Raw genomic sequence first — 144,179 nt, 5'->3', positions numbered from 1 at the left:
TAACTTTAAAGTAGCTGAGCTAAGTCAGTAAGTATTCGTTAAAAGTTGCTGGAATGCATTTTGTGTGATGAGATCCTCAGGGATATTTTGCTCACATGCTTGATTAAGCATTCTAGAAGCTAAACTGGCTTTTGAATGGGTTGAGTTGAAAATCATGAAGTGAGGTTAGAAGAGTATTGGGGCCATATTTTATGCAGTTTATGTAAGTGGCCAGCTAATCTGAGGGAGCAATTAATCAGGTTTTTCCTTTGCCTCTCTCCTATATCCTTATGTGAGGCAAAAAAGCTGATGTGATCCAGATGGATTGAGCATGCAAGTCACATTATCCCCTGGATGCTCTTCATCTGCTCGCACTGTTCAGTCAAAAAATGTCACCTGGCACACCCTATCACAATCAGAAAAGCAGCCAAATATATGTAGGCCAGCTATATTTGAATCTTTTTTCTGAAACAAAAATATGCACAGTACGTGACACCTGTAGGTAAATATAATGCTCAAATATTGGCAGTGATATCTAAAAAAGAAAGGTTTGTGGTTTCCTATTATTACCTGAAATATTAAAAAATGCCCCTTAAAAATTATTTATGAGTAGTTCATTTTTCCTTTTCTCTCTTCATCCCTCCAATCAAAATTGTGCACAAGGCAGCTGCCTAAAGAAATCTTTTTCTGCAGATTTCATATGGCCTCACACCTCAGATTTTATCTTGCTCTGTGTGCTATTTAAGCTGCTTCCTGCAGCTAAATATTTTTTCTTATATCACCTCTAAGAAATGACGATCAATGAGAAAGACATTCCTTTTTTTTTTTCTTAATTATTTATACAGGAAAAAAAAGTATGCTTTTATCTTGGGGGCAAGAAACCAATTTTTGGCTTCTCATACTGAATCCAACCCTATCTTAGCTACTGAACTTCATTGTCAAAAGTCAATAGAATAATGTCATGATCTGTACTGAATGAGCTGTTGTCTCTTTCACAAAGACTGGCTTAGACCATCGGACCCTCAAGTGACATAAAACCAAATACCTCTATAGCTTACAGTGGAGCTATAGCATTTTACCCCAGCAAAGGAGGTAGTGCAGTTTATACCATATAGAAAAAAACCAAGCCAGTTTGTGTTTGTATTTGAACATCTGTCTCACAAGGGATTAAACCTTAAGAACCCGAGGTTCTCCAACATTACCTGAATGGGCACATTTGTCCCCACTGAATGCCAAATTACATTGCTGGGTCTGAGCAGAGAGGTTCCTTTGCTCCTCCAGGAAAGCTGCCTGTCCAGCTCCACTGGGACAAAGACCAGTTTGACACATAAAATCTCCTTTCAGAGAAGAGCACCCTGGAAATGGTGGGGATCGACCTAAGATTGCATATGTCTGTTTTGTCATTTTTTGGCCTGTCATCCATTGAGGATATTATTAACAGCAGTTGCTCCAGACTTGTCAGGATGTTTGTTAGGCATGTTGAATTGCTGCATGTTTCTATGGGCTAGCAGAAGTCTAACCAAAAGCAACAGCAGTGTATTATTGATGTTAATAGCTTTCTCCTGCTGTGTAGCTATGCAAAATGCCTGTCTGTAGGAGAGAATTAAGAGGTTGATTCCTCCTTCAGCACTGCATGATTTAAATACAAAAAGCAGAAGGAGGATTTCTGTTTCAGTGAGCCTGCATGTATTGCATTTCATTAAAACCCAAGAGGATGTGACAGCAGAAGGCTTAGTTTACTCATGGGCACAGTTTTATGATAAGGATTTGTTAGGAGGCTGGGAGAGGGATCACAACAGGCATCAGGAGAGGTTTAGATTGGATGTTAGGAAAAATTTCTTTACTGAAAGAGACGTCAGGCATTGGAACAGGCTGCCCAGAGAGATGGTAGAGTCGCCATCCCTGGAGGTATTTAAAAGACGTGTAGACGTGGCACTTCAGGGCATGGTTTAGAAGACATGGTATTGTTGAGTTGACGGTAGGACTTGATGATCCTAGAGGTCTTTTCCAACCTTAATGATTCTATGATTCTATGAAAATGAATTCATGGAGTGCTCCAGGTTGACCCCTGGAAGGGGTGGGTCACCTGAGCTCTCGTGACCTGAGTGGAACCTCTCTGAGGGTTCTGGAGACATGAGGACACTGAAAAGCAGGAGTTTTTACTCTGGGGAAGTGGCCTGGACAGTACAGCTGAGCACCATCAGTTCACAGAGTGGTGAACTCTTCACATAGGTCAAGAGTTGTGCAGTCCTCAGTAGCATCCAGGGCCTCATATGGGTAAGGAGGGGCTGTCGCGTCTTAAACATGTGCTTAATTTTAAGCATGTGAACAAACCCATTGACTATGTGGTTAGTGTATATAGAGGTGCTAACTACATGGAAACCCACATAGTTGGACTTTCACTCCAGCCCAGCATGCAGTGTGCTGGCTGCTGAGAAAGCAGATAGGAGGGGAACAGTGCATTGCCACCACTGCTATCTGATTACGACTTGGCTGGAATTGATATTGTGCACCAGTTGTGCCTCCCTGTCTGTACACACAGCAGTTTACAGGACTGTTGCTGCAACAACAGACCGACGCAGTGATTTTGTTTAAAGCAAGCCTTCTGGCAAGATGAAGAATTAACCTCCCCTCTCCCTCCCATTTGTCTTTCAGCTGGAGGGAACCATGCCAGTCAGTATGTTGTAGATTATTCAGATCCTGGCAGGAAAATTCAAAATCAAAGGCAAGTGAATGGGACTGGAAAGGAAAACATTTGAATCAAAGATAATCTTTATTCTTTTTATTGGGTGCCAAGAGCTCTCGTGATCTGAATGGAAGCTGTTAGCACTTGAAAACCTCTCCTCCGAGTTCCCCAGACCCCTCTCTACACCTGGGAATAGGACTCATGGAAGTCCTATCACCTCACTAAAGTACCTAAAACTAGTCACGTAAGCCCAGGGCAGTCACCTGGAGTCTTCTGGGGAGAAAAAGCTGCCTTCAAGTGCAATTCTTCTTGCCTTAAGACACCTGGGTACCTATTTCTGTTTACTGGGTATAGAAGGAGGTTTGGGTGCTTAGAGGCTTAGGCATTTAGTGTCTCGGACCGCTGCACTTGTAAGTGCCTGAAGTTAGTAAGAGAATTCCCTTACTAAATTGTGATAGAAAAATATGAGTAGACATGCTGGATCAGACCCAAAGTCCACCTACACAGATAGAGTTATGAGCCAATGTCCAATGCAGGTGTCTGAGAAGGACACAGAATCAGGATGACAGTAGAGAATATTTTATCCCACAGTAATTCCTTGCTTAGGGACTTCATCCCACCAGGATCCTCAATTTAATCTTTTTTTGAGAAGTTAAAAATCAGTAACTGCCAGCCCAAGACAGAAACTGCTTGATCCCAGTTCTGCTTTCAAGTACCTGTATGTAATATTAATTCAGAGGTCTGAGGGTAGCTTTACACATACCTGAATGCAACTTGCTGGAAACACATGGGTTCATGGCTGCCTGAAGACTGTCTAATTTCATGGAAATGCACTGTGCACACAGATTTTCTTGCCTAGGCATAGATATAAGCTAGTCAACAGAGATCTAGGATTGTCTAAACTTGTGTCATTTTATGTGCCCTCATATATCCCTTCTGGCCCCCATGTGCCACTCCAACGAGTTGTGGGTTTCCTGTGGGTTCTGCACCAGATCTATCAGCCCTGCACACATTTCTCACGTGACTTATAGTGTCTCATGTGGCATTAGATGCTTGTACTTTGGCAATCAAAATCTGCTGGTGGTGGCTGGTTAGCTGACGTGCTACCAAGATGCTGCTGACTTATTCAACTCCGTGGGCTATAATGGGACCTTACAAACCCAGTGCACATGGACAGACCTTCACTGAAATGAGATCTTATTTCAGATGCCCACCACTAACTCCTGTTTGTTGAACATGGTGCTCTAATGACACCGTTAAACCACATGTCTCTTCTTGATTCATTTGACTTTTAAGATTAATTATGAAATTAAGGTAAAAGTTGCACAGTTAAAATGAGAACAAACTGAAAAAAATATTTATCAGAAAGGCTCCAACCAGTAATGTTAAATTTACCAGGCTGCTTAAAAAGGTCAGTTCCAGCCATCATGTGCACAGATGCATCCCTACTCAATAACGCTAATATAAAGGAGACTTGAATTTTATCCTGCGTGATCCCTGCCTTTCCTTTACAGTTCAGTAAACAGCTCCATATTCCACTGCTTACATACCATGAACACTTACCACCTGTGCACTGCCTTCCTCGTGATGTGTGACCCCACACTGCCAATTGAACCTTTGCAATTTCTGGTGTAAGGGCATTTTAACTCCTTCATGTAAACTTTGTGTTAACACTTTCAGTGGGTATCAGCAGTATCTCTGCTGTTCTGCTTTGGTCTGTGCAGGTGAGTCCAAGAGCTGGAGGCAGCAGAGAAAGGAGGCGGCCAGCATCTCACTGCCATTTGATTTGACAGGAAGATGGACCCACACACAACATCAGCTCAGCAGCAGCTCAGCAAGGACTGTTTCAACCAATTTGTAAACTTCCACCAAGAACCATGGCCAGGCCCTAACGGGGCAAACAAGAAATTTTGTGTGGGGGTGTAAGCAGGGAGTCTCTGTTATCAGCGGTAATTACAGGCACTTAGAAAGGGGTCCCACCAGGGGTAATTCCCCAGTTAACCCTCACCTCCTGTAACATGCCTTGGATCAGGAAAGGAAGTTCAGGTTTTATTAAAAACTTAGAAACTGCACTCTCATTTCTTATATCTATCTAAAGGGCAACTTAGCTGCAATGTGACCCATCAGCATCCAAAGGGTTCACATATAAGGATGAACGTTTTCTTCTTGTTATCTCCAAGAGTCAACACAGGACAGTTTAAGAGTTTTGCTTGCCAGACCTCCTCAAGTTTCACTACAAATCCACATGTGGCCTTTATTTTTACCTCATTTATCAAATATTCTTGGAGTTTATCTCTTCATCTACAACTTTTTTTTTCTTATCTTTCGTCTCTTTTTCCTCCTCATTAAAATTCTAAGATCTGTTTTCTGTGTTCAAGTCTAGGATCCACATTTCTTGTTGGATGATATTTCTTCAGGCCAAGTGAAGAAATGGTGTTATATTCAAGAGGACCATTTAAAGGTATTTTATTCAGTATAGCAGAGCCTGCCTGCTGATGCAGAAGGTGATGTATCAGGCTTGCACACAGAACTGCTGGAGAAGTGCACACTGACTCTCCATTTATCTGTTATAGGTTTTGTAAAATGAGGTTGTTTATATGCATCACAAATATATGTGCGTTATAAACATTCAGGCATCTGTGGCGAAAAGCACAATTGCATTGAAAATTATCACAATATGTTCAGGATTCCTGGTTTTCATATCATCCAAGAAAACTGGAGTCCTCAAAACAAGGACCTCTGTGCAAAGGTCTTCTCCAGTGTCCAAACTTGAGTGTCTGGAAAACAGGAGTTGGCCCACCATGAACAGATCATTTCAATGTACTACCTCATTAGCCTCTGTTGAAAAAAAAACAACTATCCTTGAGTTTCACACAGGCTTATTCATCTGGAGTTCTTCTCCTCTTCTTGTTTAAGTCTTTTTGCCAAGAGTAAAAAGACAGAAACAGTAACAGAGTCCAAAAAATTTATCCCAAAACAAAAACAATCTTTTCTTTCCCACATTCCATACCCCCCTGAAAATCCAGCTAGTAAACCAACAATGTTTGTAAAATTGTCATTACAAAATTAAATAAACCATCTTATTTCTCTGTTTTTTCTCCTGCACAAGTAGGAAGACCAGGGTGAGGGGTACGGGGAGAGTAGGGCAGGGGTATCTACATGCAAATGGAGGAGTGGGGAAAAAAATTTAGGCCATATGTCTGGAAACACTTTTTCACTCTTCCAGTGAGAGATGTGTCGAAGAGGCCTTTCCAAGACCAAGAGCAGCAGGGTGTTCCCATCTGTGAAGGATCTTCTCCAGTGCAGTGCTAGTGCAGAGCAGGGTTCTCCATGCGTGGGCTGGACTACCTTCCCACACCCCACCTGCCCCACAGGATGTACAACTGGGGCTTCCAGGCTCTCTGATGGGCGAGGGGGTGGCAGCCATAAGGGCAGTGTGGCTTTTAGCATAGGCTCTACAAGCCTGCCTGGATCCTGTGTGCCTTCACGAGGGACCCCCTCAGACTCTGCCCCGCAGCTCATCCACTGCTTTTCAGTTAGCTGGACTAAAGCTAACTATCTAGGAAACGTGTGCACTTTAACGACTGTGTTTCCCAGCTGCATGAGAGCTTCACTTCTGGCACCTACAGGCAACTCTTGGTGTCAGTGGTGAGGCTATCCAAATCGCAAATATGCTTGGAGGGAGCTGCAAACCCCGTGGAGGGCAGCAGCATGCTGGTGTCTTCAGAAAAATACACTGTCACATGAGAAACCTTGGAGCTCCCTCAGATCGGTAGGTATGCAAGATAAATCTGTAACTATATTGTCAACAGAGCCCTGCAGTGCATTTGAACACTAGGGAAAGACCCCATGGGAGTCTGGAGAAGGGAAGGTGAATGCAGTTCCCAGTGACTAAAGTCAATAGTCCCAAGCAAGCACAGAGCTTGGTACTTTTGAGGCTCAGTTCTTCAGTGCATTACAAAGTAAGGGTGGGATCCACCTCATGTAACAGCTGAAGAAGGTAGGTCAGACTGCCTTTAGACAGTGAGAAATGGGCACAATTTAACACCTCCTAAAACAGAGATTATTTGCTCTGTGCAAATGCGCTGTGGACTTTTAAGGATAGGGGAGATGAACCCTCCTCTATGAGTTCTGTTTCCTAAAACTGTAGCTGGAATTTGCACATATCGATCTGTGTTATGCTGGATTCAGTCCATCCATTTTCAACCAGTGACAAAATACCAGTCCAACATACTTTGCTTTTTTTTATTCTCAACCACTTCTGATTTTATATGCTATAATTTAAAAGTCTAAGCATGGAGGAACAGGAAATTGGGTGTCACTTCAAGTACACAAGATCACAAGAGTAACAGCAGAAACCTCTTGAAACCTTACTACTCTCTACAAGTAGATACATGTTTCTCTGAAGTGGTTTGTTTATAAACAAGGCATCTCTGTTTATGTGCGATCTCTAAAAAACCCAGATTATAAAGCCATTTAGCAGAGACTGAATTGACTCTACATAGCTAGGATCTGTCTGCCCTTCTCAGTTAGAAGCATCTGTGAGTTCCTCTCTTTGAGATGCTTACAAATGGATCTCAAAGAATTGAGTCCCCTTCACAGTGCATCTGCCTTTGCTGCATGTGCAGGTACCACATGAACATAAATAGTTAGCTACTGGAGTAATAATGAAATACACTTGGAGATTAATTAGTTTTTTAAAAACAAATATTGTAAAAATAAACAGTAAGTATTTGTAGAAGAAGTTTACATTCTTTATTTTTTTCAAGTGTAAATAAATTGGGTTGAAAGAGACTATTACATTAACAACTGGCAAGCTGCTCACTTAATCCATCATGTTTCCATAACTATGGGGCATGGACGTGGGGCACTGACAGCCTTTCCTCTCTCAGCTGGGATCTCATGGGCAAAACTACACCTGCGGGTATAACCCTTGTGTAAAGAACATTTTATTAACAGCTCTGCCTGGCCCCCTGAGCAAAGCCAAGGTCTGTACTGGGGCATAGCACACATGTTCTGCATCACGTTCTTTTTTCCCATGGACTTGCATGGGATACTTGAGCAAAGGCCAGATCCCACTGAAGTCAGTGAAAAACATTCTACTGACCTCAGCTCGGGTCAGAGCTATACATTCTGCTTGGCCTGGCAGTACGTAACTCGTCTTTTCCCACTCAGTAGACATCCATGCTAACTACAGTGGCCATATCAGCTTTGCAGCCATCTGCTGTCTTCCCAGCATCACTAAATTTGGTGGTTTGACCATTTTAAGATCAGTTTCCAGAACAAGAATGATTTAGATTAACTGCAGCAGGAAAGCCATAGATTTGTATACCTGGCATAGCACGCTGCAACATCATTCACATTCAGCCCCCCACAGGCTGCTGGTAAGGAAATCAATATGCTAGGCTGGTATAGCAAGAGCATAGGTAAATGGTTATGGTACTCATATAGGCTCTGACTGAGGACAAAATCAAGATTTTAGCGTATTTGCATTTACCACAAAAGCAAGGACAGATTCAAAAGGGCTTTAAATCTCAGCATCTCACTCTGTGAGAGGGCAGAGGGCTGAGTCCAATTCCCCAAGTCTAAAGCCACCTTGACGTTCTGGGTCGCAGCTTGGATCCTGCCACCGTGTGACTGCTCAGAGCTGTAAGCCTTCTTACCATCACCTCACTGCTAGGTGGTCCTTACATCTGCCAGAGGAGGTCTCTTTACAGCAGCTGACACCTGGTAATTCCAGTCTTTAATCTTATCTTTGCAGATTAATGGCACATGTAGACCAGAATTTGAAGTATCCAAACCCTTCCCCAAGGCAGGCACCTCCAGGGCCTTGTTTGTTCGCACTGGTTTATTTAGATCTGTTGCTTCTGGAGCAACAGCATGCCTTGTTCTTGCCAGATTCACCTGAGAACACACTGCACACCCACAAAAGCGCGAGGGCATGTAATCAGCCATACAGACACAGACAACAGATGCACCCATCCCACTAGCCTGACCAAAAGCAGAGATTTTTGGCAATTCAGTATAGAAAGCAGCTGGCTGAATCCTTCATTGCAAATCCCCAAACAAATTCCAGCAGTCTGTACAGCAGTAGGCTTAATCTGAGGTGCCTTCCCTAACCTTTTCCTAAGGACCTTCAGTGTCCTTAGGATCTTCTTGTCCATTAAACAAGCCAATTCAGCAACACTCCAAAATTTTGCCCCTCATCACTGATATCTGTTCTTGGTCAGTTCATGTCCCTGGTTACACCTGGAGTTTTTCTGATTGCTATTTTATTGAAATGAAGCCTCAAAGCATGTCTGAAGACTTCTCTCACTTTTCCTTCTTACTGTCTAGTTTAGCAGTAGACAGTGTTACACATTTCAGCCTTGATTAGCCCCTTGTACCTCTGAGAATGCAGATAAACACCCTCCAGCTTGCCTGCATTGATTTGCTTTTACTGTGAAAATAACTCTTTGGAATGTGATTTTCTTTTCTTCCCAGCTTCCTGCCTAGGAAGTTGATTTAAATAAATTTTTCTTGACTTTTTCCTGTCCACGTTTTTATTGTCTCTATAACATCTTACAAAAGCCATGTAGCCAAACATGTTTGTGGCAACACTTTTTAGAGGTGCTGCCCATAACATGTTAACAGCAGATGACCAAACTGGCCTTTAGAGGACTGGTCAAAAACCTCTTTTCCCCATTTTGCCTATGTTATGGCTTCACAGGTCCATTGCAGATCTTAACTCAGGAAGTGTTTGCTCCACTAGTTCTGGTTTGGAAAATCTGGAACAACCATTTCAGCTAGACTTCAACCCAAAAGAGCAGAAATACTGCTCACAGTTTTCATTCTTCAGAGCTTTCATGTTCACACCCAAAGGCTGTTGCAAGACCAGCTGTCTTTGAGGCTGACAACTTTCTTCAACTTTGGTCTTAAAAATTATATCTCATTGCATATTTCAAGTAAGAAGAACCTATTTCAAGGTCAGATCTATGGTGCTGGTGGATTCACATACCACCACTAGTGATTACTTTCTCTGAAAAAGGAAGCAATGCCTAACTTAGGCTCACTTGAAAACTCTGAACAGGCATTTTCATATGCATTGTACATGGTTTTGTTCTCTGTGGAGTTTCCAGCATCCTCAGGCAGTACAAGTACAGCAGTATCCCTGAAAAACCGGCAGGAAGTAAACAACTATTTTACAAAATTAAAAGGGTAATATGTGAGAATTATAACAGAAAAAGTGTTTTGCAGTTTAGTCCCCTCTAAGTCAACACCACACTTTAGCTGTTTTTGCTGATAAGGTGTATATATTTAGACTTTTGTCTTGCTTCACTGAGTATAAGTATCTCATAGATAATACATGGCTATCTTATTTTCTACTGGGATTTACACCATCCCATCAGGGAACAAAAATGACCTCTCTGAAGTGCTGCTCCGTCCTCACATCTATTAGCAAAAGCTTCCTACAGAACTCTTGTTCACATGACATTTGGTTTGGAAGTGCCTGCAGAGAAATACTTGCCCAACAAAGGACTGGGGTTTGCTGCATTTTTATACCTCTGTATTTGCACAAAGGGTTGATACTTGGTGCCCAGAGATTATTTTCTTATCTTTGGGTTTCTCACCAACAACGATAAATACAATGGATTTCCTTAGACTGTGTGTCATTTGTTTTTTACATAATAAAGTAGATACACAACCACGTATGCACTCTGAAATTCCCTACTATTTGGCTTAAAACAGAGCAGTGAGCACTGTGAAGAAGCTCTCAACACATGCTGTGAGATCTGACCCATTGCGCATAGATGACAGGCTGTAAGGCTCCTGTGCTGAAGGGTGTTGTGTGCCTTCCACCTACCATTGTAGTCACAGGGTTAATAACTCCCAGAATGACTCAGAAATATCACAAACCTATACACACCATAAAGGAAGCTTTCCTTCTCACTGAATGAGCACCAGTGGCAGATCTATCCAGAGAGGAGGACTCTGCTCTGAAGGGAGGCACAGGCAGAGCAACTCGCCCAAGGCTGCTTCCTCCGTGATGGATCAGCACCATTCTCCACACCTTCCTGCATGCCCTCCCACCCCCCAGGCCACCTCAGCTCCCTCTTACCCCATGTCAGTGCCAGTCCCACACACCAAGGCCCCTGCTCTCATGGCTCTCTGTCTGCCGCTGTCAGCATGCAGCCATAAGGAGCACCAACTCACGGATGCAGAAGATGAGACGAGGCTCAAGCTCCATGTCTAGTCCTGTGTCTGTGGCCATGATACAACAGAAGCCAGGGAATGCAAACTCAGCCTTGCAGCACCAAGGAGCAGAGGAGACATGCAGGGTGCAATAACCCAGCACCATTTACTCTGTTATCCCCAATACCCTTTTCTCATTTGCCAGCAGATGGCACTCATTATGTTTGACTTGTCCACAACCCAGATGCCCACTTTCCAAAGCACAGTGAATGAAGATGGGACATACTCTGTCCCTGCATGTTTCATGGGCTGTTGCCTTTCACTCATTTATCTCATTATAAGGGTTACCATTTCAGCAGGGTCCATATTCCAAGGGAGACTGAAAAGGTGAAGAGATGATGGGCAGAAATGTCCTTTGGTGGCAGGAGGGGCATTGCGTGGGCTGCAGGGAGGCTGCGACAGCCACCTGTCCATGCATCATGAGCTGCCAGCCATGCCACCCCACCTCCATGCCCTCTTCACCCACCCCACAGCTGAAGTAGTCCTGGGGAAAGGTCCATGGAGTGAGACCTGGCCGGTGTGGCTGGTAGCAGTGAAGGAGGACACCCACTCCCAAGCAGGGACTGTGCAAGCCCGGTAACACTGCTGGCTGCTGGGGTCCCCATGCCCCACATCCTGCTAAATACCACCCCCAGATTTGCTCCTTCTCAGGTCTTGCAAAGGAAGTGGTAGGGTAAAGATTTCCTTCCCAAATGGTCCGGGTGGGATCAGCTGACCTCCCAAAACACGTACCTTAACTCCAATCATCAGCTTAAAAAGGAGCAGAAGAATGTGTTGGCCAGCAAGGTAACAGAGCAATCCTGTAGCCTTCAAGGCCTTGAGGAAGGAGAATGTATAAAATGCCAACGTTAGAAACAGTCATTGCAGCCATCTGGCTTGACCCAGCTGCCCACACAGACAGCAAGAGATTTACCCTGCATCAAAGCATGTCTTTTAGAAAGATATCCAATCTCTCCCTCAGGAGTCCAGGCAGTAATGAATCTGTGCTATAGTTCTCTCCCTGCTTGGAAAAGCAGGGACTTATTTCAATTATGAATTTGTCTGCTTCCAACTTCCAGCCATGGGACCTTGATACGCCACGCGAGAAAGGCTGAATATGCTGATCTCCCACCACAAGGATCACTGCCCAGCCCTCATCTGACTTCTGTGGCTCTCTGCACTATTTCTTCTTCCTTCTCTCACAGATGTTTTGGACACAGGTCTCATGGCAGGAAGCTGCACCTCAAGCTGTGGCACAAGGAAGGGGGAGGGATGCTGTGGGGGCAGCTGTGGCCACATGCAGACCCCAGGGAGTTGCACTGTCCTGGATCACCTGGTGTCCGGCCCCATTTCTGCAATGCCACCATGCAGACATGGCAGTGTGCCCTGGCAGGGGCACCTGGATACCCTTGTCCCAACTGACCCTGCAACATTGTTGTATGGGAGGGGACAGCCCAGCTCACTGTTGGTTGTCTGAGATAGGAAACTTGTCATTCAGTTTTCATGAGAAACATCATAAGTGGTGGATCATTGGTAAGAAAATCTAACACCCATGAAAAGGAAATTTTAAAACACAAACCAAAAGGTTTCCTAAATTCTAAGGGAAATCAGAGAAATTGCACATATATGAATCACTTGTGCTTATTCCTCATTTTATTAACTCCACATAACATGGGTGTCCACAACAACATGCACATGGTGTGGCCCAGCACCCCTTGAATCCCTGCTAGTCTCTCACCTGATTTCACTGATTGTGTCAGCACTGCCCTGGGCTGCTTGGCCAGCAGGCGAGGGAGGGGAGCTTAACCATGCTTATTCTCTCCTATTTGCAGTGATCTGTATCATACAACCATTCCTTACTGCCTTCGCCCCTCAGCCCCTGACTTTTCATTCACGAATTAGCAGTTTCCCTTTGACCTCCCTCAGGAGTTGTGGTGTGCTGCTCTCACAAAACAAAATACCAAAGACCTAAATCACCTCAACGTCTTTCCTACAGCAATTGCTTTACCAGAAGGTACTTTTTGCTATATGCAGCGGTCAGCTGGAGAAGAAGTTGACCATACAGCTACCTGTGACCTCAAGCCCTATATGATGTGTGCTAATCCTTGCCAATGTCTTTAGGAGCTACAGGAACCCTGGCATTTAGAAAGGTACTGATTAATTGTAGCTAAACCTGAAGCATCAGGAAACTTGTGTGTATCCCTATAGTTTAAGCACAGACAGTGGAATGTATAAGGCACTGCTGGTACACTTGATTGGTGTCTTGTGCTAAGTTTATTTTTAAAAGCTCTATAGCTCCTCAGTGCCAGCTCAAATCTCTGTCGGTCCCAGCTGCTGACTTGACTGTGGTGTCACTGACCCCTCATCATGAGAAAAAGCACTCTGTCAACCATGACAGGTTTCTTGAGGGTGAGACAGTGAATGTAATAAGACATTCAAAAGCTAATTGAACAATGTTACACTTGCATATAAGTGCTGTTTTGTTAACTTGCTGGAAACTTTTTTCAAGCTTAATGTTATTAAGATCCTAAGTGACCACATACATCATAGCCTGACAACTAAATATCATTTATCAGTAGACTTTCAAGGGTCTCTGCTATTCCCTGTCTTCCTGACAAATTTCAAAACTATTGCTTGTCTTGCAGATTGATACATATGTTCAAAGTAGACTATTCAACCTGTATAGTAATGAAAATACTCTTTGTCCTCATTCCCTCAATATCCAGAAATGGTCACTGAGAATTTGCTCTTTTCTGAGCTCAGGACTGCAAAGTTTTTTTCCTAGATGATAACTTTAGAAAGTTATAGGCCACCAAAGAATACCTCTCTGGAGTGGAGAAGCTTAGACAACCCAAACCATCAGAGCAAGTGTTAAGAGATATGCCAGCACTGCAAGGAACAGTCATGCCCTGCTCCACGCTGTCTTCTGCAGTCTCAAGCCTCCGCCATCCCACACACCACAGCCGCCTCCCTTCCAGCAGGTCCAGGTTCCTTCCAGATATCTGGGGGCAGTCTGGGCACCAGGGCTGGGGCACCCCCAGACCCTCACAGGGCGCCGAGCTGGGAGGTGGGCAGGATGTGCCCGCTGAGGCAGAGTGGTAGGCTGCACCGCCACCCACAAGCCTTTCAGGCCCACCAGTGCTGCCCGTAGCCCTGCCATCACAGGCTTGTGTGCTCTGTGCCTTCATGCCACTGCTGCTGTCTTCAGTTTCTCGAGTTGCACAATCCTGAGCCTGCAGCTGTCTCACACCATATCTACCGCACTTCAGCTAGGAAAGTTGATTTTGCCACTGTTTTGGGTCATTGTTTTATTGGCCACAGAAGAACATAAAACAATACTGAAAAGGCATTTCCGTAAAACCATGTATCCATCCCCTTTGCTCAGGGCAAGATCAACTCCATCTACTTCTGGCCTCTCATCAGGGTGAAGATTTCACAGCCCTCCTATGGAATGCGTTTCAGTGGCTGCTGGCCTTGCTTTGAGAAAACATTTCCTAATATCTAACTAACCTCAAACCTCTTGTCCTTCAGTTTCATCCAATACCCCCTATCTAACTTAGAGGGAGTACAGAAAAGAGTTAATTATCTTCCTTTATGCAGTTTTACATATCTGAATACTGCTAGAGAATCTCCTTTCAGCCTTCTGGCAAGGCTCCTGCCTTTCTTTCAACCTTGACTAATTTTGCATGCCTTGCAACAATTCTGCCTACACATCCCAGTAAAATATCTGGGTTTTTCTGGAGCAGTCTGACGCTGTTGATTCAGGCAGACTGACATCATGTGTAATTCCCAGGTCGTCTTCTACATGCCTACGATCTTGCCAGCTTATCCGATCTTGGAATGAATGAGACCATTTTTTTTCTATCTAAGCATGGCATTTTATATTTTGCTTCCTGAATTATTCCCCTTTCCATCAGTTCAGACCTGTACTCCAACTTGCCAAGATCATTTTGAACTCTAACTGTGTCTTCCAGCATTTTGGAAACTTGGCAGCAGATTTGAATTTAATAACCATGCACTTTCTTTCATCTTTCCAGTCATTGAGGAAAACAGTGAATACTGCTGTCCCCAGGAGAGGTCTATTCAGTGTCCAACTTCAAATGCAATACTGCACCAGTGACAGCTACTCTTTGTGTATGGCTTTCCAACCATTTTTGCACCCACTTGGTTCCTGTTTCCCAAGCTGTCTTGTAAGGATATCTTGCAAAACACTGGGAGAAAGCCTTATAAAGTCACAATGCTTATTTCGTCTTCAAGACTCTGCCCTTGAAGGGATGAGGAGTGGTTTGAAATGATTTGTCATTGAGATATCTGGATAAATTGCTCTTCATCTCTTTTTCACCTTCCAGGAGCCCAAAAATAAATCGTTTAATGACTTCTATATTTCTCTGGTTAACTAAAATTATGTTGGTTTGTCTGTAATTCCCTGTCTCTCTTACCTCTTCCTCCGAAGGAAGAGTATTGTGTTTGCTCTTCCTCACTCTCCAGAACATCCTCTGTCTCCCTCAGGCTCTGTTAGTTTGGTGTGTCTCTGTCTTGCTTCCTGGGTTGCTCCAGGTTGAGTCTGTGGGCTTGCACATGATATGGCCATTGTCATTGGGTTTTTTCTTCTTGCCATTTGGAAGCCTGTCTATGGGGCTAGGTTTATTTTCTTTCACTCTGGAAACTGGATTCCCACTCTTATATATGATTCTGCTTTAACATACCAAAATATGCATGGAGATGATAGCCAAAGTATAATGATGATTTCTGAGCTCTTGATCCCTCTTTGTTTCTTGCCTTCAGTTTTTTAAAAAAGAAGTGTTTTAGGATATTCTGATATTGCATCTCTGAATTCTGATTCAAGTCACAATACTCCAGTGCTCCTATCTGCTCTTTCAAGGTGTTTCAAGCATTTCTGCAAGCATCAATGCTTCATTCACTTCCCTGCCTCCTCACCCTGTATAGGAGATAGAAAAGTGCTTTCCTTTAATTTTTTTCATGAGGTCCCCCAAAGTAAGTTCAATAGGGAGACCCAAGTCTTGCTTTCAGTGTGTTCATGCTTCAGAATATTTTTATTTGGACAATCAGTTTCCTTGGATGTCTGAGCACCTCATGCTGTCTATTCCCATCTGTTGCTTTGTCTATTAATCACACCCACTTTCTTGCTGGGGGGCTCACCAGGCTAATGCCTACAAGCATGTTCCATATGCTGTGTGCTGGCAGATAGCACAAGTGAATTACCGTCTTGCAACAGCTAAACTGGCTTTTACTGAGAGGAAAAAATTCTGGGGATGCTATGATCAAGCTAGTGCTCTGAGCAAGTACACACAAACTGACTTCCTTGTTTGCCAGTAAACTAATCCCATTTTGTCCCACCCTTGAAGATTTCATGCAAGCTGTTATGTTCAAGAATGGGGGAGTCCAGAAACCCTGGTCTGAGTGCCTTCCAGTCTGGGGTGGCCTCATGTTGCTGTCCCTTGATTTGAACCAGCTCTTCTGGTATTTGATTCCATTTTGCACCATCCATCCCTGGAGGTGGTTGAGAGAGTTTGTGTATAGGAACCCAAGACAGTCCTAATAAATTAAATTATTTGCTGTGGAAATACTTGGTGGCTTCAGAGTTGTACAGATAGCTATGAAGGGAGCCTGTGGGTCTGATGCCTAAATAAATAGCCCTCTCAAATATTTCACTCTCTCAGTTTCTTGGGATGGCTCAGGTTCAGCAGTGAGCAGTTTTATAGCCGCTTCCTAAGGGAGAAGGAAGGGAAAGAGTAATTAAACTATCTCCTTTTGGCAGCACAGCCCCTGCCGCTCAAACTAATGAGGAAGTTTGACGCCAGACGGGAAAGCACACTGGGAGGACAGGGTTTGCAGCACTCCCCTGGCATGCAGTCTGCAGATACCTTCAAGGGTAGGTGTCAGGCTGTACCTGAGCTGAGTTCAGCCCTGCTTCTCCTCTCCTGCTGAGCCCGAGGAGGAAGCAGGTGTTAGGGCTGTGAAGGGAATAGAAGTCTCCAACATACATGCACACACACTTCCAACTGTCTGGGAAAGAGCTCTGTGCAGCTAATGTTTTGGCCTGGGTCTCCAACCTCACAATTATTTTATATCGTTTAGAAGATATCAAGCCTTAGAAATCTGTGTTTCTCTCAGAGAGCCACTGACAAGCTGAGAAATGTTGATCAGGTTTCTAAAAGTTGATGTTTCACTCATGCTCTTCTAGCCCCTGAGAGCCTGATTCCAAATCGGAGGACCCCTGGCCAGTTCTGGGTCACGGCAGTGTTTTAGTGGCTGCACAAATCAGTAGATATGGAGATGTTTGACTGGGACACCAATGGAGCCAAATCCCTGCCTGCATGGACAGCTGCTGGGGCTCTCTAGGGGTGCAGGACATCACCGCTTGGACAGTATTTGGCTGACGGGTGTTTGTGTCCAGACTGTATCGGCCCATGTCTGGGACAGCAACTAACATCCGTCCTGGTAATGCTGACAGCCCTCCCACAGGAATTTCCTCTTGGACTTTCCTTAGTTTACTAGTTCTGCCTGGGAAGCTTTTGTCTTTTGCCTTCATGCAGAAGTGTTCACTGAGCTCAGGATCACTCTTTCCACTAACATAAGTCAACACCGTTTACCAGCAGAGGCTCGGTGTATTGTTTGTTTTTTGTTTGCATTACCAGCCGAGCTAGCACCACTGCAACTCCAGTGAGGGAACTGAGCTGCTTTCTGCGACCCATTCTTCTCCTTTTTCTCCCACTGCTGTGGCTTGTCCCAGCCTACTGTGCAGCCAAGCCCCAATTTAATTTAGGAAATCATGGGATTCAAAACTAATACATGTGGGGGTTTTTTTCTTGCCTCCAGGTTTTTGAGCCTTCAAGTCTGTGTTTTACTAGCCTGCGTTGTTCTGGATCATTTTTTAATCAAGAACAAGGCCAGCATTCCCTCACTGTCATGGAACAGTGTCTTGAAGAAATTACATTGAATACTGCACTAAAGTAGTGACTGCTCTTTCTGCTTCCTCCATTTTCCACTGTGGAGCTGAGCAAAGCGTTTGTGGAAGGTTAGTTACGTTCTTCTAGTCACCTGAGGCCTCTGATATTTGTCATCATTAGCATAGTAGAAAACCTGAATAAAGTTCGCAAAAAGGAAAATCTTTTATTTCAAGGCCTGCACCCAGCAAACCTATGCATCTGGCTTGCCTACTAAAACAAGACAAAGAAATTTCCAGCATTTTAGTAACAAGTTTATCTAAAAAGCACCAACTAGTTTTTACTTTTTGAGACATTAGCTTGTCTGTGACTATTCCAGCACACCCTATCGTTCCAACAGTTTGTGCCGCCTGGTCAACGCCCCTGGTTCCAAAATTACTCTTGTTTTAATCCTCATAGAGTGGGAATACTGGCTTTATTTCTTGGCTCCTGTCACAGGCTCTGTGGTTTTAGAGACATTTGAGTACCAATATTGGTTTTCTCTTTAGCTGTTGATTATTTCCAAAGACTGTATACACAGTTAAATTGCCATTAAATGCAATATTTTTCAAATCTGTCTTGTTCATTACACTGTAAGATACAAGCTGAAACTGTACTCTTTATGAGAAAGCTGTGTGTCTTCTGGTATTGGGTAATGGAGCATGCTGAAGATATTTCCATGTTGCCAAAAACAACAATATAACTAAGAGACAGTGTGTCGCATTTCCCTTACAGACAGATCCAGCTGTTCTCAAATGCCTGGAAAATCACAGGGGTGAGCCGGTACAATAGTTAGTTCATTAACACTACTCATTTGGCTGCCAGAACCAGCCTATATGAACCTTTGGTAGCTCTGTTTTGCAGGCAGAGAACTGAGGAGTGGTGGCCTAAACTGTCTTGAGAGTGCACGCTTTATCTCCCACCCAAACTGGGTTTCTCTTTCATGAAATCAAGGGCAAGGAGGAACAGGCACCCATTCTTTTTGCCCCAGTCTGGCATTTGCCTATGGACAGCCCCACCTGAGCAGTGTTTTTGGACTTTCCTAGTGAAGAACACCTTGTGCTGGGCTGAGATTTTGGATGACCCCTGAGATCAAGGGAGGCACGCAGTGTGCGCTGATGTGATCCTAGGTTCACATCCCTGGGAAAGGACCAGCAGAATTTACATTGCACACTGTTTTCAAGGCATATCCCAGACTGCAATAGCAGTGACTGGTGTTCTCACCTCTAACCTAAATTTGAGGTTTAACCCATACCCCAAATACTTTTTCTTTTTTGGGGAAGACCTTCCAAAGTGCTTCTCGTTTCACAGATTGTGATGAATTTTGGCACCATACATGAACTACAGAGTCCTTCTGCCCTCCTACCCCAAGGCTCTTGTCAGCAATGTTTTTTGGCTTACAGTGGTTTTGCAGCCAGCCAGCATCCTGATGTCTACAGCAGATTATTTCTGCTACATAGGTGCAGTGGGACATGAGGCTTCTCCTTCCCAACACAAAGCAGCAACAGAGACTGGAGAAATGTGCCAGGGAAAGTAGGGTCTCCCTGGCTGGGTGACAGCTGCTGCCAGCAGAGTGAGAGGTGCAGCAGCCAAGGAGCCCCAGCCAGGCTCCTGTTAGAGCAAAGTTTCCATGGAAAGGCGCAAGGTGAGGATGATCCCTCTTAAACTGAATGGCCACTTTGCAAACAGCTGTGAGTTACCATGGCTTGACAGACCTGTGTGACATCATTAACATTATTTGGACATGCTACAATTTTCTGCTCTTACTAGTTTCCTTCTGTCTTAAGTTTTAAGAGAGACTTCATCAAGAAGCTGTCAATCAGCACAGAAGGTCAAGAAAAACAGCATGCTTACCACACCCTTGAGAAAAGATGAAGTCGAATAAACTTGTGCATAGTTACCAAAGCATCAAGAAAAGGGATATGTGTTGGAGATTTCTACAACCCAGATTAGCTAGTTCTTTGATTAGTTTCATTTGGAGTTGGAAAACAATTCAGACTAAACATTTTAATTGATTAATAAAGTCCTTTCATGTCAGAAATTGCTTGTGAACAGACCATGACTTCTCCAGAAATGCTATGAGCTGAATGTTTTCCACAAATAAACATCTGTTTGTGACTGGCTCACAAGCTGTTCACCACAACTATTTGTTCACGTATCTGAGATCCAATATTTGAGCAACATGATTAGTTAGCCAAAGTCACATGGTATTGCATGTCTTTTCAGCCATATCTGAAGGCGTACATGAGCAGCTTGAGCACAATGCTTGCTGAAAAAAATGTATTTACATGATTATTCACCACTGCCTTGCAGCAAATGTTGTCAAAAATAAAAGCTCCCCCCCACAATCAGTGACTTTAATATTTGCAATCATAATAAAATCATAATGGATGTAGGATTGACACAAATTTTTGAAGAATTCTTCACTCAACTTTCAGCCTAATTTGCCATACCTTTAACCTGTGTCCATAAGGAACTGAGGTTTCTGTAACCATAGTGTATAGTTTTGCATATGTGTCCCTAATAACTTCTGAATCTTCTAGCCAGTTTTCATCAGATTTGACAGAGGAGACACACAGATGTTTAAGTTGCTAAGACACCCATGGTTCAGAGAAAGAGATGGCTGTACAGGAGCTGCTGAGCCTATTAGTGCCACTGATGAAGGAAAGATTTCAGCATAGCCTTTCCCTTACAAGAGGGAAACTCCAAGGTTCAGCCCTGGCAATTTAAAGCAAATCAAGTGTCTTGGCACTATTACCCATCAACTCATGAATTATCTTGATTTGTGATACACAAAGTAGGTGGAAACTTGGTAGACTTAATCTAGAAGATGGAAAATTATTCTGTTTCAGATATTTTTGTTCTTTTTTTAGCACACCCCCAGTCTTTAAATAATTTTTTTCTAGCCAATGTCCTTTGTCAACCTTATACGCTCCCTCTCATTTACAGGCTTTCAGCAATGCACCTTGAACAACCTTGTAATAAAAGTGTTTATGAAGAATAGAGACTTGTCTTTCTGGTCCTTTCAAGTGCTACAAGCAGAACTTGAAACAGCAGAGGTATCAGCCTACTGTGGCCTTGCAGTATGGGTGGGACCAGGGTATGTCTCAGAAATTGTGCTGAAGTTTTGGAGTAAAATGTTGAGTGATTATCATCTGTTTGAGGTCTTTTCCATACAGATGTCATCATGTTTTTTCGTGGTAGGAGGAGCAATTCAGCCTCTATTGTCAGCCTAACTAGGCTTGTTTTCAATCATCAAGATTAAAATACATAACTTTATATTCTGAAGGTAAAAAAGTGTATTGTTTTCCCACATGGGAGTACTGAAACTGAATGCTGGAGAAAAGATGAAGGGGTTTCAAAAAACTTTGGATCTGACTCGTCTTGCATTGAGATGCAATGCAATACAGGAAGGAACTCTGTTAGACCCAGTCCAAGTATTTTTTGAAACCTCACCCAGATTTTTATACTGTTACTTTTATCATTCTGGTTTACCTACAAACCTGAAACAACTTTTTGGTAATTACACAAGTCTCAGGACCTCATGACCTATGAAAAAAACTGCTGAACATTCTTTGTTGTTAAATATTGCCTTTAAGGACTTTTTAAGTTTCATGTTGAAATCTACTTTCCCAGATTCCCAGTTTTCTTTAAATATTAACATTCTTTTTATTATTCTTATGGTGACAATAAGGCTTGTATATATTCAGATAGGACTTTTGGGCAGTTTTCTTGAACTTCCCAGAACTACCAGTACCACAGGCTTGGTTTTCTTTGTCCTTGCAAGTCTGTGTTCTAAAAACAAGTGTTTAATTTGGTTTACGAGGACAGAACGGTGCTCATTCTAACCCGTTACAGCTAATAGGACAGTTAATGATATAACAGAAGAACTCAGCCCAGAACCCCCTTATTCTAGTGAACTGTTTCAGGAAGAAGGTTGCTTATACGTTTAAAACGTTGTTACCCAAATTATATACAGGCAGCACCTTCTAGGAATATTTTACTACACCTAAGCAGGAAAATGTATATGCCAATGTTAGCATTTGAGGGAAAAGGTACTGCAATATTTCCAAGGCAATGGTTTTTAAAAAATCTCTGACCTCCAGCTTCTCCATTACTAAGTAATTAGGAGTGACCATTAGTGAAATTACTGTTTGAAACACTAGCAATTTTATTTTGGAAATTCTCCTCATTTCAGCATTCCTCTCAGAAAGACAGTGGGTCAATCGTATTTGCATTGAAGGATGTATAAATCTGCAGGAAATCTTGGAGACCTCTGCAGAGACATGTCTCCAGGAGCTTGACACTTTCTCTGAAGACATCTTTTTCATTTTGGTTTGGTTTTGTCTTTCCTAGGTCCCCTTCCCATTCTCTCCATACCCATGAGGGTAGTTGCCTCTGAGATATTTTGAGAAGTCTGGCTTTCAGTTATTAAAACTTTCTGTTCTTTATCCTCTGAGAGCTTTGCCATGGTGCTGGCAGCCTGAAAGCCAGCCATTTAACTCCACACTGCTGTTCAGGCTCAGCAAACTGCAAGTGGCAGGCAGTATTTTCCGCCTATAAGCCTATGGGATTCCAAACCACTCATGGCAGGGAGCCCACTGAGTTTAAGAAGAGCACAAAAGCAGGGAAATAGTGAGGACCAAGGCAGCTTTTTGTCACACAGCATAAAAAAAGTGTCACAGACTGCTTACATCTTTTGCTGACTTCAGTGGGAGAGCAGGCCCCTCCACTCTGGGGTGTCCCCAAGGGGTCTTGCCAAGGGGCATCCACAAACCTGGTATTTACTGTTTCTGCTCATCTTGGTCTGAGAGAAGGGGACAGGCAGGACCTGGGCAGCAACACATGGTCTCACAGCCCTGTTCAGATGTATTCAGTTGCTCCTGCCCTGCCAGCTCCCCCAGGCACCCCAGTGGGATGGGAAGGGAAAGTCACCTGAAGGACCACCTGCCTGCCTGGGCTGAGCAGGCAGAAGGGAGCAGCCCAGCCCTGCTGCTCCTCACTTTCCTTCTCAGCATGGGGGACCACTTCCTCACAGATCAGGACATACAGCACAATGGCTTCTATCATGAGCCAGGTAAGTATGCTGTACTTGGGTGATTCAGAGCACATGTCACCTATTGCACTGAAAGTTGTGTTACCGAGAGCCGCTGCCCAAACCAGTATCATTCTGGAGAGGAGTCTCTGGTTTGGAAGGACACTTGCAGTAAGCCTGGGATGCCACACGAGAATGTGTTATGATACTTTCTGATCTCTATTTATGTTGTGGCTTTCTGATGAAGTGATGAAACAGTCAGGCTTTGGGATTTATTAATTTTCTGGTGTTGAATACCACCACATGCATCACTCCATCTCCTCCTGCTCTTTTGGCAGGTGTTTCACTAGCATCTGTTGTCTTAGCCCCAGAGGACCCAGACCCCTTCATCAAAAGAGAGCAGCGGGAAGCAGACAGTCATATGCTCTTTAAATGACTCAGCCATCAGCGTGATGTCCATGGCACCATGGCTGTTAACAAAACAACTAATGAGTATTGAAAAGAGAATGAGGGGATAAAAAACCATCAGCACGATCTTGTCAAGAACTGACTGCATCAGACCAATATAGTTTCTTCCCCTGAAGGGATAATTCACCTGGAGAATAATGGGGAAGCAAACAAGATTATCTTGACTTGAGGTTTTTTACACTCTCCACCCTGATTTTCTTTTGTGAAACAGTGAAATAGTCTCTGTGGAACCCCTGTGCACAACCGGTTGAATAACCATGTGCAAAGAGCAGTTGACTGTCATACTGTCCAGCCCAGCAGATATGTCCAGCAAGGAAATCCAAAGATCTGCTCCATAACTTCTACTTACAATTTGGTCCTTGGAATAGAGAGAACTCCTGTAAAATTTATTGGTGTGATAGGTGAGAGCAGGCACTAAGTCTAAAATTATTTTAATAAAACTGAGAGGTTATACCAAAATTGCATTACTGACTCATTTTTATTTTTATTGTGTACAGCTATTTGACCTTTCTCTGTAACATTCCTGTCTTGCTGACTGTTTTCCTCTTTATATCTGTGCCTTTCACTTCTGCCTTGTACGACTCCATTTCTTTTACCAGTTTCTTTATATAGCTTAAAATGGAGGACAAGAAGAAATCCATCTAATTTGCAACAAAGGAGGTTTTGAATCAGTATGAGAGATTGTGACTTCCAGGATGAGAAAATGCTGCCTTCAGTGACGGAGAGGTGGTGGGTTGTTGTCTACTGGAATCTCTAAAAAGCAGATGTGATGAACATCTGTCATGCCTGGGCTCCCAACACTGAACTGGTCCCACTTTCCTAGGGTTAATTTTAAGAGAGCAGCTGTTGATCCCACAGCTGCAGTGAGAACATGTGTCTCTTGAAGACCCAGAGTTGTTGACTATTTTCTAAAACCTACAGCTGGATTTTATTGAAAAGGACAACATTTCACATCTCTCCCTGCTCAGAGGCAAAGAAGTCATGTTGCATCTGCGCTTTGGTCAAAAGGAAAAACTTCTGCTTTCAACTCAAGACTGATTGTATTCACCTAGAAATTCTTCAAAGGTATGTCCTTACATGTATCTTTGCTCTAGGTACTTCTGGTTGCCCTTTCAAGGGCAACGAAGAAAAGCAGATATTTTCACACCCCACTGATCTTCTCACATAGGACAGCTGTAGAACTGGAGCAAAACAGCTCAGCCAGCATTTTCACAGACTGACTAGTCATGCCAAAGCTCCTGCTGGGCTTCTCAGCAGTATAGGGAAATTAAAAGTGGCTGCCCCAAGAAGGAGGGACAGGTCTAGAGCCTAAGGCCTTATTATGCCTATCACAGGAGAGAAAAAGAGAGAGAGAAAGAATGTCAAGTGACAATCCCCACAGCTGTCACCTCCCCATACCACTTGTCCCATCTCTCCAGAGGTGGCAGACCCAGCAGAGAACAAATGCACAGTGGGTCCTTGGCCATTTTGCTATAATCAGGTGTCTGTTGCCCTCCATAACTAGCCCTAGAGCAAGCCCAGAGTGGTACTTGTCCTACTTTGCTGTGTCAGTGAATTAGGAATTATTTCAATTACACTTTGATGAAATCTTCCTGGCACCTTTGCATGAGCAGACCCCAACTGCAGGTTACGGTGTCAAGTGCTGGCTCTCAGGAGAGCCCTGCTGGGACACCCCAGCCCACACCGGCTGTGGGAACTGGGAACTAATTCACAAAAAACAAGTGCTGCAAATAGCATGATTTCCTGCGTGTGATGTGGTGCCTGGCTGAGTAGCTTTCGAATGCTGTATCACACTCTGGAGGAATGGCATTTCTGCATTGGGCTGTCAGCCTGTGCCTCACTGTTAAGGTGAGGTGGCCTCAAATGGGAAATCCTGGGAGCAGCAGATTTTCGGCAACCTGTGTCCTGGGGGGCAGCAAGAGCTCTGCCGTGCAGGAGAGTCACCACGGCTTTAAACTTCCTGTAGAAATGAAGAATTCCTTTGTTTCCTGACATGGGTCCTCGTGCCTGTGATGGCTTTTACAGAAGACAGGAACACAGATCACTGTCATTTTACCACTCTTAATGGCAAACCATTCCCATGCTGCTGGGAGTGGTGGGGTATAAAGTCCCACAGAACCGAGTCATTACAGCAACAAAGATAAGGCTGTGAAGACCATGTTAAAGTATCCAGTTAAGTTTACAGTGCAAGAAAACAGCCTTTAGAAGTATAAATCCCTGTATTCCTACAATTAACAAAAGCTTCATTTATGTCTTGGACTTTTATAGATCTGGCACTCCTTTAGCATTGATCCTTCACTGTTTTTCTACAAGAGCAAAATTCCCAAGAGGCTTTTAAAAATAAGAGCAAACTGACTGAAGGAAATCAGATCAGGCCAATCTCACTTGTTAAAAATAAATTTTCTCTAGAACATGGGAAGTCTCAAATACTCCTATGCAATCCATTTTGGTATCTGAATATGTTTGTTCGTTCATTCAGATCTAAGCTTTTCAATTTAATAGAAGCTTGGCAGCACCCTAAAATGATCTAATTTGATGGCATTTCTTTCCTGGTCTGCGAGCATGAAATTTAAAAAGGCTGGCACCTCCGTGGCTGTGCCTGTGGGTGACTGGACGTCTCAAGGGACTTGTCAGCAGGTGACAAAAAAAATCATCATGTCTGGATGTCAGCTCATCACTGAGGTCAGAGTTATGGAGGACCATTCAGTAGCTGTCACTGGCTGGTAGAGCACCAAAGATGTGGAAGGGATGGTTTGCAGGAGATTGTATGGGATTTGGCCATCTTTAGTTCCCTGTAAACTAAGCTACCATGGGAGATGCTAATTACTGTTTATGCAGCCTTTTGGCAAACTTGGCAGCCCACTCACTCTGAACCAATCCTGCGAGCTGGCAGCCCCTGACAGGCAGGGTAAGGCCAGCCTCAGCTGGTCACAGCACTGCATGTGCCCACTCCCTCTGAGACCACAGTGGTGCCCCTGCTTTTGCCTAGCCAAGAGCCACCAGCAACAGAGACAGAGGTCACTGTGCACGGCTTGTCATCCACTGTGTTAGGTTTTGGAGACCCACAAGCTTGTCTCCCTCAGTGTCTGAGGTTTTTGCAAGCTGAGACCAACAGGGACACTTGGAGGGAAAGCTGTACTCTGCGTGCCCTAGATGGGGGAGAGAATTGCACAGCTTACTCCTGAAACAACTGTCATTAGCCCTTTCCTTTCACTCCATCCTTCGTGTATGGACTGCAGGGTCTTATTGCCAAAAGAAAGGAATTTCTCATATCACTCATATCAAGTCACTTCAGCACATCTTTACACTCCACCCCAGCTGCATGCTTTCCTTCCATTATTCTTCTGGTATCAGCAAATGGAAAGGTTTAGAGATGACTGTGGCTGGACCTGACACACAAGCCAGCTTATTTTAGCGGGCTGCTATAATTCTGTGGTTCAACACTGGCAGCCAGACAGGGAGAAAAAAGTGAGGAGTATTATTTCCAAATGAATTCCCAAGAGTGCATTCAATTAGAGAGGTTGATTTTTGACCTCTTGCCGGCTTCATTAAAGCCCCTATCACTTTTCCAGGAAAAACAATTTTGAAAACAGATGGGAGTAAACGAAAAATTTATGCCTGCAGTGCCACACAGCCCAAAATGAGCAGCCTCGAATGATCTCTGCTGAGTACCAGTGTGCAATTAAAAGGATGCTTATGAAGCCTTCATACTGTGAAGTACAAATACTTTCCTATAACCTACTGGGAACTGTCTCATGAGAGATAAAACATACACTCTATTAACTCAGCTGGTATGGAGTTTTGCATGTAGACTATAAAGTAACTTAGAAAGGGGAGTTTATGGAGGCTGGTATTAGTCAGTATGTGATGATACAAAGCAGGAAAGATATAGGAAAGAATTATTCCTTAGCCACAGCTTTATAAAATACATAGGAAAACTGTGATAAAAAGTAGGAAATAGGTTTGGAAAAGACCCGAAAATTTATTTCAGGGGCTTAAAATCTGGAAAGTGTTGGAAGAGCAGGACAGTTGTCAGACCAGTAGTGCAGGCCGGTACTCAGAAGGCGTGCCATTACTTACAAATATTAAATACTGCTTAACAGGCACATGCGATCCTGTGTTATTTTTTAGCCCATGTGTGGCTCTGCCTAACTCCCTTTTGCATTTAGCCTCGAGGCCCTTCTGATATCCAGAAGAGTTGTTTTCCAGCTCGTAGAATTGGAATGTTTTATTGGAAACACTCTGCATCCCACTTACATGCTGCTGTGTGCTGTGCCTGTTACACACTCATGGCTGAGCAACCTTCTCCTGAGTGTATGTCACGACAACCTGCCATCACTGAAAGTGAGCTGTGGCCCATCTCTACTGCCTCACCTTGAGATGAAGCTAAACTGAGCAGTTTAGACAGGGAATAAATTTAGGTTACGTTCCTTTAACCAATTTTATCTCTATTCCTATCATATGCTCTACTTAACACATTGTTTGTGTAATAAGCTCTGGCAGAAAGTATTAAGGTAATGTGGACCTGCTCCGCCGACAAAACTTTCTTTTAAGCTACTTGAAACGTGAGAGAGTGAAAATGGTCGCAGTCTACTGCATTCCAGGCAACTACAGAAGAGCTTTTGGATGCCAGAGCAGGACCAAAATGTGGTTTTACTCCTTGTGGAAATCAGTGTAATCATACTGGTATGAAACCAGGTGAACACTGTGAAATCAGGTCTCACTGAGCAAGCTCAGAAATAGATCGTTCCTGCGCTAGTACTTGATTGTCCACCTGTCCTTACACAAAATAACTTGACTTTTGGCCATAAAGGAGCATACGTCTCTGTAACAGCTTCACGTACAGAGCGAAGAGTGCACATGTTGAACTGTCTGAAGAACATATGAATTAATTTCCTTGTACCCCGCTGCTTTCTTTATTTCTCCGCAAATGTCCTTTTGGAGTCATTAGTGCCCATATGATGGAATGCTCAGCTAACAATATGACTAAATTGAGCTTCATCTGGAATGAGACTGAAGGTGGTTATTTTATTATGCCAGTCACAGTCTATTTCTGCTGGGTGAGATGCGTTTACCAATTCTTCTGTCATGACGAACATTAGATCATGCAGTCCCATAACTCTTGACATTTTCAGCTGTGTATATTTCTAAATGTCAATTCTAAACATAAATAAATATTTAAGCCTGAGACCATGCTTTCCTATGGAAAAAGACACTTCTTAACTTTTGGATTTTTAAAGATCTTCACTTTATTTGATGTGTGAGCATTTGAAAATCATTCCCTGACCTATGACTTTCTCTGTGTACTTTTACAAATTGTTCTTCAGCAAATTTTAACAGTAACGTTTTTAGGGAGGATAAGGGAATAGGGTTTTGACTTGATCCTAGCACCTTCTTCTGCTGCTTATATGTGGCCAGTCACACTGAATGGACATGTGCTCAACTGTATATAAAACCAGTCATTTCTTCCTGAAGTGGAATGTCAGGGAAGATGGAAGGAGTATTTGAATCTGCTTATGCCAGGCTGACACTTGCAAAAGGAGGCTTCTTAAGCTTATAACAATTTCTTGCTGCTTCTTAATATCACCCAGTAGTCTATCTTTTAAAAGGACACAAACAATAATAACAAACAAGCTTACAGTTGACAACATCAGTGAAATCTGCTCCTCTGGGGGTGCCGCAGGCATGCGCTCCCTTCCCCAGCTCTGCACGTGCTCACTTTCCGCCTCTCTTATCTGGTTGCGTGCTGCTGGCGGGGGGCTGCCCAGGCATGCGGCATGCTTCTGTCAGACCTACACAGCTGGTTTGCAGAAGAAATTAAGAGGGAGTCTGCAAAGGCAGTGAGGTCCTCCCTCTCCGGGGGAAGAGGTACAGCTGTAGGTGCTTTGTGTTGTACCCCGAACTAAATTCCCAAGACCTTCCTCAACAAGCGTGTCTCTGGTCCCATGGGTTTACCCCAAGGAGAAAAATCTGCAGCTAGGTAGAGGAGCCCTAGGAGGCGACCCTTGCAGTCCTCAGTAGGTCCATCTTGAGGCTTGGCAGTTCTCTTCAAAACTTTTTCCAGCACATTTCTCATTAGGCTTTTGTGTGTTAGAAACCATCAGTAGACAAGAAATTTGAAGAGCAGCATTAAAAGATGCACCCAAGGCTTTAGAGGGTACCTGCCAGTATTAAAATTTGCACTAGTAAGTGACTTCCTCTGTCATCCCCATTTCTTTTCAAAGCAATATGTGTTACAGTTTAAGAAGGGCCACCAGCCACCGTAGAGCAAGAAAATGAAGCTGCTTGTCATTAGCTGAAATCAGCAATTGAAACTGGGAGAAGATGGAAGGAGTTTCCAGAAGAAACGTGAATTGCCTCTGGTGATACAAAATCCCCTTCGGCTGCAGGGGGGTTCCTACTGAGGTAGGCAATGTACCCTTGCCCACAGCTAAAGCTAGTTGTGGCGGTGTTCACTTCTGCAGGCTTTAGAAACTCTAGCTCAGTGTCTTCTCTTTGAGGAAAGCATGTGTAGCCAGCAGAGATCCAAAGTTATTTAAAGAAACACTATATAAAGAGGAGGAAAATATTTATTCTGTGCATCGAGCCATTCAGCTGCTTCTGTTTACATTAGCCAAGACTTTGGGGAAATACCTAAAAATGGAGGTTTATAACTGCATTAAGTTCAAAAGTGTATCAGTGAGCAGCATAAAGTTATTAACACTTCATACCAGTTTTTCCCCTTCCTTTGCACGTTTCTTCCACATGATCCAGAAGCTTTGGAACAATCACTATAATTCAGTTTTTCAAAGAGATGACAGGTTACATGGCAGCGATATTATACTTCTCATTAAATCTCTGAAACTGGCACATTGCTTGCTGTTGATTCATTTAGTAACTCTTGCCTTGAACTGAAACAGATGGAATTAGCACAAATATCGTGTTGTTAAGGTCCAGCAGTTGGCGAACAAAGGTGCTCTGTTGCTAGGAGAACAATTTCTAACAGCACATTTTTAAAACAGAAATTAATGTTTTCTCCTTTGCATGTTGTGATCCAGTGTCATGTGTCTCTAGAAATCCACTTCTCCTTAGAGCAAAAAATTCCATTCCTGGAGTACAAACTTTCCTGTCTGGTCAGGAGCTATGAGAATACAGCATACAGGAAAAAATGAGGCTCATCCAGAAACCAGCCATTCTTCAGTGTTAAGAGCTGGATACTGATTGCCTCCACGCTGAAACACCTCTGCAAAAACAAGCGTCCTTTGTTAGTGAGGAATCCAAGCCCTGTGCCTCTGATCCATGGGTGTCTTGCTGGGATAACTATTGGCCCATAATTAAATGTGGCCAGTAAAACGTACTTGTGAGAAGAACTGGAAGAAGTCATATTACTCCACTCTGGGCCATTTGGAAAATGAGCATGAAAAATGCACAGATAAAATCTGATTATGCTCTCCAAAGCTGAGCACGATGAAGCTGCTGACAGGATGTGATGGAGGCAGGAAAGTGCTTGCTACGCACCAGTTATGTTGAGAAAAAATCAGGTTAAGCAGATATACCCATGCATAAGATTTACCTTGGAAACTGGGGATGTGACTCCAATACTGCCACCAAAGGCCCTGTGGTCTTGCAGCACTGAAAGAACGTATGTGAGCGCCACAGCAGGCCACATAAACAACACTGCTTTGTGATAAATGACTGTCACTAGTAGGCAAAACTCATCACTCAAATGCTTTATGAAACAAGCCCTGCTAACAGGTAACAACATATCTGTCAGAAAATTAAAAATAGAAGGAAAGAAAGATCCTCTCCTATAACATCCATGCCATAATGGCCAAGGAGCAGTGCAAGCCTGCAGAGCTGAGGTGTCTGCTGGCCATGGCAGGTGGAGGTGCAGAGCAGCTCGCAGAACTGGGTTTCAGCATCAGCCACAGCTCAGCACGGGAAGCCCCAATGCCTGGCTCACCGGGGCTGGCTTTTCTCCCCTGTACACCTCTGCCCCAGGAGCACATCAGCAGCTGGCAAGTTGAAACCAGAGACAACCTTCTGCTGCCTCTCAAGTACATCCCCCATCTCTGTTTTCTGGGACATTAACAAGGTAGCTGTTCACATGGAGAACTGCAAAAAAAAAACCCCAAAACAAAAACTGCTTGCAGGGGCTGGTGAAATCATGGCCCAGGGGTTTGCTCCAACCCTTCCTGGTAAGGGGCAACTCCAGCCCACAGTGCCACTGCTGTGCATGCAAAGAGCACACTTATGGTTTTAACATGTGGACAGAAGGTTTGCTTTACCTGCTGAAGCAGAACAGGGCAGGTGTGGAAAGGGCTTGTTTCCAGAAGTGTGGTCTGTTCCCTGTCTGTGGGATGGCTGGCAATTCCAAACAGAGGCATCTCTGTTCATGGCCAGGAGTGCCAGGCTGGGGTACCCCATGAGCCTCAGGGGTACCAACAGGACACCCCAGAAACAGCCACACTGTCACTTGCACAAGTTCTGCATGGGACAGCAGCAAAATCCTGGATGCAGCATGCCACCAGACTTGCACATGATGGTGTCCATAAAATGCCTTGCCAAGTGACACAGCTTGTAAGTCCCTTTCCACACCCCATCCTTCTCCCCAACTCCAGGTTTGTCTCCATTCTTTGAAGTTCCAGGGTCTTGAACAGAATTAACTCTGCACCTGGCAGCTCATCTGGTGTCTTTCATCTCAAAGCCCCCACAGATCCTCTTGCTCCGAAAGTGTGGGAGCTGTAATGCAAAGAGCCTGCTGGGGGCTAAGACCCCACAGGGATGTTTCCACACTGTTAAAATACAAAAGGCCCAGAAGAAAAAAGCAAAACTAGGCACTCTACACAAACCTGGCAGAAGTGTTGGAGGTCTCCACAAGCCTGTGGAGAGCAGTAACCTTTCAATGCATTTGCAATCGTTACTGAAGTATTGAAGTGCCTGAGGAAGCCAACCAACAAGGGACCTCAACACTGAGATTGCCAGGGCCTGATTTAACAAAGAAATCTGCAGAATCCCTGAAAATGTCATCATACCTAGCAAAATACAATATTAGTCCCATGGGAAAGGAGCACAAAGAAGCATTTCCCAGACTAAAACAAGCAACAAGACCAGTAGCCCACCAGCACACCATGAAAGCTGCAGGTGTTTGCAGCCTCTGACAGCGGAGCAGATCCCCCTGCCCAGCTCTGCCTACCACCCCATGCCTCAGTGCTGCCCTGGCTGCTTTCCTGATGGCTTTTGATGCAAGGCAGCCACAAACTTGGCACAGACTTACTTTGTTTTACCACCCCAGGGCAGGGTAAAGCACAGTTTGACAGTTGGCCCTGCATGCCAAATTACCTTTTCTGCTCTGATAACCTGCTTCAAACAGAATCAAAACTTGTCTTTCCTGTGAGGAGTTCTCATTTGTCAAATTCATCTCAAGGCAAGAAGAGCCCATGAGAGAATGTGCTCAACATATAAACACATTGATATCAACAGGCAGTCATATATGCCCTGATACTTTGCAGCTTCTTTCTGATGCTGTATCCAAGATGTCACCAGTTTTGTAAAAGAAAGTTGGCTCCATTTTGCTGAGAAATCTTTCTTTGCTGGCATGACATTGCTTCATGTGGCTTCACTGAGCTGAATACATTTTCTGCACATGGAAAGGCTCCTGGGCTTACTTGGGCTGTTGTTTCCTTTACAGCATGAGTCATCTCTGCTGTGGAGCTGTACCCCTGTAATTCAGTCAGATTTAAAAATGAAGGCAATTTGAAAATGTACTCAGACTGACATCTCCCACTTGACTGACCTGGCTCTGCAGTCAGGGCCATTGGCCATGGTACAACCAGCACCCTGCTGCTGCTGCATGTCTAGGCTGGGGCTGTGCTGGGAGGAGAGTGGACCAGGCAGGGAGGGAGGTGGGGTCTGGCACCAGCTGGGAAAGGCAGTAGGGGAAAGCATTATGGGGAGGCAGGGGAAGGGAGAAGCATGTGGACCTCCATGGGATGATGAGGAGGTACCTGGAGGTAGTGAGGAGAGGAGAATTAGAAATAAGTTGTAATTGAGACGCTGTGTGAGAAGAGAGGGTGTCTGAGAAAGGGAGGTCAATTTGGCAGGCAATGTAAAGAACCCTTATTTTTCTACCCATTTGCTGGCTGCTTCTACAGTCCAAAATTAACTACTGTAGTGCAAGACAATTTCAGGCTTCATTAAAACCATGGGAGAATGAGCTGTCAGACTGAAGAGCTGTCAAGCCCTTTCATCTAAGGAAAAGAGTGGGATGCTCAGGCTGGTGCAAGCCACACTGCAGGCAGCTTCAGCAAACAGGCAGGGTTTTTCTCTGATGACAGGCTAGGGATGTGTATTGGAAAGGCAAAACCAGGAGGTTTTGTGCCCAGCATGGTTGGCAGCTCAAGCTTGACAAGCTGCCAGGCTGGCAGGTTTGAGAACATCTGAGTTGGCTGCCCCTGCCTCCTTGAGAGATGGGTCTGACATACTTCCCTAGGGATGCATGGCAAGGTCATGTCAGATAGCCTCCACTTGTATAACTGGTCCTCACCCTAATGGAAACTGTCCTCCAAGTGACTTCCTCCAGTCACACCAGCTGGACAGTGTCACTGGCTGGACAATGCAAGGCAATGACCTTTAGATGCATTTCAGCCTACAAGAATAGCTTTATGTACCTTGGGGTGGGGAGGAAAGACAGGACTGATCACATACACTATGCCACAAATAACTGAGGTGTGAAAATAGATGGCTCAGCACATTGGCACAAACATGCTTTGGTTCAGACAGTCTCACATCAGCCAGAAGTTGGTCCCGTGGTCGGCATCTGCCAGATAAGATGTTCAACAGTGTGTACTCAACACAATATCTCTGACTGCCCAAGGTGTGAAGGTCTCCTTGCAGCCAGACTGCAATTCACCAGTTCCACCTCCTCCTTCTTCCCAGCATTTGGCCTGCATATACTTCCTCTTCTCTGGGACATGGAATGGGATTTGAAGGCTATTTAATGCTTAAAAAATCTGTGCAGCCGTGTTCTACTTAACAGAGAAGTTTTACATGGAAAATGTGTTGCTTTTTCCATAATGTTAACTTCTCACAGCTCTGCCTGCCAGTTGTAGCTCCTTGCTTTCAAGCTACTGATGAGTCTCAGCATCTGTTCTTCTGGGCATCCAGGCCATTTTCAAACTCTTTAAAAGCAAAAGCCATGAAATGCTCTTTTTGTAAAATGACTGGATGTCTTCCAGGGTTGGAGTCAATTAGCAAATCAGGCCCTCAATGCACTACTAACGTGATGTTGCAAGAAGAGTAGGTTGAGGGCTTGTACATTTCACTGTAAGGCTACCACAGCCTTCTCCTATGCTAACCTGAGCAGCTGAGTTCCCCCAGGGTCCTGGAAGGGAGTGGAGAAGTCAATCTTTCTAGTAAATGGCAAGTTGGAAAAATAGTTTGGAATCCTGCTGACAGCCTAGCTGCTCGTCAAACCTGCCTTAGAACAAAGTCTCCTGACGTGGAAAACAAATCAAATTTTAACAAGGCAAAACTGCAGGCAAAATCTTTGAATAAAACCCTGATGGCATTTTCCAGCTAGTAACGCTAGAACCTTACATTTTATGCCCGGGAAAAAAAGTATTCAACAGCTGTCTGGGAACTAAGCCAAAGTTTTGTGACAAAGATTGTAACTCCTTCGCTATCCAGCCAAGTTTTGCCTGTGGAGCTTTTCAATGGTATTGCTTTCAGTCTTTAGTGACTTTCACACAGGAAAGAGCACACCTTATCCATTGCTGTTAATATCCAGGTAGGCAGGAAAGCCCACAATGTGAGACTATCTGTTGCTAAGCTTCTCTGAATAAAGGCTCGGCGTTTCTTCTAGGCCACAGTGTTGAAGGATTTCCCCAAGCAGTGTGCAGAGCTGTGCACTTTCATTGCTGCTGAGCTGTTGCAGGGCATGCCATTTTTTCATACTAATGGCAAGTCTGGGAAAGGCACAATATGATGCCTAAATGTGACTGCGAAGCAGCTTTCAGTGACTGCAAAGCAGTTTTCATTTCGTCGTTTGCTGTGGCAGTGTTGCCTGTTCATCCTGGGCCACAGTCACTTCAGGGAAACAAGGACCTGGAAACTAGCATGTTGGGAATGGAGACATAACCCTAAGGTTTACCAGGGTCCCCTTCCTATCCCTGTGCGGATCCCACTTGAGAAAGCCAGGGGAGGAGAGATGGCGGAGCAAATCCTGTCTGTGTAACCACCTTCTTGTCACCACTGGCACAGCAGTAGTGTGCATATGGCATAAACCAGTCAAGCCCTTCCTCAATGAAGTGAATGTGCATCAAAATGGGAAGTGAATAGGAATGAATCAAAGCACTTCTCAGTGTATCTATCCCTTGGCCTGGATACAAGTACATTAATCAAGCTCTTTTCTGTTCTTTTTTTCCCTTTTCATCAAGTTAGTCTTCCACAGACATTTTGTCTTTCTCCATTTTTCCCTTTTTAATCACACTAGTGACAACAGCACTAAGATAGATGTGTTTACAGACTAGAACTGGGCTGGTATCTTAAATTCCTCTCTGCTGCAGACAATTGCATGACTTCACCCACTGGCCACACAGCAGAAGGCTGAGGGGCTGCCAGCCAGCGACGTCAGGCAGCGTGCAGGCAGCGGCAGCTCCTGCTTCACTTCTGGCACCCAGAGACCTTGAATGCAAGGGACACAGATGTGGAATGCCTCTGGCAAGAAAAAAACCATGGGGAGAAGGCTGGGGACAGGCTGTGAATGTGCATTTCTCCACCCCCCAGTTCATCCAGCCGGGGAACACTGGGCAGGTTCGGGTGCACGTGGCAAATTTGCACCATACCTGGGTAGCCACAGCCTGGCACGCATACGCGCACATAGCGTGTATCATACCCTGCCCCAGGGCACTTTAATGTGGAGTAAAGTCTTGCTCCTCATCCCTGCAGGACAGCTCTGCTAACTATTTCTGACCTCTGAAGTGAAGAAAGGGAAACAAGCCCCCTTCTGCACAGATCGATGTGGCAGGCAGCTCGGTGACCATCGGTAACACGGATTTGTTTCCTCTAGGTTTCAAGCTTGGAGATGGCAGAAGGGCAACTCCAGTTGTTTCACAGACCGTTTCCTTGCAACTCTTGACCAAGGGGAAATGCCCATCTCTATTTTAACATCATAAATTCTCTGCAGTTGCATGGCCTGAGGACACTGATGGTACTTTTGTTCTTACCTTTTGCTTTCCTGAGGCACATGATCTTTTTTTTTTGGCTTCTGGTTTCACCTGCTGAAGGCCTTGTGTTTGCTGTAAGGTGTTGGGCAGTATGCTGTGGCTGCTGGCATGTGGCACGTGAGGTCTGCCAGCCCTCCCAGCACAAGCATCTCAGCCCTGGTTACCAGCTGGCCCAGAGGACAAGATCCAGCAGCCCAGGTGGTCTTTTCCTGACCCTGTGGTGCCTCGTTGTCCGAACTAACAGCAGATGTGGGTTTTGCTGATTCAGAGTGCCCCAGAGATTTAGCAAGGCAAATCAAGTTGACTATTGCCATCCCAGTCTGGGAAAAAGACGACAATTTTATAAAGGGTATTGTTTTTTCTCCCACAGCTTTCTTTAGAGATGTCCTCTAAAGCAATTTCACATTTCAAGCAGTTGAGGAACACCCAAATTTAATCTTTTTGTTTTCAATCTCTTCTGCCCCCCTGGGGGAATATGATGAAGGTTGATTTGCATTGAGCCAAACTCAGACAGCTAAGGCAGGGATTTTTGCTGCCTCCAGTAGACTGATCTCCCCTTTTGCTCTTCTACCTATATCTAAGAAAATCTGCTAATGAGAGATGATCTTGAGGCAATTTTTTGCTTGGCTTTTCCTTGTGGTCATTCATAGCCATGCTATACGTGTAGACTGGTAGTGTATTTCACCTCCTTCATTTAGTGTGAATTGCCACCTCAGGAGCATGCCACTGGTAGCTGGTCCCCTCACATACCTGACTTTCTGAATCTCTGCCTCTTCCTGCAGCAGAGTTGTGACTCTTGTAGTGCCCTTTGCTTGGACAGTGCTAGGCCAAATGTACATTTTAATGGATATTACACAGATGCAGAAGATAAACAATATTAAATTGTCAAATGGGCCACTGTGTGCTCTTTCCAGTACTAGATCTAATGCTGAATGTGGTGTTTGAAAATACAAAACAACCACAGAGAACAAAAACCAAAGGCTCCCTGCAGATGTATGCTAAGAAAAAGGTGAAATCTAAGATGCAGCTTTGCACATCCCGTTCTCTCAACTTGTTACAAGCTTTTAAATAATAAGAGTAACACCTGTGGTTTCACCTGATAAACTTCAGTTTGTCCTAGAGATTTAAAGTGGTCACAGACTGCTTTGTAGAGGGACAGAACAGAACGCAAATTAGGTACTATGGAAGAGATCTTTTTTCTACTCTGTTGTTTCTCTACAGAAAAGCCATTGCAAACAGGGAATGAAGAAAAACTGAAACTTTGCACAAATAGGTGAAGAAACAAATCCAAGGGAAACAGGTGCCTGGAGTCAAAGAGCCTTTCGCAGGGCTGCATGGCTTTTCATAGGTTTTCCACCCACAAGAGCAGCTAAAACTGTTTACAAGCCATTTCGGTATTAGGGAGCACAAGGTCTCATGCAGAAGAGGTCAGATCCCAGCATGAAAATCCTTGATAGCACATTGTGATCAAAGCGAGTATCTATATAAAAATGTGCGTAATTCCAAATTTTTCTACATCAACAAATTATAGGAACCCTGCTGATAGTCTTTCCTGTGCCCCTGTAACGAGCTGTAATTTATAATTTGAAAGAGCTTTGTCATTTCCAACCCCGTCTCCTCCCAGTTTTCTTTTCATAACCAAAGCATAAAGTGAGAAATATTTAAATCTGGGAAAGCTGAGTTTCTTTTATTTTGTGTACTTAACTTTCTCATCTTTCCTTTAGACACCCCAATCATAACTGCTTTGCAAATAGAGCTTCTTGTGTCATTAAAACAAGTGGGACCCATAACTTAGTGAACTAAATGATGCTGTTTCTGATGTGAATACCACAAAAAATGAAAGGTGATGACAATTATTCAAAAGTGCTTAAGTAAGTGACTTAGTGACATCAGCTTCACAGTAAAATGCTTTAAGTCACTGCTGACAAATGTTTCCCATGGCAGAAAATCTTTTTGATGGGTACGACCATGGTGTAAGTTTGAGTGAGACCTTTCCTTGCTCTGCATTTAGAAGTAAAGGACAGATGCAAGTAGACAAACCCAGAAGCTTGTGCCTAATATTCTAGAAGTGGCTGCTTGATTTGTCCAAGGCTTCGAGTACTAACCAGGTTAAAAAGATGTTAAGCCACAGATGTTTAGAGAAAAGAACCAAAACCTTGCAGTCTGCTCCATAGGCCTGATCTGCACACTAAGGTGCTCCGTTTAGAATAAGTGGGACCAAGACTAGTTCCCAGCTGAGTCTTTAACATTGATTTAAACCTGGCTTGTGTCAGTTTGAGTCCAGTAAAATTCCTGGCAGCTGTGTAAGAAAATATCCATGGAAAACACTGGATGGATTTAACTAAACTTGACTAAATTCATTGGCCTGTCCTACAACAGGTTTTTTTGCAGTCAATTGACAGTTCTTCGAATCAGACATCTATAGAGTATGGACATGGACTTAGTGAGAAGGCACTGTATGTCATCAGAGATGAAGATTCACCAAATATTAGCAAAACCCCAGCTTGTCATTATTGTCCTATTTTCTGTATTACTTCCTTGGCACCATCATGCACTTTACAGTTATGTCAGGACTCTGCTTTGACATCATGTGAGCCTTCAGGAAGATCCAGCCTGGCCAATGAAAGGCCCTTAAATAATACAGCACTTTGAAGGGGAAATGAACAGTTCAGGGTAGTAGAGTTTAGTGCGGGTGAGCCAGTCAGGAAAGCAGTCCTAGCAGTAAGGAACTTGTCTGCTGTGTCTTTACATCCTGTAATTACAACACTTCCCGGGAACTGCAGACTTCAATGTAAGGTCCCCAGGGGCCTTTGCATGGAAAGACTGACGTCCGCATACTGGCCTCTGCTTTAGGGGAAAAGGCTGATGGGTCTGAAGAGGAGTATGTTTGCCCCACAGCCTACAGGGAAGCAGGAGACATCTCAGCTAGCTTCACCTCAGCTGAGCCGGGCATCTGCAAAGCTGTTGATGGGGAACTTTGTGCCAAAATGTCTGTACTATTTGTGGTACTCAGGTCACCTCATTCAAGGCAAGCGTATGTATCTCTCTGCCATGCTGCAGTTGGTGTAGATGTTCCCCTGGAAATCTAATTTCCTGACTTAGGAGAACAAAAATGGAAGCCAGACTCAAACTTTTTTGAGATTTACTCCCTCACTATATTTACTTCTTCATTAGCTTTGCAAAACTCAGGTGACATTTCAATTACAACCCACCATTCTCCCTAAGGAAAAGAAACCAAATGAGAACCTTAAACTATCCTTTGAAATTTCTGTCCCGTTCAAGGGTTTGGCAGGGCTAGGTCTTGCTTGTGAAATGTAACAGTTTTGCAGTGGGGGAATAGCTCCCTCATTGCTACCTTATTCTCTAGGACTTGGGAAGGTTTAAAAAGATCAGGAAAGTCCAATCAATATCAAGATTTTTTTGTTATTTTTCCAGCGTTAATTTCCTGTTCTCCTTTCATGTGAAAAGCTACCTGGACAAAGCACAGTGCATAATTGGCCTGGTGTGCCTTTCCAAATTATTGTAAAATATAATCAGACCAGAAGCTATTAAGGGAGCATTAATACCCAAGCAGAAAGTAAGGTTTACCATGGAGACCATCCAATAGAAATTTCCTTTCTCTCACCACAATTTTATGTGGGATTAAAATCATATTCATCAGCACTTTTGTAAATGTTTTTCACTGATATTTTCTCTTACTATTTTAAACAGCTTGATTGATTACCAAGCACAATAAGTTCCCCATAACTCCATCTGTATTATAAGAAGGAAGGTGTTTTACAAAGGTTTAGACATTTCTGTTTGCCACAGCCATCTGTTCTACATAACCTTCCCAACTTTTGGAGCCACAGTTGTTCTTTTTCTTCTTCCCTGGCTGGCCGCCTGGTCATAACTGAGGTTTCTTTGCTCATTGCCCCATTGGTGTATGTGAGGACTAATGCTGCTTGTACAGATTTGTGAAAAATCAAGGTTTGGAAGGCAATGAAAGGAGAGTAAGGCTCTGTCTAAGACTGCAGTACAGTTTGTGCCCAGCGCAGCCCTCCTGCACCAGGCAGTTGACACAGAAGGAAGGTTCCCTGCCTGGTTCATCCTGGGCAGTGCTATTCTCTGCAGACCATCCCTTCAGCATGGGCAGTAGCACATTTCTCACAGTGAACAAGAATGCCAGAGCTGATCCTGTAATGGGTGCAAAGCTTAACACATATCTGCTTTGTGAGGTCTGGAGCACAGTTGCTAACTTTGAATCCTGACTGACAATTGCATGCTATAAAATGGAGTGAACAGCAAATACATCCCCACTGTGTAACACTGGCCCTCTTGCCCCTCGACTTTGGCTCTCACCCACCCGCCCAGCGCCCCTGAGCTTTCCTGGGCATTTGCACTTGCACCCTAGTCTCTAACACCCCGTGCAGGGTCTAGCCAGTCCAGCCTGCCAGTTTTTTACACCGTTTCCCAAATCCACACAAGGCTGGTCACCACAGAGCTGCTTCATACTTGACAGCAAAGAAGACAACCCTTAGATAAAGGGTTTTACCTTATCTAAATCACACTAAGCTCAGCATGCTCTGCCTTCTCCCAGGTAAAAAGTGATGTCAAAGGGTCAATGATACTATTGGGGTCCAGGATTTCTTTCACTGACTCTGATCCTTTATTGCAAGGATAACTCCCATAAGAGCAACATAGCTTTAAGGAAATATTGTGTGAGGACAGATGGTGGCATTGAGGCATCAAGGTAGTCTTGATTGTCCTCTGGAGTCTCTGCCAAGACAATCCTGTCTTATTTCTGGGTCAGATGCCCGAAGTTGGATGGTATGAACACCCTCAACCTCTCCCTTGCCCAAGAAGCCCTGGGTTCCCCTCCTGCAATATTCTTGTGTAATTCCTCTGCCAGGTGCTTTTGGCTGAAGCTGAGGCCTGGCTCAAATCTGTCTTTAAATTAAGCTATGACTTTAAGTCCTGACCCAGTATTCATGTCCTCACTATATACAATCCCAGTGCGCTCTTTCTAGGCATTAAGTTCCCATAAGATTTAAATCCTGGCATGAAAGGACTTTGCATTATGGAAAAGAGAGCATGGACTGACCTAGTAAAATGAAACACCAGTCTTAAGAAATAACAGCTTAAGCAACCTTCCAGAGTAACTCTGAGAGCTTATTCTCTGTATACTGGACTGAATGTGCTGAAATCCACATCAGTTGTCACCAAACCACCTCCTACTGCCACATCCACTGCAATTCCTGTTCCTAGTTTTGTGCCAACAGGTAACACAGTTGCTGTATTGTCTGTCCCAGACCTTGGGAAACACTTGCTCGTCCTTGAGGTTTGGATAAAATAGCAAGTAGAAGAAAATACAATGGTAACTGGGATGTGACCACCAAATCCATGAGTGGTTTATTGTTTTCTGGTGTTATATATACAGATATGACCTCAAGCTGCAATGGGAAAATGCTCAGGGATGTTACAAGAGCTGTCCAAAAGCAGTGAAGGTTGTCATGATTAGGTGTGGTCAGAAACAGCCCAAAACTGAGCAGAACCCCTCTGTATTAACTATAATAACCTCCTCAAGGAGAAGTGGATTTGGCTTTCATTTTTTAGCTGCTTCTGGAGGTACTTTTCCCCTTTGTGGCCTCACAGCCCTCTGTTACTTTGGTCAGTTTTCCAAACATTTCTCATATGAAAATAAGATGTATTTTTGATCTATAAGTATGAAACTTGAGAGGCATGGAGCAAACAAACAGTCTGATAATGCATCATAAACACAGATGTGTATGAGTTCAGACAGCATGGAAGCAGCCAAAGACAAATGCAAACCAGCCTCGGCTCCTGGTCTGGCCTAGGGAACCATGCTGGATCCAGAATTTGGCATCCAAAGTGCTGTGTGTCTTCAAACCAGGATACTGGACAGCAGGCTGTGAGCTGAGGTCAGACCAGTCTTGCTACAAGCTGATCTAAATCCATCACGTGTTGTTATGGCCCTGTGCCTTGTGCTGACATCCTGCTATCCAGCAAAACCAGGTTCTCCATAAAATCAAACAGGAAAGGATTTAAAGGAGATGTATGATCCTTTGTGTCCTTCCCATTCCCATGGCTGGCATGGCTTGATCTAAAACTTGTCAAAAAAAAGCAGCTTTCAGACTGCTCTCATTTACTTGCATTTGCTAGTAGACCTTCAGGATCTTCAGCAAGCTTTCATCGGGTCACAGGCACACCATAGTTCTGTACTCTGCCCCTCACCGTGCCCCACACTGTTTACAAGTTTCTAGCTGCAGCTTTGGGGCTGGAGTGACACAGGAATTGGCCCTTTGTAGCTTTAGGACAGCTACTGTTCTTCAATTTGCCTGTGCCTCTGAAAGTCATAGGCAAACCCTGATCCTCCTCCTCGGGTGCTTATGTTTTGTGTTCCCCTCTCTGCCCTGTAAAGGCAGTGGACAAGGTGGAAAGCATCACAGAATGATGTCCTGGCTGTAAAATCAGGAGATGACTGTCTGATTCCTAGCACACCAGGGGCAGGATTTATCTTCCTTCTTTGGAGGCAGGCCCAGAGCAGAGGGGTTGCCCCTCCACAGGGACAGCCAACAAGGCCTGTTATGAGCGATGGAGGCAGCTCATTGGCACAGGTTCATCTCTGTTCCAGTCACCAGCTCCTCACCCCCAGGGTACCTCCTTGAGCAGATGCAGTAGAGGTGGCCATGGGGCACATAAACCTTTAGTCCTTGCCACTGCCGGGGAGCAGGAAAGTGGGATGGGTGGCACCCAGATCGACTAACCATGGCCACATTTAAGCCTTTGTGTCTTGACTTGCCTGTCCCCTGTCTTCCCCTGACCCTGCTGCACACTGTCCAGTTGGTTGGAAGGACTCAGAAAAGCTGGCCACACTCTGAATAGGCAAAAATCTTCACCAGAAAGTTTTGTATTCACTGATATTCTGTTTCCTAAAGTGTAGAGCAGGAAGGCCGTGAGGAGCTCTGTTTACCCCTAGCAGGAACAGCTGGCCATGTGTCATGTGGCCACCAATGCCCCAGGGTGTCTGGACCTTAAGGCACATTTAATCTCTCTGTGCATGGTGTGTGCAGCCAAAATGAGCCAAAGTGTGGGTTCCCAATGCCCTGGCTGAAAGAAGCTCCCACTGCACCCCTGTAGGCTCATCAGCCTTCCCAGGGACCACTCAGAGTCAGGAGCAGCCCAAGCATCTTCCCAGCCTAGACTACCCTGTGCTGTGGGTGCGTGGCTCCGGGATGGGGTCTCGCCGAGGTCCGTTGGGCAGGCTGGGTGGGACATGGCTGGATTCTGGCCGAGGTCCGTGGGGCAGGCTGGGTGGGGTGTGTAGTCCCTGCATCAGCAGGAGTGTGTTAGTGCTGCCATCACTGGGGCCAAGATGCTTTGTGCTCTGCATCTGACAGAAATCTCAAAGCCCTGCACTTCAGGCTTGCCTAGGGTTTGGTTTTTTTATTCCCTTCCTTTCTTTTTAATCCAAATACCACAGGGTTAGCAAAGTATCAACTTACTCATCACGCAGGGGCTGCTGCTGTAAAAACAACCTGACATTGCTGAGTCTCTGCAGGACCATTGTCAAAATGTTTGACGTGACAGTGTGAAATGTCCTGGCCAGCCCAGCCCAAATGTCTGCTAGGCATCCAACTGGGCTGAGTGCTGTGCTCCTCTCAGCAGGGGGATGTGAAGCCCAGGAGGGCACAAGCCTGCCCACCACCCTCCCCAGCCCAGGGGAAGACCCTCAGGTTTTGCCTCTGCCCTGCTTCTTGCCAGCAGCTGCCCTGAGCTGCAGGGCAAGGGTGTCATGTCCCTCACCTGGGCCACACAAGGCCTGTACTCCTTTCTCATCCAGCTTTAAATCTGACAACCTGTTTGTTATTACATGATGCATATGATTATGTTGCCTATTAGTTGCTTACTGTCTCTGCAACCCCTGATAAGGCACAGCTGCCACGTGCTGTGCCACGAGCTCTGCACAGCCTACCTGCCTTCTGCCCATGCAGGAACTGATTCAAAAGCCCCTGTGGAGCTAACATGGAAGTCAGGGATTCTTTTGAATCTTCTTTGACTTTTCGTTGTGTATCTTTCGCATTTTTTGATGACTGTATGTTGTGTTCCCTCCAGCCACACCACATTCCTTTGCCTCGCCATTAACAGGCTACTCTGCTGCCTCTCTTTTGATGTTTCTGCTCAATGTTACACACCTCTAGTAGTCCACCAGTGTCTACAGTTCTGTAGCAAAGAAAAGGCAGGAGGAATGTTTCCTAGAGAAAATAAGCTTTTTGCCATGTAGAATAAGTGGTAGTGCAAAATAATTCAGTCATCAATCAACTCAAGGACAAAAAAGGGATGAAAGTTCGTACGGCTGCACCAACTTCAGCACAGTTAGGCCAGTTTACCACAGGTGAAGAAAATCAGCCCCCGCAACCAGCTGATCTGAGGCTCAGAGGTAGATCTGGATTTCAGACTCCCCATATATACATACATCAAGAATGGATCCCAAATTGCCAGTAACTCAAGCAAGGCATCCTCCAAGGGCAGTATTTGCAATTCACTTTCCACAAGTCTCCTACCACGTGCACTGTAAAAGCTCATAAGTATCAGAGCTTTTCTATGTGTAGGTCCTTCTGCTTTGGAAAACTGGAGTGGGGCTGAAAGACTTACTAAATAAGATGAAAAGCAAGAAGAGACAGAAGCAACTGAATAAACAAAGAGTATAAAGGTTTAGAGGAATACACAGAGGAAATAGCAGCTCAGGGCCAACCACAAGATCAGAGGAGAAACTCATATCTGTGCAAAGAAAGAGAAGCACAATAAAGAAAGTGAGACCAAAAAGTAAAAGAGAGAAAGAACATTTTGAAGAGCTATAAGACATACAAAATATCTCTTGATACATTCTGTGTATTTAACAACTATAAGTGATCATTAGGAGCAGTGTATCCACTGCAGGGAAAGGTTAGCAAGCACAGCAATTCTTTCCATGCAAAAACGTGCTGGCCTTTTGCCTGTGGAGCTTCTATCTAAGCATCTGAAGCGGTCTGTTTGGGAGACTTGCTTCTCAGTGGCCACATCAAGAGAATGTGAAAGGCCACGGTATTATTTCCATTTACCAGCAGCAGCAATGGGCATATGCCTGGCTTCACTTCTGCTATCCAGATGGAGGGATGGGAGACAGGTTTGCCCTACATTTCTGTGCATTAGCCTATATGATTAAGGCAGACCTGTCACACTGGGCAAATGGAGGAGCAAGGTGGATAGCTTTTCTCCCCTTCTTCCAGCTTGTGTAAGATGATATTCACAGCTGAGTCAGGCTTCAGGACAACTTCAGTGTGAGACAAATTTATGAAAGCACTTTTGAATGCATGCTGCGCTTCTGGTTTCCCACCACATTCTCCTGGTTGTTGAAATATTTATGGGGAAAAGAGTCTTATGATTTGAAAGAAAGAGATAATGAGTTACAAAGCTGCTGATTACCGTAAGGACTCATCCTCCTTTGGCTGACTTGAGTTTCTCCCATTAACTTGCAGAGATAGGCTTAGTCCTTCTGTCATGGAAATGTCTGCAGTCCAAGATTTCACTTGTTTGACAAAATGGGAACAAACACCTATGAGCCAGTAGCTCTTGACAAGATATATTCTGTCATTATCGTCCTTCCCGGTTCAGAAGGGTGGGGTATTGTGATAAAGATTGGGTAGGCTCTCCTTAAACGCTTAGGCTTGCTTTCCAAGTCACAGAACTTTCCAGACTGAACATACCATATCCTTTTTTTTTTTTTTTTTCATTTTTCCTGTTTTTTTGGTGGCAGGAAAATATTCCTTTGATTTATAGCAGAACTCAGGCTCCATCACAGTTCAAGCCATAAAGTCCCTGTGGCAGCCAAAACCACTGAGTAGGGGAGCCTGGCTTGGAAGGATTTAGGGCAGAGAGGTTCTGGGAACTCAGATCTGGGATGCCTGGAAGGTGCTGGGAATGTGATGCAACTCAGCTGAGAGCTTTCAAGCTGTCATGAATTGTGCTCCAGAGGAGGAGAGCTGGAGAATCACTGTTTCTGATAGGCAGGTGGATGAAGTGGATTAAACTGTTTGTTTTAAATATCAGTCTGCAGTGTAATCCTAAAGCTAAGGAATCTTGTCCTAGGATCAGCTCAGGAAGTCTTTCATACCATTAAAATCCATCAGGTGGCTATTTTTCTCCAAGAACCAAGAACCTTCCCACAGCAACTCCACACGGTTCTGCAGACCATCCCTTACCAATTTAGTCTCAAATTATACAGTGGCAGGCCACATGAGCAGAGAGCAGATAAGCTCCCGTCTATACACTGAGTGAATATCAGGCTCATGACTGAAAGGGACAGGAAGCAACACTCATCTGTTAATAAGGGCTGATGTGGTCAGAAGCAAACTGGAACGAAACAGGACTGTTCAGGACCATAAGTACCTCCAGCTGTCTCTGCTGAAACACAGCTGCTGGAAGAAAGATGAGTACATATGGCTTTAGGTCAAAACCTCACTGGCACATACCTTCTGCATGGCATGGGAGACCGCTTGTGTAGTGGGTGTGGGTCATTTTGGGGCTGGCATCTGCAGAAACAGCCAGCACCAGCCTGGCCAGAAGAGCCATGCCACAGGCAAACCCCTGCCTCTCCCTGCCACTAGCCATCCCCACACCTCGCTGAGCAGCTGCCGCTGCACAAAGCTCTCACACCTGTGCAGTGTCCTGGTGTGCAGAGGAAAGTTTGGGGATAGTTGGAATATTTGGACTCTCCAGCATCCTAAGGATTCACTTTCTAACATTTCAAATGGCATTTCCTTTTGAAAGGTTTGGTAAGTTATTTGAGAAGAAAAAACATTTGGAAACATTTTTAAAAGGTCAAAATCAAAATAAACATTTGGAAAATAGAGAATTTGCTCACCCAGTCTGAAATGTTCATTTCCTTTGGATTTGCTGTGCATATTTTTTTTTCCAGGGCTTCAAAATTTCTTCTTTTCTGGTCAGAAAAGAATGTTCAATCCTGACAGTCCTTGTGGGGCTGGAGGAGCCTCTCCCACTTGGCCTTTCTGTGCATGCATCATTCATAGGAGAAATGGGCCCTTGGACTGTAAACCAGTTGAGCAATTTGCTTCCAAAAGGAAACCACCACCAAAGTAGAAAAAGATGTCGAGAACAAAAGTTATTGTTTAATGTGATAAAGGAAATCAGTGTTGAAAACAGCTTCCACTGTATCCCATTTCCTACAAATATCCCACTCTCTCTCCTCTGCAGGCTTGACCTAAAGCTTATATTCTCCCAGTTATATGTCACTTGAATTCTGTGAATTTTACACTCTCTGTAGTTTCTCTGACTTTGCTTGTCAGGTCCACAGGGCAGGGATACATTTATTACCCACTTTCCAAAGCACAGCAGGCTACTTCTTCCTGATGCAGGCACTATACCAGTACAGATAATAAATAAAGAGGAATGTGCCAAGCCATACAAGAACTGTAACTTTGAAGTTTTCTCTCTTTCTGTTTTTCTCATTGCAATTTTAATGTAGTTATTTAGAAGTCAATGTATTTCACCCTTGCTGCTCACTAAATATTCTCAGATCAGCAGAGATGTAGAGCTGATGAACACACTTAAATCAAGAAGGAGAAATCGTTTGCCATACAGATGTAGAACATTACTAATTTCTTGGTTTTCATGATTCCTCTCCCAGTCAAGAAAAAATCAAATAATTGAAGTCTGAAGCTGGTAACAAACCTTATGGCATTTGGATTCTGAAATAAAAGAGAAACCCTGTGTCTGCATTCATCCTGTAATTTGTCCTTCAACCTTAACATGCTTGTTGTCCTTGGTGTTATTTTTAAAATGTCTCTATTTCAGAAATTATCTTCTCACAAGTGGAGATTTCTAAGGTATTGGTGGTGCCCTCTCTCTGACCCCGTGAAAGTAACAGCATGAGATGGCTGGGTCATCTCTAGGTTTCACTCATCGGGCTATCAGTGAGTACAGGCTCACTTACCCTGCATTTATTCTCACTGTGCATCTGATATCCTAAATGCAATGTAACGATGACAAATGCTTTGTTCCCACTATACTGCAGGTTTCCAAATTCCCAGAGATGCTCCCTGCGCACTAGTGGTGCTGCCAGGCACAACTTTGGCTTCTCAGACCCCTTGTTCTCTTACCTCCAATAATATTACAAGATTTTCTGAATCCATGCCACGTGGTAGGGTTTCAGAGCTGCATCAAACACCTGGCATATTTCCCCAGAGGCAGGTATCTTGTGTCCCCTATCCTGACAGTTCAAAGGACCCTACAAGCTATTGGCTTTGCTCAGAATCCATGAACTCTTCTAAAATAATAAACATGAGTGTCTTTCTGTGTGGCCAGCCTCTGGCACTCCAAGCCATTCACTGCAAATTGCCAACCTCTGATCCCCAAGCATGGAGACTGCAATTCTGAGGTGATGGCTAAGATTAAAATTGGACTAAAGGGAAGCCAACTGCAGGCTGTGCAGTGATCTCACAGCAGCTGCTGAGAGGGGCCATGCCCAGGTTAACTCCCAGTTCCTGAGGTTGCATCCTGGCCCTTTCCCCAGCTGTGGAAAGGGTCTGAGAGCAAGGTGCCGCAGAAGAGCTACCTTCCCCATGTAGCCTGCATGGTTCCAGGCCTGTATCAGGACCAGATACAGAAAGAGTTTGACCTCAGTTCTCCTCAAAAAACACTCATCTCACCTAACTTGAGCCACCTGCTACACTGCTGCCTAAAAGTAATTTTGTGCAACATAACCTCCCTGCACAGGACAATAGAAAGCTGTAGGAAACCTTAGGATAAGAGCGGTCTGACCAACTTAGGCCTCTACAGTGGGATTTATCTCCAGATATGGACATCTAGACGTTCATGTCCCCATATAAATGTCTGGTAACATTTAAAGTCTTGAATGAAGAGCTACTCCGTGGAGCCAGTAGATCCTACAGAACCATGCAGTTCACTTTCATTCCCTTGCCTAAACATGGGTGTCTAAGGGTAAGAACCCTGTGGGGCTGGCAAGCACAACACAAGACCCGTGGGTGACGCACAGCCTTCCAGGGTCGTGTCTAGGGACCACAGAAGATACACTATAACATCTCAGGAAGAGGCCTGCATTTAGGCAACTGAGTCCCACCACTAGAGAACATGTAGGCACCAACACTCAGGTGTTTGGCTAGAGCTAGATCCCTCCCCCTCTTCAGGATGAGCTGAGCCTTTCTATAAATGTGCCTATTTCTCTTCTTAGATTGTACGGGAAGTCCACCCAGCTGGACAGGTGTCAGCAGCTGTGCTGCAGATGCTGGAGACGCCCCTTCTAGGGGCATGCCATGACTACCACCACACGAGGTGAGCACTGAGGGGCTCTTCACATTTGTGTGAAAAAATCCCTTTGGAATCATTGAGTTCTTTCCAATGAAAATGTTTTAACAATTTGGGGTGGGGGAAAGGAGGGAAATGATTTTGTTTTTTCTGAAATAAATATCAGGTTGACAGATTTCTTCAATACTGACCAGCATATGTTTCTTGCCTATTTCAGGTTTGAAGCCTATTGAAAGCTTTGAGGCTGCACACTGATCCCTCACAGTGTTGCTAAAGGCAAGCAGTGCTCTGAGATGAAATCTTGTCCAGCTAAAAATGATGGAAAGTCTCCTATGAATGTCAGTACAGGCAAGACTTTGCCCTTAATTTTTGTGGTCAAAGTATTTCCACAGGCTTTAGTTCTTCACCAGGATAGGATCACCTGCTGAAGTAGACAAGGCACCACAGGGAAAATTCAGACACGTAGCTCTGAGATCTCAAAGTGTGGCAGAAATATCCCCAAACACCATGTACATGCACAGGATGCTATGACGGGTTTGAAATCAGCAGAACAATGAAGAGCTGGAGGAGGCTGTCAGGAGTGGAAGTGGTTCAGCAGGAGGTTGGAGGAAGGCAAGGTGAAGACTTCACTTCAAACTGCATGAAAGTGCAGCTTGAAACTGGGTGAAAGTTCAGGGTTGCGCTCCCTTTATCCAAACCAGATTTCCTAGCTTCACCCTCTGTGTGCAGGATTATGTTTTAGTTATTATTTCCTAACTTTCCTGTTGCTGTATGTAATCACTCCGAGGAATGTTTAGCTATATTTAAAACTATGCACTTCACAACCAAGGTGGATTTTAGAGGAGGCCATGGCTTCGTCTGCACTGACAAGCAGTGCAGCACAGTTGGATCTGTAGAATGGGTCAGTGCTGAGGATCAGCCTCACACTACTCGTGGCTTTGGGGTTTTCTTCAGCCCAGCTCCAGCCTGGACTGGGTACCCATGAGGAAGTGGCACACGCTACAAGCACTCCTAGGGACTGATCTCACCTTGATTTCACCTGGCAGGAGACCAGTTTGAGCTCCCTGAGGCCAGTCTGTGGTACAAATCCTTGTGTGTTGTGCATGAGGAAGGCATGCTCACTCACTTCAAAAGCACGCTCCTGCTCCAGCCGAGTGCTGGTGTCAGAACAACCCTGGGTAGCTGTAATGCAGGGACAGCAGAAGAGCTCCACTCTTTGCCCCCATCAGAGCAGACCAAACCATAATGCTCCTAGCTGCAGCAATGCCATTTGGGAAGTGCCAGTGTGGCACCGGATGAGAAACGAGCCTGCAAAGCCAGACTGCTATCAAGATGTTAACTATAGCCAGCTCCAACTATTTTTCCCAGAAGCCACAGCAAACCATGCTGATCTAACCCATCCAGTGCCTGGGGGTACAGAAATGAATGTGTAGGAAGTGGTTAATAAGGAGTTAAACACTAAGCTGTCATTATTAAGAAAGGAAGGAGGAGAAAGCTCCTTTCCAGTCACTTCCCCCTTACCAGTGTTAATAAGCTGGGCTAAAACGCACCAGATCAGCTTGCTCTCAGGTGCTGACAGCTACCTATTGGGATGTGAATAACACCTGCTGGGCTGCTTGCAGTTCATCCAGCCTGTAAAAACATAAATCACTTAATCTCTGTGCTGCACTTGAAGGGAGTCACTAGTTCAGGCTCATTTTAATTGTCATTTATATGATTATTCCTGCTTGGAGGATCAGGCAGAGAAGAGGGAAAGTACTGAAACCCATTCAACTCCATGATCAGTGACCCACCTCTAGCCCTACAAGGGTGACAGATGCAGTTAGCACAGTGAAACACTGAGCTGCTCTACAAGAGCACAGTGCTGCCCAGGTGCAACACTGTCAGCTCTTAAGGGCAAATTTGCCTCTCTGAGGACAATTCTTGTAGTGCGTGGTGTTCTGCTTGCCCTCTAACTTCTGAAATCAAGGTAGCAGAAGTGTACCAGTGGTATTCTATTTCTTGAGCCCAGCTTTTGCAATCTCAGAGGAAACCTCGTGAGAGCAAAATACTCCAACTCAAGAATGGAAATTAAGAGAACTCTAAATTTGCTGTTTAAAAAAAGTGCTTAATTGATATAACTATCTTTAGGGTGAGAGGTACAGTGTCACACTTAGTTATTTTGTGTGAGTTGCAATAATTAAACAACACATTCTAAGGCTAAGGGCTAGCTAAATGCTTCTCTTTCCAACCTCTCTTCTAAATTAAGTCAGTGTCTCCCATGTGCTTGCTGCCTCCTTGTCCAGGAATAGATTCTCATCTGTGACAAGAGTTCAAAATATTCATCTTGAAGGACCCAAAACCTTCTCCAGGATCCATGAAAACATAACTCCAGGGATTAAGTGGGAAATTTCTTGAAGTCAAAACAAATATTTCATGATCTGGTCTTGCAAATACCCATGAGTCAATAAATCTATGGAAGTTGCTCATGCACATAAGTGTTTGCAGAACTGGGTCCCCAAAAAGGATCTTTTTAGCAATGATCAGCAAAATCCCTGATGGTTAGAGGTCCAGTGCAGAGATTTGGATGCTTATTATACTTAAGTGAACCTTCTGGATCAGCAACATTTGGTTGCAAATACAAAGAGTAAGACAGCGGAAAGAATTGTAGCACTTCTACTGTTAGTCAGACCCCCAAAAAGCAGAGAGCACCATGGAGAACAAAAATACACTGGAAATGAAATTAACCAAACTTTGCTGAAATGGCAATAAAAGCTTGTTGCAGATGGAAAGAATATGATACATTACCAGAAATGGCTAGCCTTTCCAGGTCCATTCCAGTCAACCTTTCAGCAGATTTGTAACTTGAATCTTCTTGTTTTCCAAAATGCAACATGTCACTGCTCCAGGCCCCTGATCACAGTAATGCCACTGTCAGTGTCCTGCTTTCCGGTGGCATCTGTCCTCCCAGGCCTCCTGGATGCTGTGGGCAGCTGACCTTGAGCCTGTGCAGATGTTTCACAGGAAGTACCACGACCATAAGTGCAAAGTATGTAAAGAAGGAATCACAGATCTAAACAGTCAGCTCAGCTTAATGAAGGAATACAAACTTTTTCCTTTGGCTGTCATGGACCTCGTAAAGCCAGTGTTTCAGCACATCTCTGAATTTCCATATCCATTTCATGCTTTGCAATAGTGGATACAGCTTCGGTTTAACCAGGGACTCTGTATAGTCATGCATCTGGGAACGCGACCCACTTGCAAGGGAGCATGGGGGCCCCACAGGACAGTGCTTTCAAGGAAACCCAGAGGGGTGGTACAGGTTCCTCAAGCCCCAGCAAACTCATGGCTGGTGTTATGTGCATGAGTCTTATGGGTGTAGGAAAATGGATGAGCATTTAAAGATTCAGTCTGAGAGTACCATGGACTTTGTTCTGGTGCTCGGTGAGAAGAGGTGCCTGCCCAGCAAGGACTAAGAGTATGGCTGAGAATCAGATTTAGCTGTGTGGATCAGATAAATAGCAGTTTCCTCTACTTTCATCCCTTGAGTTTTAGTAGTTAGCAGTTTAAAAATTCATTGGGTTTTGTAGTTCAATGTATTTTAACTATTTTTTAAATTGGTTTCTGCATCCCTCTGTTGCCCTCCTCCTCAGCTCATGATGGGAGACACAGCTCAAGTACTGAGGCTGAAAGCTAATCTCATCCAAATTCTGCTCTCAGGTCGACCCGGATAAGGTTAGTGACTAATTTAAATGTGAGCAAAATCTGGACTGTTCTCTCTGCCCTTTCTGTCCAAAGGCAGCAGAGAAGGCCAGCAGGTCCCTGGTTGCATAAGCAGAGCCAGCAGATCAAGGGAAGGGACTGTTTCTTCTACTCAACACCTGATAGACCTTATCCAGAATACTGTGTCATTTCTGGGTGCCCCAATACTAGGAAGACAGCAATAAACTGGAGAAATGGTCACGGCTGAAGCGCTTGCCTTGTGGAGAGAGGCTGAGGGTGCTGGGTCTGCTCAGTCTGGAGGAGAGACAGTTTCAGTGAGATCTGATAGCAGCCCCTGGTACCTATAGGGAGGGCATCCTCCATCAAGGATGGAGCCAGGTTCTTCACAGTGGTGCAGTGTGGGAAGATGAGAGACGAAGGGCATAAGTCGAAGTAAAAGAGGTTCAGTCTGGATATAAGGAAAAGCTTTATCACCCTGAGGACTGTCTGGGAGGCAAACAAGTTGCCCAGAGGTGCTGTGCAGTCCAAAGCAGGTTGAGGACAGAGTGCATTCCATCAATGGACTGACAGACCAACAGGCTGACAGTTGTATTGCTAAAGACTTGGGCACAGGTGGAGTCCTTCACTCCACATCTGTGCAGTGCTTGTACACTGAGGCAATTCCCATCTCAGGTACAGCAGCAAAACCTTTATTAGCACTGCTTTTGTTATTACTACTTTTGGGGTGGTCATTCTGAATTAGTCTGGATAATTAATTCAAGATTATGAAAAGTCAGCTGCTTCCACTGTTCCTCTAATGAGCTGGGTAAACAAGCAAACACTGTCCAGCGCTGTGTCTGCACCAATTTCATGTCTGTGAGACTTAAGCTTCAGTGGAAGGGGAAAGGAATGTCCCATATGACATTTGCATCTGATCAGGTGCCCATAGTTGACATATGGCACATACATACATCACACACATCAGTGGTTTTGTTGCTCCTTTTGCAGATATTTCTCATCTGGCACTTGCATGATACATGGGAACAAAGCCTTCTGAAGCAGACCTGAGAGCAGAGTAACACAAGCTTTGGGCCAGCAAATAGTTACAGAGTAAATAAAATGCTGTGTTCTGTTCACAAAAGGGTTTTATTCCCCTATTAAGTAATATAATTACATATCAGAAAATACTTTATAGACTAAACTTTTAAAATTAGCCTGGTCCAAATGATGCTGAGAAGCAGGAATAATTTGATTACTAGGGGAACAATGACAGCAGAGTCTTCTGGTCTAATTTGTGAAGGACGGCATGGGTGACCAGGTTGGCTGGGGAACAGCTACAACCTGTGTTGTCATTCTTATGGTCCCCAGCCATCTGACTTCCCTCCATGCTCATGTTATTATGTTACTGGATATCATTAAGGGACCCGGCCTGCCAAAGTGCTTGGGCCTGTTTGGCTCTCATCAAGGAAAATGTTCCTCACCCCTGCTCTGAAGGAAATACCACTTTTCAAAAGTTTTCAGATAGCTCAGCATTTCCCTGTCAGAAGATGCTGAACTCTGATCATGTCTTTGGTAACCAGTGGATTCACAGTGAGACTTAACAGACATGGAGGATCTAGGGCTCTGCTGGTGGTCGCTGTGCTCCATGAAGTTCTAAAGGGCGTGTTATAGTACCTTGAAGTGCTAAACAGGGTATTTAATGTGGGTCTATGTTTCAACAGCATGCTAGTTTCAGCATTGTATTTATAAAGTGGAAAATGAGCTACGGTTGTAGAAACTGCTTACTTCAGAATGTTTTCCTGTGGCTTCCGGGAGGCAAGGGAGAGCTGGACCTAGAATAGGATGTCTCAATTGCAAAGGGAAGCGATTGGGCTTGAAAAGCATGGTGTTAAAGCTGCCCCATACCAGTCTGTGTTGTACTGGCAGTACAGAGCAGACACAAACTCATACTGGCCAGCCACGGTCTGGGTGCAACATGTAGGTACCTGCTTTGGAAATGTTCTGTCTCTGTCAGGTCTTCAGGCTTTCCACTATTGGCCTTTTCTTCTACTTAATGTGTTTGAGAAGACTCTTTAAAATGTGGGTGAGAGAGCAGAGCTCTGGCAGTGGCGTCAGGAGCTGTGTATTTTGGAATGCCTTCTCAGCACAGGCCAAACGGTGAAACCGCTGAAACCCCAAACCAAGCTGATGACTCTTCATTTCTTGAGGGATTTCTGTCCCTGTCCCCAACATCCTGGAGATGGTAGGCCCTAGGAATGTAACTTTTTTTTTTTTGGCTTAAGATTTCCAGGGACTTTTGCAGTGTTCTTTAGAAAAATCCTGTCCTGCCACTTCAGCATTTATTGGGGAGGGGAGGGGGGAAAAGCAAATACCAGCATATTAATAATGTGTGGATTACAGAAAGGGTAAATATAAACTGGGTTAAGTATTTTTTCTTACCTCTAGCTCACTGTACTTTTGTCTTCTTTCCAGCTCAGCAGAACTTTTAGCCAGTTCAGATGTTTCCTCAGAGACCCATAAAAGCTCTACAGCCCAGAGCAAGCCCCATAAAATAAGTAAAACCTCCCAGTGTGAAATTCTGCCTCCCTCCCACTCAACAATTAACTCTTCTTCCACTCACATACATATCAGCTTCCCACACAATAAATGCCAAGTTTTCTGCTACTCTTCTTTCACACCTACTTCAAGAAAAGGGGAGCAGATTTTTAACCATCCTGTCCTTGGGCTCTGCTGGGTCTTCCCCATCTCCAGGTCTCTTCTGGGACAGCTGCAGTCTGCTATGGGCCCATCTCAATTTTCTTGGCCATCGAAGGACACTCAAATCTACTTGCTTCCAACCATTTCTCATACGGGAATGTGTCTCACCAAACCTATATGCCTTCATCTCTCTTACTACCACACATGCTACCGACTTAGGAAAAAACAAACCCTCTGGCTCCTGAAAGCAAAGTTCCGATGAAGGTCTGGCATTTGGCAGCTCTTCTACCTTGCACCAGGAGCCCGGATAGGTTACAGTCAAACAAAGCCCCATGGTCTCAGGTAAGTCCCACATATCCCTGTGACACAACCCCAGTGCTGTGCTAGCTCACATCCCTCCTCTGTTGATGGCAGACGTGCAAAAGGTCTCTTTGAACACCTACATTAGCCTTCTTAATTAATTTTTTGCCCCTTTTATTTTCTGGAGGATGAGAAATCCCTTCTACTCTCCATTTCCTTCTCGTGCAACTCTAGATTATAATTACTTAGTGTCTGAACCTGTTTGCTCAGAAACTCTGGAAGTACACTGCAGTTTGTTTTAAAGACCATCTGCAAGAGCAAAATATCAAATGTTCGTAATCGTGCCAACATTTATTATATGGAGTTCCCCCTGTATCTAGTTCATATGAAGTATTCATCATACAACATTGCAAAATGCATGTGACTAATTGACTGACTGTGTTCAGAAACATCAAAGTTCCTTCTGTAGCTGGCTTCCAGCCCCTCTACAGCTGGCTAGCTCCTTCTAGTTTCACAGGGACAAACTGGATAAACAAATACATGTCTGAATGTGGCTTATTTAAGCTCTATATAAAAAGCTGAAAGCTCTGGAAGACAAGTCTAAGCAAGCAAGACATCTTCAGATATGGATGCACCACTTCTTGAGATGCTTTCTGGAGTTCAAGAGCAGGTTAATCTGTTCATGTCGACACAGCCAACAACTGGAGCATCTGCACAACAAGGGAGTCAAATGTAAACCTGGCACGGTTCTGTTGGCTTCTCTATGGTTATTCCAGATATTAAGATCCCCATTTTCTACCTAAGTTGAAGAATTTCAATTCATCTGGGGTTTAACTGTCTCTGTTGAACCACACCTGTGTGTATTTCTTCCCATTAGATCTACACAGATCTTGGAGGAGAACCACCTTGCTGTTCAACATCATAAAACACAAAGCAACATAACAGAAGCCAAGTAAACATTTCTCATAAAATCGGGAAACACGTGATAATACGCATGTAAAGAAAGCCACGCTTGCTGTGTGACTAGCACATATTTCTAGAATCAGTCAGGAATGGGGGAAATGGCAAACAAGCCCTTACACAGCACTGTTGACTCTTTCCAAAATACTAGGTTTTCTGTAGTCACTTCCAGCCCTAAAAGTAATGAGCCTCACAGGTGAGGCACAAGAGGCACCTCTGCTGACACACCACATGGGTGTATTGTCGTGGGTGCTCTGCCCTCCTGGCAGCACATGGAGGCAGAAACTGAAATGTAAGCCCAAACACAAGCATCTATTTTATTACATCTATAAACAGTTAGTTGTCCAATTTTATACACCAATTCAAATTCAAGACAACTAAATATTCTTCTTCTGAGGCTGACAATTGATCTGAAACCATAACTTGTCCCCAACCCAGTACTGAGACAACCAGCTACTGCTAATTAATGCTTTTTTTTTTTTTTTTTTAACAGGAAACCTCAGCTTTCAGATGTCAGATTTTGCATTTTCAAGAAGTGAAAAGGTTTTCTGCTACAATCTAGGGAAGGAGGTGGGGATTAATCAGCTGCTCTGGAGTCTCCAGCTCCAGCCTGTTTCCTTGCAGCTGTTAGCAGTTGGCTAACCCATATCCTGGGTATCCAAATGACAGAGGAACCTGTGATTCTGGTTGTTAGCTGAGGCCCTGAAAAAGAACTACAGACCCCTGTGTGTGAAAAGTGTGGATCCTGTACCAAAGTGGCTTTTCACAAAGTTTTTCAGGCTCAGTGACAACAACAGAAACAAAAGGTGGTGGAAAAGACACAAGATTGAAAACAAGGCCCCATACTGAGACGCTTTCCCTATAACTGTGCTTCCTTAAACAATGCACAAGTATCCCATGAGCAGTGAAACCTGGAAAAACCCATGGCCAGATTTTGACCCATGCTGAGAGATTCCCAAGATATCCAAGTCCAGCCCTGTGAAGCATCAGTAGTCAGTGGGGATTCCAGAATGTCCCTTTTATAGGTCTGTAATTACATAAAGCAACATTAAGTAAAGGGTAATATTTATCAGGGGATTCTCTTATACAGGAAAACCCTCAGACATGGCCCCATTGACGACTTGCAATCTCCTTTCCTGTTATTGCTTGGCAGGGTGACATCCAAGAGGACCAAAGCTTTCATTTGGTGTACTGCTGTTGAATTAAATACCAGGTGTTGAACATAAGAAGACCTCAGGTTTAGTTGCATGCCAAAGACATATTATCATCATAAAGGGACAAACGAGGGAGACATGGCAAAGTCAGAAAAAACCCAGAGAACAAGTGGCTACCATACTGATTCTTGCCTTTTTATCTGTTTGGAAAACAATTGCGTTGTGTTTGATGTGGCTGACAGCAGCTGATAGCTACAGAAAAATGAACGCATACTGTGCAGAGGCACACTCCCCTCCACAATAACAGAGCCAACAAATAAAGCCTTGAATGGAGACAGGCAAATTAGGCAATGCCATTTGTTTTACACAACAGCTATTAAAATCCCAATATTCTATATGATATTTTTACTTCCCAACTGATACATTACACAATTATTTCAAGAAAATGTTATTCACAAGCCCGAAGCTCTTCTTTGGAACTGTGACCCCTCAGGTGCACAGATTCTTTGTATAAATGAAACTTTGGATTACAGCAATCGAAAACTGCAGTTAGGCACCAGGATGATAGGAACCCCCCTCAGCATGGAGAGACTAGACACCTGTCTTCAGCAGCTTGCTTTTGCTGATGGCAGAGCAAGTATCCTGAACCAAACAGGCTTGCACTGGCAGACCGTGGTTCAGCCCTCCCTTTTTGCAAAGCAAGCCAAGGCCTGGGAATCTCAGAAGTTTGAAGGATCACAAGAAGTTCATCACTTTTTGATCACTCAGCTGAACTGACCCCAAGCTGTTTGGGGTCACTGGCAGTAGTAAGGGCCATTGTGCAACCTCTTGAGAGTGCAGCAGTAGGTGGACCAGTGAAAGATTTCCAAATGCTTTCAGAATTTTCCAAGTTCTTGCAACTTGCATATGGGGTTCACATGCACTAAGTCACTCTCCCACTGTTGGCACTTAGCGTATCTTCCCCTTGTCTAAGGAAGATATTTATCCTCCCTCTGCTGGGATTCTAAAGCAGGTCCAATAACCTTGTGAAGTTTGCAGAAGTGCATTGTGGTGGGTCTTCAGCATGACAGCAACCCTGTGCCCTCACTCTGTCCAGGGACACAAACGCAGTCTTGGGCAAAATGCATAAGCATCATGACTCTTCTAATATATGCATAATCCACTTCTTAGAAACATTAGTGAATCATTAAGACTCGCTAAGTATTTGCTGTACAGTACTATGTGTTGTATATCCACGCTATACTTCAGTGCCATACATTTTCCTCCTCAGATGCAATTCAAAAGATCCTTATCAGCTTTTTGTCTCTATACCTTATATGATTACTTTCTGAAGCAATCCTGTTTTCATTACAGGTTAATCAAATGCAATGTGATATTATAAATTGATTGATATAGACATGATTATAATATACTCCAGATATAAACAAGTATACAATAACTCTATGAATAAATGGCATTTCATTTACTCTGGGCAACATGTTTTTTTCTTGTTTATGAACTGTTGGACTTTTAGACAAAAATAGTCCAAGCAGATTTCTCAGCACATCGAATTCCAGAATTCTTTTCAAAAGAAAATTTGAAAAGGAAGAAACCAAAGCAGATTTTCATTTGGAACAAAATATCTTAAAGAATATTTCTAGCAGGATAGCTGAAAATCCAGAAAAATAAACTTAAAATGTAAAATGATAGCTGCAGCAGCAGTAAAGGCAACTGGAAAATAGCTGGTCAGTTATAAGAAGCTCCAACATAACCTAGACCATTTCTGTGCAATAACAAGTGGGAAATCTGGGAATCACCAACTTTCCCACCAGAGGAAGATTCCCCCATCACTTTGAAAGTCATGCCGTGTTTGTCAGAAAGGTCACTTTTGAGCCTGTGCAGACCAAGAACTAGTAGAGTAGCTGGCAGGAGACCTGGCGGGCTGCAGCATGACCATGGATGCTCTGTGCGGGAGCCCACGCTGATGGAGTACAGCAGACAAGCTTATCAGTGTGTAGTTTTGAAAGGTAAACATTCAGAGCAGGAAAGTACCAAAAAATGAACTGCAGAGATAATAATAACCCGTAGTGCTACTTGAAATTAATGGACGAGTCCTCATTCTGGTTAGTTACTTCTCTGGGTTTTTTTAGGTTAATATGCCTAAAGCCAGTGTTGACAATACTATTAATTTTGTAGGTCTTGGGTTTTCTCACGTTTAGGAAGAGGAAATGGTAACATATTCACAGCTTGGAACCATTTTCTCTTGTTTGTTCACTGCTGATTAGCAGCATAAACTAAACAGGACCTCAGCTGACTTGTATTTACATATTTTGCCGTTTGGGTAAAGAACGCAAAACCACATGGTCTATCTGCTCTTTGCAGCCTCTGGACCTCTCTCCTCTGTATGCTGGTGCCTTTAGGCTGCTCTGCCTGTACGGGTGACTGTGTCACATGGGTTTTGGCTCTCACCCTGCCGTCTCCTGGGGGATGGGACGCCAAGCATCTGCCCAAGGAAGTCTGGTGGGATAAGGGGTGCAGCTTTGCAGATGGCCTCTGCCTTCCTCAAGGCTGTCCCAACCAAAAAGCAGGGCAGCCAGGGCCCTCTGAGTGGTTATCTGGAGCAGCCCTTCCCTCCACTCTGCAGCTGATCTATGAATACCAGCCTTCCAAGGCTGGCCAAAATGATCCTCACCACTCAGTGTGATGGCACATGTAGTCTTGGGGAAGGAGGTGACTCTGATTCCAGCCCATGAGTTTGCTGTAAGCAAAAGGTGTGATGCCAAGCACTCCTGCTCAGTGGGGACACCCATGGGCAGCATAACAAGGGCTCATACAGAAGTTTTGCAGCCTGGCCCAGGCAGGACAGGTGCCAGCATGAAGACAGAGATGCTAGGTGAGCTGGAGGCCTGGATAAGATTCGATCTCAGTTCCCTTTCTGTCTCTTATTGCCTCCACTTCATTCCATCATGATGCTACTGACCATAGAGAAGAGGGAATGCCACTATGGGGCGGTTTTGGGGGACTTACAGAGTTGTGGCATTAACATCTGCTGTGTTTATGCAGGAGAGAAATGTGAGGGCAAGGCAGGTTAAATATCTGCTAGAAGGCATTGAGTGGGACAAGATGGATCATATGCACGGGTGTCAGGAGGGAACACTGATCTTTGAGTGCTCCATTGTAAAGTATTTTTGAACATAACTTAGACCATACTTTCAGGACACAGTCAGTGCTTCACTCAGCTCCAAGAAAGAATCTCCAGTTAGGAGAAGGGAGAAGGTTAATGAAAGGAAAAAAATGAGGTTATTGACAGAGAATCAGCAAAAGCTAATGGGGATTTTATTAGCAGTGTAAATAAACACAGCCCATATTCTTAATGGATGAAGAGGAACTGCAATTCACAGAACAAAGGCCCCCAGAAGGATGAAGTGTGGAAAGCAATTGGGTGGGCAGAAACAGTATTGCAATTACGTTCAAGAAGAGTTTGAAAGCCTCCTGGAAATAGTCTGTAATGCTTTTATTCCTACTGCAAGATAAACTGGTTCTTGCTGCCCACAGTACTCCTGGGAAAAACCACAGTGCCTGCAATTTTAGGAAAAGTATCTCCTGGGAAAGCACAGCAGGAGCACATTGTGTATTTGCCCCTTTTGTGTTTTGACTTAGAACCTTCCAAAGCTTTAGACATGACAGACTGCAAGTTTTGCCTTGTGAGGAATGGGCTCTTTCTTAGAGATTCTCTCTAAGACCTGGGAATGGACTTTGCTGCTCCTGAACCAAAACTGTGCTCTCATTAAAACAATTTTCTTGCTATGTATGTGCAATTCTGAATGTACATGTCATCTGCACTCCTGCCACTCACCCCCTGCTGTAGGGTCCTGCTGCAAGGCCTGGCCAAATAGCATCTCCTGCCATCTAGAGGTTTTTTGCATGAGCATGAGGGTATCTCCAACTCTTGCATTTGACCTGATCCCCAGAGGCAGCTGTGAGCTTGCACAAGTCATATTTGGAAAACATGTGCAGGAGCTACTCACAGCAAGAAATCAAGGTAAGAAATTCTTCACAGGAGCCTAGGACACTACGCTCCTTCCCTCTCTTATCCTTACAGCCTCCCTCACTTCCTCACAAATGGTCACGCTTTCCTGTGGGAGCCAGCTCGCAACTTCCATTTAGAAATTAAAAAAAGGCCTTTTTTTTTTTTAATGAAGGTGTTTGTTTTAAAAAAATGTGATCCTTCCCCTTTATTCAGCACTGGTGAGGCCACACCTGGAGTACTTTGTGTTCAGTTCTGGGCTCTTCAGTACAAGAGGGATAACAGAGAGAGTCTAACAAAGAGCCGTGAAGATAATGAAAGGACTGGATCATCTTTGATATACGGAAAGGCTGAGAAAGCTAGGACATTTCAGCCTGGAGAAGAGCTGGCTCAATGGGATCTTATCACTGATGCAGAGCGTAAAGAAGAAAAAGCCAGGTTCTTCTCAGTGGTGTCCAGTGACAGGACAGAAGTCAATTGGCACAAACTGAAATACAGGAAAGCCCACTGAAGCAAAAGAAAAATACTTTTCATGGTGTGATGGTGGTTAAACATTGGCACAGGTTGCCAGAGAGACTGTGGAGTTTCCATCCTCGGAGATAGTTAAAGCATGAGAGGACACAGTCCTGAGTAACTTGATGTAGCTGTCCCTGCTTTCAGCAGAGGGTATTGGACTAGATGATCCTCAGAGATCCCTTCCCACCCTAGCCACTCTGTGAGTTTATGATAATTTTTTGCCCTGTGAAAATTTCCTGGAGTTTGTGCTTTGTTTCTGTGAAATTTTGGTTATGGTTTTGTCTGGCTGCATGATGTAGTGGTTGATATTATTCATAAACTTGTACGCTTCTTCAGGTTGGAAGGAACCTTTGAAAGTCAGGTCCAACATACTGCTCCAAGTAAGGCCAACATCAAAGCTAGATCAGGTTACTCACGGGCCTCTCCAGGCCATTATGATGGAGTTTCCGCCATCTCTCTGGGCTGCTGTCCCTGTGCTTGATCACCCCCATGATAAAAATATTTTCCTAATACTTACTGGAATTTCCCATGTTGCATTTCGTAGTCATTGCCTTTCATCCTTTCACTGTGTATCTCTCAGAAAAGTGTGGTTCCATCTTCTTTACAATCCCATTAGACTGTTGAAGATCAATTCGATCCACCACCAGCAGCCAAGCCTTCCCCTCCCAAGGCTGAGGAAACCCAGTGCTCAGCCTCTCCTTGGATGTCCTGCACACCAGCCCCCTAAACATTCTGGTCACCCTCTCCTTGATCCACTCCAGTTTGCCTTGTACTGGAGGGCCAATTGTATTCCACATGCAGGCTCACCTGTGCTGCAGAGAGAAGTACTGAGCCCACTGACTGTGTTCTTGCTAATGCAGCTCAGTTGGTGGCCGACCTTCGTTGACACAAACATGTCCTTCCTTGGCACATGCCACGTAGAGGTTCCTCCAGCTCTTCTGCTGGTCAGGCTGTGTTTGGGGCTGGGTGACAAAACTGGCACTGAGTTACGGCAACTGTTAGCACCCAAGGACCTGGCCCCCAGGCTGTTGTCATAGCCTTTGATGCTTGACATCCTGATGTTGACATCACGATTCTTGCACTTAGCTACAATTCTGGCGTTATTCTACTCCAAGTGCTCATTCCCACCAGGGCCGTACTTCTCACCGACTGTTGCAGTGCAGCTGGCACAGCAATGTGGCAAAGCACTGTGGGAGTGTTTCCTGCTTTATGAGACACAGAAGCACGATGAGAAAGGCAGCAGCAGTAAAAGGCATGGCTTTGTTTTCAAATGTTAGCAGCTAAGAGCCCTTAGGCAGACGGGCAGCTCTCCAGGTATAGGACTTTTTAGACATCCATAGATGCTAGCCTCACCTTGGGAAGCAGAGCTGGGCTGCCACAGCATTGACCTCATTCCCTTCTGCATTTACCTCATTCTCTTCTGCCAGAGAAAGACAGTTCTTCACATAAATAACATCTATCTGCCTGGCAAGAAAAAATGACATGGGTTTTGGGGACAGAAAACCGTATAGTGTCTTGTAGGGAGGAATCACCAGGAGTGTTTCACATTGTTCAGTGGGTTGGGTTGCCTCCCGCGAAGGCCTTCATTTATCTTTCCAAGTGACGCCCAGTGCTTCCTTGATCCCTAAAGAGCTCTTCTTTTCGCATCCTGGGTCCACATGCTGGGCTTTGGCTGCCCCCGAGAGCCCTTGGCATTTCTCACATGCTGGATGCTCGCAGTTGTTCCTGCTGCCTTTGAGGCAGAAATCCCATTTCTCACAGAAATATGGTACAGTGACTAGAGATTAGCATCTGGAACTGACCAGTGCCAGACAATGCTTCCAGCAACAACTTTGCCCATCTTTTCCTCCCCACCCCTTCCCCCCGTTGTTTTTCTCCCTTTCTTTTCCAGCTCTATACAATTCCCTACTGGGCAGGGCCCTGGCATCTCTCCACCCTGGAGAGACTTGGACCAGAGGCGATGCAGGCACAAGCTGTGTGAATTTTCTCTCTGTGGGGATCCTCCCTCTTCTCCATCCCATTCCCTCAAAAATCGCTCAGACAAGAAGACAGGGTTGGTGCAACACCCCTCAGAGCCTCTGAAAGGACAAAGCATTCTCCAAGCTGGCGCCAAGGGCTTGGAGACCAGACGCAGATGTGGCTTTGCCAGCGAGGGGGGCATGGGAAGAGAGCTGACAGAGGTGAAGACTCGTCCCTCTCCCATCCAGAGCCATACAGTGTCCCCTGACATGCAGTGCAATCACAACGCTGTACAGCTGTTTCAATGGGGATGGGGCAGGGCTCCGAGCAGGTACACTGCTGCTTCGATGGTGGCACAGCAGGACCAGTGTGTTGGGACAGCAGAAAGGGGGAAAAGAAAGAGGAGGGTGGCTCACTGGTCAGGGCACTACCAGGGCCTTGCAGAGAGGATCTGTATGGGAAGTGGCTTTCCTAACTCACATGGCTTTAGTTGCCTCTTTAATCCCACCACCTCTTAGATAAACAAAGGGTAGTATGCAAAAATAATATCATCTCTTTGAGAAACTACCTACTATCATGACAATGTGTTACCCTGTTCATGGGGCAAAGGACGCAAATGTGTTGATTGGATCACCTGATATAACACAGAGGACTTACCCAGACCCCAAAGTGAAGAGAACAGACTGCATACCACTGCGTTCCACGTGTTTCCCTGCTGCGTCCTACTGCTGACTCTGCTTCAGCTGGTTTAGCCTCAGAGGAGATTAACACTGGAGGGGAGGAGTGCAGAGTGACCTCCACCCCTGCCCTCAGCACCCCCCAGTTCCTCCCTGGCTGAAGCTGCAGAAAAAATGATGGCCTCAGCTCCTCACCCACAATGACATCCCTGAATGGGACTGTCACACCCCAAGGGTATTTCCAGCAGGGAATGAAGGAAAAGTACCTCTGCAGAGACAAAACCCACCTGTGGTCTCTGCAGGTAAAAACGCAGAATGCATTGGCTGTGAGGAGGGAACTTCCATCTTTAAACACTAGGCCAAACCGTGACTGGTGAAACCAGGCCCTGCTCTTCAGGATCAGCAGCACAAGTCCCAGTCATGCGTGCTGAAGACTGGGATCTGGGCCAAGACATGCCTTCGATTCAATAAAAGAAAAAAAAACCATTTTATTATTGGATGTCTCCTCTAGAATCATAAAAAGTCACTGAATAATTTAGGTTGGAATGTATCTCTGGAGTGCTCACATTCAATCTGTTGTCCACAAGGACATCCAAGTCCTTCCCTGCAAAGCTGCTTTCTAGACAGTCACCCCAGCCTGTGTTGCTGCAAAGGGCTATTCCATCCCATGTGTGGAACTTCTCACTTCCCTTCGACGAACTGCATGAGGGTCCTGACAGCTAGTTTCTCCAGCCTGTCAAAGTCCTTCTGATCATCAGCTCTGCCCTCCAGCACACCAACCACTCCCCAGCCCCAGTTTAGTTTCAGCCGCAAGCTTGCTGACGGTCCACTCTCTACATGTGCTCCATCCATGCACTACATCTCATCACCCAGGTCATTAGACAGTATTGGCCCTGTACTGGTCCCTGTGGGTGGCACTTGCAACTAGCTGTCATTTGGACTTTGCACTATTTTTGATCACAACACTTTGAGCCTTGTATCTCAGCTAATTTTACATCTAGCTTTAAGTCCAACTATCCAAACCTTATCCCAGTAGTCTGCCTACATGGCAGCATGTCAGGTGCCTCACAAAAGCCAAAGTCAATAACAGCCACTTTTCTCCCCTTGTGCACAGAGCCAGTCATCTCAACAAAGAATATGATCAGGCTGGTCAGGCATGATTTGTCCTTGGTAACTCCATGCTAGTTGCTAACCACCTTCGTAAGAGAACAACACACTCACATGCTTCCAGTCTCTTAGAAAAAGTTGACACCTACTCCTCTCCCAAGGAAGACTTTCTGAAAGCTAACGATTTGTCACTTTGTCAGATTACTTGACACAGATGACCAGAAAGGATGTCATAGAAATGGAACCATGTATCATAGGTTTATTAGGGAAAAAAGTTATACTTCAAGACCATATATTGGCACTGTACTGAAGCAAAAGTATGTGAGAACAACTAAAATGTTAAAACCTGAATCATTATGAAAAATAAAATGCTCTTTCCATCTCTTTAGTTCCTTTTTTTTTTTTCTCCCATATGATTTACAATAACTACAGGAAGCAAGTGAAAAGATGTTAGACCTACACTGCATGTAAGCTGGAAGGAGTGAGACATGGACCAGAGACCAGATCCATCCCCCAGGTATGCTGCCACTCTCCCAGGCTGTCAGAATGGTGGTCTCAATGAGCAAAGGCCGTTGAGTTGTTACCATGAAATGGTAAGACCATGAAAGTTACTGGGTAAACCATTAATGCTAGATTGCCCAGAAGGACTACTAAAATCCTACATTATTGCATGCTTCCAAATGCCTGCTAAAAAAAAAAAATCATCATTATACTTTTCATCCATGTCAGCTTCTGATCTGAATGGAAGAGATTTCAATAGTACTTTAAATGAACTGTAACCCAATTGGTTCCTACGAAAGGTGACAGTCAAAGTTGTTTCCTGCTAGTTGACTCTCATATTGGTGGCTTGGGCTTCTTTTTGGAGGGCAAATAAGTTAAAAGCAGTTTCTAATTTGCAAGTTACTCATCCCATGCCTCCGCACAGTGAAGTGGAAGATACTGACAAGGAATAAATAACATACTAAATAAGATGAAAATGGATTGAAGAAAAGTTGCACTAAAACTTTGAAATAGTAAAGGGTAGAAAGTTTAGCTCATGCTGATAAACTGCTGAATATGTGATTTTGCTTGTTATACAGTGACACGCTGTGTGACACATGGGTAGAGGGGCAGATTCCCATTGAACGTCCAGTCCAAAGGCTGCCAAGGAAGTGGAACACAGGTCTTTGATCAATAATTCAAATGTTAGATCAACAGTACTCACAAGAAGAATACAGCTCTTTCCTTGGTTAATATATTGTGCATAGCAATATCTCAAAGAATTAACAGCACCTTTTACATAAAAATTCCAAACATATTTATCTATTGAACAAGAAAAACTCAGCATCTCTAAGCAGTACTTCTGCAGATGTACAGTACTGTATTTATATAGATATAGATATATATATCTCAAAGTGAATTTACACTGTGACCTGGTGATTAGTCCAGCAGTGGGCAAACCCACAGGGTAAGTCTTCAGGAGAATTGCCTTTGGTGGGTGACCGGTTTTGTGGCACAATTGCATAGGGGAGCCCCGGCGGGCAGCAAAGGACAGTTTAGCATCCCATTAAGCAAGCACAGCATGTTTAGGTCATTCCTGCAAGATATAGGAAAATTCCAAATTTTCATGGCTAATACAGTTCTAGTTTTCACAGGTCGCACACATTGCAACCGCCTCTCCGTGCCTTAAAGACCCAGAGGAGGAAGGTAGGACACCAAACTTATATCCTGTCCCTGCTTCCAAGCAGAAATCAAGCAGCACCACAGATTTAGGCTGGTAAAATAGGGACTATATTTGGCTTCACAGGGGTTTCTTGAGCAGCTGGTCTTCACTGGTTGACCTCGTGTATCTTTTTTATATATTTTTTTTTCTTCTTTTCCAAATCAGTTGCTCACAGTCCTCTGGTAGAAATCACTCGAAAAATATGGTCTGCCTAGGACAGGAAAGCAGACTGCTACCATTTCCCTGGGATGGGCACGCCGCACTCATACCAGCCCACATAGTAGTAGGGGGTTGTGTGTCCAATGTGTCCAAATGATACAGGCTCCTGGCGGTACTGGCGGTAATACCCTATTGGGAGAAAAATGTCCATTTGCATTTCAAACAAAGACATAGTAATTTAACAAAAGTAACAGACGCAGCAAGAGTCAATCCCACAGCCCAAAAGAAAACTTAGAAGCTGTCTGTTACGGAGTTTTGTCAAAAGGGTATTTGCTAGCCCTGCTATTTGGCCTAGATCTTTCTTGAATTATTTAATTCTGGTCCTTCATATTTCTTGTAGTTTTGATTGGTTTTACTGTTCAAAGTCTCTTGAACTATTGTGTAATGCTACGGTCTGCCAAAGTGCTTCTGCATTTCACTCCAAGAGGTGGCTACATTTCAGCTGTGTTTATGAAGTTTGGAAGTCAGTTTAAATATAGGAAGGACTCTGGGGCAAAAAATACCATCAGATCGTATTATCTCATAGGGCTCAAGAGACTATCAACAAACACCAGCTTTTCATAAAACAAAAAGGTATCATTTCATGCAAGTAAATACGGAGTTAAGCCCTTTCTCCTCCTTTTTCTTCATTTGCTGAAAGAATGTGACTGCTTAAAGCATTAGGAGAAGTGCAGCATTCTTCTCCGCATAGCTTGTGCACTGGAACATCTGAAACACTCATGTCTTGTGCCAGTAATATAATTTCTGTGCGCTCTATCTCTGTCTTCTAGACCTAGTAATACACATCTGGATTAATCATCCCTCTTTTGAACCGAGAAATGCAGTACTTCCCAGTGATGTATAAATATCAGTGACTATTTCAGTTTCTTCCTGGTAACGCCACCATGAAAAGAATAACAAACAATTAACATGGAAACCATTAAAGCCAACTGAATAATTTAAATCAATTGACTTATTGAAAAGATAGGCTGACTTTCATGATTGGGTCCATTTTGTAGATCAAGCCATCACTCTCATGGCTATGTGAGCTGGCCAGTTTACTCAGAGGAACTCCTTCAAAGTGAGAATTTTCATTCAGAGGGAGATATCTACAAGGCAAGAATAAAAGTCCTGCAGTTGGACCTTAAGCCACTAGACATACTCCTAAGTGTTTTGCATTGAATGACCTGGTCAAAAATCATTTGCAAAAAACGTATTTGCAAAGATTTGCCAGTCCTTTGTGGCACGTGGAAGAGTGTGCACATCTCTTATAATTGGGAGAAAGGTTTCATAGACCTATACATTTTTTTTCTTTCTGTTTTTGCATTTTGTTTTCTGTAAATTATTCACATCATCTGCCCCTCTCTTTCTTTCTGTCTCTCTCCCTCTCTCAACACACACAAGTCCTTCTGGGACTTCCATAACCTGTTTGGCTAGGCCTGAGTACAAAACCATCTCATCACCTACCCCATCAGGATTCCTCAGAGAGCTTCCAGCAGCCATGGACAAAAAGCCTCACTCTGTGCCCTGCTCCCTACCCCTTAAACCTACAGACAGGATGACAGGTACCTGGCCAGCACCCCACTCCCGCATTGCCATACCTCGGATGGTGGGCAGGGCTTCAATATATGACTGAGGTCCCGTTCTTCCATCCAGGTGTGAATCCACAAACTGGCAGTGGTCCTCGCCCCTTCCCCAGCTATCCCCGATGCTGTAGAAGGTGTCTGAAGGGTGGTACAGAGAGATCATTTGACTCAGCAGTATTTTTGTTTGGGGTGCTCATTGCCACCAGGAAAATAGATGTGGGAGAAAGCAGAAGTACTACAGTGACAAACACAGTATTACCAGTGAACAAACTGTGGCTGAAAAGAGGGGGAACGCTACCTCCACAGTATGGAAGGAGAAATTATGGAAAAGAGAAATGGGTTATAGCTCAGTAAGGGGTATTCCGCATTTTACAAGTCCTCAGACACTGCACCACAGGTAACAGGTGGAAGGATTTCAACCAAACCAGTCATTTCAATGTGTCATGAGAAAGTAAAAAACACTCCACTTGTCAATACTATCAGTTTGACTACAGTCTTAAAAGAAAACTAAAAACTGTGGAGCTCTCTCTCTAGCAGATGAGGTGGGTCCTGCCACCCTGATTATTTCTTATTGCATATTCAAACACTGCCTTTAAACTATACAAATGCATTGCAACAAAAATAACACATCAGCATAATCCGAAAAGCCATTGTGAGAAATCGCAATACCCCAGATCAACAATATGGAAAGTTTTCTTCATTAACTCTCAGTAAATACACCTGTATAAGAGCTAGTGTTAACCCTTAGGAGTACTGCTCACCCAGTCACTGTAATACCAGGCTTTCCTCCACCATTCCCTACTTTGATCTGCCCTGGGGCTCTCTAGGCTGTATTGCTCTGTCTGACTGCATGCAGCTGGGGCTTGCCTGCTTATGGAGCAAGCATGAGACTTCCCAGGGAGACGTGTGGGGAACAGAACTTTGACAGTACAAAGCACATTGCTTTCTCAGGGTACAAAAACACACAGGCTTTTCAAGGGAAACTTCTGCCTGTCCTTTGTCTAAAGAGCTCTGCTTGAAAACTAATTCCAGAATGTAAGCGTTAATGCAAAAGTGGGACACCTCAACTATCACACTGGACCTTCTCGAGAGAACGACTCCCAGACAGCTGTCACACACTTCTTTCTCAGAGGACATGAAGAAAGCAAGATGGAGATGACAAGTGATCATAGATAGGAAACTAATCTTGGTGCCTACCTTTCAGGTCATCACTGAGGTAAATCTTATACCTTAAGGAGTTGCAAAGAACCACTCCTACAAACTTTCGGTACCAAGTTCGTTTCACGTACTGCTTGCCGCTGCAGTCTGAATAGGTGGGGTCATATTTAAAGGTGAACGGGATCCAGATAGGCTCACCACCTTGGAGAAAAATAATTCAACATTAAGGACAGACTTTAGTATTTCAGTCTGAGTTTTGCTGAGGTTAACATCTGATAATATGTTTTACAAGAGATGCTGTAGCAGATTAATGCGTGACTTTTCTATATCCAGAAATACTACTTCAAGAACAAATATTACAAAAAAATATTAAAAATCAAGGGACTTGATTAAACCCCTTCTAGGCAGTGGACAATAATAACTGTCAAAATCATATGTACTGAACCACAGTTTTAAGTAAACAAATAGTCTCACCATTTTTAGTAAGACATCTTCTCTACCTAGTAATACTCAGTTTCTTTTCTAAACAGAGCCTGATCTTAGGTCTGACACTGACACTGTCTAAATGCAGCCACTTGCATTTTAACACTGAGTACAAAACTTATTCCTTCTCCTAAAAAACAGATGTTAAAAATTCTCCAGTAAGTAACAGTCTGCAATGTAAATTAAAGTCTATTCTTGCTATTTGGTTAAAATGATCCAATCAGAAACGTACTTTTCTGTTTTGTTTTCCCACATTACATCAAAACAGATGAGGTTCCAATAAGACAAGTGAGACCTTTCTTGGGGAAGTCTCTCCGGAGCACTGCTGCAGAGGATACTGCTTAACAGCATTGCAAAAGACTAAACATTCCTACTGTCTTGCCTAAAAGTTTGCTTTATACTAACCAAGACAATACAATTTCTTTTGAAAATTATAGTAATGTATACATAAATACACAAAAAGCTTCCAATGTGATAACTGGTATTTTTCTCTCTAGCTACAGCACAAAAAACCTGTTTTTACTGTGCTGTTTTGAGGTGGTTTACAAGTGAGGTTGAAAGGGGTTTTTGTTAGTCATTCTTCCTGCCTCTCACTGGGCTCGTGGACCAAATCCTGCAAACACTTGCGTGTGAGAAGCAATCCTGGATCAGCAATGCTCAGAACTCCACCGGTTTGGACACAAATGTAACTGGACTGACTTTATGCAATTACTCCCATGGTGAAAGGATTGCAGGATTTTGTCCACAGCTTTCTCTTTAGAATAAAGCAATAAACTATCTGCTTCTTGGATGTAGTTTTATTGCTGTGAACAGTCTACTTTTGTCCATCGCTTTTGCCCACCTCCAAAAATCCTGAAGGATAAACTCAGCATGTCCTGTCTGGATGTTCAGAGGCTCTTAATTTCCACAGGGTCCCAGAGCTCTGCCACCCTTTTTCATCTATCTTATCTCTATGACTGCAGCTACACAAAAATATTTTCTCTTTGTCCAGTAGAAGCAGAAAATACAATTGCAAAAGCCATCACCTTCTAAAACTTTTCCATGAACAGACCCACAAAATAACTGACAGCAAAAAACCTGAAGGCGACAGGGGGCACGGGAAGCCCACCACTCTCAGGGGCCTCTCACACTGACTGCCAGAAACATAGTGTGCTCATGCTCTCCATTATCTGTGTGTCATCAGAGGCATCTGAGAGGACATGGAATAAACAGACTAACAAGTGTAATAAAACATGGAAGGGAGAGTGGACATTGGACGTGACACTGGACATTGTTTTCATGAACAGTTTAGTCAAAAAGCCCCAGAACCAACGATTTGAACTGCTTAGGAAATCTGACAGAGCATATTAACTATGAGGTCTTTTTTCCTGCGCCTCTTCCAAGGGCATGTGCTGCCTGGGGTTACCCTACTCATGTACATGTCAGCAAGGCTGGTCCCAGCACCAGCAGATCAGCTCGTCTGATTAGGGGCTGAACTGGCTTATTGCAAATTTGGAAATGCAAAGCAAGCTCAATAGCTTTGTAGCATATCATTTGGGTCAGTAACAAATCCTTGAATTTCTAGTATTTATAAGGGCATGATGATCAGTATAGATGAGCATAGCTGCTAGAGACAGGAAAACCTGATCCCACTGTTCAAACTATGCTCAGTCAACTGAAGGATACAGATACAGGAGAAGTACAGTTTAGCGCTTATCACTAAACAATTAAAGCTGTTGTACCAGACAAAAGATGGGCCAAAATCAAGTGCTTATTCTAACATATCTTTACAGGAACTCTCCTCAAAGACCAGAATAAGGGATCCTAAGAAATAAAATGTTTTGTGAATTAGCACAATGAATTACTGCCTGTTCCTGCTTAAAACTGTAACTCAGACTGTGTGTTGATATTCTTCTAACACCTCTATTGTAACAGTTTTGTATAGGTTTTATGCACTTCATGAAAGAAACAGCAGAATAAGACTTACCAGGTGGCCTGACAATGAGGAGGGGATTGTCTAGAAGAATGAAACACACAAAAAATTTAATAATCTGTTCCAAATCTTGTTTTATAATATGAAACATACAGTGTCACTCAAGAGAATGTCAGTTGCAGAATAACTGCCATTAGCTACCTTATGAATGTGGGATTTACATGGTCACCTCGATTTGTAGAGCTAATAAGTGTTATTCCACTGGTTTTCTTAGTTGGTGAAACTTGCCACAGGATTGTGTATTTATTCTGATACTGTAAAAACTCTACTGAGATTAGTACCAAAGTTCAAAGCCAGCTTCAAAACAGATTTCCTGTTCTCAGAAGGTTCTCAGAGCAGGGGGACAGTTTCACTACAGGCTTCTGAATACATAGTGTAAGTTACACCTGCAGGCCTGCCTGCCAAAGGGAAACATAACCTACCTCTTGTATGCAAATCTCAGTCTCAGACATCCATCATGTTTAGTCCAGTTGTTTAGTGGTATTCAAAAATATGAGAAATTTATCATTCTAACTCTTTTTGTCATAGTGACAGAATTTTTGCAGGAGGCCCCTGGGCAGTGCAGGGCGCACTGTTGACTACCTCAGGAGCTTCTGTTCACTTGAAATACTCTCTTTTTTAAAGAAAGAAGGATGGAATGGTTGTGGAGTAAGGATTAAAAAAAAAACATGGTCTAATGCATTAGCTTGTCTGTATTCATTACATCGCAGTTTCTGTCATCTCTTAAGTAGCCCTTACTGTGCACAAAATACCTGAAGAAAGAGCATGGTGCTTGTCTACTGATGGGGAAAAAAAGTCCAGGGAGTTTTTACAGTTTGATGAAAGAGAACAACGGTTTTCTGTTCTCTTCAGTGGGTTACCAGGAGTAAGATCAAATGTTTTCAATAAGCGGCTTGATCCTATGATGGCATTCTTTATTGAATATTCTCATTAGCTCAAATCTTTCAATTGCACTACAAGAGCACTCTGAACAAACAGTTTCTGTCTGTTCTGACCTACTCCATCACTGTGACTGTACCGTCTGGCTTTAGATTTAGCAACAGCTTTTGTCCTTGTGCCAGCTGGAAAGCCACCTTTGGCCACATGACAAATGAAAGATAAGTGCTGCAAATAAAACTTGAAATTTGGTGGATTTAACCTGTTAAATAAAGCTCACAAGGTAGCTGATTTTGGATAGGAAAACTAGGCATTCAGGCCCATGTAGTGGCAGCCAGCTAATCAGCAAAAGTCCCTGCAAGACACAGCATGCCTTATTTGTCCAATGTTAAACATTATGCTTGGATTTATACTTGAGCTTCTTACTCCTTTAAAAAAAATCTGAAAATGTTATGCAGGACCATTTACTTATCTTGCATTTTTGTCTCTCTTCTGTGAAGACTTACTTCCATGGCTCTTGATGGAGCTTCTGAAGCAAGCACTACAAGGTGAAATCAAATGAGCAAAGCCAGAGACTGAGCAAACTCCATGTCGTCAAAAGGGCAAAATTTGCAAGAGACAACAGACCTTTCACTCAAGTGAAGACTGAAAAAATTGTCCTTTATTATTCAGTGGAGTCATTGGCCTCTGGCTCAATGGAAGAAGAAATAATGAATAAAAATAGCTCATTTAACATACTGTTTTTAGAAGGGTGAGTTGCTCTTGAATGCACTATTAACCCTGTGAAAAAGCAGCATGCCTTGTCAAAAAAAAGATAGAGAACTTTGCCTGTCTGATGGAACAATTCTTTCCTAAATTTCTTCCAGCAACAACTGCTTCCATCTGTTCAGCTGTTCACAATTAGGAGGCTAATTTGCTAAATGTTTGGTTAATCTATCAAAGACATTAAACTCCCCACTGCTTCTGTATTGTGGAACATTAGTAGTCTTTTGTATTTTAAATTCAACTTCCTGTTCCCTTGAAGCTCACTTTAATATCACTTATATTTTCACAGTGGCATTAGGAGTGCATATTATGTTCCTAGCTTTACTGAAAACAAATAATTAACCTAAAAAAAAAAAAAATCTTAAAGCAGCAAGTTCAGGATGATCACCATTATTACTGTGTTGGTTTCAGTCATTGCCCTGCCACACCTGTTATTAGGAATGCAGTTTTGAGATTAAAATAAAAAGCAAAGCATACCAGATTCTGTGACAAATGAGACTGAAGAGCTAACAGGTCCATAACCAAAAGGATTCTTTGCTTGGACTTTAAAATAATACCTGAAACAAAAAGAGAGCGAAAATAAGAGTAAAACATTGATTCCATGGCAATGACTATATTATAAATAATATTAAAACAGGGTGAGAATCAAACCAGCAGAATTCTACTGCGTTCAGGTGTCCTTTGCATTAAACCAAGTTGGATATTGAGCCAGAGTACGAGCTGGCTGTTACAGACAAATTTCTCCTTTTTGCAATTGCTCTCATGCGTATTTTTGGATCGTTTATTTATATCATCCTCCTTCCAAAAACCACACACAACTACATCCACTTTATATGACACAACCAACAGCAATAGACTAAAAGTTGCAAGGAAATTAAATTATGATCTCAGCAACAGTTTTAAACGAGATTAACTCCTACGAAAGCAGTGGTGTAAACTGCAAACTAAAACTGGATCAGATTTTTATGAGATCAAAAGCTAAGCTTTTGACCTTTCTGTAAAAACTCCAGCAGCATTAAGATCACAATACTTTAGTAATATGAGAAAGCTTCACACGTTGCTTTATTGATTCCCCCAAAGTATTTAAATCACATGCTTAACCCAAAGCCCATGACTTGCCACTAGAACTCCATTCTTTGCTCCATAGAAGCAAAATCATCCTCACCTTTAGAGAAGAATACGTGTAAGCACATTTTCAGTTCATTTCCAAATACAATGATTTTTTAGTTGATGCCTACCCTGACATTTTTCCCCCAGCTTAATGTTTTTTTCTCTCCCTTTTATCTTTGTATCCAGTCCAGCAGACACCAATTAGAATGGAAGATTACTGTGAAAGTTTCCAGGGCAGCATTTTTAAAGTGCCTGAGTTTAGGTTTTCCTTTCTTGCCTGCTTGCACAATTTCATTCTTGAAAAGAAATTAATAAAAAAAATTACTGGGCCAGTGTATCATCCACATAGCATTTGGATCTTGATTTAGCCTCTCATCCCAAAGTAGACATCTCCAAAAGCTCTACACATGACCCACATAATAGGGCAAGTGCTTACTTGTGGGGGTGGTTGCTGCTGAGCCCTGGATTACTTCCCATGGCAATGTCCCATCCAAGTAGCAGGCCTGATGCTCCTCAGCTGGTGAAAGTGAGCCTGCCCCATTAAACATATCAGGCTGCTCTTCGTGGCAAAGCTCTCCCCATCCTGCACAGAAACTGCCAGTGCTGCTCCACTTGCATGGCCCACGCTGGGCTGAGACAGCGTGGTTCATAGCAAAGGTGGTCTGACATCCCTGGAAGCTACTACCACCTGGCACAATTTATGCACCAAGTGTAGACACCATGCACATGAAAAACTTCACTCCCCTTTCTTCTCTCTGTCCGCAAGAGATGACAGTAGCCCTTGCAACATAAGAGTGTTACACGTGGTTTAATGCCATGTAAGATGCTCATGCTTTACAGCCTACCAGGCAGCAGGAAAATTCAACACAATCCTGTTGCAGGAACTTTGCTGGTTTTAGTCTGCCACTCAATTTTTACCGTGTGTGTACCATCTGTACCATCAGATGTATCTGTCTCTCAAGGACTTAGCCACAGAGCAGGGCCTGGAGGTCGCTCCTGAAAGGACCCTCTCTGCACCAGCTAAGCACATGAGAACTATCCACTATGATAAATCAGAGGGGACCTGGTTGAACCAGCCCTTTGGCGAAGGTGAACTGCTTTGCCTCAAAATCAAACTGCTCTCTATGAAAAGGCTGAAAAGATGTGCAAATAACATCCACTTCTTCAGAAGTATGGCAGTCATGTGAACACTGGTTTTTGCCATGAAGCAAGCTGGTTACCTCCAGGGTACGTGCCAGGGCATCTTCTTGTTCACTCTATAAAAATTACAGGCAGGTCCTCTACGTGAGGTCTATCTGGAAACTACAGGAATTGTAATATTCTGGACTTCATCCGTGGCAGGAGCCACGTATCTGTGCCAGACCTGGAGCACAGCCATGGTCAGACCCCCTGTGGGACACATTCCCACCCCTGGATGGGGGATGTGCCCCCATTCCTGTTGTGCCCCACAGATGACACCAGAAACCGGCTCCACTCCTGCTTTCTGCAGCCAGTTCTGCCTGTAATTAATGACTATAAGATGCTCACAAATTACTCATGGCTTTCTTTTAAAGACAACACACACATGGTGGCAAAAAGAAACCATGTTAAATAGCGAAATTTAGCAAGGCTGTGCTTTTTTGCTCATGCCTAGCACAATCCTCTTGCTGGCAAAAAATATTTGCCCATGGTTTTAACTATTGACCTTGATTTCTTGACTGAAGCTTCTGAGTGTTTAGCGTGGCTGGAGAAAGAGAACAGAGGAGGCAAAAAGGCTCCCATGTGCTCCTCTACTTCTGGCCAACCAGGCAGAGCATGACAGCCTGAGCACTGCTTTAATCCCCTGAGTTGCCAATGCTTTTGTGGGACACCTGCATTCATCCACACCTCCTTCACCCACTTGCAGCTTCTCCCCCTGGATCAGGGCAGGGGCTGGCAGCAGAAGGCTGACCACAGCACCAAACTGTACCAACTTAGCCCAGCGCTTGGTGTAAGTACTTCAGAAAAACAGGATAAAAACGTTTTCCAGCCCACATCTTTTCTGAAATGCTTCAAAGCATAGTGAAAACATCTGTAAGGATGCCTGACTTTCCACTGTTTCCAAAGAGGTATAATTAGATACCACCTTTGCAACACAGTGGCACCTTCTGAGCAACCCTTTCAATGTACTTAATACATGTCTGTTAATGCTAGCTTTAAAACATTCCCATTGGATCTGTAAGTGCGATGAAATAGGAAAGAGCAGCCTAAGAACTTCATGCACCTATTTAAGTGGGGAAAAACATGCAGTTTTGTATCTAATGCATAATGCAGGAACTGATTACCTATGTAATCAGGGCACCTGTGCATTCAGGTGTCCTGTTACATACACAGAAGCCTGTCTGGGACACATGGCTGTTCAAGTTGCCTGCCTGACTGTCTGGAAAAAACAGTGTATTGGGTTTGCACAGCAAGGAAAACCTTGCAGGAGGGGCGCTACAGGGGTGGCTTCTGTGAGAATTTGCTAGAAGTTTCCCCAATGTCCGATAGAGCTGATGCCAGCCGGCTCCAAGATGGACCCACTGCTGGCTAAGGTGGAGCCCATCAGCAGCAGTGGTAGCGCCTCTGGGATAACATATTTAAGGAGTGGGAAGAAAACCCTGTGCAACTACAGCCAGAGAGTGGAGTGATAATATGTGAGAACAGCAACTCTGCAGACACCAGGGTCAGTGAAAAGGGGTGAGGAGCAGAGTTTCCCCTGCAGCCCATGGGGGTTAACAGTGGAGCAGGTATCCACCTGCAGCCCGTGGAGCCCATGTCAGAGCAGGTGGATGCCCAAAGGAGGCTGTGACCCCATGGGAAGCCCATGCTGGAGCAGGCTCCTGGCAGGACCTGCAGACCCATAGAGAGAAGAGCCCATGCTGGAGCAGGCTCCTGGCAGGACCTGGGGGCCCATGGAGAGAGGAGCCCACGCTGGAGCAGGTTTGCTGGCAGGACTTGTGACCCCATGGGGGAACCAACACCAGAGCAGTCTGTTCCTGAAGGACTGCACCCAGTGGGAGGGACCTGCGCTAGAGCAGTTAATGAGAAATGCAGCCCATGGGAAGGACTCATGTTGGAGAAGTTAATGGGGTACTGTCTCCCATGGGAGGGACCCCACACTGGAGCAGGGTAAGAGTGTGAGGAGTCCTCCCTCTGAGAAGGAAGGAGCAGCAGAGACAGCATGTGATGAACTGACCACAACCCCTATTCCCTGTCCCCCTGTGCCACTCGGGGAGGGGCAGGGAAGGAGGTAGAGAAATCAGGGGTAATGCTAAGCCTGGGAAGAAGGGAGGGGTGGGGGGGAAGGTGTTTTAAGATTTAGTTTTTATTTTCTCATTATCCTACTCTGATTTGACCAGTAATAAATTAATTTCCCCCAGTTGAGTCTGTTTTGCCTGTGACAGTATTTGGTGAGCGATCTCTCCCTGTCCTTGTCTCAACCCATGAGTCTTTTATTATATTTTCTCTCCCCTGTCCAGCTGAGGAGGGGGAGTGAGAGTGGCTTAGATGGGCACCTGGTGTCCAGCCAGGGTCAACCCACCACAACAGCAATGAAGTTATAAATACATTTTCCTTTACTAAATTGGAAAATTAGTTCCTAAGCCTTTATATACACAAGAAGCCTCTAGTTGTGCCAGAAAGAGAGACAGGTCTCATGACTTGTTGACCTGTGATTTAAACACAGACAATGCTATGATTGCTGTATTAAGAATGTCAATAAAATAATGCAGTCAGGATATATTTCTTTCTCAGACATGACAAATAAAAAAGATATTGCCAAAGCCTTTCTTGGTCCAGGCATCTGACATTTTCATTAGTCAGAATCCTTCAGCTGAAGAATTTGCCAAGAAATCTCAAATCAGTATAACTCAACTGTTCTTCTTCACATAGATACATGAACAAAACTTGTAATGTGTAAGTTGGTTGTGCTTTGATTACACTTTGCTTAGGCAGAATTGCAATGAATTGTTACCAATACGCACAGAAGAATCACAACTGAAACAGATGCAGTACCATTTGTTGTTCAATACAGACAAGAAAAAAGCTTTTCCTCCTAAAAATAAACCTCCTTTGAAATTCTATATATGACCTCTAATGACACGTCAAGAAAGGACATAGTAAATTGTAACTGGGCAATGAATATGTAGTATTTTTATTCCTTTAGACTATATGACTAGTCGTATCACCATACCTGTCCCTTGGAGCAAAATGATTTTATGATTTAATTCAAGGTGTCTCCCTTCTGTTGGAATTAAATAGCTGGCACTTGCAGCTACAAATCATGTTAATTAGGGAAGCAGCTGTTTTTTAAAAAAACAGTTAGCTGTAAAATCTTTTTTCCAGCCTCTCCGAAGGCATGGCTGCATGGGCCCGCAGCCCGGTGCCCTGTCCTGTGGCAGGCTGAGGTGGCAGGACGCCAGCCAGCTGTGGGGTGCGCAGCGGCACCATCTGCGCATGCTGTAAGTGCCAGGGCAGGAGCCATAGCACCATGATGCATGCCAGCCACGGGGACGGTGGAATGGCTGCTGCTGGACCTCCATCAGCACTGGGTGAGAGCCAGGGTGAATGCGCAGAGGGTACACGCAGAGCACGCAGCTGCTGCCCACAGGAGGGGAACTGGTGTGGCTGACCAGGTGTCTGGGAAGGAGAGACATGGGCTGTCCAGGAAGGGGACGGGACGGGACAAGCCAATGTGACAGCACCCCACAGACCTACTACCCAGCAGGATCTGTGGATGAGGGGGAAAAGAGGCTGGGAGGGGGTCAGAAAGGACAGGCAGGTTTCTTCCTGTGAGACATGGAGAGGGCAGCAGGGGCTGAAACCCTCCTCCCATAACTGCACCATCCCTCCAGAAGAAAAACATGTAAATCAGCTGCCTGCAGGTTCACAGGCTAGTGCAAAGTATCTCCCTCCATCAAAAATGGCCTAGCACTACATCCATCATGAATATTTACAACAAATGTTAGAATAAGACACTAGAGCAGAGCTGGAAGAGGAGCTTCCTACATAGCTGGTGTGAGGTAGGTATGTGCCTCACCTGTCTACAGCTTGCACAGGGCAAGGGTTTCATTGACATCTTACCTCTTTTGTCTTCTCTAGTGATACACAGCAGCCAGCTGTGGCTGATGCTGCTTGTTGGACATACTGCGGCTTTGCTTTAACAGAGATATAGAAAGGAAATAGAAATTTTTGGTGCATCTGGTCCCCAGAGCCATAAGATCCAGGCTCTGATTGCAGCTGTGAGCCCTGAGTAAATGTTTGAGAGCCTCCTATGAAATGCTCTGTACAACACTGGAATTAGTAGCAGGCACTGTGGGATCAAAATATCCCTGGAGGAAACAAAAACCAAGTGGACAGGGTAGAAGCTTTGCTGAGACACGGAAATACAGTGGTAAAGGACAGTGTTTTAAATCATGATGCTATCTAGCCACTCCCACCAGGCACTGATGCAGCTTTCCTTCAAAAAGGCAGGAAAAAGCCTAACCATGCTCAAGAAGGAGACTGAAATGTTTATGACGAGGACTGTAATGTTTGTGACTGCAGGAGATTGGATTTAGTAGTTGAGCAGATGCTGTCCAGCCCTTTGCATCAGTCTTCTGTGACAGCTGAGAGTTAAGGTTAGGTAAGGGACATTGTCAAGACTGCTGTTTTTAAGATTTAATATGGTTTAAACTAATTTTAGCGTTTACATTCGCATGTCACAAGGAAGCAGCTCCTGTGCCTACTGAAGCTGACTAGGGTTTTGGTAATGGAAAAACTTCCACTTCTCAAATGGAGGTCAGACCAGGCCTCGGAAGAAAACTTGTGACGTGGGCTAAACATAGAATTCTGTTTTGTTTGTAAAACCTAAACACCAGGCAGATGTTTTCCAGGATATGTTGACAGCTTCAAATCTTCTCTGGGGCTGACTTCTGCCAAGATGCCAACCCATTTCTGATACCCTGCGCACGCCACAAGATTGTGCCACCAGTAACCCCTCGTGGGACGCCCAGCAGTCAACAGCATCTGCATACAGTAAATCCGACTTAATCAGAGATTTCTCACAAAATGCACTAACAAAGCAAACACAAAATTTTTAGACTAACTTCAGATTTCACGCCATATTTTCTTAGTTAGGCATGGGGTCTTTTCCCAGTGGTTAGGGAGTTATTTTTAACACAGAAAATATGCAATCAATTCAGACTGTGGATTTGGAGAATGTAAATGAGATTGGATGATACAATTTCACTGTTGTAAAGAACCCTCCTTCTCCACCACAGACCCCACATGAAGCTTTTATTGCCTCCACAGAGCATACAACAGAGGATAATGGATTATACCATTCTTCAGTAGGATGCTGGGGAAATAATATGCTTAAAACAAATAGCACTTGCTTGAACCTCCCTACTTTGAAACAGAACCTTAATATTCGACACAGGAGTTACTAGGTTCATGGAGATGCATGAACCTATAACCTTGCTGTTCCTATAAAACTCCATTCAAATACAGCCCAATTGCGACCTTATGAAGCCTGGAGTTAATGTACATCTCAGCGGATGTGTCACGGATTGGCAACTCAACTCTCACCAACCCCCCTGCACTGAGCATGGCTTGGACAGCAGCTGCAGGGTTCCTGGGGGCTTTCACTGCAACCGCTCCTTCTGGTGACCTGGAGCCCTTGAGATGTTGGGCACAAGAAGCAGAGAGCTATCACTGACCTTCAACACTGGCCTTGGGGCAGTAGGACGGGGACTCTTGACTGAAAGACAGTGAAGAATGAGGAGCTGTGGGTGGAAGGTGGAAATGGCAGAGAAGCAAGGGACGGAGGAGCCCAGCCAGGGGAAGCTGGGGCATACAGGCAGTGCTTCTCTGGCCTGCGTGGGGCACAGGGTGAGAGGGGAGGAATGAAAACTGGTGAAGGGAAAAAGGGCTGGGGATGTACTAGAGTCTGGGATGTGGAGGCAGGAACTGGGGCTAGCAGCAGGAGGAGAGAGGTTTAGGGAAAGGGTGTCCTCAAGTCACAAGGATGTGGATGTACAAAGGCAGGAGGCTCTGCACCTACTTCCCTCACTATCTAGGAACAGAGTTTAGGAGACCTCAGACCTCTTTCATCTTGTTATACGAGGTGAAACCCACAGATAAACTGTGCCCCATACCCCTCTCCATACCTTTGTAACAAAGATGTTTTATAACAAGGGCAATAGCAGATGCAGAGCATACAATTGCAGCCCTCTACTGTGCAAGTAATATTGCTTTAATGCACCATGAACCACACTAAAGGACTTGCACTGAGGTCTGGTTTATTAATCTTCAGAACAGGTTGCCTTTTTTATCTCTTGGGTATGTAAGAAAAAGCCTCAGGAAGCATGGGACTGACAGCACTGCAGACAGAACAGGAGAGGGTACGATGACACAAAGCTTTTCCTGTAACATCTTATTTCTGTTTTTTTTTTTTTTTAAAACTTTCTGAGTGTCCTGTGTGTGCTTATCCTGCCTCTCCATACACCTTTTGCTTGCTAATTTCCCAGTTCGTTGACACTGCAGGTATCCTCTGGTGGATGTGTCCCTGGTGCATCTGCCTAAGGAGCTGCTGCTGAACTTGCTCTGGTGCTGGCTCTGCCAATGAGATGCCATGTCCTCAGAACTCTTTGGTTGGAGGCAAATCTCCAGGGAGGAGACAGAGGGGCAGTACCCCTATCTTAACACATACTGTTATTTCTTCATGCTTGGATGTTTCAGGGCCAGCAGAGGCAGTTGCAGGGGCAAGGCATGTGGGAAACTATGCTAAAGTCAGGGCTGTGTGGAGAAGCACTGTAATGTGGTCAGAAGAAACATGCCTGGTCATATCTGAGACCCAAATGCTATACTGCACTGACTTTTCGTTATTTATTTTATCTTATTTTATCATTTAATCTATTAAGATTTTAGATAAAGGCCATGCTCAAACAATACTCTGTTTTCTAGATTGAGGTTCTCAGTCAACAGCTTTTAACCTGCAGAATCTTCCATTCACCTATAAATCATCTTGGAAAGAAAAGATACATTAGGTGACACCCGTTCTTTCTTCTGTGTTGCCGTGGCACAAGCTCTACGTGCCTGTCTTAGGAGTGGGTGCTCTGATCCGTAGCTCACCATCAAGTGAGGCATGTTAGTCCTAGCCCACAATCCTAGTGCATCTCCCCCATTACCAAATATGTGAGCAACAACTGTCACCAGTGTCTAAGAGACTATAGTCATCAGCATGTGAAGAGCAATCACCTAGCCCAAGGCAGCACCAAAAGTATTTCAGACTCAGAATTTGAGAGGAAAGTATGAGGGACACCAAGCATCTGTCAAAAGAAGTAATTTTAACGTAGTCCCTTTGTGGCCATTTTCCTCCCACCCAATTGCCATGAATTATTCCAATCTCACACAAAGCATGCATTCTTGTTCTGCTACTTCAGTGAGATTTTTTGCAAAATAAAGACCTAAAGCTCCTGCCAAACTGACTTCTGAGCAACTGCCACAGCCTCATTATATACCACCAAGCCTTCTCTTCCAGCATAACTCATGTGAACAGACAGGAAAAACAAACCAGAGAGAGGGACCTCTCCCCACCAGCCCTTAGGTATCAAATCTTGGCCACACCAGTATGTGAAAATGGCCACAGCACATAACACCAAGGGTATACTTTAGTGTACTCTTCCCCCCAGAATTTGATTCAGTTATGCATAAGACTAGAAAACGCATTTTTAAAATAAGATTTTCTGTTACTGATAAGTGTTTTTATATATACAAACATATATATATGTACACAAAGTCATCTGCTCCAGGGTTAATATCATTAAGATATCATGTAAGTAGCTGTGTGGTTTAAAAAACAATTTGCTGTCAAACAGAATGAGTAAAATCTAGATTGGATGTAAACATTTATGCTAAGGCCACGAAAAACGATTGACAGTTCTCAAAATTTGTTCTACTTCCCTAACAGAACTGAAAAAGAGTGGATCGAATCCTTACCGTGTGTTGGGCTTCAGGTTCTCAATGGGCAAATGAGTAGTCCCTGTAGTCCTGGTTGACCATTTATTCTTTAAAAAGTCATCATAGGATGCACTGTATACCAGATAGGCTGAAAATGGGAAAAACAAGTGGTTGTGAGGATCCCGAAATTTTAAGTAAATTATATATCTACATGTCGTGATAGATTTTATGGGTTAAAAGGAGTGGAAGCATCTTTGAATATGGAAGTGATTCAATGCCTAACTCTCCTGGAAAATCCTAGGCTACAAGAATTTCCTGTCATTAGCAAATAATGATGGAGCATTACGTCAGAGGGTGGTACCCAGGTGCAAATTCTGATTTAAATCACAGTGAAGGCAAAAAGACGTCAGAGGCTACCCATTCACTGTTTTAAGTGATACACTGTGCAGAAACCAATGTAGTAAGAAATACTAGGCATTTTTGGAAAAACAACAACAACAAAAAGAAAACCCAACCTAATAGTTATGCAAACTGTGCTCGGTAAGGTCCTGGATCAACAGCAGTGAAAAATGAAGAGACAGACACCACATAGCCTGTTCAAGTGCCACCTTCTCCCTTCCCAACCATTATCACTGCTTCGGCTCCACCAGCTCCCACCCCTCTGCCATGGCTGTCAGCTACAGAGCCGGGCAAGGGTCGCTCCTCAAAAACTGGATGTTAGCACCAAAGCAGTGGCCTTTTCCAATGTTTACTGAAGACCTTTTGGGTCCACTGACAAACAGAGGTTGATTAATTTCTAAAATATTTTAGTTGTTTAGTGTTTTTCCAGCAACTTTTGAGATTCATTCCTGAAGTAAGTTGGACTTCTCTCTGGCTCTCAAACAGTCTAAAGGCATTAAAGGAGATCTAATTTAATACATGTGTTTAACATATTCCCCATCCCTGAACCTGAACCCATCCCACCCCTGAACCCATCCTTGCTTGTCAGACTGATATTTGAGTAAAATTTTGGTAAAACAAGGTAAGCATAGCCTGGGCCACAGACTCCGCTGGAGATAATCGACTCTAATACATTCTTTTCCTACAAAAAAAAAAGCTGACTAGAAGACTACCAAGCCAGAAGCCCCTCTACAGGCAGACCACTCCTGTAGCCATGCTCACAGCCAAGCAGGACCCAGACCAGCTCCAGTCATGCAGTCACCTTTGTTTGGAGGGGACTGAAGCTGTGTGAAAGATGCTCCCAAGGCAGGCTTGGGAGGTGCCTGCTGTGGAGCTGAGGGTGCTACCTGGAGGCAGAAGTCCTCAGTCGAGCAATGCATTATCACAGCCACCATCCAGGCAAGAAGCAGTTCCTTCAGAACCACTAGCACAAAATCAGTGCCAAAATCTTGAGATATCTGGACCAATGTGGGCTGGTCAGTCTGGCACTGAGGGGTGACAGAGGGACCTTCCTCGCTCCTCAGAAAATAGCTCACCTCCCTTAGAAAGTTGCAGAGGAGTGAAAACTCCATGAGACACTGGCTTAGTTTAAAGTAAAAATGGTCATTTAAGAAAACCTTTCCCTTCCTCACCACCCCATCAGGAAAGCAACCCTCAAGAGAGTACCTGATACCATGTCTCCTCGAGCAGGTTTGGCCCAGTCCATGATGACAAAGGAGTGACAGCCTTCAACTGCCACAACAGTGATGTTGTGAGGGGCTTTCAGGGGAAGCAGATCTTTCTCTCTGAGGTCGTTAGGGATGATTTCATCAAGGGTCTCCACCTGGAAGTGCTCCAGGGCCTCTGTCAAGGAGCAGGGGGCTGCTGGATCTTTATTGAGATAGGTCACGTAAGGAGCTGGAAGAGACAGGGAAGGGTGGCATTTAGTTAGCAGTGTGCAGGTACCATAGAGTACCACACAGGCTGGCAATTTCCTGAAAAGAAGAGAGTCAAATTTTGTGATGCATTTTAAAATTCCTCCCGTTCCAGCCCAGAGACGATTCAATGCTGCCAACAAAGCACAGCTTGCACTCTATTTGATTGATGAGCAGGGTGAATGGGATGTCAATATTCAGGTCTAGCCCACACTCACAATTGTACCCAATTATGCAAAGACAGAAGGATTGTCTTTGTGATGAGAGGCAGAAGAGAATGGTCTGACTGCAGGACTCTCCACACACTACTTCCAGCTGCTCTGGAAGTTGGGGTGAAAATGTTACCCAAACTCTGCCTTTCTACACATGGGAACAGATCCCTGCCAGGGCTTTAGATCATCTAAGACTTTATAGGTCTAAGCAGTTTGTTCTTATACAAACTTCCTGAAGCTGGAGCAAAACAACAGAGGGAGCAAGAAGAGTAATTCCAAAGTGAAGTCTGACCAGGTTAAACAAAGAGATTATTGCTGTGGTCCCCTGGGTACTAAGGGACCATGAGTCATGAGTCCCTACCTTCCAGGCATGTGCTTCCAACCTGTGACTTCTATTTTTGAAAGGTTTACACTGACTGGAATTGCACTTCAGTTCAGGAAAGGATTAAACCATCTTTTTATTGCCTTAAAAGTCACTGTAACATTCAAAGTAAGGACTATAAAACTTGCATTGGAAATGTTTATTCAGTTGCAATACTACAATTCATTGAAATGGTAAGATTATTTCCCTAGTGCCTCGAAATGTTCATAAACCAACATTTCTTGGTTTATCTTATTGGATTTCATGCCCTAAAGGGATTTTTTCCAGATCTTGCAATGAAGTTAATTTTAGCCTCTCTAGCTAAATGAATCAAGAAGCACTGTCAGGGAGAGCGCTGAATAGAAACATCACGAAATTGTTTGGACGTGGAAACTGAAGATGCACTGGAAAAAGTCTTGGCATATACAAAAACAAACCTTTTACTCCAGCAACAGAGCTCCACTCTAAGCCACGTGAAGCTTCTGGATATTGGAAGGGAAGGCAAGACATGAGTCAAAGCTGACTCTCCATCACCTGCTCCCCTATCTGAAATGCAAGGTGAGCCAGCAGATGACCTGACCTCAGTTCAGATGCCAGAGGTTTCTAATGGGCTGCGGGGTGGTCACCAGTCTGGGGTGGAGGCTGCAATGCAGTGCCCTACTACCTCCAAATCCCTCCGGTCTGGCCCCCAGCTGCCTCTCTGACAAAGAAGCAGAGCAGCTCTGAAATCAGAGCTGCAACACCTACCTACACACTTTCATGGCTCATGTACACAGGAGCCAGCCTCATGGCTCATGTCAACGTACTGGGGAGTTCCTTCACCAAGTTCTTTCTACAGAGCAAAGATACAAATAGCAAAGTCAAATTTATGTCAGTTGGGTTTACTTTTTGGAAAGTTCATATCCAAAATACCACTCATTCCTTGACTTTGAAGCACTCCTTTGACATCCATGCTTGCGCAAAGTAGGTGAAATCACTGGGGTTGCATGGGTCAGTGCAAAAGAAGTAGGTCGCCCAGGAAGACTCACACCTGCATGGAGACTTGCAGTGATTGAACTACTGGTGTGAACTTAAAATTATGCCATCGTGCTGAACTGAGCACCAAAGTAGACACACTTGCTCTCTTACTGACCTCAGCTAAACCAAACACAACGCAGAATACATAGCAGAGCACTTACACTGAAAGAGTACAAAGAGGTTTGCATTCCTTCAGCAAAATCAGTGGGGGTCCACACGCAATCATTGAAGCTATGAACAAAGTACTGCTCTTTGGATTTCCCAGGTGGCCGTCCTTACAAGAATCACACACTAGTCTGTTGGACATATTTGCACGATGGTTGCAGCTTAAGGGCTCACCTTGCTAGAACAAGAATTCTTTGCAGCACAAGTAGTAAGTTACATAAACCAAAGGACATCCTTACCAGTGAACCGTTTCTTCCCAGCAATATCATATTCTGACACAGGGCCAGTGCCAACAACACTAGTCTCTGGATAGACAACTTCCAGTTCTGTTGTTGTAGAAGCAGTGGTGGTGGTGGTGGTGGTGGTGGTGGTTGGTGGCAAAGTGCTCTCAAAAAACTCGTAGTCTTCAGAGGAAACACAAGATGAAAATGTTAGCTTGCTTCACATTATTTTGGCTTAACTATGAGAAGGGAAACATTTCTGTCACCAGCCACAGTCCCAAAGGAGTACCACGTACCCTGCCCTAGCTGCTGCACACTCCTTACAGGCCTCTAAGTCAGGGTCAGTCACATCTCAGCCTTGCAAGGGTTTCTACTAAACTGATGGACAGCAAGCACAAAGTCTTTACCTGAGGGTCCTAGTGTTGTTGCTGATTTAGACCTCGCTTACACAGGCAAAAAGAATGACAGTAAGCAAATGCACTCATACAGCAATATCATGAACACGCTTCATCTATCACCTCTCCTCACAACCCCCAAGAGAAGACAGCACAGTAACTCAATCCCTGGCCACAGCTCTCAGATGCCAAAGGAAGGCGATAAGGGAGTGAAAAAAAATGGCTTTTTAAGAAAACTCTGTGTTATTATTCTAAAATGCTAGAGCTGGTTCATGCTGCTGTCAAACCTTCCGGCAACTTAAAAGGCATGGAGTCTTGTACTTGCCATTCATGGTTCCATTAGGGCCATGAAGGAAGGCAAACTGGCCCACATGAATCTCCTGATATTCAGTCCTCTTTGATAGGCAGTCCTACTAAATCCAGTAGTCTGAAATGCTACTGTGCTACCAGATTGACATACAAAATCAAGGGAAAGAAGCATTTGGCATCCCTGCTGCATCCTCATACAGGCTGAGGGACTCAGCTCATGGCTTTGAGTGTTTTCTGCTTAAACTGCTGAAGCATTTGTTTTCTGCAGGTGACCTGCACCTAAGGGGAGACCTGGCAAAATACCTGTGCACTGAGGATATTCCGCTTTCATGGTGATGTACGGAACACGGAATGTAGGGCTTGTGCAGTTCTTAGTTCATCCTCTCCTCCCCACATTCTAAATGTTGGCCTCAGTATGAAGCGATCAAAATAAAAAGCATAAAAGTCTATGACATCTTCCTCTCAGCTGCTGCACTCTCTTTTTAAATGCTTTTTTGTTGTTGTTGGTTTGACTTAAGATCCCAGCGCTGCATCCACAAAGAAAAATTTTTTTATTATTCTAGAGCCATAAATTCTACTAAAAAGCTTTGAGTTTAACAGAGGTCTGTATTTATCCTCTTTAATATGCGAGGGTAGGAACAGGAATCTGAGGATTAAAAGCAGCAGAACGTCAGAAGTCACTGATGGCTGAAAGTGAATGCTAGTTCCAGCAACTGAGAATTTGCATTCCCTATGCAAACTTATAATTAAATGCTGGGAGTTGAGGCTTCCTCTTCAGCTAAGTTTTCTGTGTCCTGAATTAGAATATCAAGATGACATGAATATAACTTTGCAAAAATCTCTCCCTCTTCTCCTTTTATCTGATTTCAAATCTCTTTGATTTAAATTCCACATGAATCCAGCAGATTAATTATTTTACATGTAGCTGATCTCATTCAGTATGAGCATGTTTTATAGTTTAAATGAAAACTACACATTAAAAAGAAAAAAAAAAAAGACAAAAAAATATATTCACAGTGCTGTAGAGTGCTAAAAACTCCCTAAGGTATTTCAAGTTTCCAGGACTCAGATATTATTTGGATTTGCTATAGAGAGGGACTTTCATGTCCAGAAATAGTTGCCTTTGCACCCTTGCTCTTCACATGTGACACAGGACTCTGGACAGGTTTTCCAGCTCACCACTGCTTGCTTAAGCTCCCATTCACCAACCTGCCCCCTCAAACCCAATTCTAAAGAAAGAAGGCAGGGGAAAAACCAACCCCAAACATGCCACTTGCAATAGACTTTTACAGTTAAACAGTACCATCATCATATATCACATATGCCTCTGGAGTTGCTGTCACATCTGAATCCAGTCCTGAGAACGTATCTATTGAAGGAGAGAGAGAAAAATGCTATAAGAATTCAATGGTCTCATCCCTACCCTCCTAATAAAATACTTCTGGAATTAAGTTTAAAAAAAAAATCTTTAGCCAGTTGATTTGTAAAGAAATAAGATAACTGCCTAGTTTCCAGGTAACACACTGACAGTCAGCTCTGCATGTTTAGAATAACAGATGAATAGCTAACTGCAGTAGCCAGGAGTTTTGATGGGGGAAAATGAGTTCAGAGCTGCTACTCAAAATCGAGAGTAATGCACCTTCCAGAAGCTCTGCCCTGGGCCCCAGCAGCTGTGAAGCAAAGTCAGGCTGCCAGCAACCACGTAACACTCAGGTCAGGATTTGACAATGTTTTATAATCTCAGGAGCAGCAAACGTGAGAAATCTATACGCAAAAAAAACCAACCAAGCAATTCAAATAAACTGAGAACTTCTAGTCAGTATTTTTGCAGGGGAATAAAAATCAAACAGCGACAGAGCCATGGCATTTACAGACTGTGTCTATGTTAGCAAGTAATATATCCCAGAAGGAAAGGATTTGTAGAATGAAGTAATTGGTGCTGTGTTTTCTGGGGTTTTACTTTGCACTTGCTCTAGTCTGATCCCGTGGACTGAATGCCCATTACAGGTTGGGGCACAAACGTGTCTTCCTGAAGGACTGCTTCTGCTTTAGTTTCATCCAACAGGAATTCAGTTTGTGCACACCGAGACTGCTCTACAATGCAAACGAAACTCTAGCAAGAAGAGATGATTGTGAAGTGCACTTCAAAAACACTCTCCCAATCCACCCCCAAAACCAATGCAAATGCACCCACAGACTTCCCAGATGCCTATCCCTAAATATTGTCTCAACATCTCTACAGGTCATGTGTCCAGCACTGGATACTTGAAACATTTTGATTTTGCAGACTGTTTTTTTTTATGTAGGATGAACAATTATTGTACAAGACTTATTTTTTCCTGCTACCATAAATTTCTTTTAAATACACAGTAGTGATTCTAATGCCAAAATAAGCTTTGAAAACACAGGAAATGGGTTAAAATTCTTGTCAGTTCATATAGCAAAATCTGACATTTTCTCATGGTAGACTTCTGCAGCCATTCTTCAGGAGATCATCCACTTGGAAGCCACTTGACTTTCTGAGATTAGTCAGTAACAAAGTAGATCCTTTGCTGAATTCTGCAGATCTCACCACAGCTGGCCAGCATCAAACAACATCTGTAATGTATGCACTTACCTTTGACTACATCCAAGTAATCAAGAGGCTCAGATATGCAGAAATTTGAAGTCCTTCATGGGCAGATTTCAACTCATTCACACCTATTAGCTAGCCAGCCTTTGGCCTACATACAATCCAGCAAAAACAAACTTATTTTCTACTTTTGTATTTATTCAATCTCTTCTACTTCGCTGTCTGTGCTTCTTTAGCATTCACTGTGGCATGGCAATGATACGGGTATTTCTCAAAGACCTCTCCCTTTATAATTTTCTGTATGTACACCAGCTGCACTCCTCCAGCTTGCTCCACCACCCTTTGCTGCAGCTCTTCAGTGAGCCCTGCCTGTACCAAATGAGGTTAAGACTTGCTATGACTGCTTGCCATAGTCTTTTGACATCTGAAAGGACAGCAGACTGCGCAACCATCACTTGATGTTATCACATGTAACATGTGGTTAAGACTCCACCTTTTTTTTCCTTGTGAGTTCATGAAAAAAGTTTAGCTGATTTCACTGACAAATCACACTTATGTGGCCAGACTTCTTGAAAGTTAAAGACTGTTGAATCTAGTGAAATGTTGACAATAAATTCTGCTGGGTCAAGCAAAAATTCTGCCAGAGAGTAAGTGAATTTGCCAAAGTTTAAGTAGAACATTTGGCAGTGGGTTTTGGCACTTGCAGCCTCCGGCTGTTTGTGAGTAAAGCACTTAGCAACAAATATCAAGCTTTGGCAGAAAAAGTACTTCATTAAATCATCTGGAGTATTTTCCAGACTCAGACTAAAGGGAAAGACAACATAAAAATATTTTTTGTAAATGGTCAAGGGAAAACTGCTTTAAATATTTTGAAAGTTCAAGTAATAGTTGCTTATCCCCCTTGAAATAGACACTGCACTTGTTAAACAAAACAGCCATCATTAAATAAATACCACAAAGATGCTTTCTTTTCGAGCAAGTTCCTCTATGGAATGGGCAGGTTGTTTTGCTGCATTTGTCAAATGTTGAGGCAGGTCACCTAATAATCCTAATAATTACCCTTCAGAGAAACATTCATAATTGCCTGGTAAGGACTAATATTGCTCAAGCTATATAACGGGTAAGAAGTAGAAATCCAGCACCATCTTGTCATAGAATCATAGAATCATGGAATCGTTAAGGTTGGAAAAGACCCTTAAGATCACCGAGTCCACCCGCTAACCTATCACTGCCAAGCCCACCACTAAACCATATCCTCAAGCACCACATCTACCCTTCTTTTAAATACCTCCAGGGATGGAGACTCAACCACTTCCCTGGGCAGCCTGTTCCAATGCTTGACAACCCTTTCAGTGAAGAAGTTTTTCCTAATATCCAACCTAAACTTCCCCTGGTGCAGCCTGAGGCCATTTCCTCTCATCCTATCACTTGTTACTAGGGAGAAGAGTCCGACCCCTGCCTCGCTACAACCTCCTTTCAGGTAGTTGGAGAGAGCAAGAAGGTCTCCCCTCAGCCTCCTCTTCTCCAGGCTAAACAACCCCAGCTCCCTCAGCTGCTCCTCATAAGACTTGTTCTTGTCCTTTCAGTCTTCCACTGTGATGCATTTGCAGACATACTGTCGAAATGCCAGTCTAGAAGTGACTTAAGGGCCATTCTAATTGAACACGCAGCCTGTGTAAAGAACTACTTTTCATTCATGCCTCTAAAATAGTTCAAGGATTCGGCAAGCCCATCTGATAGAATGCAAAAAACCCAAGCAGAATGTTTTTAAATGTTCATAAAATCACATGAAAATTCCCCAGCCCACAGCTGTGCTAAAAATAATACCACAAAGCTTTTTGTTGTTCAGCTTCTGGAGCCTACACTCAGATTAACCTCAGACATATTTCATGAACTCTTACTGTTCTTATAGTATGTATTCTCAGAAGACGTCCTTCAGGTATCAAATAGCACAGGCCAAAGAGAGGACACATTACAGGGTTTAAGGTAGGCAACATTTAAGGTAAACAAAAGGAGCTGGTGGGAGTGGGAAGGACTCTACCTCTACCAAAAATCATGGTTCCCTTTAGGCAACTTTGAAAATACCAGGGTCACTATATATAAAAATATTTGTAAAACTTTTGTTAATACAAGTAAGAACAATGAAAGCACCAAGGGAAAACCGAAAATCTTCAAATATTTAACAATATGATGGTCATTTTTCTATACATACGTTTGTGTGTGTACACATCCATGCATATGTACATATGCAAGCACACTTCTATAAATACACTGTCAAACATGGGGCTAATTGTTAGATAAACATTAACACTATAAATCATTGTAATTCCACCTGTAAAAAGCACTAACAGCTCTGGTTCATTACTTACCCAAGGTAGCTGGTAAGGGAATTTTCAGTCTTCTGCTTCTGAGATCCTTTCCAAAGGTGCCATCCTTAGACTCACTGTGAGTTGCTGAAGCCACATCTTTCCATACCTCTGCTCTCTTCAAAGCGATAGTTCAGCTTCCTAGGCCATGGTTACATGACCTACTTGTAAGTCTACTTTGGCTTCAGAGATCCAGGTGTATGGGGGAAAGGTAAGGGGGTTTCATAACCCATTAAAACTGGCTACTGTGTGTGGCAGGTGTCTGACTGCCAACCGGTTGTTTAGGTTAGGGCCATGCTGCTACTGCCCATTTGTAGAATGAGTTGGGGATTACCTACAAATGGAAAGGATAAGGACCTCCATGGTGCTCCCTGATCTGGTTTTACAAAATAAGCAGCGAACTGGTTTGCAATGCAACATTCAGGTGATGAAAGGGTAAAAAATGGTAGGAACAGGCTTAGCGCCCAAAGACTTTAGTGCATTTATATTTATTTATTTTGGATTTCAGTTTGGCACCACTTCCTAAGCTTGTATAAATGCAACAGGGAAATAATGACATGCATCAACACTGTTTTATTTTCTGATGAGAAAGAAATCAGTGTACAACTCACTCCCTTATCTGTGCAGAGCCAGGGTTGTCTTTCCCCAGCTTCATCTGTTCTGTGCTACATTCTTGCTAGACAATCTCTATCTCCAAGGGCTGGCAAGAGAACAAGAATGTCATTTTGCAAAAGCTGGTTCCACCACAGCTCAAAAGAGAGACTTTTCAGAATTTAATGTGAGAAATGAACACAAAATAGACAAAATGTATAGTGTTGTGAGGTCCTTCCCTGGCCTGAACTGGGGTGAGGAGTTCCTTATATGTGAGTGCTTTGACCACAAAACTACTGCCTACACTTGTGCTCACGTGTGTGAATATGTGTGACAAGACTGGATCCAGCACAAGGTAAGAATTTTGCTGAAATAAACATACTTCCATGAAAAGCTTCCGTTTTGGGGAAAGTTGACATTTTCCAATGAAAAACCATTTAACACCCAAACCCTTCTTCACCTGCTCTAATCTCAGCTCCTACCTTACCACATGGACCAAAATCTTCAGAGGCAGATTCTTTCCTTCTTTACATTTGTGTAACTGCACTGTACAAACAACATGACCAAAGAAGTTCAAACAGCACAAAAGGAACTTACCTTCCACATTGCACTCTGGCAGGCCATCGAACCCCAACAGCAAGTTGCCCTCATCATCATACTGTCCATAGGTGCCAGGAGGACAGGTTGGGGGTGGTTTCTCAGTGGGTGGTTCAGTGGTGGTTGGTTCAGGAGTGGTGGTGGTAGTGGTAGCAATGGTTGTTGTAGTGGTTGTAGCAGTTGTTGTGGTAGTTGTTGGGGGTATTGTTGTAGTAGTAGTTGAGGGAGTGGTTGTTTTCTTAATCATTTCAAGACCAATCAGAGGTTTTCCTCCAAGGCTTATTATTGGTTTATCTTGTGCACTCGCTACAGGTTTACTAAATCTGCCATGTCCAAACAAAGGTAATCCATCAGGACTCACCATTGGGGCACCCTTTTCATCTAGGAGAGAAAAAAAAACCAGAAAAAAATCTCACCATTAATCAATTTCAGGCTTATAGCATGGTATTTATCAACAGCAGATACCACAAGAGCACTGAAAGTGTGATTATAGCCTCCTGTAACTAAGCTGACAAAGAAGGTTGCTCTCTAGGAAAGAGCTATGGCTAAGGAAGCTCAGAAATGGTTCAGAAGAATCTCAGATAAACCACAGTGGTGTTCACTTTCATCAGCAGTTTGATAAACACTTCTTGGGAAGACTGCAGGGAGGTTTCACTTCAGAATCACAATGTGCAGACAGTGCCTGCATTTTTTCTAAGTCAGTCTCGTAACTGTTGATGAAAGGTATGACAAATCCATATACTGTCCCCTCATGTCAAATACGTGCAAGAAAAACTGGGATGAGCTGGTGAGATGCTGTCACTGCAGATAAACAGTTGTGCCAAATTCTGGATACTGCAAATATTCATGGTAACCAGTTCAGCAGACACTGAATTTGCATTCAAGAGATCTATACAGGTGGGCTGATATGGAAACAGCAGTGTTTTCACAGATCACACACAGGGTTTTTCACTATTTGTGGTCAGTTTCAGAAGAAAGAATAATCACACACATATGGCTGGTGCAGCTTTAGTGGCGGGGAATAATTATTTCTATGTATACAAAGACACAAAAAAGTATCAATCCTTATTCTGGCTTGGTTCTGCAGTCCTTTCTAATGCTGATACAAGTGAGATGGACTTGGGTGATTCTTGCTGCCTCACACTCCAGAGGCCCACAAGATGCCCCAAAGCCTCCCCGGTCCTCACATGTGCTGACTGCCTGATGGAGACCTGAGGTACAAGCAACTCCAAATGGCTCGCATGGGACCTGGGGATGCCTGAAGCATTCAACAGCCCAAAGAATTGTACCATGTGCACAAAACCTAAATTTTTTTCTGTAAGAAGGAATCTGTCACTTACCAACAATTGTACGTCCATCCCCTCCTAATTTCACTCGGAGAGGGTTGCCTTGGGAATCTTGGAGGTATTTTCCTTCAACATTTAACACTAGTCCTCGGTCAAGATCTACAATCTAAAAGCAATAGATGGACTCAAGTTTAGCTGGAGGAGGAGAAGTGAAATTACAGCAATAGAAGTCCTGGGGAAATTCAGATGCTAAGTGTGATGTTCAGGAATAGCTACAACACCCATAGACTTTTAAAAGTGAGTCAGTAATTGTATAGTAATCACTGAAAAATCACTGCTGAAGAAAGCAAATCCCCAGGAGCTGGGCTCCAGAGTTGCACAACCACATTCACATTGCCTACTCTACCTCTCACATGCAAAGGAGCAACTCCTTTGATTTTCTCAGGTAGTGCAACTCCTAAGGTGGATTCCTGTAATCCTGTTTTGAGTATGACCCTGAGTTCCTTTCAAGACAGAATCTAAAAATATGTCTACTAGTATTAAAAAAAAAAAAAAAATTAAACTAGTTAATTTAGATTGAAACAGCAGGGGAAACAAAGTAGCTAAGACCTTAATTGGGGTAGCAAACTGAAGAAAGGCCTCAGTCTCATAAAACAAATCTGCCTGAGAGCTTGGATTGAATTCAAGAGGTAACTGCAGTTAAAATCCAGTCCTCATTGATATTTCAACCCAAAATAGCTGATTTGTATACTGCTTTAACCTGAGGTAACAGACACTGAGCGACAGAACACAAAAATGCAAAGGTGTTAAGTGCTGGGAAGAAATTGGGAAGAAGACGTGAGCAGCAGTTCCAGGTTGGCAAAACAGACTTACATTTGGTGCTGGGGAAAAGACTGTAGCAGGAGGGACCGTAGATCATAAGACCAGTCTCTGAAGCCCTCCAGGCTTCAAATGTCAACATAGATCCTCTTGCTTTACAAGGTGTTTGTCCTGCTTGCAGCAATGTCCTCCTCTCATGGGGTAGAGAGAGATGCCCCATGGTCTCCCAAGGACCTTTCTAGCCCGCTTTCTGGAATCTAGTTAAAGGGCTTTGGGCGTGCTTTTCAAAATGCCTCCCTTGAATGTGACATACCTGATGCACCTTTTTATGTTCCTCTAATGCAAACAGTAAGATTGAAATGGCCATAAAATAAATGTCTCTATGTGTCATGCTGTGTGTGAGCAGCTCTACTGATGCCAGTGAGGCTGGTCACGGTCTTCTCCTGCTCAGCATTTGGGCAAACGTGCAGGAAACACCAGTTCCTTCCCTGTGTTGGCTGGTTATAAACTCACTGGAAAGGATTTTAAAAGACAAGGTCTGGGCCTGTAGGTGCCTAGTGGGGCTTTCCTATCAATGGCATTTGAGCTTTTTAGAAAATACCACTGGAAACATGTCTGTACAAACAGCAAAATGCTTAAAGGTACCTACGTATTTTCATTTAAAGCGTTGTGACACTTATGGAGTAACTATATTTCAATACTCTTGCTCACAAGCTTTTCCCCAGAGTGTGAGTCTGGGAGAAGCATTGCTGAATGCATCTTTCACAGCAGCTATCCCGGGCAATCATCACCCACACTGCACAGCAGACAAGCCCCGAGTCACTGGGGAGCGTAAGTCCCACTGATTTGGAGGAAAAAATGTTTCACTAAATTTATGGGAGTAATGCTATAGTTGAAAATTCAAGCCATCAGGCTTTAAATCAGACATTTTAAGTGTTCAAATAATGAAATGCAGAATTTGTCATTATATGTCAATGGAACAGTGGAAACTAGAACACTAAGTACAACCTCACTTTACAGCTCCATTGACTGAGGGTACTGTTCTTCTTTCTTTTCTTAATGTAAATTAAGGTACAATAAAAGGCCAAAGCATCTTGAATTTGGAGAGGTCACCCTACCCACTTTGTTCCTTGAGGGCCATTGATTACTCTCTGTCCACCTGGTTTTCCATTATTACCAGGTATTATTTTTCCATTTCCATTTTTCGTTGTAAGATTAGGCCTGCCATTGTAACCTGAAACAGAGAAGAAAACACACTGTTCTGAAGAAAGCTGTGCATCCTACAAACCACATTTTAAAATGCAAAGAAATGCATTTTCTGACTGTTCTGGAAATAAATGAGAGCAGAAAGAGCCCTCACCACAACGGGAAACCAGGCATTTCATTTCTGCTTGGAGCAACTGTTGTGACACTGTCAGATCCCCACAGCTGACACAAGCATCTGAAATGGTTTCTTCTGAAGAGGCTAAACACTCATGATTTGTTTCTACCATGCTTATTTGGTGCCTTTATTCCCTTTTGGTTTTTTAAGAAAGCAGGACAACATTTCCAGATGGCACTACAGCCATTAAAATGTTTGTGATCTTCATAAACCTTTGAGTGGGGTGAGGGAAGAAACCATTATTAAACACAACCACTTGTTCAATTCTATCCTTATACAATGCTGTAGTGACAAACTGAAAGGAGAGGGGATGAGAATTACCTCAATTTCTTTTTTTAACCTGTAAAAGGAAGGTTCTCCTCCTCTAGCTGAAAAAACATGGCTACATTGAGGCACACTCAGCTCAGAAGTAGAGAAGCAGTGGCACTGAGCTGCAGGCCCCCCAGCTCAGAAAGGGCAGAAATGTTCACATCCTAGCTCAGAGACTTGCCTCTAGAAAAATATATTTGAAAATATATACATATATTAACTGAATATATAGACATATATTAACTGAACACTCCTCAGCTATTAAATTCCCAGTTGCATGGCTAGCAGTAAGTTGTTATACAACCTCCATAGAGAAATCTGTTATTCTTTCATGCCACGCATCTCATCCTGCATGGTACTATTTAAGGTCCACTCCTATCTTAAAGCTCTGCAAGCCAGTGGACCTCTACATAGCACTGAGTCTGACTGAAGCATAGCAAATACAATAGCCCAGCTGCATGGTCCTCACTGTGTAACAGTGAGGCCACATTGAAAAAAACATTGTTATCTACATCTAGCATAGAAGGTATTTACTGAAACAATCAGGTCACTCAACACTATTTTGTATGTCCATGTATTGGAGAGAGAAAAAATATTTCTACCTAGTCACTGAGACTTGCTAGTATTCTCCATAGGTGACATGGGGAATCAACAGGTGACACACCTTGACATGTAGTGGACCCTCTGTTCCACTGCCCAGGGTCAGCAGGTATTCTCCCAGAAAGCAAGCCTTTAACATTTGGGGCAAATCACAGCCATAAAGGTATTAGAGGGTCTGACTGTGATGTGAGCAGTCCTGAACAGGAATGTGCAACCCTGAGCTGTCACTTAGAAAAAAGAGGAAAGTGGCTTAAAAATTAATTAAAGAAAACACACAATGCCAGGACTGCATGAGGAAACACCTTGCTGCCTAGGCTTGGGCAAGGTAGCACTGTATAACCCACAAAAACCTTTTAGTAATCCGTACGATGAAGAGCAATATACCTGAGGGGTTGTCATATTCCGAGTACAAATATGCTTTCAGTGAGCATTCAGTGAAGTCATTGCTCAATAAGGAACATAGCCCTTTTTCCAATTTAGTACCTCTCTGTCCCCTCCTCTGTGGATCATGGAATCCTGTGCAGATCAAACCACAGGACCAAAGGTCTGGGGCACCACGTTACACCGATTAGGCAATGTCCTCAAGAACTGGGCTCCCTGAGAACCACCAAAATAAAAAGCAATACATCATACTACATAACTGAACCTGCATTCTGATGGAGGACATTTCATCTAACTGCTGGTTTTAGGGAAAACACAATTCAGTGAGATTACTATAACAAAGACAAGATACCTTGTCTATAAGGAGGTCTAACAAATTGCCGTTGGGAAGGGCTCCGTAGCCTGGAGTTCAATAGTCGCTGGCGAGGGGACAAAGTAGAAGAAGAAACTGTTGGATAAACAGTGTGTGTGTTGGTAGATGCAGAAGAACGTGGCCAGACAAAGCTTGGTTTAGATGAGGTATGCTTGTTAGTGGACTGAGTAATCTGTGACACTATGGCAGAGCTTTCTGGTGATTCAGGAGAAGATATTTTTAATGTTGGAGTTTTTTCCTTCTCTTCCTCTTCAGAGCTTACTTTGTGAGGTAGAGTAGTGTCCATAGATTTCCTTTTATTGCTAGCAGTGTCATCGTATGTGTTTTTGTTGCCTCTAGAAACAGAAGGGGACCATTTTGCTGCCAAAGCTGTGGGTTTCTCTTCCACTTCTTTCTGATCATATTCACTATAATAAGCGTCCTCTTCATTAGAAACTGACTGACGAGATTTAGATGAAGAGGAGGAAGGAACTTTTCGAGGCAGTTCAGCTTTGGACATTTTTGAGGTCAACAGGCCATATTTTTTCTCTGTTTGGGACACCGTTCTTGTACCAACCCTTGAGCGAGTAGGTAATGAAGGATGAGCTTGTCTCAAAGAAGTGGATGACAACCTTGGATTATATTGGTTGTCTTTTGCCGTTTCACTGGCAGAACTGGAGTCTGGCTGAGTCAGTTTTGGTTTGTAGGAAGGTACCTGAGAACCTGGCTGCTGTTGCTTTGATAGAGACGAACCTGAGCTTCCCTGAGAGAAAGATGTAGGTAATCCCCTAGAAGAGGACACCTCTTTAGGAAACACAGAGCGGCTGCTTGCTCTGTCGCTGCCTTCTGTTACATCTTCTTCATCATCGTCCTGCAATTCTTCCTTACTCTGGGATGAGACATGAGATGGGAGGCGCCGGCCCCTTGAATGCAGTAAGGAAGGACTGGTTTGTGCTCCCTGTGGAGGCTCTGAGTGGGAGGTCTTCTCCAAGGGAAGATGAGAGGGGAATGTCTTTTTAGGCAAAGGTACACTTGGTTTTGATCGAGCAAGCATTTCTTTTACCTCTTCATTGTCCTGATCTTCAGGCTTATGTTTGGAAACAGAAGACTGCAAAAGAGAATGCTTTTCCTGAGCAGCCTCTCGACTTTGTTGTTCTGAGTCAGAGGGGGGTGACTTTTCACCATGTGTCTCTCTGAGGTAAGAATCGGAATCGACCTGAGGATTTCTCCTCTTGGAATACGTTGCTGAAGAAGACTGCCTGGAAGAGGACAGAGAAGAAGAAAAGGGTTTTGCATCTTCTGAGTCCTCCCTGTAATTCTTATCAACATCCTTTCCTTCTGATTTGGCACTGGTGGAGGAGCGAGAGTGAGGTGACGTGTGACCAGAAACAGCAGACTTCGATGAGACTGCCACCACAGCTAATTTTGAATCCTTCCATGTGCGAGAACTGGAGCCTGAGGGAAGTCTTGTTTGCTGTGACCTAGAACTGGGCTGTCCTGCTCTGTCCTCTGCTTCTTCACTGTCAAACTCATTATGGCTATCACGAGCATGGGAATCTGCTGATTTGGAAGAAGGTTGATGTGTATGACGTAGAGAGCCAGGCCTGCTGGAATGGCTTGGGACAACCTCATGAGAGATGGCAGTCTGCCGATTTGATGGCAAAGCCAGGCGACTAGGCTCTGAAGTTTTAGAAGACACTTTCCCCAGCACGGGGTCCGGCTTTCCCTCCACATTACCCGCAAGACCATTATTTTTGGCAGGCGGAGGATGGGAAGAGGTTTTAGAAGGCACATTAGTGTTGGTTTGCCTCAGTTGCTTTGTTTCATTATCTGTGTATTTAGGAACAGGTGAGGCAGAAGAGTGTTGTGCTGCTGATGGCAACAGTGCTGGGGGCTCATGCTTCTCTGGACTCATCTGCCGTGACACCTCTGATGCGTGGGTTCGAACAGAGGTCCTCCCAGAGGCAAGGACAGGGTGGAGTGGCCGACTAGGGGACAAGGGTCTAACATTCCTCCTCTGATCCTGGGCTTTTGGTGGCATCGTTGGAGCTTCTTGGGAGGAACTGCGATCATCTGTCAACTCAGTGGACTGGAGATCAGGTTCCAGCTCTCCCGTCTTTCTAGAAGGTAACTGAGATTTACTTAGGACCCCTCGAGTCAATATTTTATTCTTATATTCAGAAAGAAGACTCTTTTTATCACTAACATTAGGTGAACGAACAGATGACTGCTTAGAGGAAAGCGATGGCTGGACTTTTGAAGAAACAGAAGTTTGAGAAGGAGATGAGCCAGCACTCCCGGTTCTTTTAGCCTCTGAATTATCTTGAACATTTGTTTGTTGCTGAGCAACTGAATCCTCATGAGCAGCTGGTGGGGGAAAAAAGTGTTTATTCACCACAACAGAAGCAGCACAAAAAAGTGACCAAGAGAAGAAACTAGCCAGGAAGCAAGAATGAAACAACTTATGAGAACATGAGACAACAATTATTTCTGTATTAACCAGCCTGTGGAGCCTGGCTGAGTAAGTTTTGGTCTGTAGGAAGGTACCTATGTGGAATTATTGTACCCTGGGTAAAACCTAGAGCAAGTAAAATCAAATATCTAAATGCAGGGACTGCAACATCCTATCAGTGGAACAAAATCTTTAGCAGAGAGCTTAGTCATGTTGATGGCATGGTACTGCATTATCCCATCTGAGCTGTGGCCCATATTTTTAGTTAACTCAGCAAATCTTCTGTCCCCACAACAGCATCATTTTGGCAAGAAGCAAATGCAAGGAGTAGTACCTGAGTAAGATACTCTGACTTTCAAGAGCAGGAGTTGTCAGGAATAGCACAACCAAAGACCCAAAGCATCTATTCTTTGGCCTTTGGATAACAAGAGCACATATTGTATTCATGCAGGAAATAGAGTATGGTATGCTTTTAAGATGTTAAAATGTCCACAAAATGTCATTTTACATGCTGCAGAGCGGCAAACATTTATCTACAAGCACCTTTTTGGACAATATAGTGATGAAAAGCGCTAACAGAAACAGTATTAAGGAATTAAAATCCTACAGGTTAGATGGAGTGCAGAGTCAGTAAGAGCTAACATAACTGGGACCAAGGCAAGAATACACAGACCATGCAATCGGTGCATGGTTTGGTGCTCACCTGCTGGGATGGCGACACTGAAGGCTTTAGACTGAGGACCTGGTCCCCTCCTGTTTGCTGCACGAATTTTGAAAATATAGCGCTCCCCGGCCTGCAGACCATCTATTATGGCTGATGTTGTAGCTCCAGAGTAGGTGATGGACTTTGCTCCAAATGGCTGGAGAGCCGGGGCGTATGAAAGAATGTATTCTGAAATGATTTGGCAGACGGTTGGAAGGAGGAAACTGAAAACAGTCCTGTTTCCAGCGGACAGACTGTATGGGTAGGATGAATTAGAACGTGCATTACTAAATACACGAGCAATGCACGCCAAGTCAACAGCTTCAGTATAAAGACGTGAGAGAGAGATATATACATATATATGTAGGTACGTTGAATATTTGTTCATCGTAACAGACAAAACCAAATCACATCAATGACCTAATGATGGAGACAGAATATGTTAGCTATACCTTTGTAAAAATACACAAGCAACAATGCCCATCAGAGTGAAGTGTCACCAAGAGGAGCCGGACAGCAGCCGTGTGCACTTCCAGAGAAGGTGTGGGGGACATGAGAAAGTTACCGCAGCAACTACTGCACGGTTTGGTGTGCTGCACCAGAGGACATTTTTTTGTTTCTGGACGCCAACTAATAAAGGGAAAAAAAAGAGTCCTCTGAAAAAATTAACTGACGTAAATCAGAAATAAGAGAGGAAACCTACAAAGAGAAAATGCACTGGAGGCAGAAAACATGTATGAACATTGCCAGGAAAATACGCACTGTCCTACTACTTGTGGAATTCTAGTCTGAAGGACTGTACAAACGTTAGGTAGTGCAGATCACTACAGTCAGAATACCCATGTTGTTATGGCTGATGAACCACAAGCAGATTTTAGACTTTCCCAGAGAAAGAGAAATTTTGAACTTACTGATTAGTTACCAAGATACTTGCAATCAACAAAGATGATCCAGAGAATATTCTTCCAAAACATAACTTGCTCACAGTGGTGGACAACACACAATTGCATTGCTGACTGTAGCTATGTCCACAGCAAATAAAAATGTTACAAAATTTTCTTTCCCACAGAAATTATTTGGAAGAACAACAAAATGGTGTATTCACATAATTATCATTCAAGACATCAATATTAAAATCAGGTGATGTTATTCATTACTATTAATTACTTTCTTATCCTACATTTCCAACAAAGCCTCATCACAGCTATAATTGCACTGTACTTTAAGACCCCAGTCATGCAAACGCAGCTCTGCCTGTCCACTGTGGTGAAACTCTACCAGCTCTGAAGGCCATATATTCATTCCTCAGCAGTGCTGGAGCCTGAGGGACATCCCATGAAAACACCAAAGCACTTACTTTAATCTTGGAAACAATACTACTGCAGTCAAATATAAGTGTTTCCAGCTGAGTCTTTGCTTAGAGGGGTTTTAGCTGTAATAAACAGGCCAGTAGGTAAAATTCATGCCTGCATGATTAAGGTTCTTATTCAGAAAAGATATTTCTACAAGGAAATAACAGCCCTGCATATTGCCAAATTGTGGCAATAGCATGCCTGTCCAACAGATTCAAAATCTGACACTCTGTGCTTAACTATAGCCAGGGTCAAGCACCACTGCAGAGAGAGCACAGCAAGGCCTTGCTGCCACTTAAGAAACTCACCCTACTCTCACCTTTCAGTTTAGGATTGCTGTAGTACCTGTGTTCTGTATTAGCTTTCTGTATTGAGAGAAATTTCACCCCTCTAGAACAATTGTAGGCATGAAGACTAGCCTTCCCATTACACCCCCAAGTAGTGTAGGTAAGATCTTAGCCATGTGCAGGCTTTCTTTTGTTTTCAATCCTCTCTAAGAAGTATCAGACCAAAACAGGGTTTTGAAAATAAATTCCAAGGGCTGCCAGTTTTCTCTCTGTATTTAAAGAAACACCATAATACTTGAGGAGTCACAGTGCCATGATGGGAAAACTCTAGAACATAATAACACCTTTAAAACCAGGAAACTTATTTTTTTCTGAATATGAGCCCATATTCATTGTGTTAAGAAATAAGCCATGCATAGATAATCAAAATAAAGAATAAAAAATCATTACTATTTTATATGCAAATGCATTTAATGCTCAGTTTGAAAAAAAAACAAACACTGTATTAGAAGGCATTGGTAAGCTTTGGATTTTTTTTGTTGTTTTAAGAGACACAGGAGTTGCTTTACTTGTGGAGGCACTGGTGTAACTTCTGGCAACTCTCAAATGGCTACTAGAGGGCATTTTCTCCCATTACTTTAATATGTGGTATAAATACATAAAAAGCAGGGTTGAAAGACAAAAGGGCTAAAAGACAAAAATTCCTGATTACCATGTGCTATCAAAACGACTGTGAAGTGCTAATTCAGTGATTTCATTTAGCCAGTATAAATACCATTTCTGTCATTTATTTAGTTTAAAAATAAGACCTCTCCTGGAATACTTTATACTCAGGAAAAACAATGATACATTAGACACATATAAACGTTCAGGCCTTGAATACAGGGCATCTTTAAAATGATTGCCTTGGATGAATCATCTAAAGATCAGCAGAAAAAAATGGACAAAGGTCTATGGACTGCTCAAAATTAGGAGCAGATCTGAAATTTCAGATAAAGTCCCTGCATGACCCTTCTTTAAGAAATAATAATTCTTGAACACAGTTGCAGCTCCACTGAAGCAATTGTCAAGACTCCTACTGACTTCAAAGAGGAAGGAATTCCACCACTGCTCTGAAGAACACATAAAGTAGGTCTTGTATGCAGTCATGGTACGCTTCCCTCCAAGCCAAAGGGTTTTTCAATCCTGAGATGCTACAGTGCTCATAAGGCACACCCAGAAACTTTTATAACCCAAGAACACAATCCTGTCAACCACAGGAGAATGGAAGTGGCCAATAAATCAGTCTGTTCATTTTCAGAGGAAAAGGGAAAAAAAAAAATCCCAGCAAGCGTTTTTTAAAAGCAAGTAAATAGCCGCTGACAAATTATCTTTGTGACCATGTACAATGCTATAGTGCACAAGGTTTATGCATGTTATCTGTTGCAATCACCATTTGGACTTGCTTTTTAAGCTGATAAACTAGAAATAAAACACAATATAAACCCACTCACTTCCTCGGCAACTACCCAACTTTTCCTTCTTCAACTAACTGTTAGAAATCCTTTGGGAAACTTCCTTCTTGAGCTCCATTTCAACCTGCTTATTAATGGAAGAAGAGGTAAACGTGCACACATGACACCCCAGGAAGCTCTGTGACATCCCAGGCACACAGTGACGATGGCTTCCCAGCGGTGGTGCAATGACAATGGGCTGGAAATAATAAAATCTTGCACGTGTATAAGCCATTAACAAGTGAAAAAATCCTAGCACAGTCAGCAGTTCCAGCTTGCTGCAGAGCGGCAGTCTGGCTTAAAGTAGACCAGCTCCTTGAGGGGGTTAAAAACCGACAGTGATGACTTACCTTTGACTTTTCCTTCACTCTCTGGAAGAGCATCCCAGGATGCTGCTACAGAGGTTGGTTTCCCCTTTAGTGGCCATACATCCAAATTTTCAGGGGCACTGGCAGGAGCTGTGAAACAGCCATATGCAGAAGAGGCAAGTAAGAAAAGCTGACCTACACAGCATACACCTTTTGCTCCTTCTACTCATAGCAGAAATGCCTATTCAAAGATAAATGTGAAGAGCACACATGGCTCCAGTCCATGAGTGCCTGTATTACATCTTTGTATCAGACTCCTGTTGTGAAATTTTATTCCATACTTTTAGGAACAGTCTGTCTGCGCAAGACTGCTACTGTGGCTTAGCTGGAATGACATGGTAATTCAGTTGTTATGGGCCACTTCCCTGTACCAAAGGGGCCCCACGGCTTCTCCGTGGTGGAGGCAAGATTTAAATTTGCTGCCCACAGAGGGGGACAGCAGCCAGGCTGCTCCTCCCAAAGGAAGGGGCACACCCAGCTGCAGGGGTCCAAGGTGCTGACCTGTCCCCCAGAAATACTCAAAGCATTTCCTCCTGTTCTTGTCGTGCCACAAGAGCATCCCCCGTGTGCTCTCCAGGACACTGCTGCAGGGACACAGGCAGCAGGACTGAGGCTTTTTCTGTGTTCCCAACACTCTGCTGCCCCAGGTAACCACTTATTCTGTCTTTCCCTCAAGTCAGCCCTATTTCACAGCTCAAACCCTAAAACTTGTGTTACCCCAAGGACCTTTTGAATACATACCCGCCTCTGGGGTCCGTTGGTAAACGGACACGCTCCATTTGCCTTCCTTTTCTCCCTCCAAGATTTGGACAGCAAACTCATACATGGTGTCTGGCACCAGATTCTCCACCAGCACCCGCCGGTTGGACACCTGCTTGTAATCCCACCTTGCCGATTCCCCCTTTTCCCGATAGCGAACACTGTATTGCCTGGGATCAGAAACACATGAAAATAAAAATTCACATGTCGAAACCTAGCATTAGCAGAACCAGAGAGGGACTGGGCTACTTTCCCCTCAGCTAGCCTGCTGGGGCTTACTGGGCAACCTACCAAAACGCAAACCACAAACTACCACCACCACCAAGAGCCAGCATCTTCTAAGCAAACACCTGTGCCCTTCTCTAATGGAGTCTGATTGCTTTCACCCCAAGGGACAGACCACTTTTTCCAGCCTCTTGCTCAAAACACTCCTGCCCGAGGTGAAGCCACAGGGCTTTCCAAACCAAGCCAGGCATCCTGGGGAGCTCCATGCCACCATCTCGCTGCCGCATGGCCATGAGCATGGCTGGACCACTGGGAGCCCTTTGCTCCCAGAGCAGGGCCAGCAGCTTGATTCCCACATGTCTGCCCCAATAACCACTTCCACAATGAAACTGAGAACATCTAAAATTACCACTTCTCCTGCTGTGCCCCTCGGGATGTTTCAGCACCAGGTTGCACAACCCTTCAGTGTTCCCAGGCTGAGCAACACAATCCAGCACTTTCACAGCTTTGGCAGCTTCCAGCCTGTTTCTCTGTTTATTTTGGTCTCCAACTGCTGTGGCATGCTGCTGTGAGCCAAGCTGTCCTGCTCACGGGAGCCCCCGGCCTGCTCAGCCTCAGCTGCACGGGGTTTCTGGAGGATCAGCAGATGCAGGGGGCACTGATGGGCATCTTTCTCATTGTAGTGATGCCTCTTTCACCTGCTGTGTGGTTGTCTTGAAGCTGTAGTCTGTTCTAACAACCCAGCTCAACACCTCGTCTCTGTGGACTGCGCCCTGTCCCCCACCCCTTCTTTCCCCATGCACACATGGGGATTTGCTGACCATGGTGATATACCAGGATTTGAATAGCAAAACATCCCCAGCTGGTGCTGACAACATATCAGAAGGGATCTAAATCCCTGTAGTCCAGCACTTAAACAGACCTGTAAATACTAGAGACTGCAGCACAGGGAGGCAAGGAGGGAACATCACCCCACATTCACCCGTGTCAGGTTTCTAACAGCTTCTCCGAAGCATCCCCCGCCAGCCATTGTCATAGGGAGGGATATGCAAATTCCTATGCCCTAAGGTAAATTATTCTCATAATCAACTGTAATTAAATAAATGCAAAAGCAATCAGTAGTGCATTGGCAGCAGTTCACCTTCAGTATGCATTCAGAAAACACGGGGCTAGCTACCTATTTGCTGCAACCTTCTGTTTTTCATACAGTGGGTCTGTCCAAGCAACGAGCACAGACTGAGAGGACATAACTCGAACAGTTATGTCTTGCGCCACCTCCACCTCTTCCTCCTCTGAAATGGCAAACCGAAAAAGTATATCAATTACAACACTGGAGTTCTCATAAAAAACAGTAACTGTCTTCAGCTAACATTACAATACCCACACAGCACAGATGAATAAGAAATACAGCGGTAGTGGAAACCAAGTACATTGATTACTGGTGGTACCCCATGGAAACATAATTTCTTCTGTTAGTTGTCTGCTTACAAGACCACGGTACTAATATATTCTACAGTCTTTCAATATTCTATCAGTCCCCAAACTGCTACTTATACCAAATGTCTTATTAACATATTGACATTCATCATCTCTGGCAAACTCACTGCTAGAGCTTCCTGGAGAGCAGAAATTTTGCCTCATGAAAAATTTTGATATTTTAAAATCTAGTTTCATTTTGAAGGACAATAAAACAAAGGACTGTCAAAATTCTTCACAAGGGAGAATTCCTGCATATTTTACACCTTCGAGTGCTTCAAACATGTTGTTTCAATTCAGCTTTCTTTTTTTTATGGTATTTAAAGCCAAAAGTTAAAAAAAAATTTAAAGAAAAAAATAATTGAAGTGGGCTGTTTTGACATATCAGAATATTTTTTGCAAATAATTTACAAAACTTTAAAATTAAATGAAATTAATTTTATTTTTTTGAGGTTTTTAATTTTGATGAGGCTCCTTTTTCTATCAGTCCATCAGAGTTTTTCCAGTCTAGTCTACCTATCACCCCATGAAAGATTTATTACTCTTCCTATTAATGTCACAGCGACTATTCCCAAGTCTACCAGAGGCACAGAATGCACAAGGTGCAGCTTTTCAGCCCAAGTTTTACAGAAGAGTAACATTGGAAAAATATTGATGTCTCAGGAAAGGAGCCAGTAAACTCTGGACTATGATTTCATTTGCTAGGGATCCTACTCATGTATGACTGAAGTCCAGAGAAAAACTGCCCTTCTCTTCAGCAGGTGGCACGTTACCCCAAAGGCCAGCACTGCAGGCGCAGAAGGCAGGCAGTAGGGGAGCACATTTCACTTCTTCCAATCAGGTTTTTAATGCCGAGGATTCTCAGACAATTCCAGGTTTTCCAAGCCAAATGGCTACTACATGAAAGTGGCTGAGAGGACCCATCTACTACTCACGAGTGGCTTAGGGGACCTATTCACAAAGTTTTGCAATGGGAGCACCTGAAGAGAGAAAGTGAGCATGAGGAGTAGATGGCATCACCTCCCCAGAAAAGGTGTGAGGTGGGATTTCAGTACACCATGGTTCTCCGTTCTGACAAAGGTGTTCTCCATCACCATCAAAATACCCAAAACACTCTGCCACCCCCATGGCATTCTCATCGTATGTGAGGGGGTGAGAAAGCAGTATGGCATGGAGATGACTCAGAATCTCGCTCATCCACTTTAACCTTGGCAGCAGTATGAAATGCTTTCTTTCCAAAAGGAAGTGAAAATTTTGCTGACCAGGTTTAGGCTTCCAGAAATCATCCCTTCAGAAAAGGGGGCAGAGATTTGTCGAGAAGGCATACTGTTGTGGAGGTCCTGGCTTTGATTTAATCAAGTCTTCTTGTGCAGCAATTGCAGTGCATAACATTTGCCAATAGCTAGAGAGGAGGAGATTTAATAAAAGACAACAAAAAACCCAACAACAGAAACCCAACCAACCATGCTAGAGAGCTGTATCATTTTATTAATCCTGCTTGAATCAGAGAAACAATCGGAGACATCCATCAAGCTCTTTAATGCACAGAGAAAAACCTAGTAGCTCCAGCACCAAAAGACTTGCAGTCTAAAAATCACAACACTGTCTCACTGCATTCAAATGACTCCATGAATTGACAGCAGATGTGAAAGAAACATACCTGTGACTTTTCTTTTAGTCAAGGATGACCTATAGACAGGTTGGCTCCGTCCTTGGGAGCTCCTTGATGGCAGCGAAACCACATGAACTGACTCAGAGGCTATACATGCAGGGGAAAAACAGAGGATTTCCTGTAGCTTTTTTCATTAAAAAAAATATTTGTCTTTTCATGCAGAACTCTGTTTTATTCTTTTCTGAGATAAAAAAGGAGTTAATTTATTTAGTCACAGCACTTATGTCAGTGTGTTCAATATGCATGCAGTAAGAACAGTAAAGTTGGTATTTCAGAAGCCAAAAAGCAAATTATTAACATGAAGAGACAATTGTGAGAGTCCTACATTCTAGGATTGAGTTCTTACGATAATTTGATTATTTAAACAACATTTGTTCTCCCTTTTAAAAAAAACATACTATAAAAGTAACGAAAACAAGAATTAGATGCTCCAAACTATGTTACGCAGTATTTCTCATCAAGGTTAAGTTTGTTACTGAATTCCCACTAAGTCCATGACAAGATTTCCATTGACTTCTGTACTGCCTGGACAGGCTCCCAAACTGCAGAGCAGTGGTATGTGCTGGGCATCAAACAAACAGAAGACAGTCTCCCACACGTATTTGTCTCAACCCTGTCACCTTGGCACGGATGCCAGAGTATCCCCTTCGTGAGCGGTGCATAGAAAGATGAAAAAATTAATACTAGAGAAGGGATGGGAAATAAGTATGAGCAATAAGTTAGGAAAAGGGGGAATAACTGATAAATGTGACTGAGGGGTTCCCTCTCTTTGGAGAAACAGAGATAAAGATGTGTGTTTAATATAATACCGACACAGCAGAAGGGGAAATAGATATTTACATTGCAAAGCCAGGAATTCTGGCAGCCACGTGTGATTTTGGAATCATCACCCATTTTGTAACCCAAGATCAGACTATCTGTGTGACGGGCTTCCAGCCTACAGGAGTTTTGAGAGAAAGAAGCCAAGCCTCGAGCAAACACACCCAAACAGCACAGAGGCAAAGTAAGACTCATGAGTGCAGACCTAGCGCCCACTTGGGCAAGAGGACCTCAGGCATCAGGATAGAGACAGGTCAGCCATAACACAGGCAAGTGACACAAATAGCACAAAGGGAAATGCTCAGCCTCTGGGAAAATAAAACTGTTGCAAACCCCGTTGATACCATTAGATGGGAAACCCTTTAAATCCAGGGCAGGTGATCTAGGACACGAGTGCAAACCATCACAGTGCAGCAGGGCAGGGAGCACAGAAGAGGCCAACCTGACTGTCTCAGGAGCCCTTAGTGACCAGGACCTCATGAAGGAACTGGAGAGCACGGACTCACAAGTGTAACACTCTAGTACAGGGCCCATGAAACAGTTTTAATGGTAAGCATGAATACATCTAATTAACGCATTAATTTTTCTCCACTGGCCTGAAATAATGTAGGGACACAAAGTGTAAGAAGTGGACAAGAAACAATGGATTTCAGAGTGGTCCCACTGCATGCAAGGAGAATCTGAGCTATGGCTCTTCTCCCCAGCACTTCCCTCTGCTATTAATGAGAGTAACTCACAGATGGTGTCTCTTTGACACAGCATCAAGTTGTGCTACACTTTTTACCCTGGTCATCATATTTGTCTGCTAAGAACATGTTACAGAATGCAATTATAGTGAGCACTTTCATTTATAGGAAGAAGTCACTTTGGTGGCTACAACAACATGTGATCTGTGGTCACCTAGGAGCCATAAGGGATTACAGAAGTGTGCAAGCTCAGCTAGACGCCATCAGGGAAACCTGACTCACCTAGTTTTCTCGCTTCCTGATTTTGTCGCTCTTGCAGAAGTGGAGCATAGCTCATCCTTCGGCTGCTCTCTCCATACCCACGGAGGTAACCTTGGGATCTGCTGCGTGGACCCCTGAAGCCTGCTCCATAAGGTGGCTTCCACCGAAAAGATAACTTGCCGTCTGGAGACTGGGTGCGCACTCTCAGAGGTCTGTTTGGCATGTCCTTCTCTTCAAAAAATAAGCAAACACACACACACAAAACCCATCACCGTTATTATGAAGCCCTATTATGGGCTATATAGCATATTTTATATTATATAACAGACACAATATATCTGTTGCAAGCACATCTATTAAATAACATCAGAATAAAGGGCATAATTTTATAGTTTTTTAATTTTGCTATAAAACACAACTGCAGTAATGACAAGTTTTCCAAGTGGGATGTACAATACTCAATAGCGTCTTTTCCCAGGCTCTTTCAGACAGGCTGATGCAAGACACTGAAAGTGAAAACATATCGTAAAACAAGGACTCCTGCCAGAAACTGGGGATGTCTTGCAATCTCTTCCTTCTTTGTTTTTGTTTTTTTTTAAATCCCCTTTCCCTAGTTCAGGCACACCAGTGCTAAAGGTCAGTGTAAAATGAAGCATAGAACTATTTCACGATTTTTAAACTTTCTTTAGAAAGTAATCCACATTAAAAGCAGGTTCTCTTCTCCTAAACCTATCACTGATGGTTCTGCTGTCTGACAGCCTCATATTTAACAACAGGTCTGTTCTGCACATGCTTCAGCTCTTGACTTCCCAAACTCCCATTATACAACCCCTTGAGCATCCAGCACTGTAACAGGTACCTTATGCGAGTCATTAATTTTCACCTTTGCTGGCATGTTGGCAGCATTCTTTTAAGAAGTGACACTGATGCAAGGATTACTCAGGCAGCTAGTTTGGTTGCTCCGAACAGCATCTCCAGTTTTCATGGCATTCTCCATTGCGTATGACCTGCACCATGCTACTGCGCAGGCTGCAAGCAGAGCGGACAGCAGGAAGAAAGGTGCTGGCAGCACCAGTCACTATTGAGATCTCCCACACTTGTAGGGATTTTTTGCCTCTTATCTTTTACATTTCACACTCAAAGCAGGTTTCTCTCAGTCTCTTCTAGCAATGCCATCCCACCAAGCACAAGGTTGCATGAACGTGCCAGCACAGAGGTTACACGATGTGTTCAAACCCTCTCACTTGCTGGCTAAGCCAGTCACTGCAATCACAGCAATGTCAAGAGAACAAGAGGCTGGGACAGCAACAGCTGCCAGAGACCTGGACAGACAAAGAAAGACAATGCACCGAAGTATCGCCTGTCAGAGTAATAGTGAGATCCCCTTTCCAGCCCCAGTTCAGGAGCTCATATTTATTCATAGCAGCACTTAAACATGTTACTTTAAGTATGTCTGATGTCTGCATGTCCCTATATATACCAAAAGCAGGTCCTTTTCCAATATTTCTGCTCAGTGACACCTTCTATAACCAAACTGCTTACTGGTCTTGATCTGCTGACAAGGTTGCATCTTCTTACACACTCCCAACAAATGTTCTTCTATTAAATTACCCTTTGGAAGGGATCACAGCAACTCTTAAAGCTGTTTTCAGAGCTTCTCTTGAAACCCCTGTGAGAAATACACGATTTCAGTGCTGGTGAGGTGTATAACACATGCAGAGAACCACACACTCCCAGGGAACTCTGCTTTTCTACTGAAACACTGGGCAGCAGCTCAGCATGGTAAACCTTGCCTTTTTATTTTGCCTACAGAGAGACGGATCATCAGTTTAAACACATGGACTTCAGCAGCGTCTCTCTTCTGGCTGCTCCTCACCACTCCAGCAAAATGATGCAGCTATAAACCCAGATTAATCAGCCAATTAAGCTGGTTTTACAGACACTTTGTGTTGCCAGAGCAGTGCATACTAGCTGGATCACAGCAGTGGATCTGGTCCTAAGTGTTTAACAAACAATAAATGCTTTTTACTATGCAGTAAATATGGTTGCTTTCATGGGGCTCCCTGACCACTTTTCAAGGAACGTTCTGTCACACGCTCTATTAATAAAACACCTGCTCCCACACAGTTTCTTTTTCTTGCTCTCCTGAGCAGTTGCTCAGCACAGATTTCAAAAACACATTAGTCACTGATCATGTAGGCACACAGCCTTCATTCACAGCACCACCATGGAGAACTGAAAGAGGGCAAATGCAAGTTGGAGAGGACTCCTGGAGGTCTCTTCTCAACTTCCTGCTCAAAGACAAACTACCTCCAACACTTCTTGAGGCCAGCCCTGGTTTTCCCTAGCTCAGCCTTCAAAATCTCCCAGGACGGAGATGACACAGGCTCCCTGTGGACCAGCTCCAGGGCTGCACCAGCTGCCTAGTGTGAAAGCTTTTATCATAGAATCATTGAAGTTGGAGAAGACCTTTCAGATCATCGAGCCCAACCGTTAACCTAGCACTGCCATGTCCACCACTAAACCATGTCCCTAGGCACCACATCTACATGTCTTTTAAATACCTCCAGGGATGGTGACTGAACCACTTCCCTGGGAAGCCTGTTCCAGTGCTTGACAATCCTTCTGGTGAAGAAATTTTTCCTAATATCCAATCTAAACCTCCCCTGATGCAACTTGAGGTCATTTACTCTTGTCTTATCACTTGTAACTTGGGTGAAGAGACTAACACCCACCTCGCTACAACCTCCTTTCAGGGAGTTGTAGAGAGCCATAAGGTCTCCCGTCAGCCTCCTCTTCTCCAGGCTAAACAACCCATTTTCTCAGCTGCTCTTCATAAGACTGGTGCCCTAGATCCTTCGCGAGCTTTGTTGCCCTTCTCTGGACACACTCCAGCAACTCAATGTCTTTCTTGTACTGAGCGGCCCAAAACTGAACACAGTATTCAAGGTGCGGCCTCACCAGTGCTGAGTACAGGGGGATGATCACTTCCCTACTCCTGCTGGCCACACTGTTTCTGAAACATTTTCCTACTGTCCAACCCAAACCTCCCAAACAGCAACTTGTGGCTGCTGCCCAGCGTTACACGTGGCCTGCCACCAGCAAGAAGTGGCTTCCTTGCAGCCCCCAATTAAGCAGCAGTTGGCTGCTATAGAATGTCAGCATATCCTCCTGTTTGTCAGACTGGGCCCCACTCCCACAGCCTCTCCTTGTAGCCCATGTGCCATAGGTAGCCACCACCTCTCCAGATCTCAACATCTCTCCTAAGCAGCCAAGCCCTGGCCGGAGGGGAGTGATGCCTCCCCTCAACCAGCCACCCTCTCCCAGGTGCCTGCGGCTTGCTGGGCTGCGATGCAAGCACACCGTTAGGGTTTCCTTTCGGTGGCCCTGAATGCCACAGAGAACCAACAGCCTGCTGGCCCAGGGTGGCCACGAGGGATGCTGCAGCCCATCAGCTGTGCTCCCCCAGTCAAAGCCGCAGCTTCCAACTGGAATTAAAATAGAGTTATAAGGGACAAAGGATGCAAAAGAAAACAGCCCAGCCAGAGAGCCATAGGGAAAGTATTCAATCTAAAACAAATGTGGCTTTAGGCCAAGAGAAGTTTATCAACTCTAATGCTGAATGCAGGGGATCAGCTGAGATTTTAAAACCAGGGCTTTCTAAGGCTTTGATCACTTTGCTCATGGTAGCACCACACTGCCCATTGTCCCCATTTCTCTAGTTAGCTCCAGTGTCTATTTATCTTCCCTTGTCACAGTTTGACTGGCAGGAATCTGAAGGTATCCAGGATGGAGCTATCAGAGAACGGTTTAAATGGCTTTGCTGGTAACTGCTGAACTGTGTGAAGTCTGTGCCAGGCTTGACAAGAAAGGGATTCTCATTGAAAACAAAGACCAGCAGAAGGAGCTTGCCCACCTTGCTCTAGCCCACAAGCAGGGAGCCATCGGCCTGATCTGGGGTAAGGCTGAAGACCCTGATCTCAGCCACACAGAGGCAGAAGGTGAAGCTAGGTTTGTGCCACCTCCTATGAGCAGCTGCAGGGCTGCTGTCCCGCTGGGCTCAGCTATGCCATAGGACCAATGTTTCCAAGTCAGGACATTTTCCACTCCTTAAGTCCCCCATGGGACAGCAAGCCACTGCCTCCTGCTGTCACAGCCCCTACACCTGTGCACTCTCCTGCCCAGGTCCCCTTTTCTTTTCTTGGCCCCAGGAAATAGCCTGGATTTCCACAGGGAGGATGACCCTGGGACTGCGGAGGCTGAGCAACAGGAAAAGCTCACTGTGTCCTAAAGACGAGAGTTTGGTCCTGCTGGCCAGGCTCACTCATCTTCAAAAAAAAAAAAAAAAAAGATCAAAAACATCCTAAACAAGCTACACTCATCATGGAAGGGGTGGGAGGAGGAAGAAATAAATCCCATGCATCGTTTTTCAAGTCATTCAATTCCCAAAGTAGCCCCTTCCTGTGGGGACACTGAACTCCCCAGGAACAATAGTCTTGAACAGCGCACAGCAAACAAAAAAAGAATTAGATGATGCTGTCACCACAGGTCAAGCACTATGAGGACACATCCCATGATATTCTTGCCTCACTAGGATCCCATTCACTGCACATTTATGTGCTGGATGTGAATGTGGAGATGGAAAGATCTGAACCTGCTCAAGAGACTACACAGTGGATTTTTTTTTTGTCATGCTGGGCTAAAGAAAGCAAAACCTCTTGAAAAATGAAGGCATGATTTCGATCCTAGACCAAGGAAGACAAGAATAGGTCCAAGAGAAAGGGGGTGGGGGTGGAGAGAAGGAGTTGAAACAGGGGAGATCAAAGTCAGTGAAAGAAATACTAGAATAATATAAAAGGTGACAAGGGAATAGGAACACATATGGAAATCTGATGCAGACAGGGAAGAAATCTAGTGCTGAAACAGAGAAAAGGCTAAGAGTGAAGTATCATGGGTGGAAATAAGGGAAGGACTTGACAGAGCTGTAGTCACTGGATGCTGGCCTTCAACAGGACCTTGCACAAATCCTCCAGCCTCCTCCAAACAGATTAATGTGACAATAAAAATTGCATCACTTAAGCACAAATACCCACTAGGTATACAAGTACACCAATCTCAGTAACAGTGGTGCAGAGATCTGTGAATAAAACCTCATCCTCCCAGAGGGAGAAAAGACACAGATTGTATCTGGGAGTTTGCACTTCCAGGGACACAGAAAGTGGTAGATTTACCAACAGGAGGACCAAGCACAAACAGAAACCCAATATCTTGCTCACTACCTGGCATAACACAACCCATGTCACAGGATGGATACGTTGCACTGTTGCTCACTCCCAGCATCAATACCACAGCTCCTTCCAGGCCAGCTGAGTCCAACCCAGATAAATGGGCATCCAGAAATGGCCCAAGACACCAGACACTTCTAGAGCCCCTGAGCAGCAAGGAACATTTCCACTGCTTCCCTGGGCTGCAGTCTGATCCTGCCAGGCATCTCTCCCTACCTTTTGCAACGGTCTAAACTTGGGCAGGTTGCCCAAATCTTCAGTGGAAGATGGCCCTAACAGGTCCCAAGACAAGATTTTGGATCAGCATGAAAGCTGCACAGCTGGCAGCTACTACAGTGCCTGTGGCTTCTCCTATCAGAGACAGTAGATATGACCTTTATGGAAGCATACAGTGCTGCAGCTGCCTGTTCCCCATTTAACACCTACTCTGGCACACCAGGAACACAACTGGAGTTCAGCAAAATCTGGATGAGGTCCCAAACCAGTAGCAATGAAAAAGCTAAGTCTTCAGATGCATTCACTCCCAAACCCTTTTTTTTTTCTGATAAATTTTGGGAACAGCTACCAATTGCTTGATTGAACTGAATGTTGGTTATTCCCCATCTCTCCACTATTTGCCCCTGTAAATATCACTAAGGTTTTTTTCACTTTTTTGTTCCAAAATTGATTCAACAGTTTTCTGGACCTTTGCTCTGGCCAAATTAAATCAACTGGTAAACATCTTCAGACCTCATCTAAAGAGACACCTGCAATTAAAATAAAATCAAGTCCTTTTCTACAGTCTGAAAAAAGAGACAGTCACTCCCTTGTGCTCTCTTCAGTGTAGAAATCCAACCATACCTACAGTTGTAGGCATTTGTGTATAGCATGTTGGCCCCAAAAATGCAGGGCTGATTAAAGCCTCAGTATTGACTTTTTACAGTTGAAATGTCCACTAGTACAGCCAAAGTTTCTCTGTGTGTCAGGACCGTGGGAGAACATTTTACAAATGATGTAAGCCCAGAGCATGAGGTCTAAGCGGAGTGATCCTCTAAACAACCACACAAGGAGGCAGCTTGCACTTGCCAAATCACACAGATTCTTCAGAGGGCCTCATCAATTATCTGGCAAAGGAAAACACAAAATATCTCCAGAAGAAAAGGGAAGTACTGAACCCTGTAATCATTCTAGAGCTGTGGGGGAAAATATCCCAAGCAACCCAAACCTATTAAGATATAAGTGCAAAAAAGTAGTTGAAATACGAGGTCACAAAAAATCAGGCACTTCAATTTCACACCACAAGTCTAGGCACAAAATGTTTGCTTTTGCCTTCCCCAGTCAGCAAAAACTTTTCTACATTTTCTTTCTGTGTGCCATTATTTCAGGACTGGAAAACTTGACCTATAAAATGAGTTTTGCTTCAGGGAGAACACCTATTTGGCACAGTCAGTAGACAACATTCATATAGTCTATAAACATCTACCAACGTCTCTTTTCACTTCAGGCAGAAGTTCAGGAGGTTAAGCACAGTGACCTAGCCTTGGGCAAAGTAACAGCTTGAAGAGAGAAGCTGTAGCTGCTTAGAGGTAACGAACTCATCAGAAAGTGATCAACTGCTTTCATTAGGAAAGGAAAAAAATGCTAACTAGCAAACGAAATCCTGTCATGGGCAACTCGACCAAAAATCATCAGAATCTACACTGCAACAGCAAACTGGTGGGATTTTTTTTTTGTTATTTTGTTTTGGTGGGAGTGGGGGTGGTGAGGTTTTTTATTAGTTTAAAAATGAAGTTCTAAGCATCAGAGTGATTGACTCTGTACCTGGGTTTGAGACTACTGCTGCTTTACCAGGCAAAAGAGTATGGAAGATTAAATAAAATGTGCCAAACTTCTCAGTTCATTCACCCTCCTCAAAGAGTAGATCCCTGTCTTAAGAAGTCCTTAACTGCTTCCCAAGCACAACAAATTGTCCTCTGATTAAATAACCTTGCACCACTGCCAGTCTGCAAGAGCAATCCAGTTTCAGTGCTCAGCAACTCAGTTTACAAATACCCTGCAGCATTCCCACAAAACCCACCACCAGGGCTAGAAAAGTACTTCAGCCAGCTACAGTTCCTAGATCTCTGAGCTATTTCTTTGGGATATAACACTACTGTATACCATGCACCTTCATAAGTGTCCGAGTCCTACCACCATGAAGCTGTCAGCTGTACTTGTAGCAAAACATGATACCGAATAAGTGAAGAGAAAAAAAGAGCCCCTACATTTTGATTCTTCAGCTGGCAACTCTAAAATTTATTCCATCTGTGAGCTAAGACCCTTCATAAAACATCCACACTCCTAAAACCTATTGTGTTTGCCTCTCCTAAATGCAACTGCTTGAGTGGTGACACTCAAGTTCATAGCACATGTGGCAAACACATCCTTGGGCACCTCTACAATTGCGCTTGTTTGGCAACTTGTGAAGCCAGGACAGGCATCTGCCCAGGTATGCAGAAAGACTGGGGGATGCCAGCCCTGCAGGAGGCACCAGAGAAGCCAGACGGGGGAAGCCCCGCACCCAGGCAGCAGTGTTCATGTACCAAGGGATGTATCGTGGCCAGTCCAGGCCAGGATAAGAGTTTATTGTTTCCAAAAACTCTTTGCAACATGATCACCCATCCTTCTTCATGCCACAATGGGCATTGTTTTCCGCAAGGTGCTCTACCATGTTCCAGCAGGTAAATAACTTTCTGCATTGGCTTTAAGGGTTGGGACAATTCTGATACACTGTTTTATTTTTTTACCTGATTTGAAATAGATTATGAAACAGAATGTATTTGAAAAAGGAGAAAGCAGAGCTTTACTAGCAGACACAGGCATCTAAAGCTCTGTAGTTCTTTGTGCAACTCAAGGATTTCAATTCAGTTGTTATTCATGAACAGGAAAAGAAAAACAGCATTTTACCATAACTGAGAGGCACAAGGGAAAGGGAACACCCCAACTTTCTCCTCCAACAAATCACATAGGGGTGGCTGCTTTGCCTCTCGCCTTCACATACTCTCACTGTTACCTATCTCCATACGGCTATCCCAAAGCCACATCAGCAGAAAATTAAAGAAGAAAGAGGACAGACAAAAATATCACAGGAAGATACTTGTTTTCCACCCAAAAATTAATGCACCGTGTCACTTTGGCAAAGTATTACTAGATTTTTTTTTTTAAGTCGATGATCTGATCCAAGCTCCGTTGAGAAAATGGGAGCAATTCCACCAGCTTCAATGAGAGCTGGATCAGGGCCATCCCAAGAAGAGTTCACTCTACAAAGATATTTCCTGCAGTTGGTGAGCCAGCTCAAACAGTGCTGATGTGGCCCTCTGAACCGAGATGTGCTGACTGCTCTAACTCCAGAGGACTCTAGGCTCAGTGATTTACTTCAGACCAGCCATGGCACAGAGCATAGTGGGTCTAGTGGGGCTCTTTGTAGGATTGCAGCAGTTAACACATGTAAAAGTGTAAGTATACGATCAGAGAAAGCAGGACTGAAATGGGAGAACAAATCCAGCCTCAGGCTTACTGGGTTGGTAAGTCTCCTAGCATTTTAAAACGCACTGTCAACCTTGTCCCTATGCGGAGTGATCAACTTTTTTAATGCCACTAATTTATACACTCAGCATCAGATCTTCTGGAAATAAGCCAATCAGTTAAAGCAGTGGAGGAAAGCGACACATAAATCCTTTGTTTCTTGCAGAAAATATATAATCGCTCAGCACATTTCCACGCACTTCTGCTTGGCGCAGAAAGCGGGGACTGGAACGCTTTAGTTCCTGCAAAGCACAAAGGAAAGTGTGCCATAATTCACCAGGCTCCAGCCAGCAGTTTTGGGCAGAGGACCAGTATCCAATGGTAATGTCTGCTTTAAGCAAAGCAATTCATTATACATCTGTAGAAGAGTTACCTGGCATCCAGAGGACATTCTTTAAATTGACAGCATCAACAGAAGTTTCCAGTGCTCCCTTTGAAGAGCCCTCTGAATGCTAAGCACAGCAGGTCTAGGGCATTTTCCAAACTCAACAACATATTTCTATATGATTAATACATGTATTATGACTTACAAACAACTGCCGGTGAGTTATTGAAGGCTTCACATTCTCCCACTGACATCCATGCACAGAATTCCTTCCGCATCAGTGCCCTTTGAAGGACACTCAGTTAGCTAACTGAGCCTGGGGTACCCTCATCTCTCACACCTGCTGCCTTTGACACCTCCTGTCTGGGCTTCTTGGGTGACCAAGCCACTGTGGTGGTGAAAACTCCCAGCAACCCCAAAGGGGCTGCGATTGCACACCACAGCTGTGGCCCTGGTCTGCAAGTGTCCATCTGGGGTGTTGTCCAACACCTGCCCATTCAATGAGTTGGAGGAAAGGTGGTACTGGAGTGACATCACCTTTGGGGGCTCCTTGCAGGGACAGAGCATGCAAAACCAGCCGGCAAAGGCACAGGGATGCCCTGACCGTGGCCGACCTCGGTACTGGGCTGAGCTGGGGGATTAAGAAGCACTTCTGCTATAGGGGCAGATGGGAAAAAGGGCCACAACTGGCGTATTTCAAAATACTTTACATCACAGATCCCTTTCTTATACACCAACCCTGGGCATTACCTTCATTCATCCCACGCATGGCAGAGCAGTCATGTTCAAAGTCAAAACTAGTCTGTGTCCTGTCTGTAAGCTTCCTATCTCCATTGTGAAACACATGCCCTTAACCAAGATGTTTTCCTAATGTCTCAACATCAGTAAGCTTGGAGGACAAGGCAGAAGACCTGCGAGCGGTACAGCTCTGTGCGATGCCACGGCATCTGTACAGACGCCAGCTTCATCCCTGCCCTTCCTGACTCATCCGAAACGATAGATGTACATACTTTTACTATGTTAATATCTACCAGCAAAAATAATTCCAAATACTATTCCAGACCACGAAAAAGACCTTGGTAACTGATCCATAAATCATCATAACAATTTAACAATTTAACTGACTTTTTACTTAACTAACCAGCCACATGAACAGGCTTCCACTAGGTCTGCTGCAGAAACGGTGCTGGGCTGTTCCCTCTAATGCAGGCAGAGGACTTAACATTCCTAGCTCCTCTGGATTTCAGCACTGCCGTGGGGACTTTGAGTCTCCTGAATTTCTATTGTTTAAGGCTTTTTAACATTAACAATTGTGAAAAATAAGATATACGTATAATAATAAAGACATTCTAGCAATATGTGTGTGCTTGCAGGCTTAATATTCCCTATATTTATATATACGTGGATTTAAAACAAAGATATATGACTTACAGATAAAATTTAAAACAGACAATACAAACTGGAAAAAGAAAAAAAAGACACCGCAAAGAAGTAAACATCAAATGGACAATATCAATCAAAGCAGTTGTATTCAAGACAAGGATCTGGTGGTTGTAGTTGCTCGCAGATTAACCAAAATAACAATGTAATGTCCAAAAAAATCAATGTAACTCTGACTGGACCAGTTAGACATTATTCTACTCTACCGTGCAGTGAAAACTCACTGCTGTAAGAACTGTGTCCCATGGCCAGCCACTATGTTTTAAGAAAGATAGAGGCCCACTGAGGGAAGTCAAAAGAAGAATTATAAACATTGTAAAAGATCTGGAAAACGTGACCGCAGAGCTAAAAGAGAGAGGAAACATCACAGCACCCAGGGACTGAGGCACTATGGGCTGTCTCTGAAAACGTAATGCCAAATGGCATTTCTTTCCTTGGTAATTTTTTTGGAGATTTGCTCCTTTTCCCTTGGAAATTCTCTGCTTAAGGGTCATAGCTTTCCAGGCTTACTGAAGATGGTCTGTATCTCAAGCTGAACATGATTATTTAATTATTAACCACTCGTGCTTCTCTGAGCTAGCAGAACCAAGCTAGATCCCGAGGGACAAGCACAGAAGGTGTCAGATTGCTTTTCCATACTATGCTCTACAGGGATAGTATGGAACTCACACATGCTGACAGAGAAGTCACTCTTTTCTATTGATTTATTGGTTTTTAATTGTCTGTCTCTCCTCCCTGAAGACTGTGCCCTTGGTATCTTGTTCCCAATCATGATGTCGTTCATCTAACCCTGCTAGTGTATTTATACAGCCAAATACTTTAAACTGCAAGAAGAAATCAGCGACCATGTTGCGCATCAGGCAGGTACAGGCACTACAAAGAACTGCCACCATCAAACCGAACAGCAGCGTCAAAACAATAACGTGCACAGTCACTGCAACCACACGTGACGCAGAGACGACAGGTATGTGGTTTACACATTCCTTGCCAGGATGTCCTCCTCTTGTCAGTCACCATGAGGATCGAGCCGCCCTCTAAACCTGCTGCCTTAGAGGTCTGACTGGCTGGCTTGAACTGTCATCACAGGAGTTGGAAAAGCTTCATTTGTATCAGCATGGCCATCCAGTGCATATACCTTGGGAAGGGCTTGTCAGCCAAGACTCCCAGACACAAACAACAATGTACCAACCACAGAAACACAGTGATGGATCAAAGCCCACCTCTGGTTACCTGCCCAATGACAACTACAAAAGGCATTGACAACATCTCACAAACAGCTAGTGTGACAAGAAGGTACAAACATGACAGCCGGCAAGGGAGATCTGAGACTCAGTAAGTTGTGCTTTGGTGAACGCATAAACCAAGCAACAAAAAAATTCATAGAAACAGTTCCTCCAACTGGGCTCGAAGCAGTAGCAGCAAAACCCATCTGTTCTGAGCCATACAGCTCCCAGATTCACCACTGTTATGATTTAAAAAAAAAAAAAGGAAAGCTTGTGTTTTCCATCTTTTCACACTCTTCTCAAGAGACGCTGTGGAGAGCTATGGTTTAAGAAAAGCCCCTTTGCTTTATTTTACTTAATTGTGTCACTACAGCATGTATTTTTAACTTATGATCGTCACTTGGAGTCTGACGTTTGTCTCACGAGCACTTAAATATATCCCTCACCACGTGCATTTAAGTTCTTTGAATCAAGACTTCATCCAAAGCTCTTTGGTGCACTCCCAGATGAAACCCTGGTAGCACCCTCTGAATCCATCTTATTTTGAAACCTATTCCCACTCTGGAGAGAGAGGGAGAGGCAGCGGCAGGAAGTCATTTCTCCATCAGGTCCATCAAGACAACAAAAAATCCACCCCGACAGTCCAGAAGAATTGAGCAGGAGGGTTGCGAGCTGTCCTGGCTGCACGGCTCCAGCCCCCAGAGCTCCCTGCTGCCACCCACACAAAGCGCATGGCCCAAGCTCCAGAACACATGGTTTACATCAGGCCACTGTTTCAGTTGCTGGAGAACTACAGCCCCCTCTTTGACTCACCAGCCACTTCTGGGAAAATAAAACATGAAACCCATTCCAGCACCAGGCCTTCTGAAAAATTCCAAGCATAAGGCAGTGAGATAGAGGTGGATGGATATAGCATAGACTGTAAAATCACATACGGTATGTAGAGCTGTAACCCTTCTACAATAAAATCTTCAATTGCTAGGAGAAAATGGAGTGACATTTAGTGAAGAGTGTACTTTGTATCTCATTAAATTTTTAATTATTCTCTACTCCCTAATAAACAAAAAATGGAAAAAGCTGAACATTTGGCAGACCCATTTTGGAAGTGTTTTTAAAAGCGACTACTTCAAAAGCAGCATCAGAAAGTGGCTTTTAAATCTGCCACTCGAACTATCCTTTTATCTAAATCCATCTCCACCTGGCTGTCTAATACTAACTCACATTGGTATTACTCAGCTTTTCCTGCTAGAACTGCTCTTTCTAATTTTGCTTTAGGATTCTCCTCAATGCATCTTTCAAGGTCCTGACATTTGAAGTATTTTAAGTTCTTCATCTGGCGAAACCAATTTTATTTCTGATGTATTGCTCTCTTTGACATGGCCCAACCATATCGGCCAGAGGTACTACCAAAACAACAGACAACATAAGGATTTGTCTTCCCATGCAGGACAGAGCCACAACTCTGACTCCAGCTATTCCTCAAGAGTCCAGCAAACAAATCCAGCAAAACAGCTGGATTAGGTGGCACCATCAGCAGAATTAGGCTTACAGCCTTTAAGCTTTTGATAACAAACAGCTATCAAGTCTATAACATTTGAGTGAGTTTCAAATGTATATGCAAGTATCCTTTTAATCTTTATTTACTGACTTTAAGTCTAACCTTTTCCAGGCTTAAAAATGAAAGGGGATAAGGAGGGAATGAACCTCTGTGGTACTCCAGATTTGACCCAAAGTTCCCTGGCTTCAGTGAGAACCTCTCCTTTAACATGCCTGTCACTGGAAATTTGGTTTGCAAGAAGGGGGCCTCACTGATCTAACAGAAATACAAGTTTATAGCAAAGGTAACCTATTTCTTTTACACTGTCCATACAACAGAGGAATAGCATGAGCTGTCAGTGGGCCTAATAAAGCCATTGATCTCAACCGATTCCTCCACGCACATCCCTTCAGTCCCTTGTCCTCAGGAAGGAAGGAGTATTAGTGCTTCTTCCCCAAGATGCGCCTGAGTTTTCCCAGTGCTGGCACTGAACTGCACCGCAGGACTCCTGGATGTCTCAGCTGACGGCTCCTGTGACGCTCCAACTCTTCCCAGTGGGCAAGGAACTCACATTCCTTGTCTTCAGTAAATATTCAATTGCAGAAATATCACAAATATCAACTTACCACATCTTAAGCCCTGTTGCTGAGATAAGTCAGAGCCTTAGGGCGCTTTAAGTAGTAAACTCTTAATTTAACCTGACTGCAATCACAAGCATGACAAAAGCACAGGATAAAGTTAACTGAGCTTGTTTTCCTCTAGATAATCCTTGTATAGCCTTTTCTCTAGCCCTAGTCAGAAGTTCAGTGACAGGAAGGAAACCTGCCTGAGAAAATCAGACCGTGAACCCACACCGAGCTGCTCATGCTGTGACAAGGCATTGTCTGGAACAAAATGCACCCCTTCAAAGCTTATGTCTTCCCACACTGTGTTCATGACTGTAGTCTCCACATTATTTTCACCTCCAATTTGTTCTTGTTTTCATATTCACATTCTTTATTTACTCAAAAGTGAGGTAATTTCTATGTTTCTGACAGTCTAAACTGAAGCATACTGTACCTCAAAACCATGTCAGGAAAGTAAAAAGCAAGTATAATATTGTCGCAAAACTAGCAGACGTACAATTTTGGTTAGTCCTCTCTTTAAAATCAGGGTCACATGACTCATACTGTGTTTTTGTGCATATTTTGCTGTCAACTCAGGCATTGAAAATACACTGTCCATTGAAGAGAAGAGGTGGACACCACAGAAGAGAAATCTGCCACACAGTGCTGAATACTCAGAAGTCACATCTCTCCTGGGACATCCCTGACTTCCACCTGCCTGCATGCACCATCCTTATGGACTTCTCACAGCTGCCTCTACAAAGCCTGGGGCCTTCAACTGCATTGGCCTTGGATGCACAGTTTAATCAATGTTAAAGCAGCCCATTGGCATCACAAGAGGTAACACTTTCCTTAGTGGAGAGAAAGTGACTTTAAGCCCACTTCACATTGCCCTCTCTGAGTGCAGGAGAAGAAGGCAGGAGAAGAAACAATTCCCTGAGAGACTTCTGAGGCAGCAGAATCCCCCTGAGCACTTCCATGGCTCCTCAGGGCAGACCCAAGGGCACACACACGAGCGCATCTGCCTGCATGGGCAGGACCCATCTGTCACTGGTGTCCAGAACAAGCCCATGGGCTTCAACAGGCCTTTCCACTGTAAGCTCCTGAAAAGCAGGGCTCCCCTTTGCTCTCCGCTGCTCCAGCCTGTTCCTTGTCTTCCTAACAGTTCAAAGGCTGTCAGGGTCATGGGGGTGCTGGAAATGCTCCTTGGAACCCAGGCAGGATTTTGGCTGCACAACCCATGATGTGCAGCAACACTCTCATTCTCCTCTAACAGCTGGGCAATTTTGTCCACAGCAGCAGAAGGCGGCATGAAGATAGCACAAAGCTTACACCAGGATAGATATTATTCCTCTTGTCAAATATACTGACTCTCACACTGAGAGTGGCCACTTCTGAGACATAACCTCTACACTTATTTCTATTAGAAAGAATTGACCCCTGGTACAAATGCACATGGTAAAATCCACCATAGCAGCCGAAAAAAATTACATCATCTGCTAGCACTACTCTGTTTATCTGAAATTCATGATGGTTTCAGGAAAACATAGAATAAGGCAAAAAATTTGCTCAGACTGACTTAATCTCAGTGGCTTTCTCATATTCTGTGAAGCTGGCACTGAGGGAAGGCTTTCTTTAGAGGTCTCCACACGAAGGAACAAATGTAGAGCTTTCTTTAAGTTGAAGATGAAACTGATACTCCTCTACCCACAGCTGATGCCCACACAGGTATGGCTAGATGGGAAGGGTGACCCAGCTGTGCAGGATCACAAGCCCAGGGGTGCCTTTCTCTCCAGCACAGACACCAGCATGGAGCTTGCAGGATGACGCTCTGCCCAGTCTGGACATGGGACCTGGGTCTGGGAGTCACTGCACTGCAGCCTGCTCACATTTATTCTCACCTCCACATGGATGGCTTGGAGGTAAGCCAGCCTATTCCCCTCTAGGTGGGCCTCAAAGGATGCCCGCAGGCGAGGTAGTAAAAAAAAAGAGAGTATTGTTTCTAGGCTGTCATGCATACCCTCCACCACTGCTCCCCTCCCTGCATCCCAGAAGCCTGAGCTAGCTTTGAAGTGGGTTGGCAGGGGACACAAGTCAGAGCCATAGCATGTGCTCTGGTGAGCCAACCTCTGTCCTGCTTCCTGCAGGTATGGCCATAGAACTCCAGGGAGGAAAACACACCTACTAAAATTGCACTGCTCATTAGGATGCTAACTAAACCATGGCAGCATCTTTACGCTGTGCACCTGGACTACTTCTTATGAACCCAAATCTTCACTCCATTGCTCTGCTTTCATGTTAGTGCAATCTCGTTAAAATCAGTGGCACGTTACAGAGGCAGTGAAGTGAAGAATGAGGCCCTGCTCATTCAAAGGCTGATGAAAACATTGTGCGTAATTATCCTGGTGGGAGATACGGACTAGGCTTATGGAAAGTCACAGCAGGCAGCACAGTTCTCTTTCTGCACCAGCTTTAACTCCAACCTCATCAAGCAGTGGTTACCCACATCCATACAGCACAAAGCTTCATATGCTTAGTTCGTATCATTCACTTTATATGTGAATTGTATTTTTAATGAAACACTCCTATTCAAACACCTAATTTCCTTCCAAACCTCACTCAGCTCTTGGCTGCTAGGGCGTTTTATGGCAGATCCTCAAAGCAGGAGACAAATGATAGCTTTCTCTGTATTGGTTTGAGGTGTTGGGTTGTAGGGGGAACTGACAACTCTCAGTCACCTTCACCTTTACATCTCCACTCTACAGAGCCTCTGAAAAATCCATTCATCATGGACACTTTAACACCCACCAAATAGATCACATCAGTCACGTGCGGAAACAGCAACAAGTGTTAACCAAGACACAACTAGCCAAAAACTCATGGCTTCAACTGTTCTTTAGATACCTGGGATTTTGAAAATCCCAGAAAACTGTGACTTTCATACACACACACATACACACACACAAAAAACCAAAACAAAACAAAACAAAAAAACCACAAAGAGGGTCAGTGAGATATTTCTGAAACAAAGATTAGCTTTGAATCCAAAGTGTTGGCAATCTGGATGGCATGGCTTTGCTTTTGGTTCATTCCTTTATGAATATCACAGGCTTCAACAAATCATTTGCCTTAAGGGTTCTGGATTACTTGCCAGTGGGGCTGTTTGTTTACATCTCTCTCCAAAACCACCTCAATATATCTAAACCTGCTCCCTTACCCTGTAAAGTAGCACAGATTTTTTTTATATAATAGAGATTCACATGTTTACGTAAAGTCTTTCCATTCCATCTCTAGTTCAAGTGCACGTTCAACTTTCCATTAGAAACTGCCAAAAATGCCTCAGACTCACAAAGTCAGAGAATAGGAATTCAAGTTTCATCATGCATTGAAGGAAGAAAAAAGTTAAAACTCTCCATTTTTATTTCACATTGCAAACCTTTCATAAATCAGAAAAGTTTGAGAGTTTCCCAAGATACAGGTTTGTTAAGAACAGAACACTGGCTCAACGTTGGTCTCTGCTCTTTCATTAGCATCTCTCAGAGATTAAGTTTCCTCACAAGGGTTTGCAAAACTACATTCTAAAATAACAGCCTTTGCTTCTTCCTCTTCATGGAAAATGCAAATTAAAAACACTAAAACATTATTTATCTACCTGTAATATAAAACTGTTCAAAATTCATGTCTTGAAATAACACCAGTCTTGATTCTTCTAAATAACACATAATAATTCCACATTATTTATTATAAAAGATCTTTCAAAAAGTACATACGTAGCTTTGTACCCTGGAAAGGGAAGCTGGCAGCACACACTCCAAATCTCCCAAAGCGCAAAACTCATAGATACTAGATAAAATGCATGCCAAGAAAATGGCCAGAATAGTAGTATCACTATTCTTAGGACCTCTGCACTAGGTTGGGCTCAGGTAAGAAATGGTGACGCACAGTTCTTCATTACTGATAAATGAACTTCTTATTTAATTTCATTTTCAGAAAGCAAATCTCTGCAGTCTTATTCAAAGCAATGTCTTCATGCAAAGCCCTGGGCTGTATTACACATTACCCATTACACATTACTCCTGTCGTAGCTGAGCAGACATGACTGAGGCAAATGGCAGCAAACACACGCAGTCACCACATCAGTTTACACATCATGGTCAGCTACTAGTTGGGATGCCTAGCAAAGATTTTACCAATTAATACCCTTGAAAAGCAGCTGAACATATAAAAAAGACGCACTTACAGCTCTGCAGGTTTGCAAAAGAGAATTCATGCCACCTTCCTAGGTCTAGCCCAGGAATATCTACAACTGAAAATACAAATATTTACAAAGCAACTGACAGTTTGGCCTCCAAGGTTGAGGTGCAAAACTTGCGGCTTCTTCCCATGCATGAGGATGGAGGAATATACAGCAAGAGGGACATCTGGGGAGGAAAATGAACCTTCAAGTCAACGAAGCCTCTGCAAAAATCAGGAAAGCAAGTCTCAGGAAGGACCATGGTAGACTTCCAAAGTCTTTAACATGCCATAGGTAGCAGCCTGCCGGAGCCATACATTATCAGTGCACATGGACTCCTATTTTGTGTTATTCATGGATTGTTGCTTGAACACCCAAAGGGGTAGATTTTGCAGAACGGGTGGAGTGAAAGGGTGTACTGATACAGTACGCTCTCTGACTGCTGCTAGGCGACCCTCTGACACTGAGCTGGTACTAGTGCAGTTCAGAGGAATGAAGCTTTCAAATACCTAAACGCCCATCCAGAATTGTGTGCTTTGCTTGTCAGCTCTGAACATCCCGACACCAATGTTGGCCAGTCCCTATAATGAGCTCCTGCTGAAAACCAGCCCTTACTTCTATGACAGAAGCATCTTCTACTGTCACAGGGCTTCAAACAGTCCTGCACAGCATGCATGGGATGTTACTCAACAGAGTTATGGGCAGCCTGGATCTGGATGTTCTGTGTGGCCAATGATGGGGAAGCAGCCCTGCAGTGACAGCAGAGACAAATCCCTAGCTTGGATCCCTCAAACCAAAGCTGGCTGCTACTAGCAAGGCAAAGAAATTTGCACCACTTTACAAGTATCTTAAGCAACTCGCTACTGTCTCCTCAGTCAGCCATCTGCTACCATTCAGTAGCACAAACATTTTGTTAAAAGCAGCAAAGCTTCCTGAAACACAGTGATTTCCTTCGATACAAGGGGCCTCAAATTATGCAAAAGCTCCTACGGACATTTCAAAGTTTCACTATTTGCCTTCTCAGTTTTTACAGGGTCTGCTTGTAACCATAACAAAAGTGGGGTTTTTAAAAAATGTATATTTATACAGCACAAGCAGCTTAAAATATATATTTGCAGGAGACCCCTCTTGCTGAAAAAGCAAAATGACTCCTTTCTCATTGCCAAAACTCTTGCAAACCCTATGGCTAATTTTATGGAGGCCCTTATATTTGGATTCATAGGGTCTGTTTCTGCCACCCTTACTGCAGTTATTAGTAGCTTGTTCTGCAAGGCTCTGGTGTTAAGATAAAACTTGTTCCTCCCCAAGGAAAGCAACAGGTAGAATGGTGGGGATGTCCTAAAAATAATCCCCCCTCTCTGCAGGCACACCACCTTCTTTCAGAGACATCCATACTAACTCATCAGCTACTCTGATGCTTGCCCCCACCAGACCCTGAGGTCCATCAATTATCTGAGCTCTCACTTCAGCTCTCTTCACTGGGCTGACATCCTTCCTCTCTCCCTGCTGGTGCTAGAAAAAAAAAAATTGTTTTCTCTTGTATTTCCTTCTCCCTCACCTCCACCGGCACGTACATGGATGGTTCCTTCCCTCCATTCCCAACAGGGAGTGTGGAAACCATCCTCTCCCAGACATGCTCCCTCTGCACTGCTGTGCAGGCATAGCTCTGTCCACACCAGCCTTCCCGCATAGCTACGACTGCCCTGTGCTAGTGCTACATGGGGCAGCTGCCTTGCCACCACCACAAGGAAAGACTTAAGCCAGTACAAAACCATTTCTCTTTTAACTTCACTAAAGCGGTGGTCTGAAATCTATTTCCACCCCTCCAAGGTTTCACACTCATTCTCACTCCCAAGTCACATCATCAGCTGCAGGTTTCCAGCCCAACCTGCACAGCAGGATACCAAACACAACCAGGACACCACAATGTCTTGTACCACTCGTCATCCCTCCCTGAGGGTAATTTAAGCAGCTTATTTTGCAGAGGAAAGCAAGTGTGTTTGTGGCGGTGTCTGGCCCTCAGCAATCAGCACTTCCAAGGGCACGGCACATCCTGCACTTGGGGATTGGACAGCTGGGAGGGCAGCTGAGGAGCACATACGGCCTGAGACCTCTCGTGGCAATAAACAGGTATTACCTTGCACTCAGCAGCTGAAACCCAGCAGCTCTAACCCTGACTGGGAAGGGCTTTCATGAAGATGCACATGGTGCCCGCTGAGGGGTCAGTCACCTGACACCAAATTACGTGTGCACTCGGAGGACCAGTTTGACTTACGGTAGCAATTAAGAGTGAAGAACAGGAACTCAGCACCCTAGCACAGCAATCGTCACATGGCAAACAAAAAAATTCATTACTATACAGATCTAGCATGAAAATTTGGCTCGCTAATATTGCTATTTAAGGTTTAGACTTCCTAGGTTTTCAGCACTGTTGCTGTGCCATCACAGAAGAGCTTATTTTCCTGTTTAATTTCATTTGCTGTTCGATACAGCAAAATAATGTGCATATACTTCCTTCAGCCATGTCCAGTGATTTCAGGGAGTACCAGCACACATAGCAGATAAGCATATGTGCAAGCAAATCGCAAATCACACCCGGATACACAATAGACAAGAGGGAGTCTACGGCAGGGACAACATCAAAACCCATGTCCTGAGTCAGAGAGGGGAACTTGAGCCCACGCACCCCTCTCCAACACAGGGGACAGTCAACTCACTGCTTTGCAAGAATGCTATGTGCAACAACAGTACAAAACTAACAGTCTTTCACTGAGGTTTGATAAAACCCTGTGGAGATACTACTGAGTATCTCACAAAAGATTTCAGTCATTATTTCTTGTTTGAAAAGTTTCAAGTAGAAGAGAACAGTGGCTTATTTGGGGCAGTTTTCCAGCACCACAGCGTGGAAAAAGCACGCAACTCATTTTTAAAACAGGGGCAATGGAGCCCAGGAAAGTTGAGATGTCACTTTGAAAGTTTGCCTTGGACCTATGAATGAAATCAGGTCTTGTGGTCCTCAACCCACCTCCCCATTAATAAGACCTCAGACACTTACTAAATACGTATATTAAAAATACATGCAACCTGAGATCAGGCTGAAGTCTCAGTCCAGCTGAGCCAGATGGAACCTCTCCATCACTGCCATTTGATCTTAAAATGCTTATAATATATTTACTCTGGGAGACAAGAAACATCAAACCAATAGCACAGGGAGGAGAGGAGCCAACGTGAAGCTCAGCTGACACAGACAGTAAGGCTGCAAACACATAACCCAGAGCACCCACTCCTGAAAAGTGCAGCAAGCCTTCTGCCAAGTCCCTGGACTGCTGTCGGCTTCACACTGCTACAGCCTCTCCATGCGTGAGCTCCGGGGCCATCTCCAAAGCATCCGATGCTAAAGACCACACAATTATGTCACTAAACTCAATATGGCTTCAAAAGGTAATGAAAGGGAAAGGCATCCAGACTTTGTGAAAGTGCACCTCAACTGTTCAGGCAGGGCTGGACTCTGACACTGTTAGGTATTTCAGTGGGGCTGCCATGTGAAGCAAGACATGTGAAGCAAGACCCAGAGGGGATAACAGCATCTAAATCCAGCCCTCCACCTATCTGGCTACAGCCTGCATGCTGTGATGCTCTGGCCCAAGGGCCTCAGCAGGCAAAACTAAGGGCCGGCTTCCCAAGACTGAAAACATGAGGCCTGGCTACTTCTGGTGCAGGAAAGCAGGGACCAGAGGGCAAAACCCCAAGGGCTCCCTGCTTCCGATGTTGCCGGAGCAGTGGCAGGGGTGGGCAAGGCGTGCTGCTCCCTCACTCACCTCCCTCAGCAGCAGAAGCATCCAGGGGCTCTGCGAGGGCTGGCCAAGTGGGTGGCAGGGCTCAGGCTGGGCGCTGGACATCGTGAGCCCCCAGCCACGGCAGCATAGTTGGCCAGTCTCATCTGCTGCTTTCTGTTGTGGGAGTTTTAAGGTAAACTCAGTAGTTGTTGCCTGTTACCAACTAAACCCCTTCCCACCATGTACGCACTTCCAAGGATGCCACTCCGAGAGGAGGGATAAAGGACTTCACTACAAAGTACCACAGAAATTATGTTGACTACTCAATTTTGTCTTTTTTTTTTTTCAGAGACGAGGAAAAACTAGCATTCCAGCTCCAGCAGTTCTGCACTTTTTCCCAAAAAAAAAGTTCCAGCCAAAATATTGCAGCCAACTGTACAGTAAACATGACGACAAATAACCATTTGAAGAGCTGCCTCTTATTTTACAGCAGATGTATATAATAAGAACAACTGACTCCTCCAGTGGAAAAATAATCAGTTTAACACCAGAATACAACATTCGGAAAGATTTGCTGGAACCAGGACCATTGCAAGATGCCCAGGAGGACTTGATGACTGAGTAATAGTGAAATAGCTGTGCTGGAACAATGAAATATGCACACACTCCACAGTCCCTGGAGGATAATTTGCTCTGTTTAATGAAGAGCTGATTTGATGATCAAGTTACACGCTGAAGAGGGGTGATTTAAAATGCACACTTCTCCAGACTGTTTTCTAATATGTGCATAGTTAAATTTGGGTGTACCTTTTAGGTTTTCTTCCAGGATGAGCAGACGCTTGGACTACCATCCTGACAACAGGATTTCAGTATTTCATCTGATGTAACCATCAATATTCCTTTTGTTTAGGAAAAGATCTCTTCTTAGAGCACACAATTTCTACATTATTTGAATCTTTCTTCCACCTTTCCTTGTTTCTCTGCTCCTTGGGGCTATTTGCTTTACATATAGACTAACTCTGCCAAATGCAAGCACCTACATCAAAATGGAGCCACACACAGAGACTGATTTCAGAGTGTGGTCAGCTCTTACCGCAGCATGGGGTTGTGACACAGCCAGGCTACGCACACGGGAAGAGCTCCCACACCCCTTGGCGCAGATGTAATTTATGAAGAGCTAATGGCGGGACAGGGCTTACGAGTTCAATGAGAATGAGGTACAACGACTGCTTCTTGGGAAACATGATATAACCTATGCAGATTTTAACCATCCTGAAAATGCTGTGAACGGTACAAAATGATGAATCTTGAACGTATATTTGCAGAAACTCTGAGGGGCAGAGGAGGAGAGGAGGCTTTACATTACACCCCAGAGAGCAGCCCTGGGGAACAGGGGAGGAGGAATTGGTGCCTGTAGAGCTACGTATGTCAGAAACCCAGATACGCGTGCCTTAGGAGGGCAGGACAGGGGCCAAGAGGTCTGGAGAGAGGTGGGTACGAGGATCCCACCAGGACTAAGGAGGCAGAGAGAGCTCAGCAGCCTGCAAGGGCCTTGCTGGGGTCCAGAGGCCATGAGCTGTCAGCACAACCTCCCATCTCCTCGGGCAAGCCAAGACCATGCAATGGAGGAGCCACCATGTAAACACTGTTTGATGTTGCTCTTGTTAACTCTGCTACCCGTATAGTAGTTAAGCACTCAACTGTGTGGCCCACCATAGAACAAGCTCCTTTTTATTACAAGCTTGTCTGAAGTTTAAAGAGGAACCAGGGAAACCTGACACTTTCCAGGTGCTTGTACGTCCCCAAAGGAAACGAATCCAGCGAAGGAAGTGCTGCAGGCAAACGCTGCTGGTGCCCGCAAGTAAGAATAAATGCAAAGCTGGGATCAGAGTATTGGGAGTCCAACTAGCCAGGTACAGACTCTGTGCAAAATGCCCTCACTGGTCTAAATGTCCCATTGGTAAGAAGCAGGCAGTGGAGATGCAGACTAAACCATACCGTCCCTCTAAATCTCTAAACATCCAGGGTGTGGAGGAAAGCTTAGAGACGTGTGTCCCGGAGACTCAGAGAACAGACAGCAAAGCAAAAGATTTCAGCAGTTCTTATTTTTTAAATGTTGTGCTTTTTAAGCCACTGTCTTGATCCTGGCAGTGCTTGTTTTGGCACTGCAGTTTGTGAACAGACTGTTCAACACAGACTGTAGGTTTTGCAGCCAACAGTGCAGTAGAATAAGCAGCAGTATAGCGAACAAATATAAGAAAATGTAAATGTGATTTCAAAGGCTTTATACTGGATCATGCATGGGGAAGGATATTCCAGATTACCTCCTATTTCAAGAAACCCATCACTCCTCTATTGCCCTGAAAATGTCAGCCATACCACTCCTCAGAGGCTATGCAGTGTCAGTGCAAACATAGCCAAAATGCAAGATCTCAGCCCACAACGAAACAAAATACTTGGGGTCCTCATGAGCCAGAGGGAAAGGATCTCCCCAGCTTCAAGGTCCGCTGTTCCACTCTGGATTTCACTGCCTCACAATGCAGTCATCCATCCCTCTCAGCCATGCCAGGCAGGGGCACAGGCTGCAGGGGTGAAGTGATTTCTCATCTTGGGGAGTAACAAAAACACTCATAGTTCCAACCAAATACAATTTCAATTGCACTCAGAGAAACAAAAGCAATCCTGTAGTGCAACACACCAGTGAAATCATCATTGCTTTACGGGGCAGTAAAACAGAAAAGACAAGTGGCGATTTGAGGGGTGAGAAAAGCACAACAGGGAGCACTGATACCTGCCAGAGGGATCAGCGCAGTGTCTGCAGGGCTGGGACTGCCCTCTCAAGGCTGCACAAGAGTGCAGTCTGCCTGCCGCTTCAGGGAGAAAACAGCAGCCCGGAGCTTCCCGAAAGGAAGGCACATCAACCTCTACGCCACCCCCTCTGGAGAAGTGACTGCTTCACCTGCTTAGTGCATTAGCAGTCTATGGGAGGCATAGCTAAACATCCACACTCCCCCCTCGCCCTTGGCAGAAATCACACATGCAATAAGCGGTAAATGATCCCATGATACAAGCATGCACCTGGTTATGAACAGTTTGCTTGGGCAGGTGAGGGGGGGTTAAGGAATACTAATTTAGGAAGATGGGTAACTCAAGTTAAACAAGATAAGCGGATCCTGACATTTCAAAACTAGTAGAAAAAACGCTGGTTCTGCTGCAGGGTTTTGAATATTTGGGCTCACACACAGGCTACCAAATACAGGCTCACTCTGGAGGTCTTTGGTCAGGAAAACGTTCCAAACCTGGTTACACCAGAACTGTAGCAGTGTAAATTGAAGAGACCCAATGCCTGACGCCAGCACATCCCGATGCCACCTTAGCCACACACCTGAGCACTCCCCTAGTGCTGGAGAGAGCTGGGTGACACAGTGAAACAGCTGCCAGCTGGAGAAACCTTGGGTCCTAGAAGAGCAACAGGAATTGAGCCTGGTGAAAAAACTGCTTTGCTTTATTGATCTGAAGATAATGGACCACCAGCAGATGGCTACAACTTGCAGCAGACATTAAGTCCAGCCTCAGTTACCTTGAGACTCGCAAGCCACATTTACCATTTCAGTGTCCTGAATGAGAAATGTCACTATCAATTGAACACTGAATGTATCTGGGGAGGGAGCTATCTTTTTTGGGCTTATGAATGCTCACTCAAAGCACTGGGTCATACAGACAAGATCCCATTTCCTCTGCAGGCAGCTAGAAAGCATGCCACATCTTTCTTTTGCTCCATGGTCTACTCAGCCCCCCTCTATTTTCTTTTTGTATAGCTCAGCTTCTGAAAGCATCTTCTTAGAATAGAACCATAGAATCATTAAGGTTGGAAAAGACCTCTAGGACCATCAAGTCCAACCATCAACCCAACACCACCATGTCTCCTAAACCATGCCCTGAAGTGCCACGTCTACATATTTTTTGAACACCTCCAGGGATGGTGACTCTACCACCTCTCTGGGCAGCCTGTTCCAGTGCCTGACCACTCTCTCAGTAAAGAAATTTTTCCTAATATCCAATCTAAACCTTCCTTGATGCACCCTGAAGCCATTTCCTCTCGTTCTATTGCTAGTGACCTTAATCACATGTCCAGCGAACCTTGGTCCATGTGCTGTCTGAAGAGCAGGAAAGACAGAGTTGGACAGCACAAGGGCTTTCATACCTCTGACACACCCAGAGGCTGGTACAGAGCTATACAGTTAAGACCATTACAGCATTGTCCTAAATAACTGAGAAGATACATTCCTTAGAGCTAAATGAAGTGGAAAATACCCTTGGAGATCCTTCTGCTTTCTCTGTTTGTCACACAGTCTAGACAAGGAGGGAAAATGAGAGCTAGTGCTGCTGTCAGCAAAGCTCTTGTTCTGAGCTCAGCCTGTTCTTAACTTTCCTCCTGAATTTCTCCCACTGGCCACAGGTTGTGCTTGAATATATTTTGTATAAAAGCAACCGAGGAGGGTTTCTGCAGGAGGACTGGTTTCCGCTGTCAGTATGTGCTCTACATCCTTCCACATGCGGGATCTGGCAGCAAGAAACAAAAATCTCTCTTGGCAAAACACAAATGGGAACTGCCCCTACACTGGCTCCAACACAACACCCTTCTCTTACGCTTCCTTGGCCCGAGAGACTGCACATAGCAATCCTGGGCGCAGGCCCCACGCTGACTTTCCATTTTGATAAACAGAAGCAAAGTCAATGACAGCACCAGCCCAGTGCCAGAGCCTCACTGGGGAAAAAATCTTTTCTTTCTTTCCACAGACAAAAATGAAGGGCTCTTTCACTTTGTTTGTCAGAGCCCCTCTGCTGAGCCAAGACAGCCTCCCCATCTCCTAGGCGTGGCGTTCAGGCAAAGGCTCCAAAGTGCTGAGTGAGTTTGGGACAGGTCACCTAGACAGAGCGGGTGCTGGAAGGCGAGGAAAGGAGAATGGGAAGGGAGCATTTAAAACATGGCTAGAAGATGAGAAAGCAGGGCCAAGGGCAGCAAAGGCACCCAGCTTTTAATTCCTGAGAAAGGACTCCAGCACCCACTAGCTCTCCTGCCTGAGACTGCACTTCTTCAGGGCACAGTCTGGGTTTAGTCGCTTACAAACCACCCTAGATTGGAGAAGGAAAGCGGTGCCCATTCAGCACGGCCAGCTCACCACCAGGGACAAGGAGCACACGAGCAGGAGCAGCCCACACGCAAGTCCTGTCCAGCCCCTCTGGGGGTTAACAGTGCAGCGTCTCCACTCAAGTAGGTTTTGGTGTGCTCCAGTGATCCGTAGCTGGGAAGCACACAGCTCTCTGCACCGTACTATGCCAAGACATTTGGGTTTGTTCAGAAATTGGCTTGGTTTTACAGCATATTGGTGTGGGACTGCAAATGAAGAAAGACTGTACTGAAAATGTTGGATGTAACATCCATAAAGTTTCAGATTCCCCTAGATTCGCTTTAGACATTACACAGTCAGAGGAGCAAAAGCCTGCCTGTGCTCAACAGCTAACTTCTCCTCAGAGGCTATGACATTTCCCATGGATGTTGCCCATGCCATCAGCACACAAACTCCCCTGCTCCCTTCCCTCCTTCTCCTCTTGCTTGCCAGAAGGCAGCCCCAGGTACAGCAGATCTGGTTCCCCCTCCTTTTCCCACTGCCACAGAGCAGAGCTACTACAAACCCACCTCCAGGTGAGTGATCCCAGGCTTAACCTGGATGGGCACAGCACATCACAGAAGGAGAGACAGCAGTGGATACATGGGCACCTGCCAGCAAAGCTGCTCTGCTCTCAGACTCCTGCAAATGTGCTCTGCCACTACTCTGCAACTGCGTTCCCTGCGAGCCATGCTCCTTCAGCAGCCCACGAGGAGAGGGCTGTGCAGGGTCTTCCAAGCAGGCTTGAAGATCTTTTCCGTGTTCCAGGTTAAACAGATCTTTCCAGTTTGTTTAGCTGCACACTAAAACGCACCAGGAGCCACAGGTGACGTTAGGTCCTGCCCAGACCTGAGCTGCCGTGGGGGTGAGATGCTAACATCCTTGACTGGCTCCTCTGCAGCTACAGCATTGGGCTGGAGATGGGGCAGCCACTGCGTTCAGGGTGAGGAGCAGGTGTCCCCGTACTGCCCTGGCCACTCTAACCCCAGCAGTTAAAATCTGGCGCTGAAATGCTGAAATGCCTCCGTATATCTCTCCATAACCTGCCTCTCGCCGTGCTCTGGTGCAAAGACCTTGTGGGCTCAAGCAGAGGCAGATCCGGGACTCGGCATTGCCAGCGGTGCAGGCGGCGCCGCGGGGGCTATGGTTAACGCGCACCGCTTCCACGCGGGAAAGGACGGAGAAGATCTGCCACCCCACACCACGACCCCACCTCCAGAGGAGTTTAAACCAGAGGCTGAGAGCCCGGGGAATCCTGACAGCAGCCCCAGCCTCGCCCAGGCTGGGCCAGGATCCGATCCCGAGGCCGCCGGCGGCGGGAATGAAGGACGCGGGGCTGCCCGGTGTCCGCCTCGTCAACCGAGCGAGCGGGGCCCTTCAGCCGACCCCGGAGGGGTCGGCGGGACCCACAGCCGGTGCCGGCGGGAATGAGGCACACACGGGCTCAGGGCAAGAGGGAAGGAGCCCTCCGCCGCCCTCAGCCCGCCTTCGGCCGGGAGATCCTTGCAGGCTGCAGCCCCGCGGCTGTCCCCAGCGCAGCCGAGCCGCCGCGGGCTGACCCGCGGGCGCTCCCGCTGTCCGAGGCCCGCGGGGGTCCCCCAAACCATCGCTGCCGGGTTCGCCCCGTCTCTGCAGACCCCACCCCCACACACACACCCCCGCCTCGGGTCTCCCACCCCGGCCGGCGGGAGGGCAGCGCTGCAGCTGCCGGTCCGCCCGCCCCGGCGCCAGCGGAGGGACCGGCACGAACGCGGGGCAGCGGCAGGTGCCTCTGCCGGGGCAGGCCAGGCGGCCCGGCTCGGCCCGGCTCGGCTCGGCGGGATGTCCCGCCGCCACGCCGCCGCAGCGCCCGTCCCCGGGCCGGGGGGCGATCCCCACGCCACGCCGCGCCGCGCCGCCCCGAAGCACCCGGCCGCCCGTCACCGCAGCACCCCGAAACAGCCCCGCGGCACACCTCCCCGCCGTGCACGGCACCCCACAGGGGCGAGCAGGGCACGCCAGGCGCAGGGGCCGGCAGCGACACGCGTGGGCCAGCAGGCGCTCACCCACGGGCGGGCAGAGCGGGGAGCTGCCTACCTGGCGCGGCGGCGGGCAGCAGGGCGGCCAGGAGCAGCAGGGCGGCCCAGGGCCGCGACGGGGCGCGGGGGGCGGCGGGCCCCGCCATGGGGACGGGGGGCGCGGGGCGCGGGAGCGGCGGGGCGCGGAGCTGACGCCCGCCCGGCGTCCGTCTCCGCGGGGCTGCCCCGCTCCTTCCTGCGCGCCCCGCCGTCTCCTCCTCCCGGGCTGCCGGGAGACTGCAGCGGGGCGGCCCCGCGGAGGCGAGCGCCGGCCCTCCGCCCCCCGCGGCGCCCCGGCCCCGGCCCCGGCCCGCCCGGCACCCCAGGGCCCGCCCCGGCCGTAGGTGCCGGCAGCATCCCCCGCCCTTGCGTGCGCTCACCTGGCTCCTGCACAAAGCTTTTCCCCGCGAGATCGCCGGCTCTGAGCCTGTCCCTCAGCACCCAGGGGAGTTGCAGCTGGCCCACGCGTGTTACACACGCACCGTTCTCCCTTTTGTCTCGTCCCCTGCGGCACCGCGCACTCCCGGCCCGGGTGGGTACCCAGACCCAGGCGGGCACAGGCAGGCATGGCCTGCCTGCCACCCTTCTACGCACGGTTTGGGTGCCCATCCCTCCCACCTGCCCCCGGGCTCCTGCCCAAGCCATCGACGCGGTTGGGCTCAAGGCTGGGTGTAGGTGACAATGTGGACACCGCGTCCTGCCCAATCCATCGAGGCTGCACATGAGGCTGGACTTAAGCCTGGGTGAAGGTGACAGCGTGGACACCACGTCCTGCCCAAGCCTCTCCTCGGGGAGCACAGTGGCATGGCAGTGCTGCCCGCACAGCCCTGCCTTGGCTTGGGTTTGACCTCCTTCCCCTTCCCCCGTGGGTCCTGCGCCCTCAGCAGCTGCCTGGCAGCGGCACGTCAGTCACAGAGCTGTAACTATTGGTTCTCCTGCTGC

At 44.6% G+C, this 144,179-nt stretch overlaps 1 protein-coding gene across 1 annotated transcript; it reads right to left on the bottom strand.

Annotated features, from left to right (window-relative positions):
• Positions 1 to 67,148: 67,148 nt before the first annotated feature.
• On the bottom strand, positions 67,149 to 143,423 carry FNDC1 (fibronectin type III domain containing 1). The gene is made up of 20 exons (XM_075088025.1): positions 143,257 to 143,423; positions 114,063 to 114,272; positions 112,264 to 112,362; positions 110,305 to 110,419; positions 108,885 to 109,072; positions 108,126 to 108,233; positions 104,644 to 104,832; positions 101,489 to 103,855; positions 99,584 to 99,699; positions 97,701 to 97,812; positions 96,361 to 96,741; positions 91,538 to 91,603; positions 89,549 to 89,713; positions 87,307 to 87,537; positions 85,741 to 85,849; positions 76,129 to 76,208; positions 74,005 to 74,034; positions 71,595 to 71,756; positions 70,413 to 70,535; positions 67,149 to 68,961 (listed from the first exon to the last, which is right to left on the bottom strand). Exons 1-20 carry the CDS (start codon positions 143,342 to 143,344, stop codon positions 68,846 to 68,848), a joined length of 5,055 nt encoding a protein of 1,684 aa, XP_074944126.1. The 5' UTR covers positions 143,345 to 143,423; the 3' UTR covers positions 67,149 to 68,845.
• Between the last annotated feature and the right edge of the window lie 756 nt (positions 143,424 to 144,179).

Source organism: Phalacrocorax aristotelis, chromosome 3 (genome assembly GCF_949628215.1).
Source record: "Phalacrocorax aristotelis chromosome 3, bGulAri2.1, whole genome shotgun sequence".
Classification (NCBI taxonomy): Eukaryota; Metazoa; Chordata; class Aves; order Suliformes; family Phalacrocoracidae; genus Phalacrocorax; species Phalacrocorax aristotelis.
Note: the sequence above shows the minus strand (reverse complement) of the source record. Positions and strands in the feature narration are given on the sequence as shown.

What these genes read in the sequence shown, in the direction of transcription:
- FNDC1 (XM_075088025.1), bottom strand. Translation starts at nt 143,344, where the DNA reads ATGGCGGGGCCCGCCGCCCCCCGCGCCCCGTCGCGGCCCTGGGCCGCC. An exon ending in CAGAAGGTTGCAGCAAATAG is followed by an intron (nt 109,073 to 110,304) that starts GTAGCTAGCCCC and finishes TTCTGATCCCAG; the next exon opens with GCAATACAGTGTTCGCTATC. An exon ending in TGGGAAGAAACGGTTCACTG is followed by an intron (nt 87,538 to 89,548) that starts GTAAGGATGTCC and finishes TGTCTCTTCCAG; the next exon opens with CTCCTTACGTGACCTATCTC.